The sequence below is a fragment of the Balaenoptera musculus genome, chromosome 14 (assembly GCF_009873245.2).
Source record: "Balaenoptera musculus isolate JJ_BM4_2016_0621 chromosome 14, mBalMus1.pri.v3, whole genome shotgun sequence".
Classification (NCBI taxonomy): domain Eukaryota; kingdom Metazoa; phylum Chordata; class Mammalia; order Artiodactyla; family Balaenopteridae; genus Balaenoptera; species Balaenoptera musculus.
Genome location: NC_045798.1, coordinates 51,337,165 through 51,463,375, shown reverse-complemented (window position 1 = coordinate 51,463,375; position 126,211 = coordinate 51,337,165). Strand labels below are relative to the sequence as shown.

The 126,211-nt window shown below is 37.2% G+C and overlaps 2 protein-coding genes and 1 non-coding gene across 6 annotated transcripts; 2 read left to right on the top strand and 1 right to left on the bottom strand.

The window, feature by feature from the left end:
• Nucleotides 1-4,901: 4,901 nt before the first annotated feature.
• Nucleotides 4,902-77,605, top strand: RPRD1A (regulation of nuclear pre-mRNA domain containing 1A). 2 transcript variants are annotated; one of them, XM_036823505.1, is made up of 7 exons: nucleotides 4,902-5,208; nucleotides 37,299-37,428; nucleotides 40,382-40,488; nucleotides 40,568-40,665; nucleotides 43,584-43,710; nucleotides 43,820-43,995; nucleotides 45,320-46,093. In XM_036823505.1, exons 1-7 carry the CDS (start codon nucleotides 5,058-5,060, stop codon nucleotides 45,437-45,439), a joined length of 909 nt encoding a protein of 302 aa, XP_036679400.1. In that variant the 5' UTR covers nucleotides 4,902-5,057; the 3' UTR covers nucleotides 45,440-46,093. The 2 variants fall into 2 exon arrangements, with proteins under 2 accessions (XP_036679400.1, XP_036679399.1); XM_036823504.1 differs by lacking the exon at nucleotides 45,320-46,093 and adding an exon at nucleotides 74,092-77,605 and having other exon boundaries at nucleotides 4,903-5,208.
• LOC118880410 lies at nucleotides 23,966-24,095 on the top strand. Its single transcript, XR_005016286.1, has one exon. It is a non-coding gene; the product is annotated as a small nucleolar RNA SNORA11 (small nucleolar RNA).
• Nucleotides 77,606-97,353: 19,748 nt separating the features above from the next.
• C14H18orf21 (chromosome 14 C18orf21 homolog) lies at nucleotides 97,354-104,673 on the bottom strand. Of its 3 annotated transcripts, XM_036823726.1 has the most exons (6): nucleotides 104,533-104,597; nucleotides 104,426-104,448; nucleotides 102,649-102,731; nucleotides 101,989-102,188; nucleotides 100,216-100,412; nucleotides 97,354-97,928 (listed from the first exon to the last, which is right to left on the bottom strand). In XM_036823726.1, exons 3-6 carry the CDS (start codon nucleotides 102,674-102,676, stop codon nucleotides 97,775-97,777), a joined length of 579 nt encoding a protein of 192 aa, XP_036679621.1. In that variant the 5' UTR covers nucleotides 102,677-102,731; nucleotides 104,426-104,448; nucleotides 104,533-104,597; the 3' UTR covers nucleotides 97,354-97,774. The 3 variants fall into 3 exon arrangements, with proteins under 3 accessions (XP_036679621.1, XP_036679619.1, XP_036679620.1); XM_036823724.1 differs by lacking the exon at nucleotides 102,649-102,731 and having other exon boundaries at nucleotides 104,533-104,670; XM_036823725.1 differs by lacking the exon at nucleotides 102,649-102,731 and having other exon boundaries at nucleotides 97,805-97,923; nucleotides 104,533-104,673.
• Between the last annotated feature and the right edge of the window lie 21,538 nt (nucleotides 104,674-126,211).

The window sequence follows — 126,211 nt, the reverse complement described above, 5'->3', positions numbered from 1 at the left end:
CAGGCTTCAGTAGTTGTGGTGTGTGGGCTCAGTAGTTGCTGCTTGCGGGCTCTGTAGCACAGGCTCAGTAGTTGTGGCGCACGGGCTTCGTTGCTCCGCGGCATGTGGGATCTTCCCGGACCAGGGCTCAAACCCATGTCCCCTGAATTGGCAGGCGGATTCTTAACCACTGTGCCGCCAGGGAAGCCCAATTCCCCAGATTTTTGAGCAAAATAAAATGGTTGTTATTGTTTGAAGTCGCTCTTTTAGGGTGGTTTGTTATGCTCCAAGAGACAACCAGAACACAATGAATTGATGATGACTTGTGTCCATCTAATTGAGAGACTTGAATCCGGGGCTCAGTACCTTGGAATTTTACTGTCATGTAACTTGATAACAGCACTTGCTAAGGTCCTTTCTATTGAAATTGTTCTCTGATCTTCTTCATAATCTAAAACTCCTGGTCTAAGATTATGTAGAAGCTGATTAGGTGACTGGTGAGGACAATGGCCATGCATACCTTTTGGTAGCAAGACTAAACAGCTTTCCCTAATTTATTATATTTAGTACTGTTATCAGAATGGAGGAGAGTAGTATACTCTATTGAGGATTAATTCATAATTATCCTAAGAGCATCGAAAAAAACTCCATAGTCTTTAATTTAGTTCATAAAATGTATTACACACGCTATCAGTTGCAAGAACATTTAAACCTGGAAATCTGTAAGTAAAATCTTTTGTAGACTGTTATAGTACGGTCTTTCTATATGAACATTAGTATGCTTTTTTTTAACTGGAGAAATACATTATTGAAACATATGTAGGGACTTCGCTGGTGGTCCAGTGGGTAAGGCTCCGTTCTCCCAATGCAGGGGGCCCAGGTTCGATCCCTGGTCAGGGAACTAGATCCCGTATGCAGGCCGCAACCAAGCGTTTGCATGCCACAACTAAGAAGCCCACATGTCGCAACAAAGATCCTGTGAGCAGCAACAAAGACCCAGTGCAGCCAAAATAAATAAATATTTAAAAAAGAAACATATGTATATTAATGACTTACTTATACATAGCACAGGGAATTATAGCTATCATCTTCTAATAACTTATAATGGAGTATAATCTGCAAAAATGCTGAGTCACTATGCTGTACATCTGAAACTAATATAATATTGTAAATCACTTATACTTAAAAATTAAAAAAATTTTAAAGTAAAAAAAATAACTTACACAAAATTTAACTTAGAAAGACTGAACTTTTTTAGCTTGTAAGTTTTCTTTTATCCTAAGTTTGGTAAACATAGGGCTCTCATAGCAGTTTTGGGTCCATTACAATGTGGAGAATGTGAAATAAACTTAATTATTTCTATTAGGTTTCCTTTTTTTCTTTTTTGTACTGAAATAAGATGCATAGAATTAACATCTTAATTACATAGAATTAACCATTTGAAAACATACAATTTAATGGTATTTAGTACATCTGCAGTGTGTTGCAGCCACCGCTTCTGTCTAGTTCCAAAACATTTTTATCACCCCAAAAGAAAATCCACATTAAACACTCACTCCCATCCCCCACCCCCCATGCACCCTAGCAACCACTTTCTGTCTCTGGATTTACCTATTCCGGATATTTACATATAAATGGAATCATAAATATGTGATCTTTTGTGTCTGGCTTCTTTCACTTAGCATAATGTTTTTGAGATTCATCTATCTTCTAGCATGCATTACTATTTCATTCATTTTTATGGCTTAATAACATGCTACACTGTTTTTATTATTGTAGCTTTGTAGGAAGTTTTGAAATCAGAAACTGTGACCTCTCCAACTTTGCTTTCCTTTTTCAAGATTGTTTTGGTCATTCAGTGTCCCTTGCAATTCCATATGAATTTTAGGATCAGCTTTTCTATTTCTGCACAAAAGACCATTGGGATTTTAATGAATTGCACTGAACCTGAAAATTGCTTTGGGTAGTATTTCCATATTAACAGTATGTCTTCCTATCCATAAATAAGATTTGTCTTTCTACTTATTTAGGTCTTTAATTTCTTTCAACAGTATTTTATAATTTTCAGTGTATACCCTGAAAATCCTCTTGGTTAAATGTATTCCTAGGTATTTTATTATTTTTGATGTTACTATAAATGGAACTGTTTTCCTAAATTAATTTTCAAATTTTTCATTGCTGGTGTATAGAAATACAACTGATTTTTGTGTGTTCATCTGGTATCCTGTAATTTTGCTGAATTAATTTATTAACTCTAATTATTTTTTATGGATTCCTTATATATACAATTTTCTATATATAAGATCATATCTTCCGCAAAAAGATATACATTTACCAGCTCTTTTCCAATTTCGATACCATGTATTTCTTTTTCCTTGCCTAATTTCTATGGCTAGAATTTCCAGTATAATGTTGAAAAGAAGGGGCAAAAGTAGGTATCCTTGTCTTTCCTGATCTTAGGGGGAAAGCTTTCAGTCTTTCACCATTAAATATAGTGTTAGCTGTAGGTTTTTCCATACATGTTCTTTATTATGTTGAGAATAAAAATATTCCTACTTTGATGAGGGTTTTTTTTTTCTTATCATATAAGGATGCTGGATTTTGTCATATGCTTTTTTTCCCCCACTAATTGAGATGATCATGTGTTTCTTCTTCATTCTATTTATATGCTGTGTTATATTGATTGATTTTTGTATTTGAACCACCCTTGCATTCTTGGGATAAATCCCACTTGGTCTTCATGTATAATCTTTTAATATGATGCTGGATTTGGTTTGCTAGTATTTTGTTAAGGATTTTGTATTCCTTGTATGCCACATATTCATAAGTGATATTGGTCTACAGTGTCTTCTTGTGACAGTCTTCCTTTTTTAAGTTGAAGGGGCATATCTTCTTGTTACTTGGCGGCCATTCCAAGAAAGCCAAAGATAGTTTATGGAAAAAAATGCATTGTTCTAAATTTGAGGCCTTCTTGCTGGAATCCATCTTGGCTGAGTGATGCGCGAACCATTAGGAAGGACCCTGAGTCAGAATGATTGGCCAGAGACAACCCGGAAAGTAACCCTGTTACCATAAAGCCTGAAACTGTGAGCCACGTGGCAGAGCAGTTCTCCTGGGTTCCCTTACCCTGCTGCTCTCCACCCGGGCACCCGTTCCCAATAAAGTGGACATATGAATTATATATATTCTCTCCCCAGCTAGATTTTGCTTAGTGACACATATGTAGATATGTATAATTATAAATAACATAGACTAGTGGTGTAAGTACTAAATAAGTCATTCAAGTCAGTTAATGACATAGAAAGGAAATTCTCACATGTTATTGGACTGGTTGGGAAAGAAAAGAAGGTAGAATTTAAGGTGGTCTTTTAAAGTTAAGGTAGACTTGGGACTTCCCTGGTGGCGCAGTGGTTAAGAATCCGCTTGCCAATGCAGGGGACACGGGTTCGAGCCCTGGTCCAGGAGGATTCCACATGCCGTGGAGCGGCTGGGCCCGTGCACCACAACTACGGAGCCTGTGCGCCACAACTGCCGAAGCCTGTGAGCCACAACTACTGAAGCCCACGCACCACAGCTGCTGGGGCCCATGCACCTGGAGCCCATGCTCTGAAACAGAGAGAGGCCACCACAGTGAGAAGCCCGTGCACCACAACGGAGAGTAGCCTCCACTTGCTGCAACTAGAGAAAGCCCGCACACAGCAACAGAGACCCAATGCAGCCAAAAATAAAATTAATTAATTAAAAAAATAAAAAAATAAAGTTAAGGTAGACTTGAGATAGAGAAACAGGGAGTGGGAAGAGCTGGAATCTCAGGTGAAGACAATTTGGGAGAAGATATGAAGCAATTTTGGTGGCTGCAGGGCTCAGGGAATAGTGTTGAAGATACTGTTAGGTCTTGGGAGACAGGTTAAAGTTGGACTAAGTTAAGGCTTAGAACTAGACTAAGCAGATTGGATAAAGAAAAGGATGTAAAATGAGGGAAAGAGAAGAATGTAGAGATAGGAATTGATATTGTAGTGAGAGGAAGAGGAAGGAGAGTTACCTCACCTCTTGAGGTATCTCTGAACCTCAAGCTGTAGTGACATTAAAAATGGGAAAGAGAAGCTATACTTATAATCAAACAAACAAATAAATAGGCATATTTGATGTCTACCTTGTGCAAAGTTCTTGAACAGTGTTTCCCAAAAGATGGCTTAGGAATTCCTGTGGTTTCTTATATACCTTTCTTGAAGTTTCTTGTATTAATATTTAGAATATGACAGTATCTGTCTTCTGTTTCTTTTGTGAATTATCATAGTTAAGACAAGTGCTATGTCCAAATGTGCTGAATTAATTATGAGATTTCTGAAATTAATTTTTAACTATGTAATATATGAATATGTTCTTGTAAAAAATGAAAACAATTCAGACACAGCTTAAGGGCACCAATTCTTATCCTCTCTTATTTACATACTTATGAATTCTTATAAAATATATATTTTATAAAACAAACGTTATACTGTACTTTTTTTTTGCAACTTAAAACAAAAAAAACCAATCCACCATTGGATTTATGAATCTTTTAAACTGCTGCATGTATTCGGTAAGATGAAGTATCACAATTGATTTAGCCATTTACTTGAGGAAAGTCCCAACTCTTCACTGTTACTGAGCTGGACCACACAACTAGCATTTGGCGCCTTGTGCAAACACGCTGGTGTTCAAAGGATTTTTAATTACCCCTTGGTAAAGATAGTTTCTCCCAGGAGGAGGGTCCTAAGCCTGGCAAACCCCGCCCCACCTCCGGTCCAGACCCCGGGGGCACGCCCCCCGACCGCCTCTCCAGCGCGCGTCTCTTCCCCGCCCCTTCCGCTCGGCCTCGGCTGAGCCTGTTCGGTGGGCGGGGCGTGGGTAGGCCGTGACGTCACTGCCGGCTGGACGCCATCTTGCTGGTTTGCGGCCGATCTTGGATGTGGCGGCAGCGGTGGTGAGGGCGTGGGGAAGGGTGGGGTGAGGGGGCGAGGCCGCGGCGAGGGCGGCGAAACTCTCCTCCCCCTCAGCCCCACCGCGTGGGACGGCGTGAGCGCGGTATCGGAGGGATGTCCGCCTTCTCTGAGGCGGCGCTGGAGAAGAAGCTGTCGGAGTTGAGCAACTCGCAGCAGAGCGTGCAGACCCTGTCCCTGTGGCTCATCCACCACCGCAAACACTCGCGGCCCATCGTCACCGTGTGGGAGCGGGAGCTGCGGAAAGGTGAGTCGGCCGCGCCTCTCGGCCTCTCCCCGCCGCTCCCTGCCACCCGGCCAGTTCCCTGGCATCCCCGGGACCACCCCCCTCCTTGGGAGCCCCACTCCCCTAGGGACCCCAACTCCCGGCTGCCCCGCACCCCGCCTCCCCAGCGCCCCGGGCTCCCTGGCGTCGGTGGTCTGCGGGCCAGGAGGAGCGGCGTGTACTGCGCTTCCTGCAAAGTCGACGTTTAGTAGGTGTTGTTGAAGAAGGTATTGTATAAAGGATTAACATTTCTATTGGTTTAACGCGGAAACGGTAGCCAGGGGCTCTGCACTCCGCACCTAATTACAGTCAGAAATTTAGGCAGTCAGGTGTTTTCGCTGGGTACGTTATAATGGAGGATAGAGGAGGGGAAAGATTGGTATGGGGAGATACTTCCATTATTTCTGTAACACATCAACTCAAACTTGTAAAATTAAGGGGAATCATAGTTTTAGAGCTGGGGAGTGTAAAATAAGATGCGTGATGCCATGGAAAGAACTCTGAATTTGTAGATTTTAGAGGAGATGGATTAGGGAGATTTCTTAATTTCTGGATTGCAAGTGCCTCACCTGAAAATGAGGGAATTAGATTAAGTTGATCCAAGGTCCTTTCTTGCTCTATGATTAGATGCCTCTAGGGCAGCGTCTTTATTTTACAAAGCATTCTATAGTGCTCCTGTAAATAAAGTTAACTTTTTTTCAGCTGTAGTCTGCTGTCACTAAAATATCTAGAAAAATCATTTCACTACTGCAGAGCAGATTTATCCGTAAGAACTGATTGTATGATGGTACGACTGAAAATTAAAATATTTCATTTGCTTAGTCTGAATTTGTACCTTAATTCTTATTTCATTGGATAAAGAGAATGGGCACTCTTAATTGTTGTTTCAGACATCCTGATGTACCTGATATGATGGTTATTTATTAATTGTTTTAACAAGCCGTTATTAATCAAGTAGATGCTTGTGTACTGATCCGTATGAAAGCCACATGATGTATTAATATCAGAGCCAGAATGTGGCATTGGCTATATAGAATGGAGACATTCTTTATATTTTCTTGTGTATTTGCTTGTGGTTAATCCCTTAGAACAGTGGTCCCCAACCTTTTTGACACCAGAGACTGGTTTCATGGAAGACAGTTTTTTCACGGACCTGGGGGGGAGTGGGATGGTTTGGGGATGATTCAAGAGCATTACATTTATTGTGCACTTTATTTCTATTATTATTACGTTGTAATACATAATGAAATAATTGTACAACTCACTATAATGCAGAATCAGTGGGAGCCCTGAGCTTGTTTTCCTGCAACTAGATGCTCCCATCTGGGGGTGATGGGAGACAGTGATACCCTAAGTGTGTTGCTTATGTCCAGTCTACTCCGTAAGATGCAGCTTAATTGTCACTTGCCACTCACTGATAGGGTTTTGATATGAGTCTGCAAGCAGTTGATTTATTATGGTCTCTGTGCAGTCAAACCTCTCTGCTAATGATAATCTGTATTTGCAGCCGCTCCCCAGTACTAGCATCACTGCCTCAGCTCCACCTCAGATCATCAGGCATTAGATTCTCATAAGGAGCATGCAACCTAGATCCCTAGCGTGCGCAGTTCACAGTAGGGTTCATGCTCCTATGAGAATTTAATGCTGCTGCTGATCTGACAGGAGGTGGAGCTCAGGTGGTAATGCGAGTGTCGGGGAGCGGCTGTAAATACAGATGAAGCTTCGCTCACTTGCCCACTGCTCACCTCCTGCTGTGCAGCCCAGTTCCTAACATGCCATGGACCAGTACCGGTCTGTGGCCCAGCAGTTGGGGACCCCCGCCTTAGAAGAAGTTGATGTAGAGCCCTGTTTTTCACTTCATATGTAAGTGTATGTGTATTGGCTCTCATGGAGGAATTCACCTGTGAGTGGCCGAAAAGGTTTGAGAAACACAGATATAAATGTCTGGCAAATAGCTGTGAACTTTGAGAAGGCAGAAATTGTCTTTGCTTTTCTACCTTACTAGATATGAAAATCAGCAACAGGTTTATATTTGGGGGTGGGGTGGGGAGGGGAGAAAGAGCATAAGGATTGGTACCCAGATTGTTCTTAAGAACTACCACAAATCAGTAGGAAAATGGCCATACTGTTAAAGGCATTTTACATAAGCGGAAACACCTGAAAGGCCAATAAATGATACTCAATTTTACTAATCAAGAAAAAATAAATCAATGAAGTACCACTTTAGACCCTTTGGTTTGCAAAATTAAAATTATGATAGGAAATGCCCTGGCAGTCCAGTGGTTAGGACCCGGCGTTTTCACTGCCTGGGGCCCCAGTTCGATTTCTGGTTGGAGAAGTAAGATCCCGTGGGGTACAGCCAAAAAAAAAAAAAAAGAAAAAAAGGTGTGACAGTACCAAGGATTGGTGAGGATGACAGGAAACAACTCTCTTACACTGCTGATTGTAGTGTAAAGAAGGAGATGAACTTAGCAACCTCTAATGAAGTTGAAGGTATATGTCCTTTGGCCTACCAGTTCCATGAATATATCCTGGAAACTCAAGAAATTATGTTTATTGTAGCCTCTTAATAACAAAATTAGATAGACACTTTAAACATCTCATTAGTTAGAGTATGGACAAATATATTTTGTCTTTCATACAATATAATATAATACTGTCCAACAGTTTTTGTGAATGACTAGAGCTGCATGAAACAACATGACATGAATGTTGGGCTAAGAAAGCAAGGTGCAGACCAATATGCTATATAGTGAAAGTTTGAAAACATGCAAAACAATACTCTATATTGTTTACAGATATCTGTAGCTAGAACATGCATAGAAATGATTAACACGATAGTCCAAGATAGTGGCTACCATAAGGAAGAGAGGGAATGAAAATGGATCTGTGTTAACTTATAGTACGTATATATGAAACATTTTGAAACAAATGGAAAATGATAAGATGTTCTATTAGCTGAGTTGGGGGATGCTTTCATATGTTTAAACGTTTCATAAATAGAAAGAATTAAAAGCATATAAACAGCTGCTTTAGGAGGAGAGTAGTGTTGGATGATGATGGTGATGATAGAAATGGTGGTAATAGTGGAGGTGATGATCATGCTTCTACTGCTGCTGCTGCAGTTCTCAGTGTGGTGTGGGCTTTTCTGCCAAGGGTTTCCTTTCCTTGACACATGATTGTGCCTTTGTAGGGTGTAGCCATTAGGTCTTCCCCATTCTCTGCAGTTTTGCTCATCAACTTTAGGATCCTCTGTTTCCTTTAGCATAATGATAATGACAGTAATTTACTGAGTACAAGGCATTGTTTTAGACACCTTACTGTGATATCTTGACTCCTCACATTATCTCTGCAAAGTAAGTATTTTTGAAAGGAATTGATCAAATTTGAAATGTCAAGAAATAAACTAAGGAAAATTAGTTGAACATTTTGTATTAAGCTAGGCATTCTTTAGTTTCTTGAAGTATTTAAAGAAGACAAAAATGTGACATTGGTAGGAAAAGTTACTGCTCAAAATATGAGAATGAGTAGGTAAAATGATACATCAGTTATGGTAATCATGCAGTTGTGAAGATTTCCCCTTTGTCTACTTTTCTTATTTTTGTCTCCTTTAAAGAAAGATAATTTCTTTTTGGAGGGATATACCCCATGGCCCTTATGAAGACCAAAGTAGCTATAATTTCCCTGATAAATGCAATAGAGTGTAACCAAAAACATAAGTGACCATTTTGTTGTTTTGTAACAGCTCTATTGAGTTATAATTAAGATACCATACAATTCACCCATTTGGTTTTTAGTATATCATATAGTTGTAAAACCATCACCACAATAAATTTTAGAACATTTTCATAACCCATGCCTTTTAGCCATCATTCCCGCTTCCCCACCTCTAGGCAACCACTAATTTACTTTGTTTCTATAGATTTGCCTTAAATGGAATCATATGATATATAGTCTTTTGTGATTAGGCTTCCTTTGGTTAGGATAATGTCCTCTAGGCTCATTCTTGTTGTAGCATGTATTTAGTACTTCATCCCTTTTTATGGCCAAATAATAATCCATTGTATGCATTTATCCATTCATCAGTTGATAGACATTTGGGTTGATTCCACTTTTTGGATATTATGAACAATACTGCTATGGACATTTGTGTACAAGTTTTTGTGTGGATGTGTTTTAATTTTTCTTGGATATATACCTAGGAATAGAATTGCTAGGTCATATATGAACTCTACATTGAACGTTTTGGGGAGTTGCCAGACTGTTTTCCATAGTGACTGCATCATTATACATTCCTGCCTGCAGTGTATGGGGTCCAATTTCTCCACATCTTTAACAACACTTATTATTATCATCTGTCTTTTTGATTATAGCCACCCTGTTGGGTGTAAAGTGTCTTGTGGTTTTGATTTGTGTTTCCCTGATGACTAATGATGTTGAGCATATTTTCATGTGCTTATTGGCCATTTGTATGTCATCTTTGGAGAACTGTCTATTCAGATCCTTGCCCATTTTAAAATTGCATTGTCTTTTTTTTTTTAATTTTAGAATTTTTCTTTATACAACAGGTTCTTATTAGTTGTCTTTTATTATTAAGTGTTCTTTATGTATTTTATTTTATTTTATTTTTTAAATTTATTTTTATTTTTTAAAATTTATTTTTACATCTTTATTGAAGTATAATTGCTTTACAATGGTGTGTTAGTTTCTGCTTTATAACAAAGTGAATCAGCTATACATATATCTTTATGTATTTTACATACAAGTCTGTTATCAGATCCATGACTTGCAAATATTTTCTCCCATTCATTGGGTTGTCTTTTCACTTTCTTAATACTGTCTTTTGAAGGTGATTGTTTTAAACTCTGAACTTCTCAGTAGTGGGCTAAATTATAAATTAGACCACTAATTAAATTATATGTTGCATTAATTGCTGTAGAAATATCATCCATGAATGTACCAGAATTTACAAAACAACACTGACAGGCTCTTTCCTACATGCAAACACTAGGCTCTTGCCTACATGCAAGTACAAGAACAACAGATCTCTGCAAGAGTTGTAGAAAGAGAATAGGTAGGAGGAAGTTCTTTGCAGTTGATTAGAGTTGCTGCTTTCAGTAGTCTAGTTGATTGAGTCCTTTACACTTGCCTCTTGTATGTTATTCATATTTGAGTCTTAACAAAATCATAATTGCCTCAGCCCTTTAGAGTATGTTAATTCACCCTGTATTTATTATCTTATATATGTCTAGCATTGGATATATTCCAGTAGTAAAACAACGTATTTTTTTGTTTTGTTTTGTTTTGGCCATGCCGCGTGGCTTGCGGGATCTTAGTTCCCTGACCAGGGATTGAACCCTGGCCACAGCAGTGAAAGTGCTGGGTCCTAACCACTGGACCGGCAGGGATATATTTATATGTCAAATATATTTCAATTAAAAAAATAAATAGAAAGAAAGTTGGTCCCTGCCCTCATAGAATTTGTAGTCTCATGGGGAGGGCAAACAATGAACAAGAAAGTTGTAAATATAAATTTTGTATTAAGTGCATTTAAGGGAGGAGAACCTTAAGTAGTTAGATGGTGAGGGAAATGATCTCTGTAAGGTGACCTTCAATTAAAGACCCCTCTGAACCAGCTATTCCGTAAGTGGAGAGGAGGTTTCAGCTACTGGGGTATGTGAAGATGCTGAGGCAAGAAATAGCTTGGAATGCAAAGAGCCAAACCTGGGAATGTTCAGCCCTTGAGTGCTTGTTACGGTTTTTCTCCAACTGGCAACAATTAAACTGCCTAAAGTTTAGATTTTCCTTCTATTTGTAATCACTTGTTAAAATCAGCACTTTGTTATCAATAAACTGTATTAGACATCTTTCAGGGAACTAATTATCACTTTATATTGTATTATGGACTGGGGGGTTATGTGTTGGTTATGAAGTAGATAGTGGGTTCCTATAGGTGGTTGTTTTCCTTTTCCAAGTTTTAGCCTGCATATTCTCAACATATTGCCTTTGATAAAGGTTCTTAAATATGTCGAATTAACATTTATATTCATGAATATGGCTTCAGGTTTGTAAGTGGTGCTAAAATAAGTACCGTATATTCTTAGATGCTCTATTTGGTTTTAGAAAAATACAAAAGGTTAAAGAACATTTTTCATCTGCTTTAAAAACATGTAGTCATATAAATCCTTAAAACGAAGAGATTCTGTTTTTGAATTGACAATTCAATGGCTTTTATATTGTCTAATACTGTTATTTTGGACAATAATATTATACTTTTTTGTAGCTAGAATTAAACAAGTAAGTTAGACAGTGTTTATATTTTGTTAGTTACACTAAGAATTTGTTTTTCTCAAATCTGTATGACTTTTATGCACCCCAGTGTAGTCATCATCCAGCTGTAACAGTTATATTCTTTGTTAACAACTTTAAAAAAGTTAATTTCTTAAAATATCATCAAATATCCAGCTAGTATTTGTTTCCTTGATTGTCTCACTTTTTTTTTTTTTTAGCCAGTTATTTGAATTAGGATGCAAGTAAAGTTTCTTCATTGCATTTGATTATTATATTTAAGTTCCTTTACGTCTATGGATTCCCTCTTTTATTTTAAATTTATTCTTTGAAAAAATCACATTGGTTGTTCCATAGATATTCTCAGGGTCTAGACCAGGGATTATCGACTGTATGATTAAAGGATCCCTTTATTTTTGTAAAAATTATTAAAGGCCCCAGATCTTTCATTTATGTGGTTTATATTTATTGGGAGTTATATTAGAAAGTGAAACATTGAAAAATATTTATTTAATAACTATTATTTTAAAACTGTGGTACTAAATTGATTTTATGTTAACATAAAATGACGTTTTTAATGAAAAATAACTTAAAAATATTAGAGAAAGGAGTGATTGTTTTACATTTTTGCAAATCTTTATGCCTGTCTTAATTAAAGACAGCTGAATTCTCATGTCAGGTTTTGCATTCAGTCTTCTTCTGATGTATATCACATAACCTGAGGAATATACTAACTGTACACAGGTGAGAGGATGAGAGCGAAAAAGACAAATAATGTCTTAGTATTATTGTGAAAATAGTTCTGAGTTCATGGACTCCATGAAGGGGTTTTGAGGACCCACCAACAATTCACAAACCAGATACTAAGAGCTAGACCATTTCCTATTATTGGTAGTTAGGTCAAGAGGCTAGCACACATTGCTTTGCCTTAAGCAGACATATTCCTTCCAAAATGTTAATTCCTACTCAGTGTGAACTTAAACCAAATTTATGAAATTTCCCTTTGGGTTATAATATAATTTTCTTTAGGTTCTCTTTCCTATAACATACAGCTTTTAAAAAAATCGATGATTTGCTGTTGTTTTTACGGCTCCAAAATTTAAGCAAATTATCCTTAAATTTCCAATAAAAATAAAGGTGTGCGCCTACATTAAACAAACATAATTATAGTTCATAATTTTACAAGTGTATTTTTTAATAAAATGAAATTTTCATTTGATATGTAAAAGTTTCTCCTGTTGGTTTCCTTTACTCAGCAAATACCTATTGAGCTCCTGCTCTGTTGCTAGACAAGGATGATTCAGTGGATAAGGGAGACAGCTTACACATCAGTCAGGGCAACAGACTCTGCTAAATTAGTAACTTCATAGTGATACAAAAGAGAAATATCAATATAATTGGGAAACTAGCTCAGTTTAGGCAATCAGGAAAGGCTTCTTTGATTTGAGATTTGAAGTAAAGAATTTACTAGGAGCTGTACAAAGTATGTAGACATAGTTTTTACTGTTGCTTTAATCGTTTGAATGTGGTTTTATGTCAAACAAAGATTATTTGACATTTTAAATGTAACATTTCAGTTCACAACTCCTTTTTGGAACTAGACAGGATAATAAAGTAAATATTTTAGGTAGACTTGTAATGTTTTATGTCTGCAAAGAACTTTAAGTGATTTAAGATTTTTAAAATCCTTTTGTTTGTAAAAATGTATGAAGAGGATTATAATAATGAATTATTTATGTAGTCACCTTGCAGTCATCTAGGTTATTTGGTCATTTTTGGTTCTCTAGCTTAACTCTTGGCTTTTATCAGGTACCTGTTAGTCTTGTTCTTCTTTTTATAGCTTTTCCTTAGTCCCTTTTATATCTATAATAACTGAGAAACTAAGAAAAAAATTACCATTCTATATACTTTCCAGGTGTATTTTTTAAAATACAGTATATTTTAGTAGGTAATAACATGCATGTAATACGAAATTGAAAAGTCACAAAGGCTCCTTTCCACTCTTCCCCCCCCCAACCCATTTTCCTTACCCAGAATCAATCTGTTAAGTTTATTCTTCCAGAATTTTTTATGCATATATAGTCATCTACATATGTTACAATTTCTTTCTCTCTTTCATGTTTAGACAAATGGTTGGATATTATATAGATTTCTCTGTGCTTTTGCTTTATTTTTCTTTTTAATATATCTTTCAGATTATGATGTATTTATATATATTATGTTGCCTCAATTAAAAAAATGACTGCACTGTATTCCATTTTATGGATGCACCAAAGTTTATATAACTGTTACTCTATTGATGAACATTTAGGATGTGTCAGTTTATCTTACAGTTTATAAATATTCATTTATGTTACTAAATATTCTTGTTATTTTCTTAATGGTTTCAGCTGATAGAAGTGGTAGGCATTGGTTTATCACACCATTTTTTTTAAGTTCTTTTTACCTCCACCCATTTGAAATGCCTCCTTTAACATACACTCAGTTTTCATATGTGTTTGGCATACTTGTAGACTGTCATTCTGCTCCATTCATCGGTCTACTCATGTATCACTGTCACACTCTTTATTATGTTTTCACATCTAGTAGGACATCCCGCTCCAACCCCCCGCCGGCCTGCAAATTGCTCTTCTTTTTTTTTTTTTTTTTTTTTTTTTTTCAGAGTTTTCTTGTGTCTTCTTGTTTTGTTTTTCCATATAAACACTAGAATCAACTTGCCATTTGCAAGAAAAAAATTATTTTGGTATTTTATTAGCTCAAAGAGAATTCACATCTTTTTTTTTTTTTTCCTTTCTGCATGGTATGTGGGATCTTAGTTCCCTGACCAGGGATTGAACCTGTGCCCCCTGCAGTGGAAGCTCAGAGTCTTAACCACTGGACTGCCAGGAAATTCCCGAGAATTTACATCTTTATGATGGCTAATCTTCTTAGGCTGAGAACCGTGCAGTCTTATTCTAAATGTATTTGTTGTAATTGTTTAAGTAAGTGGTTCTCAAACTTGTTCAGGTATTAGTTCATGATGCCTTGTAAAGCCCTGTGAAGACCATCACGAAATGCACATTTAAGTTTACAATAACTGTATAACTTTGCACTAAATGTATCTCATTTAATTCTAGTACAGGCTAATAGAAGAAAGTGTCAGAGGATTGTCATGTTATGCAAAAGCACTTAAAACTGAAAACATTTATGTTAAGTTTTTGTTTGTTTTTGGTTTTTTTGTAAATTGGGAAAATGGTTTGCATTGGTTGATTTTTGTGATGACGTTTTGGTCCAGTTCAAGGAATATTCTTCTTCAAGAGCATGGTTTAAAAACCTTATCTATTTATGAATGGATGAAGAAGATGTGGTACATATATGCAATGGAATACTACTCAGCCATAAAAAAGAATGAAATAATTCCATTTGCAGCAACATGGATGGACTTAGAGATTGTCATACTAAGTGAAGTAAGTCAGAAAGAGAATGACAAATGCCATATGATATCACTTGTATGTGGAATCTAAAACATAACACAAATGAACCTATCTATGAAACAGAAACAGACTCACAGACCTAGAGAATAGACTTGTGGTTGCTAAGGGAGGCGGGGGAGGGATGGACTGGGAGTTTAGGGTTAGTAGATGCAAACTATTATATATGGAATGGATAAACAACAAGGTCCTACTGTATGGCACAGGGAACTATATTCACTATCCTGTGATAAACCATAATGGAAAAGAATATAAAAAAGAATGTATATATATATATAACTGAATCATCTTGCTGTATAGCAAAAATTAACACAACATTGCAAATCAACTACACGACAATTAAAAAAAATCCTTGTCTATTTAATTCACATGCTGTTTTCATCTCTTTAGTATTGGAATAAATCATAATGTGTACTGTATTCTATTTTATAGATTATTCTTTTAAACAAGGAGGTTTGGGTAGTTAAGGACCATATTTTTCCTGAACTACTAAAAAATTCAGTTTTCTTAGTAGAAAATCATGAGTTATCTTGAACAGCACTTGTGATGGTTAATTTTATGTGTCAAATTGACTGGGCCACAGGTGGCTTTAGATATTTGGTCAAACAGTATTTTAGGTATGTCTGTGAAGATGTTTCTGGCTGAGATAAAACATTTGAATCTGTAGAGTGAATAAAGCAAATTGGCCTTCTTAATGTTGATGGGCCTCTTTCAGTCAGTTGAAGGCTGGAATGGAACAAAAAGGCTGACGCTTCTGTGAGTAAGAGGGAAACTTGTCCTGCCTGACTGCCTTCTTTCCTGCCTTTGGACTTAAAGTGAAACATGGGCTCTTCCTGGATCTTGAGGCTGCTTTCTGACAAGTGCTATGCCATCAGCTCTCCTGGGTCTCCAGTTTGCTGACTGCAGATCTTGGGACTTGACAGCCTCTATAATCACATGAACCAGTTCCTTATAATATCTTTCTGTGTATGCACACACACTTTACTAGTTCTGTTTCTCTGGAAAACCCTGAGTAATGTAGTACATAATCCAGATTTACAACAGTTTAATTAGTAAATCAACTAATAATGTGGATTTAATCCAAGTTATTGTTTTAGAATTTTAAAAATGCAGTTGATGTGCTATAACTAGCACATAGAAAATGCTTAATGATTAAGAATAATTTCACTTTATATATTTATTTTATTTTTAAAATTTTTTTAAATTTATTTTTATTTATTTTTTTGGCTGCATTGGGTCTTTGTTGCTGTGTGCGGGCTTTCTCTAGTTGTGGCGAGTGGGGGCTACTCTTCGTTGCAGTGCACAGGCTTCTTGTTTCAGTGGCTTCTCTTGTTGTGGAGCACGGGCTCTAGGCGCGTGGGCTTCAGTAGTTGTGGCTCACAGGCTCTAGAGCGCAGGCTCAGTAGTTGTGGCGCATGGGCTTGGTTGCTCCACAGCATGTGGGATCTTCCCGGATCAGAGATTGAACCCGTGTCCCCTGCACTGGCAGGTGGATTCTTAACCACTGCGCCACCAGGGAAGTCCCACTTTATATATTTGTAATTGACACTTTAGGTGTAATTTTTGCTTTCTTCCATCAATATGCTGATGATTCAATATTCTGTTTTTTTTTTTTTTTTTAGCAGTCTCAATGTCACTGTATTTCTTGAGCACCTCAAACTCAGCACATACAATGCAACACTTAATCATCTTTCCCCACTCTTGTCCCACTTCCCTGTTACTCTTCCTGTATTTCCTATTTGAGTGAAAGGGATTACTGTCTACCAGTTGCCTAATTTCAGAAATTCAAGATTATCTTGACCCCTCTCTTCATACATGCCTCACCTGCAGCTTTTTTATTGCTATTTTAGCAGTATTCTGTTTGTCTCTGCTATCCCATCCCATTGCCCAGCTCCTCATCTTTTACTAGCACTCTTGCAGTAATCCTACTCCTAGGTATATATTCAGAAGAATTGAAAGTAGGTATTCAAACAAATACTATACAAGAATGCTCGTAGCAGTGTTATTCACAGTACTCAAAAGGTGGAAACAACCTGAACGTCCATTAGTGGATGAATAGATTTATGTGGTATATCCATGCAATGGAATATTATTCAGCCATAGAAAGGAATGAAATACTGATTCATGGTACAATGTGGATGAACCTAAAAAACATGAAGTGAGGACTTACCTGGTGGTCCAGTGGTTAAGAATCCTCCTGCCAGTGCAGGGGACATAGGTTCGATCCCTGCTCCAGGAAGATCCCACGTGCTGCGGGGCAATTAAGCCAGTGCGCCACAACTACTGAGCCCATGCTCTAGAGCCCATGAGCTGCAACTACTGAGCCCACGCGCCACAACTACTGAAGCCTGCATGCCTAGAGCCCGTGCTCCACAACAAGAGAAGCCACTGCAATGAGGAGCCCGAGCACCACAACGAAGAGTAGCCCCCGCTCGCTGCAACTAGAGAAAGCCTGCGTTCAGCAACGAAGGCCCAACAGCAGCGTAAAGAAAAAGAAAAAATGAAGAGAAAGAAGCCAGACACAAAAGGTCACATATTGTAGGATTTCATTTTATATGAAATATCTGTTGGAGACCAATAGAATAGATGAATCCACGAAGAGAGAAAGTCATTGCCAGAGACTGGGTGGAGAAGAGTAATGGGAAATGAATGACTGTTTAATGGGTATGAAGTTGTCTTTGGGGGTGACAAAAGTGTTTTGGAAATAGATGTAGGTGATAGTTGCACAGCCATATGGTAAATTCTCCTGGATTATACACTTTAACATGGTTAATTTAATGTAATGTGAACTTTCTCTCAATTAAAAAAAGATGATATAGGGAATTACCCAGCGGTCCAGTGGTTAAGACTCCAGGCTTTCATTGCCAAGGGCACAGGTTTGATCCCTCGTTGGGGAACTAAAATCCCACAAGCTTCACAGTGTGGCCAAAAAAATAAAAATAAAAAATATAAAAATTTAAAAAGATGATATAAACACATTGCACTTTTATGTGTCTTTATATTGTTGTTGTCACAAACTACATTTTTTTGTTTTTTTGTTTTTGGCTGTGCAGTGCACCATGTGCAGTATGCAGCATGCGGGGTCTTAGTTCCCTGACCAGGGATCGAACCCGCGCCCCCTGCATTGGGAGCGCGGAGTCTTAACCACTGGACCACCAGGGAAATCCCACAAACTACATCTTATATATGTTGTGTGCCCATCATCAGACTTACTATTATTTTATACATTTCTATTTTAATTCACATAGGAAACAAAAAGAGAAGTTACCAACCAAAAAATAAAGTAATACTGGCTTTTATATTTACTTATGTAGATACTTTACTGATGTTCGTTATTTCTTTATATGGCTTCTAGTTAAGATCTAGTGTCCTTTCATGTCAGTCTGAAAGGCTCTCTTTAGCAGTTCTTGTAGGAGACATCTACTACCAATAAAGTCCTTCAGGTTTTGTTTACCTTGAAATGTCTTAATTTCTTCTTCATTATTGAAAGGTAGTTTTGCCAGATTTAAAATTCTTGGTGACATTCCCCACCTCACCCACACCCCCAGGGGTTTAAATATGGCATCTCATAGCCTTCTGGCCTCCACAGTTTGATGAGAAATTGTTAATTTTATTGAGGCTCCCTTGTGTTTACATGACAATGAGTCGCTAATTGCTGCTTTCAAAAATTCTTTGTCTTTGGACAGTTTGATTATGTTTCTCAGTGTTGGTCTCTGAGTTATTCCTACCTGGAGTTCATTGAGCTTCTTAGATTCGTAGATTCATGTCTTTTTTAAAATTTGGGGAGTTTTTGGCCATTATTTCTCCAAATATTCTTTATGCACCCTCTTCTCTTTCTCAGACTCCTATAATGTGTGTTTGTTGGCTTGGTGGTGTCCCACAGGCCCATTTTACTCTGTTCTCTTGCCTTTATTCTTTTTCTTTCTGGTCCCCAGACTCCATTTCAATGGTCTTATCTTCATATTTGCCAGTTCTCTTTATCCTTGACATTTTCTGTGGTGTCACCTCCATGTACTTTTTATTGCTATTATTATAGCATTTAACATATAGTATTTTAGTGGTTCTGTGTTGAGTTTCTTATTAGTGGAGGACTGAGCCTATTCCTTTGTTTCCTCAACGTAGCATACAGTAGATACACAGTAAGTATGTGTTGAGGGAGTTACTGAATGAATGTTGCAAAGTATATAGAATCTGAGACTTTTAGAGCTAGAAGGAGTATTGCAGAATGTTTTGCTGTTTTTTTTAAGAGTAGTGCCTGAGTTAGGAACGTCTGACATCTTTTATTTATTTATTTATTTATTTATTTATTTATTTATTTATTTATTTATTTATGGCTGTGTTGGGTCTTCGTTTCTGTGCGAGGGCTTTCTCTAGTTGTGGCAAGCGGGGGCCACTCTTCATCGCGGTGCACATGCCTCTCACTATCGCGGCCTCTCTTGTTGCGGAACACAGGCTCCAGATGCGCAGGCTCAGTAATTATGGCTCACGGGCCCAGTTGCTCCGCGGCATGTGGGATATTCCCAGACCAGGGCTCGAACCCGTGTCCCCTTCATTGGCAGGCAGACTCTCAACCACTGCGCCACCAGGGAAACCCTGACATCTTAAGGCAAATATTGAACTCCATTTATGAACATTTACCTGATTGAGAGAAAGACTTGAAAAATTTCCAGCTTTTTCAGTCTGTCATGTTGTTCTGCCCTTGCCATATTTATCCATCTTTAGAGAAGTGGTTCTTAAAGTGTGGTGACTGGATGCCCCTTGGTGGATCACCAAGACCCTTTTAAGAGGCATATGGAACAAGGTAAAAAATGTTTTCATATTACTACTAAGATGTTCTCTCTCCCCTGGCCCTTTTCACTGTGTTGGCATGTTCTGTGGTGGTGTAAAAGCAAAGGTAGGTGAAAACTGGTAGCGTCTAATCATTAGTCAAGGCAGAGACACCAGACTGTACCAGTAATCACTGTATTTTTCACACCACACATTCACAGCTTAAAAAATATAATATCACTTACCTGACAGTGCTCATCAACGTAGCTCAGATTACTAATTTTGTTAACTCTTGACCCTTGAGTGCATATGTCTCTGTGTGTGTGTGCACGTGCACTTTTTTCGTTGTGTAAAATATACATAACATAAAATTTAACGTTTTAACCTTTTTTTCTTTCTCTTTATTGTGGTAAAATATACATAATATAAATTTACCATTTTAACCATTTTTTAAGTGTACAGTTCAGTGCAGTTAAGTCCATTCACATTGTTTTGCAGCCGTCATCACCATCCACCACCAGAACTTTTTTCATTTTCCCAAACTGAAACTCCATTCCCATTAAACAATAATTCCCTTTTCTCTCCCAGCACCTGGCAACCACCCATCTACTTCCTGTCAGTTTGAATTCAGCTACTCTAGTTGCCTCATTTAAGTGAAATCATACAGTTTATTCTTTTGTGACTGGCTTATTTAACTTAGCATAATATCTTCAAGGTTCATCCATGCTGTAGCATGTGTCAGAACTTCTTTCCTTTTAAAAGGCTCTTGTATGTATATACCACATTTTATTTATTTGTCTGTTGATGACACTAGGGTTGCTTCCACTTTTTGGCTATTGTGAATAATGCTGGTATGAACATGGTTGTACAAATATCTGTTTGAGTCCCTTCTTCTTTTGAGTATGTACCGAGAAGTGGAGTTGGTAAATCATATGGTAATTCGATGTTAATTTTTTTTTAAATAAATTTATTCTACTTATTTATTTTTGGCTGCATTGGATCTTTCGTTGCTGTGCGCGGGCTTTCTCTAGTTGCAGCGAGCGGGGGCTACTCTTCGTTGTGGTGCTCGGGCTCCTCATTGCGGTGGCTTCTCTTGTTGCGGAGCACGGGCTCTAGGTGCGTGGGCTTCAGTAGTTGCGACACATGGGCTCAGTAGTTGTGGCTCACAGGCTCTAGAATGCAGGCAGGCTCAGTAGTTGTGACACATGGGCTTAGTTGCTCTGCGGCATGTGGGATCTTCCTGGACCAGGGCTCGAACCCATGTCCCCTGCATAGGCGGGCAGATTCTTAACCACTGTGCCACCAGGAAAGCCCTCTGTTTAATTTTTTGAGGAACAACTGTACTGTTTTCCATACTAGCTGTGCCATTTTACATTCCTACTTGCAGTGCACCAGGATTCCAATTTCTGCACGTTTTCATCAGTGCCTGTTATTTTGTTTTTTTCTTTTTTGTTTTGAAAAAAGACATTCTAATCGGAATGGAGTGGTATCTGTGGTTTTAATTTGCGGTTCCATGATGACTAGTGATGACTATATATGCAAGAGTTTTTCACTAGGCTCGCTCTTCTATTTTATTGGCCTATATGTCTGTCCTTACGCCTATACTACACTATTCTGATTACGATAGTTTTCTAGTAAGTATTGAGATCAGGAAGTATGAGTCTTTCAATTTTAATTTTCTTTTTAAATATTGTTGTGGCTATTTGGGATCATTTGGGAATCTATATGAATTTTAAGATGGGTTTTTCGATTTCTACCAAAATGCCATTGGGAGTTTGATAGGGATTGCATTTAATTTGTAGGTTGCTTTGAGCAGTGTTATCTTAGCAATATTAAGTCTTCCAATCCATGAAAATGGGATGTATTTCAATTTATTTGTATCTTCTTTTATTTCTTATTATAGGTTTCAGTGTACAAATCTTACACCTCTTTGGTTAAACTTATTCCTAAGTATTTTATTCTTTTTGATATAATGGTAAGTAGAATTCTTAGTTTCTTTTTTGGATCATTCATTGTTAATCTATAGAAATGCAATTCATGTTTGAATGTTTTGTATTCTGCAACTTTGCTGAATTCATTTATTAGCTCTAACAGTTTTTTTGGACTCATTAGGGTTTTATACAAGTAACATCTGTGAACAGAGATAATTTTACCTCTTCTTTTCTAATTTGGATGTCTTATTTCTTTTTCTTACCTAACTGCTATGTCTGGAAGTTCCAATACTGTGTTGAATTAATGTGGTAAAAGTGAACATCCTTCTCTTTTTCCTGATCTTAGGGGAAAAGCTGTCAGTCTTTGACTATTGAGTATTGCATTAGAGGTGATTACATATCTTTTTAATAATCTGTGTGACAAAATGAGAAGTCTGCATAAAGTGCCGTATACTGAACATTCTGGAGGAAATACGCCTGTGTGATTGAGTTGTGAGCTAAACCAGATGCTTTTTTCACGGAGCACCATTTTATTTGAAAAAATGACAAGAGAAACTGTGATTATTCAGACACGGATATTTGGCAGATGTTTTCTCAAAAAAATGAATATAATGAACCTGTTTCATCAAGGAAGACAACTGACAGTATTTGTTGCCCATTATAAAATTCAAGTTTTCAAGCAAAAATTAGTTTTGAAAAACTCAAATGTGCTTTCATGAGCCTGACAACTTTCCAATGCTTTTAAACACTTTTCCAGTGAAATCAATAGTGATACTTACAAATGTGATTTTTTTATATTGCCTAATAAAATGTTTCAGCAGTTGGAATGTTTGTGTAACTCAGCAAATCAGTATTTTTCAAAAGACTAATGCATGATGTTACAAAATTATACAGGAGTCAAAGATCCATTCAAAGAGCCTGGTAGCTTAAAGTATTTTAATGTAAGAGAGTTTTAGCAGTTCATTGATATGTTTTCAGATTCCATATTACAATTTAGAATCGTTTTAAAAACTATAACTTGTTGGATTTTGGTGTAGTTTCAAAGAATATCCATAATTATCTGTAAAGACTGTTAAAACACTTTTCTCTTACCAAGTTTATATTTGGGTGTGGTCTGCTCTTTTTTTACATTACTTTTACTAAAACAGTATACTGTGGTATGTTTAATAGGGAAGCAGATATGAGAATCCAGCTGTATTCTGTTGAACTGGAGATTTGCAAAAACAAAACAGTATGACTCCTCTCACTTAAAATTTTTTTGGTGGAAATATATTTTTTAAACAAATGTTATTTATGTTAACATATTTTAAAAATTGTTTTTAAATGAACTAGTGCATGTCTTAAGAATTCCTCTGTTTTAATTTTTAATAAGGTAAGTATTGGTGGATAAACAAAAGTTTTTTTGGGTTCTCAGGAATTTGTAAGAGTATGAAGGGGTCCTGAAACCAGAAAGTTTGAGAGCTGGTCTCAGATTAACAGAGACCATGGGTACTTTGCATTAATTTTCTTTTAGTCCATCTCTGTCTTGCCTAGGTTAATGTAGTAATTGTTTTCATTTTTAAAGCTTTAGCTTTCAGATTCTTTTGTAGCTAAGTCACTGAAATTGATATTAATGTTTATAAATAAATATGTAGGGTGAACACTGGATTTTGTTTCAACCACCCTCTTCTGGGAGTGCTTTTGTAGTGATTTTTTAGCTTCAAAACTAGAGGACGTAACATGAAATTTTTAAAAATACTGTTTATTTTTCTATAACTACAGATTCACATTCAGTTGTAAGAAATAATACAGAGAGGTCCTGTTTACCCGCTTCCAGCTTCCCCCAATGATAGCATCATGGAAAACTAGTTTAAAATAAAATCTCTATAATTATAGATTTTGCAAAACATCATAACTTGAGATATTGATGTTGATATAGTCAAAATATGGAATATTTCTATCACCACAAGGAACCCTCATGTTGCCTTTTAATAGCCACATCCACCTCAATCCCGGCACACCCCTATTTAACCCCAGTTGATTGAATTTTTCTTTTATGTGTTGTACTTTTAGTGTCAAGTTTAAGAACTCTGCTTAGCCCTGGATTCCAAAGATTTTTTTCCCTGTGTTTTGTTCTAAAATACTTATAGTTTTGCATTTAAGTCCATGATCCATTTTGAGTTAATTTTTGTATAAGGTGTGAAATTTAGGTCAAGGTTCAAATGCTCCAGCACCATTTGTTGAAAAGGCAGGCTGTCTTTCCTTTATTGAATTGCTTTGCTCCTTTGTCAAAATTGACTTGAGGGGGTGTGCTCAGAGCAGGGGGTCTGAAGAAATGGCTCGTCTGTTTACAACACACCCGACAGGAATCAGGGTTCATTGTGACAAGGGGCACAAAACTTGTGGCCTTCCTATGAACATATACCCAACACGTATCCCCCATTCACCTCCACGTGGCTGCTGGGCAGGACCGGTGGGACGGGGCTCAGTACTGGAAGGAAAGCTACAGTATTTAGTGGGGGTGTTTGTTTGCCACCTGGAGCCTGTCCGGTCCACGTGTGGCTGGGCCATGAGTGGTGTTACAGGCATAAAGGCTTTGAACCCCTCTCTTCAAGGAAAAAAGAAAAATAGATTCCGTCTATATGCCATTCTGGAAAAGGCAAAACAATGGAGACAATAAAAAGATCAGTGGTTGCCAGGAGTTTGGGGGGGAGGGGAGATGAATACTTAGAATACAGAAGTTTTTATGAGCGGTGAAAATACTTTGTATGACATTATAATGATTTTATGTCGTCATACTTTTGTCCAAACCCATAGAACGTGCAACACTATTCACTTCATAAAGCGAACCCTAAGATGAACTAGGGATTTTGGTGATTATGATGTGTCAGTGCAGTTCAGCCTTAGTTAAAAAAAAAAAAGTCTTAAAAAGAATTAACACTCAGGGTAGACGTTATTGGCAAAACCTTTGTTTCACTTTTATATATGTATACACATTATATATTTGTGTGTTTGTTGGACTGTGATGTAAAATGTGATTTTTAGAATAAAAAAGTTTGCAGGTTACTGTAGTTACACTGGCAAATAAAAGCACAAATTAATCTAAAAAGAAAAAAAAAATTGACTTGAGCGTATTTGTGTGAGTCTGTTTCTGGGTTCTCTGTCCTATTCCATTGATCCATGTGTGTCTCCCTCCACCAATGCCACAGGTAATCTTGATAGCTATATGATAAGTCTTGAAATTGGGTAGATTGATTCCTTCCACTGTATTCCTTTGCAGAATTGTTTTAGCTACTCTGGTTCTTTTGCCTTTGTCTATAGACTTTAGAATAATCTGGTCTATATCAATGAAAATTATTTTGCTGGGATTTTGATAAGAGTTACATTAATCCTGCATATCAGTTTAGGGAAAATTGACCTCTTTATTATGTAACATCTTCTAATCCATGAACATGGTATATTTCTCCATTTATTTAGATCTTCTTTGACTCTTTTTTATCAGTATTACGTAGCTTTCAGCATACAAGTCCTGTACGTGTTTTGTTTTATTTACACTGAAGTATTTCAGTTATTTTGAGCAATTTAAAGGGGTATTGTATTTTTAATTTTATTTTTCTCATATTTATTCCTAATATATTGAAATACAACTGATATAATAGCCAAGACATGGAAACAACCTGAGTGTCTATCGAGAGATGAATGGATAAAGAAGTTGTGAGATATATACATATACACACACACACACACACACACACACACACACACACACACACACACAGCAGAATATCATTCAGCCTTAAAGAAGTGAGGAAATGCTGCCATTTTTAACAATGTGGATGGGCCTTGAGGACATAATGCTATGTGAAATAAATCAGAGAAGGAAATACTGTACGATCTCACTTATATGTTGAATCTTTAAAAAAAAAAAATAAAAAGCCACAAACCCAAACTCAGAAAAAGAAAACAGATTTGTGGTTGCCAGAGGTCGAGGTGTAGGAGGGGGAATTGGAAGAAGGTGGTCAAAAGGTACAAACTAACAGTTCTAAGATAAATAAGTAGTAGGGATGTAATGTACAGCATGATGACTATAATTAACACTGTTGTATGATATGTATGACAGTGTTAAGAAAATAAAGCCTAAGAGGTCTCATCACAAGGAGAAGAAAATTTTTTTATCTTTTTGTTTTTGCGTCTATACGAGATGATAGTTAACTTACTGTGGTAATAAGTTCACAGTATATGTAAACCAAACCATTATGCTGTACATCTTAAACTGATATAGTGCTGTGTGTCAATTATATCTCAAAAAACTGGGGTGGGGGAAGCAGCTTTTTCTTTATTTTTATGTGTCAATTTTATTTTATTTTATTTTTTACTTTTATTATTTCCTCATGCTTCCTTGTGTTTATTTTGTTCTTCTTATTCTAGGTTTTTGAGGTGGGAGCTTAGATGATTGATTTTAGACTTGTTCATCTTTTCTAGTGTGTGCATTTAGTGCTGCAAGTTTCTCTCAGCACTGCTTCAGCTTTATCCCACAAATTTTGTATTTTCAACATATTTGCATATGCTAGTTGAAGCATTTTTATGATGGCTGCCTTAAAATCTTTGTCAATAATTCTCAAATCTCTGTCATCTTAGTGTTGGCATCTACTGACTGACTTTTTTCGTTCAGTTTGAGAGACTCCTGGTACTTGGTATGATGGAAATTTTGCTTGATCCATAGATTTTTTTGTATTATATTATAAGACTCTGGACCTTACTTAATCCTGTTTTAGCTGGGTTTCTCTGACACTACCCCATCAGGGGAAGGAGATGTTCTTTGTTACTGTTGGGTGTGAGTGGGAGTTCTGGCTCCCCATGAGACTTCCACTGAGACCACAGAGTTGCTGGGCCACGGTGGAGGTGCTGACTTTCCACTAGGCCTTCTGTGACACCACCCCAGTGAGGAGTGCCTCCTTACTGCTGGGTGGGGTAGAAGCCCAGGCTCCCTCCTTTGCCTTCTCTGACACTACTCTGGAGAGGTGTTGGGCTTCCACATTACAGCCTTTGCTGGTGTGGATGTGAGTGGGGTCACAGATTTTTCTTTTTCTCTTTTCCTTTCTGCGGTGTGTTTGGTTGGAGTAGATAGGGTATTTTCTAAAAGTTTTCTGTCTTGCTAGGCTGCCCTTTTCCTGCTCCTTTGACGAGAGTGAGAAGGCTTTTGTTGGAACTTTTTATATCTGCACCTCTTAGGATTTCTGGGTTGCTGGCCTCTTCAACTTTGAATCTGAGATATATGAGGCAAAATGAAAACTCTGGGAACTCACCTCGTGTTGAACTCCCAAGGTCCCTAGCCAGTCTGCTACCTTTTCTTTTCCTATGTTTGGTTTATTTATAATGTCTAGGATTTGTAGTTGTGCTTTGCAGGAGGAATAGGGAAAAGTATGTCTGCTCTATCTTCTCAGAAGCAGAAGTCCTCTACAAATTGGGCTTTATATTGGAATTGGTACACATCATTTGGAACTCTGAGACTAGTGTTTTCTACCAGTATTTTCTTGTCTTTGATATTATAGGATATTTTCAGGTTTGCCTGTTGTGTTAGTATTTTAACAAGCTTATTTTAATGTAACTGTATGCTAAACACTAAATTTTACTTTTTATCGGTTTAAAACATACATTTGTTGTATGTGTTTTAAAGTACAGTAGTATGTAAAACTGCTAAGTAAAAATTGATTGCAGAGAGGTCAGATATTCCCAGATTAATCTGTAAATTCAGGGCAGTCTGTAAGAAATTTATCTATAGATCATTGGGAAAAGTGAATGTGGAGGAAGAGCCAAGGCAATCTTTGTCTTGTGAATTTTGACAGTTTTGAAGGGAAAACAATAATGGAAGTAGTGTGCCCTTTTAGGTATCCACGCAGACTGTAAAGACATTGAAATTAGAAGAGTATGATGTTGGTAGAGGAAGAGAAATATATATATGAAAGGAACAGAGTAGAGATTTGTGAGAAGACGTATTTTATGTGGGCATTTGGTAAATTAGACACTTGAAACTCATGTGATAAGAGATGGAATATTAATAAATGATTCTTAGATTCCTAACTAATATCATATGAAATTATTCCAGTTGAATTAAAGATATAACATTGAAAAGAATCAACTATGGAGTCATGTAAGAAAAATACATATTTATAATCATTTCTAGTTTTGGATCATGAAAGGACTTTCTAAATACAATATAGGCCATGAGTCATATAGGAAATAGATTTGGCTACATAAAGTTATAAAATCCCTGAATGCAGAAAATATCAAATTTTAATTTAAGCAACAGATTTGGAGAAAATATTTGCACTACCTAAAACAGGAAAAAGCTAATATGCATAACGTATAAAATGCTCCTGTGAGTTGATAAAAAACAAACAGCTCAGTAGTAAAATGGGGAACATGATGTGAGTGGGGAACTTGAATTCCTTCAATTTAGAAATGAAGGAATATAAATGACTGAGAAATCAGCTTTAGTAATATATAGGGAATTGCAAATAAAAACAGGATCATTTTACTCCCGAGAGATTGGCAAAGATCTTAAATATTAATAGTATTATGTTGATGTAGGGAAATGAGCATTTTCATGTGGTAGGAGTTCAAACAGTTGGCCTTTTTGGTGGGCAACTTGACAATATCTGTCAAAATTTAAACTGCATACCTTTTAACCTATCACCTCTGCCTGTCAGAATCTATCCTATAGAAATACTTGCTCAGGTTTACAAACATAAAGGTATTAAAGATTTGAAACAACTTATATATATATATATATATATATATATATATATATATACCATGTGACTAAGTAGTTATTAAAAGGAATGAGGCTCCTAAAGAGAGTTTGTAACAGATCTGTTTATGAACACAAAAATGCTTTGGATATATGAAGTGTGAAGAAAACTGTTTGTAAAACGTTATGTGTAACATGATCTTACTGAAGAAAAAATTCTGTGTATGTGTGTATATGTGAATAAGTATATAGTATTTGCAAAGGCACATGGTATGAAAAGGATACACATACTAAATAATTAACTCATTCATGGTGAGGGTGTGGAGATGAAAGGAGATTTCACTTTTTACGCTCAATTTTTATTTAATTTTTAAATTAACTGTTTATGATAGACTTAAAATTATATACAAAAGTAAGTAAAGACAATAAGATTTTGAACTTCCATGAACCCATCACCCAGCTGCAGCGTTACTAACGTTATACCTTTCTGGTTTCATCTACCTAAATCTTTCCTACCCTGATACCTACTTTTTTTCCTTTTTTTTTTTTTTTTTTAAAGCAAAACCCACACTTCAAACCATTTAAAACACATATGTCAGTATATATTTATAATAGATAAATTAAGCCTTATATTAAAATTTTAATGTAATTGTAAGAGCTCTGTCACACCTAACGAAGTTAAGTTTGATTTTTGATTTTTTTTGAACCTAGTCCATGTTCAGTATCCTAATTTCCTTGAAAAATGTCTCTTTATAGTTAATGTTCAAAGTAGAATCCAAAAAGGTCCACTCATGACATTTGGTTAACAGTTCTCTTTAATTTGTGTCCCCTCTCCCCCCACATTTTTTTCATGCAGTTTACTTGTTGAGGAGACTGTGTCGCATGGACTATAGAATTTCCCTCCTTAGGCATTTGGGTAATTCCGTCCTTATGGTGTCATTCCCAAAGCATACTGCATTGCATTGCCTGTGTTATGCACTTCCTGCTGCATCACATTAAGAGATACCTAATGTCAAGTTGTTCTATATTTAGGGATGAGATTGATCAGTGGATTCAGTTGTTATCATTATGAATCCATTATAAAGTTCCTCATCACCTTTCACCCAGTGATTTTAGCAGCTTCTGATGGTGGTTGGTTAGACTCCTTATTTTACCAGGAGTTGCAAAATTATGAATTTCTAATTCTTTTATTCTTTCTGTGTTTATTATGCAGAATTCTTTTCTAACAGTGGTTCTCAAAAAGTGTAGGCCTCTGCAGCATCAATATCACCTGGGAATTTGTTGGAAATGCAAATTCTTGGGTCCTATCCCAGACCTACATCAGAAACTATTGGTAGGAACCAGTTATATGTACATTAACAAGCCCTCTAAGTGGTTCTGAGGCATGCTGCAGTTTGAGCATTTGTTGCATAAGAACTTTCTTCATCAGCCATTGTTGACTCTGAAATACAGTTCATCCAGGAAAAGGAGGATAAATGGCTTATTTTTTCCCCCTTGCCAGCTGAATTAGTTCTTTAGCAACCTTTTTTTTTTAAGTATTTTTTATGAACTTATGGATTTTTAGCTGTTTGTGTTTCAGACCATTGTAGTCGTTCTTTTTGATACTCTTTTGCCAGTGGCAGCATCTTGGGGCATTACTTGTGTCCTTTGGATACAACCTTGGTAGTTTTTAAAATAGCTTTCTTACTTTCTATCACGACGAGATGTTACAGGCTCATCTTATGTAGTTCCTGCTTTTATTAACAAAATATTATTTAGGGACCGTAGTATGTGTTGATTGATTTCAGTGCATTTCTTTGAGTGCATTTAATTACTTTAATACTTCTTTCATTGGTAAATGGGGATAATAACTTATTCTGTAGGGTTGTTTTGAAGACTAAATGAGATATGTAATAAACTTTTAGAACAGTGCCTAGGTCATAAGAAACTAGTCAATATTATTATTATTATTATTTTTAAATTTATTTATTTATTTATTTATTTGTGGCTGTGTTGGGTCTTTGTTTCTGTGCGAGGGCTTTCTCTAGTTGTGGCAAGCGGGGGCCACTCTTCATCGCGGTGCGCGGGCCTCTCACTATCGCGGCCTCTCTTGTTGCGGAGCACAGGCTCCAGACGCGCAGGCTCAGTAATTGTGGCTCACGGGCCCAGCTGCTCCGCGGCATGTGGGATCTTCCCAGACCAGGGCTCGAACCCGTGTCCCCTGCATTGGCAGGCAGACTCAACCACTGCGCCACCAGGGAAGCCCTAGTCAATATTATTTTAAAGATATTCTTAATCGGCCAAAAAAGTTTTAGTTTCAGTTCCACTCTATAAGCATAATGTGAATATACAATGTGATGTGTATTCTTTAGAACTCTTGCAGTTCACAGTGTCTTTTTTATAGTGGTGTAATGGTCCGGGATGAAGTTTGTGCTTTTCAAGATTTTAAGAATTCATTTGTTGCATATACCAAAATGAAGGTTTTTAAAATTTGAGGAAGCAGAATTGCCTTGGGCCTTTTAGAATGGGAAAGATGTCCATTTGTCTGGGCCTAGGTGGAGTTTTTTTTTAAACCAGACATTGAGACAGGAGAGATCGTGGGTAAATGGACTTGCAGGACAAAGTCAGTTGGTGGAGCGCCAAGTCAGTACTACCCAGAAGCCCTTTTCAGCATGGAGGCTCAAGTTAATCATTTAATCTATAGCTCATATGTTTCCCTGTTATGACTTCTTTGTTGGTAACTCTTGATCCCCCTTAAATTCTTTCTTGATCTTCCCCCAGAGTAAAGCTATCTACTATGTATGTGTGTGTTTGTTTGGATGTGTGTAATTCAATACTATTAGATATCTTTCTATATTTTTATATAAATCTATCTCATTTTTTAACAGCTATAGAGTTGGATTGTATGAATGTACCATGATTTAATTAGTTCTCTCTTTTGTGTTTTATCATTAACATCCTTAGTGATTTCTTTGTGCATTTATGAGAAGATACCCATAGGATAAATTCCTAGAAGTGAAATTTGCAGGATCAAGGGATTTGTGCGTTTACATTTTTCATAGATATTGCCAAATTATTTTTCTAAGAAGTCGCACTAATTTATATTTTAATCACAATGTCTGAAGGTATCTAAAGGTGATAATCTTACCCATATTCTTGCCAACTTTAGTTAGTGTCAGACGTTCATCTTGATCAATTTAACAGGTAGAAAATGATAGTTGGTTTTAATTGCTTAACATTTGTACTTTTTGGCCTTCCCCTTCACACTACTTGCATATTTTTCTATGGGGTTATGATTTGTGAGAACTCTAGAATGGAGGAGGGGAAAGGAAAATATTTGAACTCAATACACTGAAAATAAAGAGTGCTAGATCTGTAAGAAAGTTTGTCTTCCATAATCAGAATTTGAAGTTGAGGTTTCTGAAAGTAGTGTTAATTTTACATGTGTTCCCCTTTCAGCTGCTGGGTGAGGTTAAGACCAGAAGCTAAATTAGTAGAACAAATAATTAAAGACATAGGTTAGGCCAAAATTTATTGATTTAGTAAATGTTGAGCAAATTATGAATCAGCTACTGGCCTTGATTCCATAGATTAGTAGATGAGACTGACAATTGTTGCTTTAGATGGAATTTAGTTGGGAAGCACCAGATTAAATAAAAACAATTATAGTTGGAGTAAATGCTCCATAGGAAAAGTATGAGGTGGTATGAGAGAGCATATCAGGGCTGCCTAACCTATGTGTAGTGGGTGGTCAGGGAAAAATTAGAGGAAACCATTTAACTGAGGTCTAAAGCATGGGTAGGAGTTGGGGAAATTGGAGGAGTAGTAGTGCTGGGCATGAAGAGAGAGTAGTATAGAGGTGGAGACAGACCTTTTTGGGCCTTTGGTTCATGTTAAGGATTTAAAATGTTATCTGGAGAACAGTAGAAAATCTTTGAAGGATTTTAAGCAAGGGATGGGCTACCAAAAGTGTGAGGCATCCTGGCAGTGATACAGGAGTATGCCAGCTCTATCCATTTTTCACCCACCTCAGCCATTAAGAAGCAGCCATCTGTGTCTGACTGAACTGTTTGTCCTGTCCAGGATCGATAGAATCCGTTCAAGAACCATCTGTTGATTATGCATTTTCTGTGGCAAAGAATATAACTAAGTTAAAGCAGTTTCTGCCTTACAGCCACCTATCCATCCATATGAACATGTTTTCTAGTCTGTGATTCAGTTTATCAGGGAAATAAATAAATAAGGCTGTCCAACAGTTGTTAATAAATCCTTAATAAATTTTTGTTTCAAGATAATGGCTTTTCTTCTGATGTCCTTCTATAAGAACTGCAGTAATGCTCATTGGTGTGTGTGTGTACGTGCATGTGTGTGTGTGTGTATATATATATATATATATTTGTTTATTAAATTTTTTTGCTGCCTCTCTATATAGAATGCTTCCCTTGGAAAGAAGGTTCCTGTGTTTACAGATAAAACAAATTTTTTTTAGCTATTTGTTGTATTTATCAGCATTATCATCTACTGTGGTTGTAAATTTCAATCTACATAAAAACACAGTGTTTAAATTAGATTATGATATTCTGTATCATATCAAAACAAGTAGGCATATGGTCTGAACAGTGTAAGAAAATAAGTAATGATCCTATCACTTTCTGATAATGAAGAAGTAAAACTAGATTATGAACTCAGTATGAATTAGTGAGACTAGATGGCATTTCTGTAATCCTTTGAATAAGTTTGTTTCCTATTGTTTACTAGTCTGGATTCTTCTTTCTGAAGCTTTGTAATTGATCCTTATTTGAATTGTTTGTGAATTATTGTGTATCCATTTCTTACTTGTGTGATGAACTAAACTTGTATCGCCCTTTTTGGGGAGTATGCTCAACTTTTTAGGTAATACTATGTTCTCTTATATTAGCCAGCCAGATATTATTATTATTATTTGTTTTGATGTACCTATTCATATACAAGGCCCCTGGAAAAGGGCTATACTTAGTACCTACAGGAGCTTAAAATTTAGTTCAGTGAGGTGAGATATAAGAAAATGGTTTCTCACAATACATTGACTAGTCGTTACTTGGCTTATATTGGTACAAACATAGCAGTATACACACAGACTAACAGGGATATAATACTGAATTTATGGTTGCTTTCAGTGGTGGTGTCATATATTAGTGGAGAGAAAGAATTAAAAAAAGAGAACTAACATACTTAGTCATGTGACCTATCATGTGCCAGATTGTATGGTGCTTGCAAACTCCTGATTGAACAGGAAGGGTTATTTTTGGTCTGTGCCCAGCATGGTCCCTGGCACATAGCAAACATTAAATAAACGCTAGTTAAATTGAATGGAAGATTGGGAAAATAGGTGTCTTTATAAGGAACCTGTGAACAGTAAAAACCTGTGAACAGTAAAAACGTAGAAGTTGATTACATCAGACCCATTATTTAGCCTTATATTATGTTGCCAATAGAGTTATTTCTTTAAGAAATTATGAAATGGCTTGTTTGCCCTTTCTGTTAACCTTGCATGTCTTAGTAACAATTTATGGCTCTGTTATTTATAACTTATAAAAATTTATTTGAAAATCATTTTTGTGATTTTCTTCTGGAATTGCTTGTTGTGATTTGTTGCATTAGTTTATTATTTGTTCTACGTAAAGTTTTAAATGGAAGTAAACTTTTTTCCCTGAAAATTTGGAGAAGGGTATAATTTATGGCAATTTCTAGTTTTTCTCATATTTTAGCCTGGGTTCCACAAGGAAAGAAATGAAAATGATGTTTTGGTATTTGGATTCCATACTAAAGCCATGCTCCTGGTACAGAGTTCATTCTTTGGAATATACTGGGAAATGTATGTTGAAATCTTGAAAATTTTTACTTTAGTGTACATTGCAGAAATGATTCTGAATTATTTTCAAGAGATTAGTAGCTCACAAATTTTAAAAACAGTGTAAAATGTATACTTTTAAATGTTTGTGGTAAAATAAACATAACAAAAAATTGACCACTTTAATCATTTTTAAGTGTGAAGTTTAATGGTATTAAGTACATTTATACTGTTATGCAACTATCATTAGCATCCATCTCCAGAACTCTTTTCCTCTTATAAAACTGGAACTCTATACCCATTAAACAGTAACTCTCCATATCTCCCTCACCCTAGCCCCTGGCAATCACCATTCTACTTTTTCTTTGAATTTGACTATTCTAGGCACCTGATATAAATGGAATCATACAGTATATGTCTTTTTGTGACTGGCTTGTTTCACTTAACTTGATGTCCTCTGGGTTCATTCATATTGTAGCATGTGTCAGAATGTCCTTTCTTTTTAAGGCTGAGTAGTATTCTATTTGTATGTATATACCACCTTTTGCTTATCCGTTCATCTTTTGACAGACACTTGGATTGCTTCCACTTTTTGGCTGTTGTGAATAATAGTGCTAACATTCTAAAATATTTTGGTTGAGTTGCTACTAAATCTTCTCTAAAGGTAATATCCTCTTTCACTTATGACAGTAGGCATAGTCCATTTGTAAAGAGGGAATGCTTTGGAGTTGGACTTTCAGGATTCAAATCATGGCTGGTCCCTTCCTGTCTATTTCACTGTGGGCGGATAACCTTTTTGATGTCTATTTTTATTCAACTGCCAAATGCAGATAATAATGGTACCTTACATTATATGGATTAAGTTAGGTTTTATATATATATATATATCTCTCTCTATATATAAAGTGCTTAGAACAGATTTGAGTATTTAAACTCATTTTGATGCTAAGAAGGCAAATACTTGGATTAAATAATACTTTTAATACTTGGATTAAATAAGACCTTTTCTTTGTGTGGGGTTTTGTGGGCAGAGGCAGGGGTAGGTACAAAAAAAAAAAAAGATAGGGTTGAATACTGGGAAAGTTACCATTATTATCATTTTCATGGGAAAGGGTCCTGGTATCTTAACCAGTTATACTCTATGGCTTGACTAACCAGACAAGCCAGAAGAATCAGAAATTGGTCTCTGTTATTGCCATCTCTCCCTTATCTTTATTCTATGCCAGCAACTTTCAAAAGCACGAAAATTGGTGGGCTGCAGCTTTAGACAGGCAAACCAGGTTATGAAGTGGGTGGCACAGGTTTGTAAGGTCTGATCAGTTGTGACTCAGTATTTTACAGTTTCTTATGAGAAGGTTGGGATGCTAGTTTCCCCTAAAAGAAAAATGTGAACTCAAAAGTGGGTTAAATTTTAAATTGAGTACTCAAATCTTGAGGACCAAACGCACCTTGCCCAAATATTTGTCTTAAATCCAATAAACTGGCCCACATGAATAGTGCACTGGATTATCAGTCCTGATCATAAGTCGCCTACACCATCGTAATGTGATGCCACAAAGTATGTTGTTTCTGAATATAATTGTACAACTTTGAATGATTCAATTTTAATTCTAGTAAAATTGTATTATGAAAATAGTCAATATAAAAGATTGTGTTCAACTAATAGGTTTTCCTTTTATATATGAATCTTAAGTCATATTCAATACTACTATGCCACTTAACATTGTAACCAGTAAAAAATGGATTCTGGTCAGCAATTCGTGAAATCTTATCTGCTCTTTTAGGAGGATGACTATACCCACAGAATATAGTGAGTAGGGGCATATTTTTGTCAAGATGAATCAGTTATTTAAGGCCATGTAATCCAAAGGGGGAAAAAAATCTAAACTTTGTCCATTTGGTTTCCCTAACATTTACTTTATTAGCTTGGCAAATATTTATTTCATAAGCAAAAAATATGTAATTGATTGAAGTGATGTCTCTTTCAACCTATTTTACATTTTGTATTCTTTTGTTTGACAGTAATATTGAGTTTTAAATCAACATGGGTATTAAAATAGTCATAAATTCAGTTAAGATTTAAGGTACCATTTTAATAACATGACCAATCACCATCTTAAGTGGCTGTATTTCATGTAGTGTTTAATAGTTTTAATAAAATTTAGTACAGGATAGTCAGATGTGAGGATTTCTGTGTATAAAACTATTAGTTTGGAAATAATTAAGACTAGCAATCAAGGATCGCTCAGCCAAGATCGATTCCAGTGAGAAGGATTCTGGGAGGTTGGCAGGACGTATGGACTGGCATCTCCTCTCTCTTTTGACCTTTCCCAAATTCTTCTGGTTTGTGGTAACTTGTTCCACGTTCCAAACCAGGACCTTCTGTTGTAAGATAACTCATGCAAGTGGTTACTCTCTTGCCTGGCCAGGGCAGGCGTTTTTGGTCAGTCTTTCCCTTAACAGTCTCTTCGTCTCACACCGGCTCTGCCAGACACAGGCGAGGAGGGGCCAGGGCCTCCCTCAAGCTGCGGCCTCTGCCTCCTCCCTGCCCGCCTGCCCACCTGACAGCTGGTCCATCCCTGGCCCTGTGGTGCTCATGTGCACGACACGAGGTGGTAGTATTTTTATTTTTAAGGTTTGATTTTTTTTTTAAATATAGAATTAGGCTTTTTATCTTGTGTCATTTAACAGTCTATTTCCTTACCACCAATTTCTTTTTAATTTTGGATTAAATAAATAATTTTGTTTTGGGAAAAAAAAAAGACTAACTAATCAAGGATAAGTGGTTTGGGCGACTTAGAACTGTAAGGAAACAGATATTTCATTGACTAGCTCTGCCTCTTAAGTTCTCTTTTTTCCTCACATGAGTGATCTTCAGAAACCAGAGTAGTTATCTTTTAAAGAATAATGACTTGCTAAGTTTGGTAGTAGAATGAGAAGCTAGGGTTGAACATAATACACAGAGGTTAGTAAGTTTGTCGTAGTTCTCAAACTGCTTAATTCAGGTATTGAGAAAGTTTGTCTAAATTAAGTGAGGATATTTTAATTAGGTTAAATTTTTTTTTTTTTTTTTTCAGCCAAACCAAACAGGAAGCTTACTTTTCTCTACCTAGCTAATGATGTCATTCAGAACAGCAAAAGGAAGGGGCCAGAGTTTACAAAAGATTTTGCACCAGTTATAGTGGAGGCTTTTAAGCATGTTTCAAGGTATGATAATTGTTTTGAGTACTAGGTAACCTGTTGTAAATGCCTAATGTGTCATTTTGCTAAAACTTGCCTTAAGACATTAAAATAAAAAAAGTATATATTTCTTTGAAGTTTTCACTTGAAAAGACTTACCTGTAATGGCATTTGTAAATGTGTTAAATACTTGCTGTGAAGGAAAAATTTTTTGAGCTGTTACTAAGGTGGGCATTTGGAGTATTTGAATTTCACCTTTTCCTTAAGTAACCAAAAGCAACTGCCATTTTGGAATGAAATTCATTAAGAATGAATGAATGTGTTGAATTGAAAATTTGTGTGCTTATAAAACTATCAATCTTCCAACTAATATTTCTGGAAAAACTTAGTACCCCTTTCTCTCATATTGCTTCTAATGATTTTAAGGTTTTCTAGTGTGTGGGTGTATGTCATAACATTTTTAAATGCTTTGGAAATACAGAATATTTAAAATAATCATAAGCCTGTTGAAAATATTGCTACAGAAAAATTCTGAAGGTAGAAATCTGTACTTTTAAAATGCTTATTTCCAAACATTATATGCAAATATTTGGTAGATTACTGGGTAAACATTATTGGGGTAGGCGATTAAATCAATCTAAATTATAGAAATCAGTGGTGAATGATGATCTGTGTTGAATGATTTAAGGATGAAAATATACTTACCACATGCCCTGCAGGTTTAGTCACAGTAGATGCATTTTAAAAAAAAATTATAGAGTGTGGAAAAAAAAATTACAGAGTGTGAAACACTGCAGTATATTGCTTTCTTAAATTAATATTATTCATCCTTCAATTTAGATACTCTTACCATCTTTTCAGGTGCTGGTGTTTCTTAGAGTTTAGTCCTGGGCCTTCTTCTGGTGTCATATTCTTTACTAGCCCTCTGGGTGATTTCATACATTACATGTATTTAGTTATTATCCATAATCTAAAAACTGGCAATCTTATGCTTCAGTCCAGATGTTTTTCCTTTTAGTCCTGTATATCCAATTGCCTATTGATTTCTAGTTGTATGCCTCCAAACATCTCAGACTCACTGTGTCTGTTATTGAACTCACTGTGTCCTTCCTCCCTGTCAAACTTGCTTCCTCTCTGGGTTCACTCTCTTGATGAATGGTAACTCCATCTATCCAGATGCCCATGTGAGAAACTAGGTGTTATCTTGAACTCTCTGTGATATAGTGATTTATAATATATCAACTGTCTTTTCTCCTTCACGCCCCTTATCCCTTATAGTACATATAGTTCCCTCGGTTCTTTAGATTTCTTTCCATTCCAATTACCGTAATGTCATTTCTGTATAATTACAGTAGCCTCCAGTATTGTTTAATCCATTTAGGAAACTGTAGCCAGAGTTGCAGAGCTGATACAACGCTCTCTTGCCTTTGAGTGGTTCTCGTTTGTCCTAGAGATCAAGTCTCAGGTCCTGAGTAAGACTTCAGGTGTTCCTTCATGGCCCAGGCTACCTCTTCAGTCTCCTGTCTCACATTCCCCATGGCCATCCCGCAACCACCACACTCTCTCACACACACTCTATACACTATACAGTTTAAGCTAACTGAATCTCTTAGTTCTTTCTGCCTTAGGCTTTTTAATATATGTTGCTCCTCCCTAGAATTCAATAAAATATTTATTGACCACCTACTATGTGCTAGTCAGTGAGGATACAGTAGTGAAAGACACAAAGTTCTGTTCTAGTGGAGCTTACATTTCAGTGGATGACAAAGTAATAGACAAGTGAATATATATTAAAATGTCAAAAGATAAGTACTGTGAAGAAACGTAAAGCAGGGAAGGAGCTAGAGAGTGTGATGGTGCTCAGTTATTTTATGAGATAAAGATTGACTGTTTTGGGGAGGTAGCATTTGAACAGAGACTAAAGGGAGGGATGAAACAAGCCATTTGACTCTAGGAGGAAAGGATCCTAGGTAGAGAAAAAACTTGGCAGAGCAGTGAGATAGCCATGTGCTGGGCATGTTTGAGGATCAGCAAGGAGATTTGTATTTAGGAAATGTGGACTGAGAGGTAGCCAGGAAGCAGAATATGTCCACTTTGTGGCCCAGGACAAGAATTTCGCTTTTATTCTTAGTATGATTGGTGGTTCTTAGAGAACTGAGAGCAGTATGATATGATTTACTTTAGTAGAGAATAGAATGAAGGAGTAGAGCCTGGGAGACCAATGAGAAGACTGTTACCAAAATCCAGGCAAGATCAACGAAGATCCTGCATGCCGCAACTAAGACCTGACGCAGCCAAAAATAAATTAAATAAACAAATAAATAATAAATCTTTAAAAAAAAAATCCAGGCAAGAGATAATAGTGGCTCAGTCTACAGTGGTAGTGATGAAGGCGGTGGGAAGTGGTTGGAAGTAGTCTGTTTCCCACTTCCCTGTATATCCAGTCTTTAGAACTCAAATTAAATACATCATTTCCTCAAATACCCTTCCTCACATACCCTTCCTGGTCTCTCTTGAAGTGGACCGTGTCTCTCTGTTAAGCCTGTCTTTAACACCCTGTTCTCTTTTGTGGCACTTATAAAAATACAGCTGCCATAAGCTCCATTTGTATCTCCAGTGTCAGAGATAGTACCTTGATCAATAAATATTTGTTAAATAAGTTTAAAAATCACCCATTAGAAATCTTCCTTAGCTTTATGTTCATCCCCCATTAGGTTAGGGGTACCTTCTTGATAACCCCTAGTCACCAGTACTAACACTTTCATCATTTTTTGTTTAATAATATGTCTCTAAGCTCTTTAAGGGAAGCAGGGAATATGTCTGTCTTGGTCACTTCACCCCTGAACTGCTGGTCACATAGTGGAACTTAGTAAACATTTGGGAGCTTTTTTCAGGGAATGAGTGTCATTGTATTTAATATCACCATTATCTTTGCAATAGCACTATGCATTTTACTGTTAATATTTTTATCTTTCTTTAGTGAAACTGATGAAAGTTGTAAGAAGCACCTTGGAAGAGTGTTATCTATTTGGGAAGAAAGGTCTGTTTATGAAAATGATGTATTAGAACAACTTAAGCAAGCTCTGTGTAAGTATATAATCTTTTATCATTATCTCTTCATTAAAATGTATTCTCTCATTAATACTTAAATGTTCTTTCAATTCAGATGGCGATAAGAAGCCTAGGAAGCGAACATATGAACAGATAAAGGTGGATGAGAATGAAAACTGTTCCTCTCTAGGATCTCCAAGTGAACCACCACAGGTAGTGGTTTTTCTCTGTTAAGGGAGTTAATTGCTAGTACTTCATGTAGCCATCAAGCTTTACTAATTTCAATGTTTTACTTCTGTAAATTGACTTTTATTATAATTCTGGGTACAAGAAAGAAGCTATGTGAATAAGTCTTATTTTCTGATTAATACATTGCTTATGTTTAATGTAGTGTGTTGTATATTGTATATTAGGCACTTACATTTTGTGTAGAAAGAGTATTTGATTGCTAAGTATGATTAGGTCTGATGAGATATCTACCATTTAAACAGTTTCCTTTTAAATAAATAAAACATTATATGATAAGACTATTCTGTTGTTTGATTTAAGTATGCTAAAAATTCCATGCCTAGAGATAAGCACCACTCTTTTAAGTATTTTTGCTTTTAAACATGTAAAAATGCATGTTAGAGTTAACGAGTATGTATTCATACAGTTCTATGTAACTATATAAAACCATGTAGTTCCATGGTAATAAAATAAGATGAATCAGAATCATTATCTTAATACTCCATGTCCTCCCAGGTTGATACAATATAGCATTTTCTAACCATCAGATGATTCCAAAAAGACATTTTTACCTTAATTATGTGGGCATTGAGTCTTAAAGCTTCCTGCTTCTATGTTTCAAACATATAGGAGGGACAGATAAAATTTTAAAGGAGAAAATGAAGACATAGCCATATTCTTAAAACAAGGTAAATATTGCCATGGGCTACAAATGGTACAGAAACATAACTCAAAATGTGAGCCAGAGTATGGTTCCTGCTGAGCTTTTGTCTGGAAGCAGACATGGTTTGCAGAAAGTAGTATCCTGTAGAATAACAAGAACTTAAGGAGTTGGAGACCTGGACCAGAACTCACTGCATGAAACCTGAAGCTGGATGAAGCTCTTTCCGCCATGAAAAGAGCTTGAAATAAAGATACAACCAATTACTGCCTGGAATTGTGGATTTATATCAGTGTTAGTACTTGGGAGGCAGAAAGAATTTGACTGAGGGTCTCAGCTAGTACCTGAGTCAAGCCCCTACTGGGGCTTAATGACAGGAATGCTGAAGCCCATATGGTCACCATGGATAAGAGCTTGAATAGAAATGTAATAGGAACATAACGTTTGGAACAACCAAACACTAAGGCTTATATTTCTCTCTGTTTGGTAATAATTCAAGACAAGGAATCACTTTTTGCTAAGAGCCCCGTAATGACTCCATGAACAGTATTTTACCCCAGTTCTAAATATAGGGTCTTACCCTCTCCTATTCTACCTGATGAAAGAGTAACCTAAGTTGTACTTCCTAGGAGTTTCTGAGTAACCACCTGACTCTTCCCTAGTACTTGTGTAAAATGCTATCGCGTTTTGTTTTATAATGACCGTTTTCAGATTAGTTGTACTGCGTAATTCTCAGTGGTTCAGCTTTATAGTTACCATTTTATATATGTCATTCTTTATAAGAATGGCTAAAATTTCTCTTTATAGAATGTAGTTGAACACATTTCATTCTCCTCTATCAGGAAGTCCTAGGCTAGTGTTGTTCGAGACAACTTTGCTTTCTTATCTGGATCCTTGACTGAGCTTTGGGAACTTAGAATTAGCTCATGTAGGAGTGTGAAGGTGCAATGAGAGTAGGTTGTAATTAAAGCATGCGTACATCGTCAAAACCGTAAAGCCAGGTTTCTTCTTAGAACTCCAGAAAATTTTAGAACTTTCTAAGTGATTAAAAATTAAAAATATATAAGTTATTTGGGGCACCATGGGAAACAAGCTTCCCGGTAATTGTCATTGCTCTTAAGCTCACTTTCATTGTAGAGGGGAAATATAACAAAATTATTTTTTTAAATATTGGTATTTTAAACATGTAGTGGTGAATTAAAAGCACACTTGGGATAGTATATTTCTTATTAGGTTCCATTCATTCTTATCATGTTTGATCATTTGCTATGTGCTAGACCCCATTGATAGCATTTTTTATAAGGGAATAGCTTAAAGAAAAATCAGTTACTGGCTGTTAGTGTCATCTGAATATATACACAGAATTTGAATATCCTATATTTTTCATGTATGTGTGTAATTTCCTAGTGTTCTAGGATCTAGGCTTAGAGATGAAAAAAAGAAAGAAAAAAGAAAAAGGGAGGTGGGATGGGAATGGAGACTAGTAAAAAGAAAATTTACTCCATTTTCTTTGGAATAACTTTAGATATATTATGAATTGTGAAATCATCAGCAGAGACTTGCCCTTCTCTCCTAATTATAGCTGGTATGAAAACAGTGCAACTAAAATATTCTGATGATAAAATACTGGTTAAGCATTATATAAATATTAGTCACCAGATATATGGAACTTTGTAATATTTTAATGATCTTAGTAACAAACCATAGAATAGTTAAGGTGCCATATTTGAACATACATATTCCAAAACTACATTTCTCTTATGCTTTAACTACTTTATTGAGAAATGGAATTTGGGGGGCTCTTCTTTGTTGTGGTAGATGATGATTTGTATCCCCCATCCCCCAATATCCAATTTAATACAAAAAATTCTTATGTATAATGATAATACAATGACTATATCATACATAAAACTTGTATTCTCCAGGTTGAAATTATAGCCTGCCTTTTACCACTGTATGTATTTGGCTTATAAATGAATCACATCATTTTAATAGTCAGATAATTATTTTTACACTATCTGTCTCCACCACTAGAAATATCTATATGTTTCCAAATTATATATTTCCAATACCTAATATAGTGTAGCTTTTTTCTTAATATATGAAAGAAATGGACTGTCTCTGAAAGCAGTTTAAACTAATAAATAGCCCATAAGGATTAAGGAATATGAAATAAATTTCAAGTCTTTTATATTTGTTTAAGCTTCACTAATTTTGCTTCTAAAGTTGTATAACTTTTTAGACTCTAGATCTCGTTAGAGCATTACAAGATCTAGAAAATGCAGCTTCTGGTGATGCAGCGGTTCATCAAAGGATAGCTTCTTTGCCTGTTGAAGTTCAAGAAGTATCCCTACTAGATAAAATAACAGGTAAGAAAAGAAAATGTGATCTGGAACTTCTTTGGGAGTTGGAGTAAGGAAACCACATATGGCATTGTTTTTGTTGTGTACTAATTTTGTTATTCTGTGCTTTTCTTAGACAAAGAATCTGGAGAAAGACTTTCTAAAATGGTAGAGGATGCTTGTATGTTGCTGGCAGATTACAATGGCAGATTGGCGGCTGAAATAGATGATAGGAAGCAACTCACTCGAATGTTAGCAGATTTTCTTCGTTGTCAAAAGGAAGCCCTTGCAGAGAAAGAACATAAATTGGAAGTGCGTAACCTTTTCCTTATTTAGTGCTTATTTATTTAATTTATTTTTTGGTAGGAATTTAAAAATAGCTTAATATTCCTGAACATTTTGCATTTTTTGGACATAGACCTTTTTAGACAATGGCCCAGGTAAGCTACTCCTTGCATTAATTGGTTTCTTTTTATTTGAACCAAATCAATCTGCCTAAGTAAATTTAGAAATTTGGAATTAGCAGAATTGGTTGCATTTTAAAATTATTCACGTGAAATTCCAGTAATAGTATTTCGTCTTCTGAGCTTAAACCTTTATCTTCAAGAACAAAAATAATGGGAAAATAGCAGTTGGTATAAAGTCTGGCGTCAACTACAGTAAATTATGGTTGGACTTATTTAATTTCTGTCTGAGTACATGCAGTCTTTTGGGTATACAGTTATGAAATAAAGACTTTTTGTTATGGGTATCCCCAGTCTCCCTGTTCCTGAACATCATTTTTGTTTGGGAAGGTAGTCTTCAAGTTACTCCTTTATTCCCATCCCTGATTCTGATGCTTAACATATTCCTACCCCACTCTTGGCTCAGACACACCCTTAGGTAGAAAGTTATTACTGCTTCTTTAAATTGAATGATGATTGATACTGTTGATGAGAAGTCTGGAGGTGCAGGGGTTAAAAAAAGAAACACTCTCAAATTTCCTTTGAGCAGAGTAGCCATTGTCAGGGGTGGATGAACCAGATTTGGTTTTATTTAAAAGAATCTTGCATTTGATTAGTTCTTGTTTAAATTGTTTGCTGCTGTAGCAATTTCTTTTTCTAATAATATGTAGGAGAATTTCTCATATGTCTGGATCCCTTTTTTAAGACAGTTCTCTTTAAATTTGTGAGTATGTTATGATGCTGCCTCTGTTAAGTTGCTTTTATTTATTAGCGTTTAGTTCTTGTTTCAGCAGTCTCTAATTGTGCCAAAGATGATTGCCATCTCTACCTGTGATAGCAGTTAATTAGTATCAGCAGCAGAGCTCTCCCACCCCAAATTGTAGCATTGTTTAGCATTGCACCTTTTCAGTCTGCCCCTCCTCTTCTCACATATACACACTCATAGTTGTTGACACTGTACTCTACTTTTAGAGAGGCTGCCCAATTTTACATAGAAAGGAAAAGATAGAATTTTTCAAAAAAATACATTTCATAGTTAACTTGCCAGTTTTTGATCTTGTGATGGAACTTCAATCCTAAATATACTGTTACTTGTTTTATTGTTAGCAGAATTAAGGGTAAGTAATGTCATACAATTTTTGTCTTTAGTCTTTGGTATGGTTTCTTTAACTTCTATTGAGCTTCTGTTGCAGGTATTGGACATGGGCGTATCTTCTAACGATGTCATCATCATTAGCATATTCTTCCTGCTAAAAATAAATATCAAAATCCAAAGCCTGAATTGTCTCATGTTTTTGAAAATTGAAGACTGAAGCTTTGTTATTCTCCTTCATACTGCTTTCTCACTTAAACTGGTTATATATCACTCATAACAAAAATAGCATTTATATTTGAAACGTGTAGAAAAAAGATCAGATACCATCCCACCTTAACCCCCTCTTTTCCCAGTGCCTTCCAGCCAGATTTCATGTTTGATAATTATAGGTGGTGAGGCTGATGATAATAATGGCAGTAAAATTTACCATGTGTCAGGTACCAGCTGGATTTCATGATTGATAATTATAGGTGGTGAGGCTGATGATAATAATGGCACTAAAATTTACCATGTGTCAGGTACTATTCTAAGCACTTCACATATATCAACTCATTAAACCTATGTAGCAGGTAATGTTATTATCCAAATTTTACAGATAAAGGAAACTGAGGTACTGGGAGATGAAATAACTTGCTAAAGGTCACAAAGAGGCAGTGAGTTGTTTAGAACCTAGGGAGTCTGCCTGCAAAATGACAATTTCGCTTTCAGTTTTTGCTTATTAAATGTAAGATTACAGCAACAGCTAAAGCCCTCTCTCTCCAGCTCTGTTTCCTCCCTCCTCGGAGGTAATCACTTTCTCAAAGTGTTCTAGGAACTTTTTTGTTGTTTTTTAGCATGACTGGATTTTCATATTATAAATAAACCACCCAAATTATGTCAAACTTTTCTTACAAGTAAAAAATATTTAGATTTCTAATAAACTAGGAAGTTATTCCATAGAACTCTTTGTAAATTATCATTTATAACTAGGTGATTCTTGTGTCAGAAGATGTGAAAATGATTTGAGTTATTTAGACGCTTATTTGTACCAAGTAGGTGGCATCCCTTTGAAGTTGAGACTGAGAGGTCAGGATTTATACTTACCATATCAGCTGTGATAGCATCACATAGTTTTCACTTATCAGGCATCTTTGAACATCAACTGTGATTGACCAGGTATTGACATGTCATTAATTGCTCTTTAAAAAAAAAAAAAGGACATAAATTTAAAGTATCAGTTCAGGAATTGGCTATTTCATATTTCTTAAGCAGGCCACCTTAAGGCTATTTCATATTTCTTAAGCAGGCATTTGTAATGAATGCATGAAATGTAATGAATGAAAACGTGAAGTGTGTTTAAAATTTTTGAAAATTATGAATCATTTTTTAAACTTGTAACTGCCTTCAGCTGGTTATTAAAGCAGATAACTTAAAATAGACTAATAAACCTAATTAATAAACCTAATTTATGTTTAAAAATCTATTTCATAGATTGCTATGGGAATCATTCGCCATGATAACATTTTGTCGCTCAATTTTTAATACTTCTTTTCATGATACAATTGGTATAAGAAAACATGCTTTTATAAAATCCCTGTTTAGACCGCCATAGAAAATTGGAAATCAAAGTTTGATGGCTCTTAAAAGGAGAAATCAAATCATAGTTCCAAGTTCTAGAAGTCAGGATGGGAAAGCTGTCAGAAAGGATAGTGTTTATCTTTTGTAGTCTTACATCAGTATATTCAGATTTACCTCATTAAAAAAAAAATGAGGGCATAATCTTTGTATGAATGTTGTTTGTTTAAGTCAGTCCCTTCTCATGGTGTCAGATTGCATCCATTGAGTTGCTTTAAGTTTTGTGCATTATAGGTAGTACCAGAGAGAACATCCTGGTGATGCAGGTTTGTACAGCTGTGCTAGTATATCTGTTGGATTGATTCTCAGAAGTAGAATAGAATAGGTGGGTCAAAAAGAATGTCTGTTTAAATGTTGATAATGTACTCAAGCCCTCCAAAAGGTTTTGCCTTTTTAAACTCCTTGAAGTACAAGTGCATCTTTTCCTGCACAACCTCACCCAACACTGAATGTCAGTGATCTTTAAAATTTTTGCATATCTGATAGGTTAAAAAAAATTTTTTTATTCACTCAGATTGCTCATTTAAAAATATTTATTAGCCTTTTTATTTCTGCTGCGAATTTCCTATATCCTTTGGCTACTTTTCTGTTTGGTTCTAAGTTTATGGTTCTAAGACAAATTAATATTTGTCTTTGCCTTTATAGATTCTAGGTTTTTTGGATATACTTAAGATCACCTTCTCAATTCATAACCACAAAAATACAAGTTTTCTATAGTTTTTTTTTCCTAATAATTTTATCCATTAGGATTTTTTTGTTCATGGTATATATGATGTAGGGATATAACTAATTGTCTGAAAGTGATAGTAAATGTCCCGTCATTTATTGATTAACGATTAGTCAATTAATGACAGTCTATATTTTACTGTATTGTAAAATGCCATTTCTGTCATATTTATTTCTATATATACATGTGTATACATGAATGTGGTCAGTTTTCTATTCTACTGGCTCATTTGTTTTACCCACATTTAGCTACTTGGTAGATTTTTGTTTTTATTACTTTTCGGTATTTTTCATGTCTGTAATTTTAGCTAATCATGATTATTGTGCATATGAATTATATTTTCTTCCCACTTATTATCTTATATATATTTGCCTTCATAATTAATATTTTAAATGACGTTTTGCTAAGTAGACATTTCTTAATTGGTCTTTTCAAGAGTGCTTGCTTTTATAAAATTTTGTTTTCCAAAAATTTCAAATTCCATTTTTTTAAAATGCTTAAAGATAAATTTTGCTTTGCCTGAGACATTTAGTGATTAGAAATGCTTAATGTCATCTCCTAATATAGGATATAAGAATGTTTTAAATATATAGCACTGAAAATGCAGATTTAAAAGTGTGTTGCTGAAGGTGTTGTTTTCATGTAGCTTTTTTGATGGTTATTGATTTATCAAATTACAAATATCATTCAAGGGGATAGTAGGAAGAATATGGAGAACAGCTTATGGAATGTTTCATCTGTGGTTCAGTTATTTCTTTATATTTTACTTTGTTTTTCCATTGAAATCATATTGACTTCATTTAAATTTAAAATTAATTTGATAAGATGGAGCTATATGGATTTTTTAAAGAAGCAAATGATAACTAGTTTCTTAATGATTTCTTAGATAATTTTTCGAGATCGAAATATCATTAAGTCTAAAAACTTTATGGTTAATTTATCCATTATTCAAGAATCATGTAATCTTTTAATTATTTTTATTTATTATGCAAATAAGCTATTTTCATCATAGGAAAAAAGCTACATAAGCAAAAGGCTTAGCGCCATGTGTTGGGTCCATGTATTATTTTGCATATTGTCCTTTTCATGTAATATTTTATGTTCATCTTATGTCAGTGTTTTCCTTTTTAATGTATGGCTATATCATAGCTATCTGTTCTTTATGACTAATTGCTTTCATTGGTTTGATACTATAAACAGTATTGCAGTGAACGTCTTTTGTTTTTTTTGGCCATGCCACGCGCCTTGTGGGATCTTAGTTCCCCAACTGGGGATTGAACCCGGGCCCTCAGCAGTGAAAGCACCGAGTCCTAACCACTGGACTGCCAGGGAATTCCCAGTGAACGTCTCTCTTTTATTAACCCTTTACTCACTTTTTTTTTTAAAAAAAATTTATTTATTTATTTATTTATTTATGGCTGTGTTAGGTCTTCATTGCTGAGCGCGGGCTTTCTCTAGTTGTGGCGAGTGGAGGCTTCTCATTGTCGTGGCTTCTCGTTGCAGAGCACGGGCTCTAGGCGTGCAGGCTTCGGTAGTTGCGGCACGTGGGCTCAGTAGTTGTGGCTTGCGGGCTCTAGAGCTCAGGCTCAGTAGTTGTGGCGCACGGGCTTAGTTGCTCCGTGGCATGTGGGATCTTCCCGGGCCAGGGATCGACCCCGTGTCCCTTGCATTGGCAGGCAGATTCTTAACCACTGCGCCACCAGGGAAGCCCCCTTTACTCACTTATATCATCTCTTGTGATAAATTCCTAAAGATGAAATTGCTGATTCATGTTAAAGATTTTCAATAGTATTATACTAGATCATTGTCTTCGATGATTCCCAGATAATCGTTCTCTGTATAGGTCTTCTCTTCTGAGCCATTCCTTTTCTCTAGAGAAAATGTTTTAAATTTGCTGGGTAGCTAACATACGGCATCTGTATTCAGAACAGTGCCTCACCTCTTATCTGTGTGATTTGTATCTCCAAATGCAGATCTTTGGCTTAGTTTCTTATCCCTCATTTTTTGGCTCTATGGGATGAGTTTTAACAGATTGATGTAAAGATATCTATTTGCTCTTCATTGTCAACCTTAAGACTCACCATTACATTTCAAGGAGGTTGATGCCCCAAAGTCCTGAGACTATCCAAAATTACTCAGGATGAATTACATTATTTTTGGTCATTATCCCTGTTTCATTTTTTTCCATCTTCCAAAAATTTCAGGACATTTGTGTACTGTGGTTCCCTCTTCTCTGTCTTTGTGGGTTTCCGCCCTTATAAATTGTTTTATTATTTTAGTGACTTTTTGGGAGGGTGTGGAGATAAACATGAGTTCAGTTTGTTATATAAATGGAAGACCTTTTGTGTCTAATTAAATAGAACTAATAATATGTTTCATAACTCCTGCCAAATTACTCTTGTCTGTTGCCTGGATTGTTAACAACTGATATTCCTATTCCCTCTCTTAACTGTCTACATCACTGCAGCCAGATTGATCTTTTAAGAAAATAGGTCTCATCATTCCCCTATGTAAAACTCTCCAATGCTTCCCATTACACTTTTGGATATTATTTTAAACTCCATATATGGTCTATGAGATCACTAGTCTTGAGTCTCCATTTAACCTCATCTTGTAACCATCTCAAAGGCATCCATTTTGCTCTTTAAGCAGATGAAGCAAGTTCTCACCCCAGAGCTTTTGCTTTACTGATTGCTAACAAGGTGGCTGGAGTGCTCTCTCCTAATCTTTACTTAGCTGGTTCCTTTTTTCATTCAGGTTTAAGTTCCTCTGTCACCTCTTTAGAGCCCTTCTCTATCCATTTCATTTGATTCCACCTACTCTTCTCCTGTATTACATTGCTGATTCATGCCAATACATTGCTCCCTACCACTGTATTACATTGTCATTTTTGTTTTTTTGTTTTTAAAATTTTTTCTTCATGGAACTTACCACTGTTTGAAGTTTAAAACTTTGTATACTTAGTTATCATCTGTACCTGCCTGGAATGTGAGCACCATGAGAAGAAGAACTTGGTTTTGTTTTTCATGTTTATTGCTCTATCCTAAGTGCTTGGAGCAGTACTTTTCTCCTAGTAGGCAGTCAGGTGTTTTTGTTGAGTGAGTAAATGATAGTTGGCCATCGAATGATGAATGAATGAATGAATGCTAGTACAAATGTAGTTTGCAAGGAGTATGTAATGTTTATATTTTAAATTGATTTCTTTTGTAATTAAGTTACAAAAGAATGATGCTTTGATAAAATGATTAAAGATACTTGAGGTTTTTGAAGAAAGTCGTATCCAGCACAAAATAGGTTAACTAATTTTAAGTCATATTAGTATAGCCCAGTACTTAAAAAAAAAGTGGTTGTGTGTTCAAGGACTGTGAATTCTAGAACTGCAGCTGAGCATTTTGAACAAAAGAATGAATGACCGTTTTGAAATTTTAAAATTATTTTACCAGTTTGCCCTTTTTTTTCCTTTAGTAGAATAACACATTAACAACATGTTAGAAAACATGAATGACAAATGAACAGTAGTACTCATGAGTCCATGAGTGCAGAATTTGTAAGCGTCACAGTGCTACCTGGTGGAAGAACTGGAGCTACAAATGAAATCAGTCCTTAAGCCTGTGTTTGTTAATTAGGCTCTAATTGCGCTCTGCTTGTTAACTCCTTTGTGGAATAGAACTCATAATAGTAATATCCTTCAAGAGAGGCATTGTGATTAAGGAATTTATGCATATAAAGCAGTTAGCACCCTGTGTGAAGCAAAGTAAGTGCTCAATAACTGACAGCTACTACAATTATTTGTTGCTGCTGTAGCAGCTGAGAATTACTAGGAGTGCGATGAGATTGATAAGTAGGTTGGAACCAAATTGTGAAGGGCAGTGAATGGCTGGCCGAGCAGATGGCTATAATAGTCCAAAGGACAGAGAGGACTGGTAGTAGTGTTTGGAGACCTGGTTATGGTTGCTAAGTGGATTAGAATGGCAAGAGATTTACAATAGGGAGACCAAGATATGACTTAATTGGAAAATTTTATATTGTGGGTAATGAAGGCCTGAACCATAGTTGATGATAGCAGTGAGAAAATAAAGGAATGGGCAGGTATGGGGAACAATTGAATCACCATAATTTGTTAATTGGGTCTGAGAAGTAGGAGGAATCAGATAAATGAGATATTGAAAACGATGGGGCAAATAATTCTGGCACTGACTAAGAGGATATTAAACTAAGAAACTAGTTTGTGGCGGGGGGGGGGAAAGGATGATTTTGGTTTTAAGTAGGTCAATAAATTTTAGTTCTTTAAAAAAAATTGTAGAAGTGGTATGTGCTCCTCATAGTTTAGAAACCATTGGTAAGCACAGAGACCACCTAAAGTCTCATTACCCCTTAAATAACCCTTGACAAGATTTGGAAGATGGAATCAGTTATTACGTTAGCATCTAGTGACATTTTTACACATTGTCCTTTTTACACATTTACTGTAAATGTTTTCCCATGATTACAGATATTCATTTTAATAGCTAGATCATATTCTGCTTTAAAGAAGTATTTCTTTAGCCAGCTGCGTGTTTAGCATTTGTTTTTTCCAGTTTCTTGCCATTGAAAAACATTGTTTTAAATCACCTTTTAGCTAAAAATCTTTGCTTATCTGTGATAATTTTCTCAAATTCCTAGGAGTAGGGGAAAACAAGAAAAAGTAATAAACGATGTGATTTTCATGCTCAAGTCAGCTACAGTTTAAGAAAATGAACATCCTCTGCGATGGCAAGGGAAGGTGGCAGTGGGGACTCTTACATTGTTGATATAAATTCGTATATCACCCATTCTATGTGAAGGACAGTTGGCAATAAGTACCAGAGCCCTTATTTTACATAATGATTTTTTTCTGCTTTTGGCCTTCTACCAGATCATTTTAAATTGCGTAGTACTCTAGAAGTAGTTAGTGGGACAAATTCTGGGAGCACTTAAAGTGATGGTATAGTGTTTTTTTCTTTTACATTAAAAAAAAAATTGTAGTTAAGATAGACACACAATTGATCATATTAACCATTTTTAAAAGTGTTTGTGTTAAGTATATTCATGTTCTTGTGTAACCAGTCTCCAGAACTCTTCATGTTGCAAAACTGAAACTATACCCATTAATCAACTCCCCATTCCCTACTGCCCCTGACTACCTGTCTCTATGAATTTGTCTATGCCAGGTATCTAATATACGTGGAATCATACAGTGTTTGTCCTTTTGTGACTGGCTTATTTCACTTAGCATTATGTTCTCTAGGTTCATCCATGTCATACCATGTGCCAGAATTTCTTTTTTAAGGCTGTATAGTATTTCATAATATATATAATACCACATTTTGTTTTCCCAATTATCCATCAGTGGACACTTGAGTAGCTTTCACCTTTTGGCTATTGTGGATAATGCTGCTATGAACATGGGTTCATAGCAGATATCTCTTTGATTTCTTGCTTCACATCTTTTGGGTGTATACCCAGGAGTGGGATTGTTGGATCATATGGTAATTCTGTTTTTCATTTTTCTGGGAAAATGTTATTACCATACTATATCATCTATAATGACAACTATTTTAGATTCCCACCAACAGTGCACAGGGTTCCAATTTCTCCACATCCTTGCCAACACTTGTTTCTGTTGGTCAGTAGCCATCCTAATGGATGTGAAGCGGTATCTCATTGTGGTTTTGCTTTGCATTTTCCTAATAGTGATATTGAGCATCTTTTCATACACTTGTTGGCCATTTGTTTCCCACCTTTGGAGAAATCCTTTGTCCATTTTTTAAAATGAGTGTTTTGTTTTTTCATTGAAAAGTGATGGTTATAGTCTTAGATTGATATGTTACTCAAAATAGTTTGAAGATCATCTAACCTACCCAGTGCTGGAAATTATTCTAGCACACTTCCTGAAAGATAGGTTAATCTTTCTTCCCAAAAGATAGATTAATCTATCTGCTTGAATGTTTCTGATGTAAAGGGAGCATACGGTTTTGAGAGTAGTCTTCTCCATTTTCTGGACAGTTGCTAGAAGTTTATTATATACTTTTATTTATGAAATTTCACAAAAGTATTTGTTCACCTATATGTGTGTGTGTGTGTGTGTGTGTGTGTGTGTGTGTACATTCACATTTATTTGTTGGGGAAAACGTGGAATATACCAGAAATCCAGAATGGTAGATAAAAACCACAGCCTACTACTGATATTGAAATTGCATAATTTGAAATAGTAGCCCTCTTTTAGTTTCTCCCTCTCTTCTCTTTCTTCCTTACCGACCAGTTTTATTTATAGAATCCTAGATCCTTTTAGTGGTCTGTAGAGAATCATATTTTTAAATTTTATTACATTATTCATATATTATTTGTCATTAAAAAATTTACTTGAAAAGCTATTCCAGTCAACTATGTCAAAATAAAGGACAGAGATGTGGAAGTCATGAAGAATAACAAAATAGTGCAACTCCTGGCGTGTCTGAGAGTGCCTTTCCTTTCTGCTCACCTGTGAATGTCTGCTTGGCTGAATATAGAATTCTTGGGTCACTTTTTTTCTTTTGGCCTAATTACTGTATTTTTTCCTTTCTCATACACATTTAACAGTTTGACTGTCATATGTCTAGGATATTGGCCTTTCATTAATTTGGCTTGACATTGATATGCCCTTTTATCAGAAAAATGCATGTTGCCTTTTATTTTTGTTAATTTTTTATAGTTTCTCTTTAAATTCCTATTACATATATATTGAATCTTTTGAATCTTTATTCCACATTGCTAATCTTTATTCCACATTGCTTATCTTTTTTCATCACTTTTTCTCCTTTCTGTTATTTTCCTTCAGTTTTTCCCATGAGTTTTTGTTGATGTTGCTGTTGTTTTTGTTGTACTTGTCCTTCCTCGCAGCATGCTTGTCTAATGGTGGGAGTGGAGAGTTTTGTCCGTTTTTTATTGATCTCTATTGAAAAAGAGAGATTTATTACAGCTTTTACCCTGCGACTCTGAGGCAAGTGCGTAGGAAATCAGAGTCAGAGGAGATGTTAGGGCCAGAGTTTTGTGAGTTTGCGCAGTCAGCCCAGACCTGACTGGAGCTTTGCCTCTGTTTTGCCAGCCCACCAGCCACACCATCCAGTACTCCTTTAGTCATTGTGGTCCTTGGACCTTCTCCGTGCTGCTGGGAGTCCCCACAGGCGCAGGTTGCTTTGTTAGAGTGACACACATGAGAATCTGTAGTATAAATATGTGTAACGACTGTAAAATAGTCCTGCCTCCAGAGCTTGGTGAAGTCTACAGGAGTGTTTGGACCTATTTAATATAAATGTAAAATACTGCTTAATTCGCTACTGTCTACTTTTTATAAACCTTCACATGTGTTTCTTTGTAGGTTAGCTTCATATATTTTTTATTGCTAGCAATGAGTGCTTAAAGCATTTTCTCTCCCTACTTTTATTTTTGTAGCAAAATTCATTATTTATTTATTTATTTTAATATTTATTTTTGGCTGTGTTGGGTCTTCGTTGCTGCACACAGGCTTTCTCTGGTTGCGGTGAGTGGGGACTACTCTTCGTTGCGGTGCACGGGCTTCTCATTGCGGTGGCTTCTCTTGTTGCGGAGCATGGGCTGTAGGCGCGCGGGCTTCAGTAGTTGTGGCTCGCAGACTCTAGAGTGCAGGCTCAGTAGTGGCTCACTGAGCCACCAGTGGCTCACTGGCTTAGTTGCTCTGCGGCATGTGGGATCGTCCCAGACCAGGGCTGGAACCTGTGTCCCCTGCATTGACAGGTGGATTCTTAACCACTGTGCCACCAGGGGAGCCCTATTTATTTATTTTTTTATACAGCAGCTTCTTATTAGTTATCTATTTTATACGTATTAGTGTATATATTGTCAATCCCAATCTCCCAGTTCATCCCACCACCACCGGCCCCTCACTTTCCCCCCTTGGTGTCCATATGTTTGTTCTCTACATCTGTGTCTCTATTTCTGCCCTGCAAACCAGTTCATCTGTACCATTTTTCTAGATTCCACATATATGTGTTAATATCTGATATTTGTTTTTCTCTTTCTGACTTACTTTACTCGTATGACAGTCTCTAGGTCCATCCACATCTCTACAGATGACACAATTTCATTCCTTTTTATGGCTGAGTAATACTCCATTGTATATATGTACCACATCTTCTTTATCCATTCGTCTGTCGATGGGCATTTAAGTTGATTTCATGACCTGGCTATTGTAAATAGTGCTGCAATGAACATTGGAATGCATGTGTCTTTTTGAATTACGGTTTTCTCTGGGTATATGCCCAGTAGTGGGATTGCTGGGTCACATGGTAATTCTATTTTTAGTTTTTTAAGGAACCTCCATACTGTTCTCCATAGTGGCTGTATCAATTTACGTTCCCACCAACAGTGCAGGAGGGTTCCCTTTTCTCCACACCCTCTTCAGCATTTGTTGTTTGTAGATTTCTTATGATGCCCATTCTAACCTGTGTGAGGTGATACCTGATTGTAGTTTTGATTTGCATTTCTCTAATAATTAGTGATATTGATCAGCTTTTCACGTGCCTCTTGGCCATCTGTATGTCTTCTTTGGAGAAATGTCTATTTAGGTCTTCTGCCCATTTTTTGATTGGGTTGTTTGTTTTTCTAATATTGAGCTGCATGAGCTGTCTATATATTTTGGAGATTAATCCTTTGTCCGTTGATTCATTTGCAAATATTTTCTCCCATTCTGAGGGTTGTCTTTTCGTCTTGTTTATAGTTTGCTTTGCTGTGCAAAAGCTTTTAATTTTCATTGGGTCCTATTTGTTTATTTTTGTTTTTATTTCCATTATTCTGGGAGGTGGGTCAATCTCTCCCTGCTTTTAGATTACTTTTCCTAATCCATGGGTTTAGGAATTGTGCAAGTAAATAGGTATTTGAAAGTATATGTTTGGTGAAAGTAATGGGCTCTGAGAAAGGATCTTAAGGATCATTTCAGTAAGCAAAGTAAATAATTATATAATGAGTCTTTATATTTTTTATTCTTTAAGTAAAGAATATTTAAGTTATTTCCAGTAAATAAAATATTTATTACAACATAAATAATGTAGAGCTTTTTTGTAGGCTCTGAGGGTTTTTTTTTTTTTTTTTGGTGGCGTATATTTTTGACAGTGTAGCACTGGCATTTTTTTGCTCATGCTAATTTTGGGACTACCTCTAACTTTTTAAACGTCAGCCATTCTTTTTTATGTTTTTTACTTTTTTAAAAAAATTTATTTATTTATTTTGGGCTGCATTGGGACTTTCTTGCTGGGCGCCGGCCGGCTTTCTCTAGTTGCGGCGAGCAGGGGCTGCTCTTCGTTGTGGTGCTCGGGCTTCTCATTTTGGTAACTTTTCTTGTTGTGGAGCACAGGCTCTAGGCACGTGGGCCTCAGTAGTTGTGGCACATGGGGTCAGTAGTTGTGACTCGCAGGCTCTAGAGCACAGGCTCAGTAGTTGTGGCCCACGGGCTTAGCTGCTCTGCGGCATGTGGGATCTTCCCGGACCAGGGCTTGAACCCGTGTCCCCTGCATTGGCAGGTGGATTCTTAACCAACTGCACCACCAGGGAAGTCCATGTCAGCCATTCTTAATCTTGGAGTTGTTTGTCAGATTCTTATGTACTTAGTTTTTGAAATATATATGTCTATATTAATTAATTGAGTCAATGTTTAAGCCTGTAGAGTTTTTAAAAAAAACTTGACTTGTTATTTCTTGTTTTGGTTCTCTTGGCTTTGCTTCTTCTTCAGATTTCTTAAGGATATATTCTAAATTATAGATAAAAATCTTTTTATGTGTTCGAGAGATAAGGCTAAAAACATGCCTGTGGTTAGAAATTTTTCTCTGTTAATTGTCTTAGTCTTGGATTAGTGAACACATCGAGAGGCACTTTAGCCTTGTGCTGAAGAGTAGGGACTCTGGAACTGGATTACCTGAGATTAGATTCTGGCTTCACCACTTACTAGCTGAGTGACATTTGGCAAAGCGTTTGACCTCTCTGTACCTCAGTTTCCTTGTCTGTAAAATAGAGATAATAATTACACCTGCTTTATATGGTTATTATGAGATTTAAATGAGTTGGGTGCTAAACTGCCCAGCATATAGTAAGTACCTCAGAAGTTTCAGCCCAAAACAAAAAGACTTGGAGGTTTTCTAACTAGTTTATATCTGTTCTATCATTTAACCAGTGAATTTATGTTTTATTTATAGGGATACTCTAAAAAGAGTATAAGATGTCTGCAATGTTTTTATATCTATAGTCCTGTCAAAAAGCGTTTATAGTCCTCTCAAGAAGTGTTTATATTCCTAGTTATATTCTTAGCATCTCAGTGATTGCAGCTGGATTCCTAAGTTCTTTTATACAATATGTTGAATCATTTTCTAAGATTCTGACTTAATCTGCACCAGGCCTACCTCTCTGTTGTTTATAGAGTCTACCTCTTTTCAGAATTAGGTACAGTATTTGCTGGTGTGTACCTTCTTGGTAGTTCTTCATGACATCTGAGATGTAATTGTCTCAGAAATCAAGTTGGTCTGAAGTGTTTTTTACCTTTTACCCCAGCGTTCTGGAAAGTAATTGATTCTGTTAAGAGACTTGGACTTAATTAAAGTGTGGTGTTCACATTATTTCCTTGCCTGATTTAGATTTTCACTCTATTCTGTAGAGAAAACAAAAGCAGAATAGATTTCTTTTTACGATGTTAGACTGAGTGGCAGCTTTTTCCACCTCCTAGAGCTTATAGAAAAGATAATATATATTAAAGAAATTATAAAACCTAGTTAGTCTGTCTTTATCATATAATTATATAATAAAGATGTGTACATCTTATGTTACATATATATTACATAAATATAAAATATAAAGATACAATGAAGAGAGGGAGATGAAACAGGAAGAGAAATGAAATGGAAGGAGAGAGATGAAATGGGAGGGTTGAGGTGAAATGTAGAGATAAGGAGCTGCACTGCTCAGTAGGTGACCACTAGCCACAGTGATATTTAAATTAATTACAATTAAATAAAGTTTAAATTATCAGCACTAGCCATATTTCAGATGCTTAGTAGCCACATGTGGCTCTTGGCTACTCTGTTGGATAGTGCAGATGCAGAACATTCCCGTTGTCACAGAAAGTTCTATTCATAATGATTGATAAAGATTGCTTAAAAGATAGATGTAGATAAAGTGGAGAAATTATATTTATTACATATGAGGTATGTAATAACTCCACTCTAATAAGAGAAGGAATGCTGTAGGTGCCCCCCTCCCTCAAATGGCAGTCTTCTTAGAAGGTGGATTACTGACAGGAATTGAATTGAAGAAATAAACCACATCCTGGCATGTGCCCTCTTAAAGGTGGGGAGCATCTCATTTACACAAATGCTCTATGCTCAGAAGTGGAACACTGGGAAGAAGGAAGTTGGAACAACACACAGTGACTAAGGGTGCTGCAGTGGAAACAATCAGGGAGGTCGACTCCTGTGCATTCCCCCCCTTCCTGGGCCAGGTAGCAGTGGTGAGGTGTCTGTGTCTTTGTAGAAGCTTGGAACAGGGGAGAAGGGTAGTGTCTCCTCCAGGCTGGTGAGGCCCAGGAGGGATGCGGATCATCTGTATCTGGAAAACCATTCCCTGGGATAATTCATGTTGGATCTTGTCCACTTTACTGACAACCCAAGTAGGTTGTACATACAGTCTAATTACATAAAGATAGTAACATCACTGGAACCATCAAACATTTTTGGAAGGACAGTACGTAAGACAGCAGATTCAGAGGGAAGAACTTTTCTCCTAGGAAATAGTTGATAGAGAATTCAGCACAGTAATGTAAACTACTGAAAACGCCTAAACACCTCGAGATCCTGTCCCATCCCTAATTAGTATTGATCAGAAAACAGGGTGTCCTCACAGCCATGTTATGAAAAGCTCTGTACTGTTTTATTCTGATCAACAAAGGAATGTTTGGGAATTCTAGGCAAGTAAGCAAGGAAACAATGTAAGCAATGACATAAAAACCTCAATGGCTATGAAATGAGAGTAGGTGAGAGTGGAACAGTCGAACAGGTGAGATACTTTGTGAGATTTTGAAAAACTAAAATTGTGCTGATGAAGTTTAAACGTAGTGTAGTAAGTCAGTGCTCCATTGTTGGCACATGATGCATTCCTAAAAATGTGAATAAAAATAAATTATACTAAATTTTAGCAACAAAAGCATATATTAAGAGGGACAGTTTTTGCCCAGAGAGATTTTTTAAAATTACAAACTTCCTTGCTGTAGTTATTGATGTTTTTTAAGCCCCCATGTATTATTTGAGATATAAAGTTAGTAAGGACATAAATTATTAAATATAGACAATGCAATTTAAAAATAATATAGTCAGGAAGAACTGATCTTCAAGTTGAAGGATTTAGTTTTTATTGAACTGGATATTGCAGTGCTGATTTTGACAGCAGTCTCATCAACTTCAATCTGTCAAGCAAAAAATGTGTAACAATTTGCCATCTTCTCTTGCTTTCTCATGAAATGTAAAGAAGCATTATCGTCTTCTCTTTGGATCTGTGAAATTCCCTTTACTTTTGGATTACTGGAGTTTTTGATGTTGAATCCCAATTCAGAATAGTAAAATTCTGTTTTCATTATCTTTTAGCATGGAACATACAGCAAGCCAGCCAAAGTCCAGGGAGTATCTGTGTGGCAAGTATTTGCCACTCTTATCATGTCTGATTTCTATCCTTGTATTTTTTGTTGTTGTTTGTTTGTTTTTATCGCAAGTATCAGCACCCACGTAACTCCTCAGACTGCTGTACAAAACTGAAATGTTGACAGTAGTATCATGATAGGGTAGCTTTGACCTGTTTGCTAACCAATGTGTGAAAATCTGAATTTGGTGTCACAAAAGCTGTTTAAGGATTTTCTGTATATAGTGTATATACATAGTATTAGGTATACTGGTATATAGTATATGTACATTTCACACAAAATGAACTTTGTGTTGTAAATGATAACAGAGTTAAGAGTTTCCTTTGACAGTAGAACTCAGCATGAGGCAAAGGAACAAAAACAGAGGAGAGAAAAAAGGTGGGAAGAAGGAAAACTGGGAAAAAGAAAGAAGATAGGAACAAAGAGTACAGCGTTCTTCACACCTGCCAGAATTTAATGTTGGTTCCCATCCAGCAGCTGGTATTGCCAGATGACTCTTTTTCCTCAGCTCGCTACCTAGACCTGTCCGAGAATTTATCTGTAGGAAGGAGTGGAGCATCTGGATGACTAGTGCTAGTGAGGTAGATTGACTTTGAGGACGTCAGCTCGGGCTCTGCCTGCTAGATTTCATTCTCTCTGCAATCGCATGTTGTTACTCCTTCCTGACTCATCAGTGAGCACAGTTTTCCTTCATTTGAGTGTCTACACTCAATGAAAACAACAACAAAAACTCCTATTCATCAAGAAACCCTGCTCTTGAAGCCTCTAAGAGATTATTAGTTTTTAGATTCCCAGAATTCTTTGGCCTCTTGAATGCAATATCCCAATCCTGCATAAGGGAAACATTTCCATACATTATGTGGGTGAAAAATTACCAGTGCCTAACCTGATACCTGCTATTGCACTTAAACTCCATTGTAAGGGAGATGATTTAAATTTTTGTCATAAAATAATAACTGATACTTAGCATTTACTCCGTGTGCAGGTACCATTCTAGGTACTGATCATATTTTTATTTGTGACTGTATGAGGTGGATTACTATTATTGTACCTGTTTTATGAATGAGAACACTGAGGCACAGAAGTATTAATTAACATTATCTTCAAAGGAAATTTGAAAAGTACATTAATTACATTAAAATGAATACATTAAAACCACTTAGCTCCTGATAACACTTCATCGTATTTCCTTAATCTTATAAAAATCATAGATTAAAAACACCATTGTAAGCATAATTATAAAAAATGTTAGACAGTTGTAGCCATACTGTATGTACAAATTTACATCCAACTGAAGTATTTCTCTTGGTTAGTCTTCAGTGAGTATGGAGTATGGATTAGAATAATGAACTGAGAGTTATGGGTTCTAGAACTTACTGTGTGAACTTGAAGAAACTGCAATAGCAAGCCCTTTTTTCCTCATCTTCGAAATGTAGATATCAAACCTAATGATTGGTGAGATCTATTTAAGTTCTAAAATTCAGTGCTTTTGACTTTTCCCTTATTCCCTTCTTATAGTTAGAAACTTCTGAGTACTTTAGAAATTCATCTTTTGAAAGCAATATGCAGTTTAAATTTTTTTCCTTGCCTTTTCTTCCTAAAACACTTTCCCATCATAAAAACAATACATGTTTATTATAGAAAATTTGGAAAATACTGAAAAAAAAACCCAACTCAAAAGTTTACACCAACCTCTGAAAACACTTACTATTAATATTTTAATGTATTGCACTGCACTCTTTTTTTTGTTTGTTTTAAATAGTTGTGTATATTCAGTCTCATCTTTTAAAAAATGTTTGTGAAAGTGATTTTTTAACAACATTATAGGTGGCTAGCATTTATTGTATCTTTTGTTTCCTTTATTTCAAACAGGGGTGGAACTTTAAAAAAGGTCCATTTATCCACATCAGGATAAATAAGTTGTACTTATTGGATTTACTGAAAGAACTAGGTCCATGTGACAGATTGGGGGGGGGGATATTTACTATCAAGAATATTGGAAGTTATCTATTTACTACAAGTCCTCATTGTCTCTCTAAGTTAAGTCCTTCAGTACACCATTGTAATTTATTGGCGGAGTGGTATTTTTGATAGCTATACCTTCTAATTTATCCACTCCTTACTTTTGAAGTAAGATTCATATTAGAACTAGAATTTATCTTGGTAATTTTGATATCATTGCACACATAAGATTTGATAAAGTAAAATGTGAACCTCTTAGTTAAATTAATCAAAATTTTAAGGAGAGCCTTATGTCATTCACACTAACAATCTCACAGACAGAATTCTGTCAGGCATAACTTCCTAAAGCAAAAATTCTTTGTAAAGTATCTCCCAAATTTAGTCATGCTTAGATCAGGTTATGGAGAAAGGCACTGCCTCAAAGTAAAGCCAGTTCCATTCTTGGAATCTTTCTAATATCCAGTGATCTTATTCCAATATAAAGTAATAGTCTTGGGTTTTTTTTAGGATTAATAAACTTAGTACATTTTAAAATTGAGGTAATTTACATACAATGAAAATGCACATATATTAACTAGGCAGGTCATTATCAGAAAATTTGATAAATTTTGATAACTTATTAGATGCTAAACACAGTATGCTACAATAATGTGCTTTATATTCTAATTCCTAATGAGATTTTAGTTACCTTTTGACTTTTGGGGCCATAGCTGAATGTGTTCAGTTTTCTTTGATTAAAAAGGTGTATTCATGAAACATCAGAAAGATTGCAGAAATATGAGAACATGGCCCTTTTTAACCTTTTTTTGAGTTGCCAACAGCTTTGAAAAATGCACACACGCACAAATTTGCTTACAACTTCAGTTGAATTAGGGCTGCCTCTAATACGCATCTTTGGCTCACAGTTTAATAACCATTGGTCCATAACTAGTGCAAATTGAATGGGAATCAATGTGAATCTTGCATTGCTTTCATTATCACTTTTCTCTGCTTAAAAATTTCTACTGTCAGTTCCTACATTTAGATTCCTTTAAGCTAACTGCATCAACATGATCAGGACCTGGCTTGGCATCACTTCATGGAAGAAAGCAGCAGTCATGTAGCTGTTAGCATGGTGACATAGCTGTGGTAACATAAACAGTGTTAAGCTGCACTAAGTGTTCAGAATATGGAAAGTACGTTCTATTTTGTTGGATGCTGGTTAAACAACAGCCAGATTTATGTATTGAACATAACTTTATGTATGCTGGATTCTGCGTTAGTAAAGGGAATTAACTTACCACAGTGTTTATTCAGAGGCAGAGGCCAGGATGGCAAAGGAAATGGAAACAAAATGCGTTGGAGAACAGTTGAACAAATGGGGATATCAGAGATTAGACTTGAGGACAGGCATAATTTATGTGCTACCTGTCTTCAGATGCTTTGAAAGCTATCAGAAGAGAAGAGTTGGGTTTACATAAGAAGGCAGAACCTAGGACCAGTGGATATGTTCCAGGTGACAAGCAAGACCATTCTGGCAATTAGAACTGGCCTAATGTGAAAGGACTACTTAATGTTTCAGCCTCAGCTATCTACATCTACAGCAAACCTTAAATACAGCCCCAATCCTGGCCAGATTAATGTAAAACCTCACAATAAAGATTTATTTACCTCAGTTTTTATTGCCTGGTAATCACGTTCAGCTTTTGAAAAAATTACAAAGCATGCCAAAAGGCAAGAAACAGCCTGAAGAGACAATACAAGGATCAGAAACAAATTATTGTATGACACAAATTCTGGAATCACCAGCTCAAGAATTTAAAATAACTGATTAATATGTTAACAGCTCTAATGAAAAGTAGACACCATTCAAGAACAGATTTAAGTAGAGGTGAACATGCTTAAGAAAGAATCAAAAGCAAATTTTAAATGTTAGAAATAAACACTGACAAATGAAAAGTGCCTTTGATGATCACCTCAGTAGACTGGACACTGCTGAGGAAAAAATCAATGAGCTTGATAGTAGAAACTTTCCAAACTGAAATGCAAAAAGAAAATAGAACAACAACAAGCAACAACCTCCCCTCCCAAACAAAACGAAAACCAAACACAGAACATTCAAGAATTGTGGGACAGTTTGGAAAAGTGTAACATGCATGTGCTTGGAATACCAGAAGAACAAATGAAGCAGAAGAAATATTTGAAGTAATAATGGCCAAGAAATTCTGGAGTTAATGACAGACATCAAACCACTGACCCAGGAAACACAGAACAAACACCTGACAGGATATCAAAAAATCTAGTCTGCACTTAGGCGTGTCATATTCAAACTGCAGAAAATGAAAGGCAAAGAGAAAACCTTGAAAAAAGCCAGAGGGGAAAAACATCTTACCTGTAGGCTAAGAATTACAGTGCACTTCTCAGTAGAACCACACAAGCAAGAAGGGAGTGGGGTGAAAAGTGTTGAAAGAAAAACACCAACCTAAAATTCTATGTCCAGTGAAACTGTTCTTTAAAAGTGAAGGGTAAAGTAGTGTTTGCTGTTACTGAAGGTGGTCAAGAAGAGGTTGAATGACAAGGACAAGAGAAATGTTGGGTCTAATGTTTGCCTCACTATTCTATATGTAAACAACTGGCTATGGGAGATGGTAGTATATATTCAGCAAACACGTATTTCAGGTTTTTGAGGAATGTTACAAACCAGATTCCCTTCTTGGAGCTTCACTCTGGACATGAGCATATTGGAGATTGGAGCAGGGATGTAGCAGAGAAACTATGTGTGCTCCCAAACAGCCCAGAACCTCTGATTTATGGGCTGCCTATTAAAGCCTTGTGTAACAATGTTCCATGGGACACCCAATTTGGGAAATACCAAATTGACTGACCTCCATGATCCTGAAATAGTGTGATTCTTTAGTAATTGGGTAATACATACTAAGGGAGTGAGACTAAAAGGTCACACAGAAAATGAAAATAATTTAGGCTAAAAGGTCACACAAAATGAAAATTTATAGAAAGCATAATTAAGTCTACTTCCTAATTTAAATATCAGACAAGTAGAAAAATTAATTTGTTATGTCTCACTTCCTTAAATTCCTTCTTCCCACTTGATTTTGAAGTTGCTTACAGAGAAATGACCTCAGTGATACGCTGCCTGTCAGCTCCTGGCTCCCACTACCCCTCCAAGGTCAAAACTGATGATTAGTGATAGGTTCAACTTTCCTGGAATATTGGTCATCGTTCCTGATTGGACTAGCCCCTTGCCTTTTTTTGTTTCTTTTCCCTTGTGTCTTCTGTATGTTGCTGCTATTATTATTAGTCCTTTTTTTTTTTTTTTTTTAATGTCTCTAGGCCCATATGCTGTTATTCATGAGAAAATGACAGCTCCTCTCCATTACTGGGGATTCCAGAGATGTTTTAATGGCAGAATTAGACTACCTAATACAAGTCACAGTTTGTTTCCTAAACATGTTGGATTTTGAGTTTTAGGGACATAACCATTAGTCCTGTGACTGTGGTGATCCTATATTTCATGTAAGGTAGATTTCAGTTGGATAACACACTTCTAAAGAATACCCATCCCAATAACAATTCCAAGATACAAGAGGCAAGATAGCATAATGGTTAAGCATGAGGACTCTGAAGCCAGACTGTCTAGGTTTCAAGCTTTTTTGACCATGTCTGTTGACTTAAGAGGAAGTTTCTTAATTAGTGGTTAATTGTGCTTTAGTTTTATTATCTGTAATGCATGGATAATAAGAGTCTCTACCTATGAAGATTAAATGGACCACTTAGAACAGCATTTGGCATTTAGTAAGCACATCAGAATCTTGGTTAGGGTCACACTCAATCTAGACATGTATAAAGCTTATTTATAACAGTATCTACCCTCATTACAATTTAGCATTTTTGATTTTTTAAAAACCCAGTCGATAGCCAGGTAGGCATTGGGTTCCTTGCAGAAAACTAAGTCCTTGAGAAAATATTAAATTTTTTTTCTACTTGTTAATCCAGAAGGCTAATGAGCCTTCATGGTAATAGAATTATAACTTATTAACAGGTGGGAGTTACCTATTTCAAGAATATTTTAGAAGTAAAATCTGCTTTTATTGTAGAATACTTATTTAAGAGAATGATAGTAAGCTCTCAAAGGAACTGCAAGATATAAGACAGTCTGTTAGATGACATTGATTTACACTAAAGTATTTCCCACTAAAAGGTAACTTTTCTGCAGATGGTCAAGGAAAAATGGTTCCATCAGAGATGTGTGGGATAATGTGAAAAGAAATGAGAAAGGATTCGATATTTTACTTTTAAAATATTTTAATTATATATACAATAGTTTTTAACAATTGCAGGACTTGATCCCAAGCTAAGTTTGGGTATTTGTTTTCTAGAAGACAACTTAGGGCAAACCACTGAGATCTTTACCTGCTTTACACTCTGTTACCTGGAGATGGCAACAGACTTAACTAATCTCCCCGACATCATGGAATTTCTTGGCCTTCTTTAAGAAAATAAGTGGTATTTTTAAAATATTGATTGATACTTCAATTAACTTTTCCTGTCTAATCTAGCAAAGAGCCCCAACCCCAGGGTAAGCAAAATGAAGTAAATTATGATGGATCCTGAAAAATGAGAATGAGAGCTTCTAAATAGTTATATTGAAGAAAGTCACTTAAGAAAGACTTGTTAACATCTAAAGAGAGGCAGAAGACATAATGAAATACATATCAAAGAACAAAACCATTTAGGGGTCTGCAGAAGAACAAATAAAAGGAACCAGGATTATGAAGATTACCATCAACCTAAGGGGTTCTATAATATGTTCTGAAGATTATGTCTTGATAATATTTTGAATGAAGATAACTAGCTCCACCTTCAAAGTTAATTTGTGCTTTTGTGACCCAACTTATTTTGTTCTCAAATATGTAGTTACTATGACGACTGATAAAAAATGATGTAACAGGTAAATTTTAAGTAGCCAAAACTGAATCAACCAGATTTCAGACTAAGGATACATACAGTGAGATACAAAGGGAGAAGTTAAATTGCTTAGGTGTTTGCATAGACACAGCTTGTGGAATACTATGGAAATAAGGTATCATATGGAAATACTACATCACTCTCTCCATCTTTAAGAAATGCTATTGTGGAGAAAGTCTTTAACTATAATGCTAGGATGTCCATGTTTTCTTGGCTGAAAAAAATATCCTCATATGTCTTTTAAAACTGGGGGTTGTCCAGCCCATATTGTTATACTTGAAAGGCACCCTAAACATTGATTTCACAAATGAAAAGTGAGAGAGAATGAGTTATCAAAGCCTTGTTTTCAGAGCATTCTGGAATCTGGATTACACTCAAACTTGATTCCTACAAAAGCTACACAGCTTGCTCACTAGAATCGGGATTGGGCTTCCTAACTTGATTAATTCCTCTTTCTGCTGCAGCAGTTGTCTCTCAGGAAGTGGGTAGGAAGGAAGGGGCTGTGATATGGTAGGCATGATGCTTGAAATTGTTGACCACAGCCCTTAATGGCCACTAAAGATGTACATGTGGGTACAGTTGAATTTCTCCAAGTTTTTTTTTTTTTAAGTCAGAGTCATGTATGAAAGAAGAGAGCAGAATTATTAGTAGTATGTGCAAGATAAAGGCAGCCCTTATATATATATATTTATTTATTTAAATTCAGAAATAGTTAAGCTGTTTATTTTAAGCAACTGAAATATTCGAACAACTATCTGGATCAGCCCTAAAATGAATAAGATCTCTCAAATTTTAGGAAATTTATCCTCTTAGCTGTTTTTGGTGCGAGATGGTTCTGATACCATCCCAGAATGATAACTGCAGTCATATGGCACTTCATAATTTGAAAACTTCCACATTAACTTATTTAAGGCTCACAGCCCAATAAAATAGATACCCATATTTTACAAAGGAAGCAGCTGAGGCTTAGATAATTTTAGGGCGCCCTTGCCTAAGATTACAGGTAGTAAATTGAGGAGGTGGTACTTGTATCCAGATCTTTTGACCTAATGCCCAGGAGAATTGACTGGGGACCTGTTCACACCCAGTGCTCTGCTGAACACTGTAAGGAATATAGATACACACAAGGTGTGTTTCCCCCTAATTATGAAAACTAGAAAACAGTATAGTAGTATTTAAGTTGAGAAATAACTTGAATAGTAGCAGATCGTAGAAAGTTAGTGTGAAACTAAAGTAGGAAAAGTTTCTATGGCAAAGTTTGGTCTTAAAATAGGTCTTGTAAAATGGAGATTTGGACACAATATATACTCAACATTAGCTGTAAAGAAAAGCATTTCTAGTGGTGGTTCAGATTTCAACCTAGCTCTAACCCACTCTAACTACACGCAAGATAGATAACACCTCCTGATTCATTAATGCTGAAATATAATCAGAGGAGGGTTTGCAGTTTTAGGGTGTTGGTGGTGGTAATACCGGCAAGTAAATTAAGAACAAAAATACAGACCTTGTTGAATGAGGGGGGAATAGTGAGGGAGAAGTAAAATGACTCATGTAAACAGTCAACAGGAAATGAGGTGAAGCATTGGTTCCCAAAGAGGCAGCTGATCTTTCAGCAGAAATTCTGCAGGCCAGAAAGGAGTGGCATGATGCATTTAAAGTGACAAAAGGGAAGAACGTACAACCAAGAATACCCAGCAAGACTCATTCAGATTTGATGGAGAAATCAAAAGCTTTACCGACAAGTAACAGGTAAAGGATTTCAGCACCACCAAACCAGCTTTACAGCTGTTAATGGAACTTCTCTGGGTGAAAAAGAAAAGGCCACAACTCGAAACAAAATTACAGAATGAAAAAGCTCACAGATAAAGGCAAACATACAGTAAAGGTAGGAAATCATCCATACACAAAGCTAGTAGGGAAGTTAGACAAAAGTAGTAAAATTATACAAAAGTAGTAAAATTATCTGTCCACAATAAAGAGGTAAGGGATGCACAAAACAAGATGTAAAATATTATATCAAAAACAGTAATTGTGAGGGGAGGAGAGTACAAATGCAGGGTATTTTAAATGCATTTGAAATTAAGAGATCAGCAACTTAGAGCAATCACGTGTATGTATAGACTGCTATTCCAAAACCTCAAGGTAACCGCAAACCAGAAAATCTATAATAGATATAAACACAAAAAAGAGAAGGAATCCAAACATAATACTAAAAATAGTCATCAGATCACAGGAGAAGAGAACAAAACAAGAAAGAGACCAAAGGGGACAGGGTGGGAGGGATAAATTTGGAATTCTAGATTAGCAGATACAGACTACTATATATAAAATAGATAACAAGGACCTACTGTATGGCACAGGGAACTATATTCAATATCTTGTAATAACCTATAATGGAAAAGAATCTGTAAAAGAATATATATAGATATATTCTTTATCTATATATTATATATAACTGAACCACTTTTGCTGTACATCTGAAACATTGTGAATCAACTATACTTCATTTAAAAAATAAAAATTATAAAAAAGACTTTTAAATACACAGAATAGTCAGAACACTATACCTTTGCAGTAAAAGCAGTTCAGTATTTATTGCTGAGGGAAGGGGCTTAATTTTTTAATGCTTTGGCTTTTCAGCAGTTTTTTTTAAATTTAAATTTCAGGTCCTTCCCCTTCTTTGGGGCTGGAACAGAGGTAAATTCTTTTAGGAAAAAAAAGGTTATTTGGGTTAAAACACAAAAGTCTTTTGAAAGCTGTTTTTGCAAAATGCAGGTTTAGTTAGAAAAGAATGAGAAAACTGAAAGGGACTTAGTGGCCTTACCTATTGATGCGTTTATCGGATTAGACTACCACACCTTTGACTCCCTGATATGTGCATGCCACTGGATCCACGTTTGTGTTTTCTCTTTCATGCTTAGGGTAATTTTTTTGGTTTACTGAGAATAAAAAGAGATATTTCTTTTCTCCCACTCCAGCTTTATTGAAGTAAAATTGGCACATAAAATTGTATATATTTAAAGTCTACGACGGGATGATTTGACACATGTGTTCTTTGTGAAATGATTACCACAATCAGGTTAATTAATATATTCATCACTTCACATGGTTACCTTTTTTTTGGTGATGAGAACACAAGGTCTACTCTCTTAGCAGATTATCAAGTGTACAACACAGTATTATTAACTATAATCATCATCTGTACATTAGATCCCCAGAGCATATTCATTTTATAACTGAAGGCTTGTACCTTTTGACCAGTATCTCCCCATCTCCCACCCCCCCCCTCCACCCCAGTCCCTGGTCACCATCATTCTGTTCTGTTTCTGTGAGTTCATCTTTTTTTTAAGGATCCACATATAAGTGAGATTATATAGTATTTGTCTTTCTCTGTCTGGCTAATTTCAGTTAATGTAATGTCTTCTAGGTTTGTCCAGGTTGTTGCAAATGACAGAATTTCCTTCATTCTCATGGCTGAATAGTCCATTGTATATATGTACCACGTCTTTATCCATTCACCTGTTGACAAAGAGTTGGGTTGTTTCCATATCCTGGCTATTGTGAATAATGCTGCGATGAACATGGGAGTGCAGGTATCTCTTCCAGACACTGATTTTGTTTTGAGGTCAGTGTTAGATATTTGTTATGACACCAGGAGGCTGCTTTCTCATGCAAAATCTTTGAGTCAGGTCTGTGGAACTAGAAGTGGGGACAATGGCAAGCTTTTCTTTAAGTGATGCCCCTGCTATAGGAGCTGAGCTGCTGGTGAAGGGAAGGGGTGCAGGAGCCTGTGTTCCTTTTGGCTTGCCTCTTCTCGTGAAGACCACCACCTCCTGAATCGGGGGCAAGGGTTATCCGTGCCCCAGTATTCTCAGCTTCCGCGTCTAAGGTAGAGCCTGCGTTTCACAGAGTGGGGCTGAGCAGAAGAAGGGTGCCCTCAGGCTCTTAAACTTAAAATTTTTGAACCCTTAATCCTCTCTTTTTTTGTTTACTTGTAAAGTAGCCTTGAGTTCCCCCCCACATTGCTGTATTTTATTCTCCTATTGCCCAACTTTATTTTCTTCATTGTATTTATACCTGAAATAATATTGATATTTATGTTTTTTTATGCCTCCTTCCCCCTGAAATGTTAGCTTTGTAAAGGCAAGAGACCTCATCTGTTTTGTTTAACACTGTTATCTCCAGTGCTTAATAAATATATACTAGCCATATGCTGGGGACTGCCATCACAACACTTGCAGTCTTGTAGGGCAGAGAGGAGGATTGTAAATAGACAGCAACATTTTTCTAAAGGTGCTGTGAAAGAGGAGAGTGCATTCATGGTGCTGTGATGATTCTGACCTAAGAGAATTACTATCATTATTGTACATCAAAATCAAAACAATATACACATCTTATTGTAAGCATCGTTGCCATAGGAAGCCAACTTGTGGAATCTTGGAGCCTCTTTCTAGACCACCAGTGAGGCAATTGAAAAGTTTTGGGACTGTGGCCTGAATCATAGAATTGGGTAGTTAGTCAGGTTTCATCTGGTTTTTTCTTCAGGCTAACATCAAATAGTTAACCAGAGCTACTTAAATCTTTTGTCTTTCAGATGAAAGTCTGCCTGTGGCTGTATTAGAAAGCTTTTGATTACTACTTTTGTTCCTAATTTAGTAAAGCATGATTTTACTCGCTTATGAAGGATAACCGCTCTTCTCACAGGATTATTGAGAGGATTAAATGAGTTCATATTTTAATGCCTGGCATATTATGGGCATTCGATAAATGGCAGCTTTTGATGTTTACCAATTTTTTTGTATGCAGTGTTGCCAATTGGTAGAAGGCTTTTATCAATAATTGCCACAGATCCTTTGAATCAAAGGATTAATATAAACCTTAATAATTGAAGTACAGCCTATCTGGATGCTAGAAACTAGAAATTAGGGTGAGCAGTAATGACCACTAAAGCCACATAAGACATTTCTCAAAACATCTAGCCTCGAGAGGAGCAGAGAGTAATTACTTTTGAGCATGTTTGAACAGCATCTGGATATGTCATGCTGACCCCAGAGTACTTTAGGTGTTACGTATTAAAGAATGATTTAGTAAGAACAGTGGGACAGATGGAGATATGTGTTTGCCCCCCTATCAGCATGTTCTGAGGAAGACACGTGTGCTAAATGAGATGTGTATGGCGATCCAACTGAAAAGTATGCATCTAGAATGAAATACTCTGGTGCCTCTCTTTTGTTTGCCACTCTGAGCTGTTATGCTGAAACCTACCTGGTGTTCCAGTGTGTCACTGGCAAAGGGGGAAAGGGAACAGGAAAATCTTACCTTGAGGTTATAGATCCCAATTAAACTCTCTTTTACCCAACCTTGATCTTCATAATGGATTAGAAATTCAGGAACAGGCAGACATGGCAAGGATTGACCCCTCTCTTATGTGCCCAAAGCTATCCTAGAACATGTCCAGCTTTAAACCTTGCCTGCTTTGTCTGCCATTGTGCCCAGTTCCCCATGCTTCAGAAATCTTCTCCTTTCCCCCATTCCCTTAGAGCACTTGGGATATAGTAATTCTGACAAACTCCTTTCCCCAGGTGTAGTTATTCTTTAAAAGAGGAGGCTCAGTAACACAAAGAAAGTTCGCTAACTGATTTCATTTTAGACAGAAAAACTGTAGAGAAGTAGCCACAAGTTGGCTGTGTATTAGCATCCTTTGGGGGAGCTTTTACAAAACTTGAGAGCTCTGGATCCACTGCCAGAGATTCTCATTTAATTGATAGATAGGCTGGAGTTCTCTTGAAAATTCTGAGTTTCTTCAAAAATTTCCTAGGTGATTCAGTCAGAGTTGAGAAACAGCTAAAGAAGAAGGGCTCTTTGTGGATAGACCTTCTACCCCAGATGAAAGCTTATCACTCACCTGGTCTGTCTTGTTTGAGATCACCCTTGGTCAGAGGGAAGGAGAGGGTTGTAGGCTTTATAGAGGGAATAATACCCAGTTTCTAGGGTCCCCTCTTCACATCCCACCTCTACTAGGTGATGGAGTAAAGAAGGTTCCTCTCTCCTTGTTGAAGTCTGGAAACTTCAGTTAAAAGATATTTCCACTACAGAGAACAGGGGGCTGTTTCCCCCCTAAGCCAAACATGATCTTAATTAGTTTCCAGTCTCTGACTCCTTAGGCTGCTGTTTGCAGGGTTTCCTAACCTTTTTTTTGTGCCATTGTAATCCTTTGGTGATCTGGCAAAGCCTTGGACCCCTTCTCAAGTTAAATATTTTAAATGTAGAAAATAAAATGCATAGCATTACAATGGAAACAAGTTATATTGAAGTAGAATTATTGAAATAATAAAATTTGTACAGTAATATATGCTTCTTTACTGATATATTAAATTACATGTAGCAGTTGGTCTAATAATTTCAAAGTAGTCATAAATGTAAACAATATTTTAAGATAGATGTGAAAAACTGTAAAGTAATATTGAAGCAACTGGTTTCTGTTAAACTCACAGATACTGATAATGCTCCTGTGGTCTGCTGCCAACATTCACAGTTGAAAACAGTGCTAAATTTCAGTTTAAGTTTGTGAAAATAAATATATACTTTTTCTTATCCAAGCTCCTGTATACCTGAAACTCTTATATGCTGCGGTTAAGTATATTAATATTTTAGTCTTCTTTTTACAGGTGTGAAACAACAGCTTACGATTGTGGTTTTTCATAATAATAATAATAATAATAATGAGTTTACCTACTTGAGTATTTCCCAAGTCCCTCTTTTGATCTAAAGCTCACATTATAATCTCATTATTCAGCATAAACTGAATGTTTTACCAGATTTAATGCAGAGCATTAGCTAGATAGCTCTTCTCTGAACTCCCAGAAATGCTAATGAGAGTGGTTTGATGTTACAGGAATACAAGCGCAAGTTAGCCAGAGTTTCCCTGGTGCGAAAAGAACTCAGGTCCCGGATCCAGAGCCTGCCGGACTTATCTCGATTGCCCAATGTCACTGGCAGCCACATGCACCTGCCCTTTGCGGGGGACATCTACAGTGAAGATTGATGACCAGTCTCTTTCCAGGGCCCAGGACTTTGCAAGAGATGGAGACAGGTTAGGTGGATAGTCCTGTAGTGTTATTTTTGTATATTGTTGAGAGAGTGACATTAACAAAAAGAAATAAGTAATTTATAAAATTGCTTAAAATGTTGGTTTGTTTACTATTTTATTGGTAAGTTAACATGACTTAGTTTAAACAAAGTGAATCTCTGTGTATTAATAAGCTCACAAATAGTGATTATTTTCAAAAGATCTTTTGTAAATTTTTTTGATTCAGGGCCTTGTGAGAAATTCCATGTTTCTATTTCTTCATGTATTTTCAAATGATTTTCTTTATTTTCTTCAGTATCTAATCACTGTATAGTATGTAATTCCTAAAGAGTAAGAACTAATCAGGAGTTCGTTGAGAATTTATTATGGTATAGTTAGGACTTGATTGTAGAAGGGACTAAGTGTTCCAACTTAATTTTCACCCTTCTTCCCAACCAAAATATCAGTTCTTTGCCTCTCAATGCCTTTGATTCCTATTTCCTAGAGGTCAGTAATTTAACAGTAAACATGGATGTCATTTTGAGAGTCAGATCAGAACCTAGAGAACTTTTCCACAATAGCACTATAGGGGTTCCATTCCAACTGCCACCGTGTAGAATAAAAGGAGTGTTAAATAGGGACCCCCTTGAATAAACTTTATTATTATTTGGATAGATTAATATGAAAATGCTTTGGAAATGTTATAAATTTTGACATTGTACCAAGAGAACAACTCTGATTCTAGAACTGATTTCTAGTTGTCAAATCAGGCTCCTTTTAACATAATTGATCTCTTCAACATAAAGCCATCTGTGGGATTAAAAGAAGTGTAAAATAATGATACTTTATTATTCTCTTAGTCATTTAACTTTAAAAACAATAGTATTTTTAGCTTTAATATCTCAAGAACACAATATTCATTAATGTTCAGTAAAGTAGCCTGGAACATTTTTAATGTTTCCTTAAGGTTTTTGAATGACTGTATATTTGGAAATTAAGCAGTGCTACACTACAGGGTAGATCTGGTAAATATTATATTTGTATATTTAGAATTACCAAAACAAATGTACTTTTTTTTACCTTTTATTTCTAACCCTGTGTGTTAGAGCAGTTGCATGCTCTCCTGCTTTCTCTTTAAATCACATTGTTAAGCTGTGGAGTTTGTACTCAGTGATGACTTAGGATGAACATTTTTTTCATTCATTACTTTACATATTAGACATTTTTCTTTTCGTTGTAAGAAGATTCAACTTAGATAGTCAATAAAACATCTTTTAAATCCCACAAGCCAGTTATGTCTCACTAGTCTGAATGGCTTCACTCTTTCTCAGTATTAGAGATTATAGCTAAAATGAATTTATATGTGAAGGAGAAGACAAATATTTATTTTTAGTAGCCAGTAGTTTTGGGAACAGTGCTTTTAACAGTTTGACCTCTCCGAAACAGAAACACAGAGAAGTAGTTCCCACATATGGCTTATATTCCAAGGTTTTTTAGTCAACTTTTGGAACTCGGGGCACATTTTTTCACAGGAACGGTAGTAATTAGATTCCCTGTGAACACTACCACAGAAAGCTCACCCAGGAATCTAATCCCCTTAACCATGAATGTACTTAACTTGTAATGTGGTTGACAAATTACTGGTAGTAGATCCTGACCAACATTTGTAATGTCGCTAAGAAAATGGTGTGTAGCAGCCAGACTTACACATTGGGGTGTATGTCTGTCTTGTGTACTTCTGTCCCTAGGTGTGGGATATGTAAGAAGAAGATTCAGCATGGTGGTGGAGGGTGTAACCAATGCACAATTATTAAAACCTGGTTATACCTGTTGTAAAAGTATGCCACGTAAGTTAATCTTTGTTAAAGTGAAAACAAAAACTTGTGTATTAATTTATTTTCAGCATCTTGACCTTATTTATGATCTGCTGAAGTGTTGATTTATCTATTCAAAATACATTTTTTTCCATTTAAAACTAATTTATAAACTATGTACTCCTGGGAAGATTTGAAACCAATTAGAGAAGTTTGTTGAAATATTTTCACCGTTTAAGACAGACTTCTGACTTAGATACTGATTTTAATGCCAGTATCTGCTCTAAATATTTATGATAAAAATGCATTATTTTTTAAAGAGCTTGATGTGATTTGTGATAAGTGATAGTACTCAACCTGAATCCTACTCCCAGTTTCACCCTTTGACCAATCCTCCACAAGCCTTCAGTTGTTGGTTGATTTACTGACTGTAAACACAAATGATATGGTCTGGTTTAGAAGTTATGTTTTCAGCCTTATGATAATTAACATGGTAAGCCTTAGCAGTAAATAGCTTTCCTTTCTAAAAGGGAGACTACATTTTCTCAAGAAATGGGGCTAGCTGGGGGTACTATAATACCAGATTCTAAATCATGAGCATTTTCTTCATTGTGTACGTGAGGCAAATCATGCATTTTTGAGTGCAGCTTGGCCTGGCCCCTCAAGAGAAAAGCATGTCGCCATACTTGCAGTAGGGGTATTTTGGTTTGAATGGATACCATCACTCTTTTCTCCACAAACAGTGCAGAGAGCTGTCTGGAGTGGCAGTTTGAACAGATTCCCTGGCGTTCCCTTTGCTCCTTCCATCATTACAGTAAGTAAAAGAACCACGTGGGGGAACCCGGGAGTCTGAGAAAATCAGCTGTGCTTAACAGCCAACCTCCCTTTCTAGGAAAACCAGTCCAGGTGCAGCTATTTTGGTACCTCTTCTCACATGCACTCTGAATCAGGGTTTTTCTGTAAGAACTCCTTCAGGATCAGCAACAGCTGGGATGACGTTGTCATCCTGATCTGCAAAATTAAAATAACAAACCTAGGTTGTCAATTGTCACTGTAGATGAGCAACTCATCTATTATCATTATTGAACTGGTTCTGAGAAATCTTTAGAAAGAAAACACTCAAAAGTACAAATTAATTAGGAAAGTTAGAATGTCCTTTCTGAATTTTCCATTCAAAAAATTTATATTATATGAAATAACATAAAGCTCTATACTGCTTTGTATTCTATTAAGAAGTAGCTCCTAAGATGTAGTCTTGTTTAATAGTTGTTGCACTGTATCAAAGCTTTTTAAAGTGTAAATCCAATTCTTCTCTGTATAGAAAGGGAGCATTGTGTTACTTACTGAATTTATTTATACAGAGCATTTGTTGCCATCTGTAATTCCAGCCATCCACACATGAGTCTGTTCTGAGGTGGCAGTAGCACACGGGAAGATGAAATTTCCCTATTTCTTTACCCCTTTTTCTTTGGTGGTATCTGATGACAATATAAGATGTTCTTAATAAAGTTTTACGTTCTTTTTGAGATGTGTAGATTATTTTTGTGAATTTGTTTAATTGGATATGGGGTGGGGGGGGAGACATTGATGGACTGGGAGGGAAACAAAGTACTGGAAGTGTCCAGCAATGTTACCGTGGAGAAACTGCCAAAGGAGATTCTACTTGCTTGGTCAATGGGAACCAAACTTGAGCGAACATCCGAATCACCTGGAGGGCTTATTAAACTATAGGTTGCTGGGCCCCACCCCCAGAGGTTCTGGGATAAGGCCTGATAGTTTACATTTCTAACAATTTGATGCTAATGCCGCTGAGTTTAGGGACCACATTTTGACAACCACTGCTCTAGAATAACTTTCAAGTCCGTGACTTGCTTCATGATTTAAAATTCCAGGTAATTTCAGGCAATTCCAAGTAATAAGATAATAAAGTATGAGTTTTACAGTTCCGTATATAGCAGGTTCCTTTGGGCAGAGAACGAGACCATATCTTGTTTTGTGACCTACTGCACAGAAGTAGTGCTTTTGAGTGAACAGATTCACTTGGTACCTTGAAATCCCTGGAGTACAGGTCCTCTCACCACATCTTGAATTTAAAGCAGAATTGGAAAATACTAGAAATCTGAGGGAATCTCTAGGACAGTGTTTGCCAAACTCCTTTCATAAGACTCACTTGGGACATTTGCAAAAAGGGCACACACCTCCTGAATCAGAATTCTCTGTGATTCTTATCTAGACAGTCTGGGAGGTCTAGTCCTTAGGCTAGTGCCCCTGGTTCTCCATTCCTGGATGGCCTTTGGTCACTTTATCTGAATCCGGGTGCTTCCCATTCCCATTCCAATTTTCCCCCCTTGCAGCAGTAGGTTTTATACAGTGGGACCTGTATCCAGAGATTCTGTTTCAGAAGATTTGGGATAGATTTGGAAATCTGCATTTTAAACAAGCTACCAAGATGATTCTGATGCAGGTAATTCTTGACTGCACTTTGAGAAACAATGCCCTGCAAAGCAAATTATGGTCTATAACATACAACGATGGTAGGTCACATATTTATGGTACTTACTGTACACCAGGGCTGCTCTAAGCACTTCACATATTCTTTGCGATAGATGCTCTGATTATTCCAGTTTTACATATGGGGAAGCTAAGACACAGTGTAAATTCTGTGTGACCCTGGGCAAGTCAAACAGTGAAGCTGGGATTCAGACACAGCTCCGAGTTTGACTCTGAGCCTGTGCTTCTGAACCACTACATAATGCTGCCTGTTATATTGATATGTTGTGTAGCAGCTCCATCATCACCATATCCACATTTTGCATAACATGTGAAGTTATAGTGAAATTATAACATGCAAATTTTCAAATTAAAAAGTAACATCTTAGCTAGAAGTGTGGTGAAGGAGGGGAGCTTATGAAAAGATATTTTACGCAGTTGTCTTGTGTGTTGTTTTTATTGAGGTAAAATGTATGTAACATAAAATTCACCATTTTAAAGTGTACTCTGGCATTAAATACATTTATGATTAACATTGTGCAACCATCACCACCATCCATCTTTAGAACATTTTCATCTTCCCCATTTAAAACTCTACCCATTAAACTATAACTCCCCATCCCTCCAGCCCCTTGCAACCATTTTACTTTCTGTCTCTATGAATTTGACTTCTCCAGGTACCTCATATAAGTGGAATTATAAAATATTTGTTCTTTTGTGCTTGGCTTATTAAACTTAGCATACTCTCCTCTAGGTTCATTCATGTTGTATCATGTATCAGGATTTCCTTTTTTTGTTTTTAATAAAGTTTCTCACCACAAACATTTTTTTTAAATTAATTAATTAATTTATTTTTGGCTGCACTGGGTCTTTGTTGCTGTTCGGGCTTTCTTTAGTTGCACTGAGCGAGGCTACTGTTCGTGGCAGTGTGAGGGCCTCTCATTGAGGTGGCTTCTCTTGTTGTGGAGCACGGGCTCTAGGCGCACAGGCTTCAGTAGTTGTGGCACGCAGGCTCAGTAGTTGTGGCATGTGGGCTGTAGAGCGCAGACTCAGTAGTTGTGGCACATGGGCTTAGTTACTCCGTGGCATGTGGGATCTTCCCAGACCAGGGCTTGAACCCATGTCCCCTGCATTGGCAGGCGGATTCTTAACCACTGTGCCACCAGGGAAGCCCTTGAATTTCCCTTCTTTTTAAGGCTCAGTAGTATTCCATTGTATAGATATAGAATGGAATATTTTGTTTAGCCAATGGATATTTTGTTTATCCATTCATCTGTTGATGGACCCTGGATTGCTTCCACCTTTTGACTATTGTGAATAATACGACTATAAACATGGGTGTACAAATATCTGTGCAAGTCCCTGCTTTGATTTCCAATTGCTTTTTTCAAAGCAATTATTTGTATTCATATCAACGAAGTAGAGTTAGAATGAACTATTGATAGGGATAGTCTAGACAACATTTTAATGAATACCTACTATGTTTAAGGCATGGTGTTAAATCTTGTGAGATATACAGAGATTATTCAACTGCATGGCTGCTTTCAAAAAATTTACAATCTAGTGGGAATGTATACAGTCACAATTTTTAGAACTGACCAAAGCTTGCTTTTATTTTTAAACTAACATATTTCTTCCAAGCCAGTGGTTCCATAGGCCAGCATTATTAGCCTTAGCTGGGAACTTCTTTGAAGTGCTGAAGTCTCAGGCTCCAGAACTACTGAATTAGAAAATCTAAGGTTGGGGACCAGCAATGTATCTTTTAAACAAGCCCTCTAGGTAATTCTAATGCACACTCAAGTTCCAGGTTTGTTTTGTGTACCACTGTTCTAGGCATCCAACACCTTACCTCAACACTTTATTCTCAAGTATGGGAAAACTTTAGAGGGAATAAAAGGACTTGGTCCAACAAAAGCAATTGTAAAAAAGTGTGCTTTTTCTGACAAGCCAAGGAATGCTTTTTATCTGCCTTATTTCTACTCTTAGGAACCCCACTCTGTCCACCCTGGCAAATTTCTCCATATTTTCTTATTTCATTTCTCTGTCTAGTGCATCTCTTGTCATTCTTCTGAGGGTAGTAGAGTGAAGGAGAAACAGTAATGCAGTCTGGGCTCTGACCATCATCTGCCTTATCTAGAAGACTGATTAGCCCTTGGTATAATTACACCGCCACAGGTTTAGCCATTTTAATTGCTGAAGTCCCTGTGATTTTATTTCCAACTTGTTGGATGCCATCAAAAATGAAAACTGTATTTTACTGCCCTTTTTATAAATGGATCACTGACTAAAATGGAATGACTAAAGTGAATTTTAGAATTACACATTTCACATTTGAATTCTATGCATCATGGAAAAGGTAAAAAATTGAAATTTTGAATTAATTTAAGTGAAATTGTTATGCAGAGCCATTAGTTTATTCAGATGTATCTAGAAAAATTCAGTTGTATTGGTATTGTTTAGTGTGGTTGATTGTCTTAAAGTCATATTTCAAATATACAAAGGAATATTTTTTTTAAAATAAAACGTTTATGGAAATACAAGTTAAACACGAAATTCTAAGACGTTTAAATCATATATTAATACATGGCTTTATATTACGTTAGTATTTAGTTTCTCCTTTTTCCAGCTCTTGATATTTATGTTATAAAATCTTGTAATACTTTTATGGGATCGAGTTACTAGCAGAGAGCTCACAATGCTATTTGATTCTTAAGGGTCTTTGCATAATTTGGTGATAACTGCCATAAGGTGGTTGTGGTTTTGGTCGTGGTTTTGTGATTTGAACTGTTAGACTGCAGCTGAAGTGTGCTTAACAGAGGGAAATTCAGTTTTCATTCTTCTTTTTGAGCTGGTATTTGAGCTCTGCAGGACCTCAGGCACACTTCATGTCCATGTCCAGTTCCTTGTACCTTTATCTAGTTGATAGCTCTTGATACCCTATCCTAGTCATTAGTGCTTAGCATTCTCCCTGTTAGAGTTGCTAGTCTCTCCCTACCTTGGCTAGCATGAGGAAGAAAGACTAACTTCTTTCTAGTTCCTGTGTCTTTTCTTCCTTGCTTTTATGTGCATTGATGGACAGAGCAATTACAATTGTGGTAAAGTTTTACATCAACAGAATAAAGCTCTTTTTCTAGTTGGGTGCAATTTTCCCACCAGGAACCAATAAAAAGCGAACTACTAACGATGGAGCTTATTGATTGCTTAAAATATAAATTTTTCTTAACCAGCAGGTTTTGCAACATGGCTTAGAGCTTTTTTTTTTTTAAGGCTAGTATGTTTTTCAAAATGTATGACTTAGAAATAATATTTAAACAGAAAACCTAATTATTTTAATATAGTGGAAGTGTTTTTAAGGGCGTTTTTTAAAAGCTCCATATTATTTAAATTAGTTTAAAAATCCTTGTAGTTATACAATGTAACAATTGGTAATTCAAATAACCCAGGGCAATAGGTATGCAATTTTATTTTTAGATGTTACTTAATCATAGTCATATATGAAATGTTCACTAGATATATATTTTGCAGCTTAATAATTACCTTTGAATACTTTGATGAGGTTAGATATAATGAAGAGATTTCCCAAGTGCTTGTTTGCTGTCATTTTAGAAATTCTAAACAGTTATTTTCATTATAAAAAGTTAGAGGCAGTGTTAAGCATCATTTGGTTAAAATATTCCTCTATTTCGTATTTGTGTTTCTTTTTAATTTTTTTAAAAATTATTATTTTTATTTATTTATGGCTGTGTTGGGTCTTCGTTTCTGTGCGAGGGCTTTCTCTAGTTGTGGCAAGCGGGGGCCACTCTTCATTGCGGTGCGCGGGCCTCTCACTATCGCGGCCTCTCTTGTTGCGGAGCACAGGCTCCAGACGCGCAGGCTCAGTAATTGTGGCTCACGGGCCCAGTTGCTCCGCGGCATGTGGGATCTCCCCAAACCAGGGCTCGAAACCGTGTTCCCTGCATTGGCAGGCAGATTCTCAACCACTGCGCCACCAGGGAAGCCCCCTTCATATTTGTTTTTGAACATTGATTTGGTTTCCATTTTTGTTATATTACTCAGTGCATTACATGGATATGATAGCATTCTGTAGGCACTTTATAATTTCTTGGTACTGTAGTAGAAATCTCATTTGTTGTTAAAGTATAGTATTAAGGATATATAGACTTGTTTCATTGTATGCCCCTTAGTGAAATTGTAATTTGTATTTTATGTCCTCTAAGAATGCACAGTGTACTTTTCCAAAGGATGAAAACTGTCAGTAATTGTTTGCAGAGGTCTTCAGATTAAAAAAATTAAGCAGTCTTACTTTCTATTTCGAAAGACATACTATCAAGAGCCAACAAAATTCAGTTGGAGTTGGAACAGCAATTGAAATACATTTCTTTGCTGTCTAGGAAGAAGTTTAATGAGTTCTTTACAGTTTCAAAAATGGCGCCAACTAAACTGTAGTGACTAGTAAGAGGAAGGTGGTCTCAGAGTTTGTAGATCCCCAAGAAAACTGTAGTTTCCCAGTCCAAAATTCCCAGTCCAGCTTTTCAAGATTTCATTGACCTAAGTTGTCAGAAGCCCAACTAATAGGGATGCATAGTGTCTGAATAAATACCTCCTTTCCATTTAATACAGCAAATGTAGTTTCTATGGTTTTTGAACGAATGTGTTGAGCCTTTAATATATGGAAGTTACCATACCAGAAGCTGAGAGAATTCAAACACGAGTAAGATGCAGCTCTGCCCTTACAGAACTCAGAATCTAATGTGGGAAACAGATACTGACTATATTATAATGTCATAAGTTCTACACAAGTGGTATGAAAAATATTGTGGAACACTGAGAAAAGAATGGTTGATGTCTATGGGGAACCGCTGGCTAGACCTTTATAGAAAAGATGAAGGACCTTTGAATTCATCTCTGTCAACTAACCATGGGTCAAATAAGCAATGAAAAAGATTTTTAAAAATGTGTTCTGTACCTGAACACAACACTGATGAATTAAATGAAAATTAAATGAAATAGTATATATAAACATACCTTTTGCTCAGTGGAAATCTGAAGGCATTAGATCTTACTCATGTTGAATAACATGGCTGAGTTTAGGGTAGGTCTACTGGAAAGAAGGGTAAGATTTTAAGGAAGAACGTAGTTACCTGGTTTCAAGCACGTGCTGCATGGGCCAAACGACAGAAGCTGTCTTGAGGATTGTTCCTTGCCCCCCAGCCCCTACCCCAAGCCACAGCTATATGTGTATGTACACGTATGTGTGTATATATACACACACATATTTCTCTGTGGCTAAAAAGGTGATGCAGTTTTTTTATTCTATTCATGTTGTTGGAAATTCTGTGACAGATAGAACATGATGTTTAGTTTCATAAAACCCAACTCTGTGTCTGAACTGAATTGCAACAATTGTTAAAGTATGGACCAGTAAAATAAAAACTCTAGCATATAAAAATGAAACATGATGTGCAGTCTGATTTCTTTCACTATATTGTCATGACTGGGATTGACTATCTGACAGGGAGAGTGGGACAGATTGCAGCTATCTGTCTGAACTGTAGACCAAGGAGCATGCCACTTGTTCTTGCCGCTAACTAGCTAGATTTACTCTTGGGTAAATGCAGCAGCTAGTTAGTTTAACCACATAATTTGAGGAATGCCGTTTCTGACTGTGTAAAGGATTTGAGGCAACAGCCAGAACTACGTACTGGCTGAGGTAAAATATTTGAATTCTCCTTGGAGGAGCATCCCTCACGCAGCTTTGGCTGTGTCTCTCAGACCTGGACCTTTAAGTTAAAGACTCAAGTGAAGGTTCTGTTCACAGATTAACCTAAGGACTGATTTGTTGGAATCTACTATATTTTTGTGCTTTTATTGAATTAATAATTCCCCTGCATGAGCCTAAAGGCTTACATATTTAATTGAGGTTATGAAACTCCCCCAGGTTTCATAACCTCAGGTTTCATTAGGCTTACTGATCTGAGTAAGTAAGTGTTTTTCTCTTGTCAGAATTTAGGTACTATAGTTTTCGAGGAAGTGCCTAGAGAGAGTATTAGCATATTTGATGTGCGTATATAAGACTGTGGTTAGAAAGTCTGTAAATTCTTTAGAATAGAATTGGTATGCCAGCAATAGTTTAGGTAGACCATTCTCTCTGAGCACTTTTATCCTAGACAAGATGCTGCACCTTAGAGAGAGATACCTTAAGCTCAGGGGAATAGTGAAATTCTTACTGAATTGATGTGAGGGGGCAACACAGCACTGATTGGAATCTTAGCGGTGGAATGTGCTCTCCCCAAAACCCAAAGGTCAACTTAGATTTTTATTTTTATTTTTTGGCCACACTGTACGGTTTGCAGGGTCCCAGTTCCCCGACGAGGGATTGAACCCAGGCCACAGCAGTGAAAGCCTGGAATCCCAACCACTAGGCCACCAGGAACTCCCCCAAGTTAGATTTTTAAACAGAAGTTTGAAGTCAGCTATACTGCCACCCAACTGCTCCTTTATCTTCCATTTGTCAAACAGTCATGTATTTCGTCAAGACAACAGCAGAAGTTTAGGAGATATTTAAAATTCAGAAGCATTGCCTGTATTGACTTGGGAGTTCAACAAAAACTGCTTTAAACCTCCCCAGAACTGTCACTGTTAAATAAATAGTCCTGCTTTTGGCCACAAAATTAAAAAGTTAAATTTTAGACCTACCTAAAAAACTTTTGTCTCTTTTCATTAATCATATAATTATCAATTATATTTAAATACCAGGTATCCTGCCTGGTGTGCCCCTGAGGGTATATGAAAAAAAGTAGCTGGTACTATAGCTAGCTAGTAATACGGGGAGAATTATTTAGATCCATACACTGTAAATGTAATTCCAAGATACTGAAACAAAAACCCCAAATACAGATATTTAACACCACTACCCAATCTTTGTGTGAAGTTTCCCTAAATTCAGAGTGAAATTTTGGAATAACTAATCTGAAATGAATAAGATCTAATGTTATGACTAGTGATTTTACATTTTTAAAAGTTAAGGATTCAAAGACATACTTTAAATAGTGTAAATTATATGTATATTTGATGTGTGTGTGTGATTGCATATTAAAATTAGTAAGAAAATATTCTCTAAAAAGCTAATAGGTTAAAAAGACTTAGGTTGAATTGAATATATCAAAAACTATATACTTTAAACACCTGTACCACTGTGTTCTCTTTTGTCTGTTAACTTTAATGACAATTGATAATTGACCTCAAGATTTATAACCAACATTTTGGGGTGCCCAATATATAAAAGAATATGTTGATTCCACAAGTGTTGCTACAGTTTCTGTCCTTGAGAAAAGTAAAAGATGATTTGGAATTATTCCAAGGAGACATGTATATAAATCTTGTATTTACAACTTTGGATAGAGCCATTACAGGAAGACCCAGTTGAGGCTGTAAGGACCTCTTGTACATAACTCTGGAGATTGAACCACTTGAATTTTCTGCATTTCATGAAATGAATTCGTAAGTCAGACTTCCATTAACCTCCACTACCTACATGCCACCTCAAGAAAGCAGTCACCAAAGTAAATCTGTCACTTGTTAGAACACCAAATTGCCTTGAATTAAACCTGAACTTAGACTGAAGTTATATTAGACAAGTGTTGATATTGTTAAAGAAAAAAACAATCTAACACTTATTAAAAGACTTTATTCAGGACCTTTGTGATAGGTATCAAGACTATTCCAATAGGGGAGAAAGTTGGGGCTCAACTCTGCTAAAGACAGCTGGGGATTTATGGCCAAGGAGCAGAGTAAGAGGATCGGTGGATGGAAAATTACTAAAAGGAGATGTTGAGGGTGGGGAAATTCTTGCTAAACTGACTTAGCAGGATTCTTGCTAAAACTGGGCTAGGCGGGCCAAATACAAAGCCCAAGGATGAGGCCTAGTCAAAAAGAGGGCTCAGAGAAGCTTGTCTAAAGTTTGATCAAGAAGAGGGTCTTTGTCCATATAATTAAAACCAAAAAATGTTTACAAATACCTCAGAACAATTGCCTACATCATTAAACAATTAAACAATTTGCCTACATCATTTGTGCTTTCAAAGGACAACCACCACAGGGTAATGCTAGATCTTGTTATTCATCTAGTGGTTTTATTGTTGGTGTTCATAGTTTTTCAATTTTTTTGATCAGTTATGATAATACCACAAATTTCTTGAGCACTTTCAACATGCCATCCACTCTTTTAGGTGTTTTTCACGTACCACCTCATGGAGTCCTCACAGCACCTTTATGTGTGAGGACTATCGTTATCCTCATTTTACATATTAGGAAACAGACTCAGAGAAATTAAGAATTTGCCAAAGATTACACGGTTAATAAATGGCACAGCCAGGTTCTGCAAGGCAGGACCACAAAGACTACAGTCTTAACCAGAAGGTCGTACTTGTTTTTAAGAACAAACAAGTAATTCTTAGAATTAATTTTATTTAAATGAACAATATATGGCTTATCAGATTATAAAAGAAAAGATACTTATATTTGGTTGCAGGGTTAAAACATTCAAGTAGGCATTTGGTAATATTAGAATTAAATTTTAAGTATAAGAACTCAGGATTTTTAAGAATTTATCTTTTGCAGCTCTGCCTCTGCAGTGGTCTAGTTACTATTACTATTCTTCAGTAGAAGTATCACCAACATCCTATTTCTGTCATCACTACTAATTTGTGCTCAAAAGTAGCAGGGTTTCTTGGAGAGGGGCTGCTTCCACATCTTATGACTGAGAGAATGAAGATGGTCTGGAACTTTTCTTTGCAAGAAAGCAAGGCGGGGCCTCCCTGGTGGTGCAGTGGTTGAGAATCCGCCTGCCAATGCAGGGGACACGGGTTCGATCCCTGGTCCGGGAAGATCCCACATGCCGTGGAGCAACTAAGACCGTGCACCACAACTACTGAGCCTGTGCTCTAGAGCCCACGAGCCACAACTACTGAGCCCACGCACTGCAACTACTGAAGCCCGCGTGCCCAGAGCCCGTGCTCCACAACGAGAGAAACCACTACAATGAGAAGCCCGCGCACCGCAATGAAGAGTAGCCCCCGCTCACTGCAACTAGAGAAAGCCCCGCGTGCAGCAACAAAGACCCAACACAGCCAAAAATAAATAAATAAAATAAATAAATTAAAAAAAAAAAAAGAAAGAAAGCAAGGCGGATGCTTTCAAAGTTCTGATGGGGTTGAAAGAAAAAAGAAGTCAGCTTAAAAGGGCCTCTCATTGGCCAAGATGTAACGATTTAAGCATCAAAATACAAAATAGAAACTATACTTAATTAAAACAAGTAGTCTATAGAAAAACTGGGATTTTCTTTTCAAATAACTAGTATTATATGCAATTGATTTTTATTCAGAAAAATTCCTATTTATATTTAATTGTACGTTAGGACAGATGGAAGCACATTCTAGCTGAGTTACACCCAGGGGTTACAGCCCTCACAGCTCAGACTGGGAGGCACACAGGCACAAGTCTCACCAGGCTCCTGTGTGGGAAGAGCTGTGCAAAGGCTTGTGATCAGGGCTTTGAGCATTTCTCTGTGTGTTATACATCAATAAATGGCTTACTAAAAGAAAATTTAAAAGGCTGAGAGTAAGGATCCAGTAGAGGGAGAAGATGAAGAAGGCAGGGCTATTCCACTGGCCAACGGCCCTGGGTCAGAGAAGGGGCGAAATCCAGGATCGATGGCCAGACTGGCCTTGCTGGGTAGGAGGAAGGCTGCCTCTTCTGGAACAAGAGAGAAGCAAGAGAGGCACTGGTGAGAAAGTGAGAGAACTCAGCTTAACAGTAGAGCAATGTCTCAAATGTGCAATTGTATTTTGACTCCCAGTTAATTCACTGGCACTGTCCCTCTCAGGGGTGACCCACCTAGGAACATTACTCAGGGTCCTAAAATCTGAGTAGGGATCACATTAAAAGTCACCATTGTGCTTTTGCAGTTGCGGCCCAGGGGCTGTGCTGGGGGAGACAATAGTGGACAGCATGGAACCAGGGTATATTGAAGATGATTTTGGTCTACAGATTGTCAACTATCTGGTGCCAGAGTTCTTTGTGGACACAAATAGGGCAATATTAGATCTTTGTCTCCCCTTGCCCCTTTCCCACCCATTCCTGTTGGTTTGATTTTCTCTCTCAGGGTTCTGCCTGAGAACCCTCTGGCTGGGGAGGGCCTCCAGTTAGGCTTGCTGCAGTCCACAGGATCAGTGGTTCTCTGGTCACATGTTCCAGTCTCCACATCCCATGACTAGACAAGTAGCCCAGAGCTAAGTGAGCTGTGTTCAGGAAGTACTGCGGTAGCTGGGAGGATTCATCAGCATATGAACAAGTGCCATGGCAATGAGATGGAGGTCCAGGAATCAGAACTGCTCATAGTCTGAGCCCTACATTGCACATGTGCTGCTTCTCTTTATAAGACTATCATTTTCACTTAACTATCTACACTGTAATATTTAAAAAATTATTTCATTGAAGTATACTTGATTTACAATATTGTTAGTTTCAGATGTACAGCATAGTGATTCAGTATTTTTGCAGATTACACTCCAATATAGGTTATTACAAGATTCACGGGTATAATTCCCTGTGCTGTACAGTATATCCTTGTTGCTTATCTATTTTATATAGAGTGATTTGTGTCTGTTAATCCCATACCCCTAATTTGTCCCTTTCCCCTTTCCTCTCCCCTTTGGTAACCACAAGTTTGTTTTCTGTATCTGTGAGTCTGTTTTGCATATACATTCATTTATATTATTTTTTAGATTCTACATATAAGTGATATCATACATTATTTGTCTTTCTGTGACTTATTTCACAAAGCATAATATTCTCTAGGTCTATCCACATTGCTGTAAATAGCAGTATTTCATTCTTTTCTATGACTAATATTCCATTGTATGTATATGTATGTGTATATATGTCTTATTAATCCAGTCATCTGTTGATGGGCACTTGGGTTACTTCCATGTCTTGGCTATTGTAAACAGTGCTGCTATGAACATTGGGATGCATGTATCTTTTCGAATTAGTGTTTTCATTTTTTCCAGAAGATACCCAGGAGTGGAATTGCTGGATCATATGGTAGTTCTGTTTTTTAAGGAACCTACATACCCTTTTCTATACTGGCTACACCAATTTACATTGCCGCCAACATACGCTGTAATATTTTTAATTTTCATTTTTTAAATAACAGCTTTACCACGTCTTTTTTATCTTCATCTGTTGATATGGGCACTTAGGTTGTTTCCATATCTTGGCTATTGTAAATAATGCTGCGATGAACATGGCGGGTACAGGTATCTTTTCAGATTAGTGTTTTTGTATTCTTTGGATAAATTCCAAGAAGTGGGATAGGTAGATCTTGTGGTAATTCTATTCTTAATTTTTGGAGAAATCTCTATAATGTCTTCCACAGTGTCTACACCAATTTACATTCCTACTAACAGTGTACAAGTCTTTCCTTTTCTCTACATCCTTGCCAACATTTTGTTGCCTTTTTTGACACAGTTCTGACAGGTGTGAAGTGATATTTCATTGTGGTTTTGATTTGCATTTCCCTAATAATTAGTGATGTTGAACATCTTTTCATGTGTCTGTTGACCATCTGTATGTCTTCTTTGGAAAAATGTCTATTCAGCTTCTCTGCCCATTTTTTAACAGGTTAGTTTTGCTGTTGTTTTTGAGTTATATGAGTCCTTTATATATTAACCCCTTATCGGATATATCATTTGCAAATATCTTCTCCCATTCAGGTTTTTTCATTTTATTGGTGGTTTCCCTTGCTGTGTAGAAGCTTCTTAGTTTGATGTAATCCCATTTATTTTTGCTTTTGTTTCCTTTGCCTGAGGAGACATATCTAGAAAGGTAATGCTAAGACTGATGTCAAAGAGCATATTGCCTATGATTTCTTCTAGGAGTTTTGTGGTTTCAGGTCTTAACATTCAAGTCTTTAATCCATTTTGAGTTCATTTTTATGTATGGTGTGATAGTGGTAGTTTCATTTTTTTGCATGTGGTTGTCCAGTTTTCCTAGCACTACTTATTGAAGAAACTAACCTTTCTTCATTGTATGTTCTTAAGAAAATTTAAGTTTTAAACTTTTAAGCAGCAAAGAGGCTTGGAAACATATTATAGTTTAAAGTATCTAAATTGCTTATTTAAAGAGCTTTTAAAAGGTTGAATACAATCCTAGCCTATCATTTAAAAAAAGTCTATCTATGTTACAGGAAAGACTTAAGATAGTTAAACTGTTACTATGTCATTTTTGTTTAAACTGGAGTATAATTGCTTTACAATGTTGTGTTAGTTTCTGCTGTACAATGAAGTGAATCGGCTATATGTATACATACCTCCCTCTTGGACCTCCCTCCCACCCCACCCCCCATCCCACCCATCTAGGTCATCACAGAGCATAGAACTGAGCTTCCTGTGCTTTATAGCAGGTTCCCACTAGCTAGCTATTTTACACATGGTAGTGTATATATGTCAATCCTAATCTCCCAGTTGGTCCCACCCTCCCCTTCCCCGACTGTGTCCACATGTTTGTTCTCTACATCTGCGTCTCTATTCCTGCCCTGGAATAGGTTCATCTGTACCATTTTTCTAGATTCCATATATATGCGTTAATATATGATATTTGTTTTTCTCTTTCTGACTTACTTCACTCTGTATGACAGACTCTAGGTCCATCCACATCTCTACACATAACCCAATTTCGTTCCTTTTTATGGCTGAGTAATATTCCGTTGTATATATGTACCACCTCTTCTTTTTCCATTCATCTGTCATTGGATATTTAGGTTGTTTCCATATCCTGGCTCTTGTAAATAGTGCTGAAATGAACACTGGGGCACATGTCCTTTTGAATTATGGTTTTCTCAGGGTATATGCCCAGTAGTGGGATTGCTGGGTCATATGGTAGTTCTATTTTTAGTATTTTAAGGAACCTCCATACTGTTCCCCACAGTGGCTGTATCAATTTATATTGCCACCAAGAGTGCAGGAGTGTTCCCCTTCTCCACACCCTCTCCAGCATTTATTGTTTATAGATATTTTGATGATGGCCATTCTGACCAGTGTGAGGTGATACCTTGTTGTAGTTTTGATTTCATTTCTCTAATAATTAGTGATGTTGAGCATCTTTTCATGTCCCTCTTGGCCATCTGTATGTCTTCTTTAGAGAAATGTCTATTTAGGTCTTCTGCCCATTTTTTGATTGGGTTTTTTGTTTTTTTGATATTGAGCTCCATGAGCTGTTTGTATATTTTGGAGATTAATCCTTTGTCCGTTGCTTTCTTTGCAAATATTTTCTCCCATTCTGAGGGTTGTCTTTTCGTCTTGTTTATGGTTTCCTTTGCTGTGCAAAAGCTTTTAAGTTTAAGTCCCATTTGTTTATTTTTGTTTTATTTTCATTACTCTAGGAGGTGGGTCAAAAAAGATCTTGCCCTGGTTTATGTCAAAGAGTGTTTTTCCTATGTTTTCCTCTAAGAGTTTTATAGTGTCTGATCTTACATTTAGGTCTTTAATCCATTTTGAGTTTATTTTTGTGTATGGTGTTAGGGAGTGTTCTAATTTCATTCTTTTACATGTAGGTGTCCAGTTTTCCCAGCACCACTTACCGAAGAGGCTGTCTTTTCTCCATTGTATGTTCTTGCCTCCTTTGTCATAGATTTGGTGACCATAGGTATGTGGGTTTATCTCTGGACTTTCTATCCTGTACCATTGATCTGTATTTCTGTTTTTTGCCAATACATACTGTCTTGATTACTGTAGCTTTGTATAACAGTTTGAAGTTGGGGAGCCTGATTTCCCGAGATCCGTTTTTCTTTCTCAAGATTGCTTTGGCTATTTGGGGTCTTCTGTGTCTCCATACAAATTGTAAAACTTTTTGTTCTAATTCTGTGAAGAATGCCATGGGTAATTTGATAGGGATTGCACTGAATCTGTAGATTGCTTTGGGTAGTATAGTCATTTTCACAATATTGATTCTTCCAGTCCAAGAACATGGTATATTTTTCCATCTGTTTGTGTCATCTTTGACTTCTTTCATTGGTATTTTATAGTTTTCTTTTTTTTTTAATTGGAGTATAGTTGCTTTACAATATTGTGTTTGTTAGTTTATAATGTACAGCAAAGTGAATCAGCTAAAGATATACATATATCCCCTCTTTTTTGGATTTCCTTCTCATTTAGGTCACCACAGAGCACTGAGTAGAGTTCCCTGTGCTATACAGTATATAGTTTTCTGAGTACGGGTCTTTTGCCTCCTTAGGTAGGTTTATTTCTAGGTATTTTATTCTTTTTGTTGCAATGGTAAATGGGATTGTTTCCTTAATTTCTCTTTCTGATCTTTCATTGTTAGTGTATAGGAATGCAAAAGATTTCTGTGCATTAATTTTGTATCCTGCAACTTTACCAACTTCATTAATTAGCTCTAGTAGTTTTCTGGTGGCACCTTTAGGATTTTCTATGTATAGTATCATGTCATCTGCAAACAGTGACAGTTGTACTTCTTTTCCAATTTGGATTCCTTTTATTTCTTTTTCTTCTCTGATTGCCATGGCTAGGACTTCCAAAACTATGTTGAGTAATAGTGGAGGGTAGACATCCTTGTCTTATTCCTGATCTTAGAGGAAATGCTTTCAGTTTTTCACCATTGAGAATGATGTTTGCTGTGGGTTTGTCATATATGGCCTTTATTATGTTGAGGTAGGTTCCCTCTATGCCCACTTTCTGGAGAGTTTTTACCATAAATGGGTGTTGAATTTTGTTTCACGCTTTTTCTGCATCTATTGAGATGATCATATGGTTTTTATTCTTCAATTTGTTAATATGCTGTATCACATTAATTGATTTGCGTGTATTGAAGAATCCTTGCATCCCTGGGATAAATCCCACTTGATCATGGTGTATGATCCTTTTAATGTGTTGTTGGATTCTGTTTGCTAGTATTCTGTGGATTATTTTTGTGTCTATGTTCATCAGTGTTATTGGTCTGTAATTTTCTTTTTCTGTGGTATCTTTGTATGGTTTTGGTATCAGGGCGATGGTGGCCTCGTAAAATGAAAGTGGGAGTGTTCCTCCCTCTGCAGTTTTTTGGGAAGAGTTTCAGAAGGATAGGTGTTAGCTCTTCTCTAAATGTTTGATAGAATTCTCCTGTAAAGCCATCTGGTCCTGGACTTTTGTTTGTTGGAAGATTTTTAATCACAGTTTCAATTTCATTACTTGTGACTTGTCTGTTTATATTTTCTAATTCTTCCTGATTCAGTCTTGGAAAGTTGTACCTTTCTAAGAATTTGTCAGTTTCTTCCAGGTTGTCCATTTTATTGGCATATAGTTGCTTGTAGTAGTCTCTTATGATCCTTTGTATTTCTGCAGTGTCAGTTGTAATTTCTCCTTTCTCATTTCTAATTTTATTGATTTATGTCCTCTCCCTTTTTTTCTTGAATTGTCTGCCCAAAGGTTTACCAATTTTGTTTACCTTCTCAAAGAATCAGCTTTTAGTTTTATTGGCCTTTGCTATTTTTTTCTTTGTTCCTATTTCTTTATTTCTGCTCTGATCTTTATGATTTCTTTCCTTCTACTGACTTTGGGGTTTTTTGTTTTTGTTCTTTTTCTAGGTGCTTTAGGTGTAAGATTAGATTGTTTGAGATTTTTCTTGTTTCTTGAAGTGAGATTGAATTGCTATAAACTTCCCTCTTAGAACTGCTTTTGCTGCATCCCATAGGTTTTGGGTTGTTGTGTTTTCACTGTCATTTGTTTCTAGGTATTTTTTGATTTCCTCTTTGATTTCTTCAGTGATCTCTTGGTTATTTAGCAGCACACTGTCTAGCCTCCATGTGTCTGTGTTTTTTTAACAGTTTTTTTCCTGTAATTGATTTCTAATCTCATAGCATTGTGGTCAGAAAAGATACTTGATATGATTTCAATTTTCTTAAATTTTCTGAGGATTGATTTGTGACCCAAGATGTGATCTATCCTGGAGAATGTGCTGTGTGCACTTGAGAAGAAAGTGTATTCTGCCACTTTCGGGTGGAATGTCTTATAAATATCAATTAAATCTATCTGGTCTATTGTGTCATTTCAAGCTTGTGTTTCCTTATTAATTTTCTGTCTGGATGATCTGTCTATTGGTGTAAGGGGGATGTTAAGGTCCCCCACTATTATTGTGTTACTGTCAGTTTCCCCTTTTATAGCTGTTAGCACTTTCCTTATGTATTGAGGTGGTCCTATTTTGGGTGCATAAATATTTATAATTGTTGTATCTTCTTTTGGATTGATCCCTTGATCATTAGGTAGTGTCCTTCCTTATCTCTTGTAACAGGCTTTATTTTAAAGTCTATTTTATCTGATATGAGTATTGCTACTCCAGCTTTCTTGTGATTCCTGTTTGCATAGAATATCTTTTTCCATCCCCTCACTTGCAGTCTGTATGTGTCCCTAGGTCTGAAGTGGGTCTCTTGTACACAGCATATAAATGGGTCTTGTTTTTATATCCATTCTGCCAGTCTTTGTCTTTTGGTTGGAGCGTTTAAGCCATTTACATTTGAGGTAATTATCGATATGTATGTTCCTATTACCATTTTCTTAATTGTGTTTGGTTTGTTTTTGTGGGTCTTTTTCTTCTCTTGTGTTTCCTGCCTAGAGAAGTTCCTTTAGCATTTGTTGTAGAGCTGGTTTGGTGGTGCTGAATTCTCTTAGCTTTTGCTTATCTGTAAAGCTTTTGATTTCTCTATCGAATCTGAATGAGATCCTTGCTGGGTAGACTAATCTTGGTTGTAGGTTTTTCCCTTTCATCACTTTAAATGTGTCCTGCCCCTCCCTCTTGGCTTGCAGAGTTTCCGCTGAAAAATCAGCTGATAACCTTATGGGGATTCCCTTGTATGTTATATTTTGCTTTTCCCTTGCTGCTTTTAATATTTTTTCTTTGAATTTAGTTTTTGTTAGTTTGATTAATATGTGTCTTGGTGTGTTTCTCCTAGGGTTTATCCTGTATGGGACTCTCTGCTCTTCCTGGACTTGGGTGGCTATTTCCTTTCCCAATTTAGGGAAACTATAATCTCTTTGAATATCTTCTCAGACCCTTTCTATTTCTCTTCTTCTTCTGGGACTCCTGTTATTTGAATGTTGGTACATTTAGTATTGTCCCAGAGGTCTCTGAGACTGTTTTCAATTGTTTTCATTCTTTTTTCTTTACTCTGCTTCTTGGCAGTTATTTCCACCATTCTATCTTCCAGCTCACTTATTTGTTCTTCTGCCTGTTATCATCCTATTGATTCCTTCTAGTGTGTTTTTCATTTCAGTTATTGTGTTGTTCATCTCTATTTGTTTGTTCTTTAGTTCTTCTAGGTCTTTGTTAAACATTTCTTGTATTTTCTCAATCTATCTGTGCCTCCATTCTATTTCCGAGATTTTGGATCATCTTTCCTATCATTACTCTGAATTCTTCTTTTTCAGGTAGTTTGCCTATTTCCTCTTCATATATTTGGTCTTGTAGGTTTTTAACCTTGCTCCTTCATCTGTAGTATATTCTTTTGTCATCTCATTTTTTTTGATGGGTGGGACTGTGTTCCTGTCTTACTGGTTGTTTGGCCTGAGGCTTCCAGCACTGGAGTTTGCAGGCAGTTGGGTAGAGCTGGGTCTTGGTGCACAGATGAGGAACTCTGGGAGACCTCACTCCAAGGAATATTCCCTGGGGTCTGAGGTTGTCTGTTAGTCCTGCAGTTCGGACTCAGTGCTCCCACCACAGGAGCTCAGGCCTGACCCCTGGCCCGTGAACCAAGATCCCGCAAGCCACGTGGCAAAAAAAAAAACACAACAACATGGCGCAGAACAATAACAAAGAATAAGAAATAAAATAAAATTAGAAAAGTAACAGATATATTAGAAACAATAAAAGTATAAATGAAACAACAACCGGAAGATAAAACAGAACCACAATAGCAAAAAAAAAAAAAAAAAAAAAAACAAAGGCCATTAAAGGCCGTGGCTTAGGCAGCGCATGGGGCTTAGGCAAGGGTGGGGTTTAGGCAGGGGGCTGGGGCCTATGCTCAGGACCCACGGGGCCAGAAAAGGCCCAAGTGGGGGGTGGGGCTTAGGCTCAGCACAGCTGGATGGGGCCCTGGAGTGCCTCCGGCCTCGGAGTGCAGAGTATCAGGGCCAGGACCTCAGCAGGCTCATCAGGGCCCAAGTGGGTGGGGGAAACGCTAGCTACGTTCCCCCCCAATCCTCATACCCCCGAGGGTCCCTCCCCGTTCACCTCTACTCTTCCTCCCCCATCCTCCAACGCCCCCACACAGCCAGAGGGGGCCCCAGAGGGTTGAGGACCAGGCCCGTGACCCCAGCAGGCTCCCTGGGGCCCAAGTGGGCAGGGGAAATGCTAGCTGTGCTCCCCTCTGATCCTCTGAACCCCCGAGGGTCTCTCCCCATCCCTGTTGATCCCCTCACAGTGAGTGGGCCTCTCGAGGCGTGGGAACCCCTTCCCTACCGCCACCCCTCAGGGGTGCCAGTCCCATTCCACCTCCACTTCTCCTCCCCCCTCGCTCCCCATCCCATGTTCTACCTTGTCTTTTGGGGGTTCCTCCCATACCCTTGGGTGTCGAGGTCCCCCACCAGCATCTGGTAGGTGCCCTAGTTGTGAGGAGACGCGAACTCTGCATCCTCCTACTCCGCCATCTTGACTCTGCCTCCCCATGTTATGTTCTGATGTAAATTTTAGACCTAAAAATAAGTCTTCACCAGAGCAAATGAAATGCCACTTGTGGTGAAATATTATACTTTATACTTTTTCTGAATTATCAATAAGGTTACAGACACCTAGAAAGGAGTAAGCACACCTCTCATAAACGTCTCAATTTCCTTATGAAAGAAAATGACATAAATAATGAAAACTTAAGGGAGGAGAAAATAATAATATAACCACTCAATTCCATGTATATCTTTACTACTTACAAGGACCTTTCATATATTTTTGATCCTCACAATCACCTGGTGAGGTAGGCAAGTTTCAGTTTTTCATTCTAACGAGGTATTTTCTCCATAAACACTGAAGAATGCCAAGAAAAGTTTGCTCTTGAATCCTAGTTTCCATGTATTTTAAGAATAAATAAGTTCTTTAAAAAGCAGGTTTTCTAACTTTAGTTTCAGAAATTACATTAAACATTTCTTATTTTCATAGTCCATCCTTTACAAAGAAGATAAGAAATTTCTGAAGTCCACCTTTGGATTCTTTTCAGATTCACTCTGACTAAGCAACATTTTTAGTTGAGAGAAGTGTTTCTTTGTTTTGCTCACATTCTTTGAGGAGCAAATGGGTGTTGACTGTCCAGATGTAGCTGTTCTGAAAAGAAACATAAAGCCACACTTAGGTATACTGACAAACAACAGTTCTTCCTTCTTAGCCTAGATACCTGCTACTAGAATCATTTTCTACTCTTCCATAATTATGGCAATATATGAGCAGTGGCTATACCCAGCAAAGTCATTCCCATTTTATTAAGAAATCTCACTAAACAGGCTACAGGCAACATTTAGGAGGTATAATGGGTGGTTCTGGAAGCTTCTATCACCACCTGAAAGAGAAAGCTAAAGGCAAGATATCATCAGGTCTGAGTTACTTGTAAGTCTGACACCAAGATTCATGACAGTTCTAAGCAAGGACTTTAAAAACATATTTTTTCTTCACAGCTCAAGACCACTTCTTTCTCAAAAGTGAAGAATATCAACCTACACATATAGGTACCATTCCATTGTATTTTCACCCCTACAGTATAAGCTCCATGGGGCAGACACTTTGTACGACTAACTGTATATTCCAGTGCTTTTTAACAGTGCCAAGCACAGAGGAGGCCCTCTAAAAATATCCACTGAATAGATGATTCCCCATCTGGTACGTGTGTATTTATGCCTTGTTCTATTTCCTTCCTTCTAATTGTGTTCATCCCCCCAAACAATATTTGGGGTTTGTCAGTCTCATCCCTCTTCTGACTCCCCATCCATGATAAATGTGAAATAGCTTTCTCTTTCCTGCATATATCTAAGAAGGAGTCTGGTCTAAATGCCACTGAATTATTTTAAATATGCCAAATGTTCTTTTATCTGCACATGTCCAATAAAGTAGAAACTTCCATGATGAATTCCTATTGTACCAAACATCAAAATAATTAGGAATATACAGAAAACTGGACTTGAAATTTTAAATGTCAAACCCAATATAAAAAAACCTCAATTTAGTAAAAACAAATAATCCAGTCCTTGCTGAATTTTGTTATTGATTTTCAAGAAACTACCAGACTCTTTTGTAACAAAATGTTTGTTTAAAAATTCCTTTCACAGTTTCTATGGAGTTAAATTTATTGATTAGCATAGTGAATAGTGTACTGAGGATTACTAAAAATAAAACATGAGCCCAGTCACACAGTTAACTTAGTATCATTTCACAAATCCCTATTCAGTTAGATTTCCACAGGAATTTCTGATACAGGAAACAGCAAGAACAAAGGTTTAGAGCAGGAAAGTAAACTGTGAGTGGTTCAGTTTTGCTGACACATAAGATGAATTAAGACAAGTAAGAGAGGCAGACAGATTGGTGCCAGGTAGTGGGGGCTGGAAATCCATGCTGGAGTATTTGTTCCATATGCTACAGAGTGAGGTGCTAAAGCTTCTAATCAGAACTGTGCTTTTAAAAAATATCAGACTTGGACTTCTGGTGGCACGGTGGTTAAGAATCCGCCTGCCAACGCAGGGGTCACAGGTTTGTGCCCTGGTCCGGGAAGATCCCACATGCCGTGGAGCAACTAAGCCTGTGCGCCACAACTACTGAGCCCACATGCCACAACTACTGAGCCTGCACTCTACAGCCCATGAGCCACAACTACTGAGCCCGCGTGCCACAACTACTGAAGCCCTCACGCCCAGCACCCGTGCTCCGCAACAAGAGAAGCAACCCCGTAAGCCTAGAGCCCATGCTCCACAACAAGAGAAGCCACTGCAAGGAGAAGCCTGCGCACCACAACAAAGAGTAGACCCTGCTTGCCACAACTAGAGAAAGCCTGCATGCAGCAACGAAGACCCAATGCAGTGAAAGATAAGTAAACAAATAAATAAATTTATAAAAAATAAAAATATCAGACTAGAAGGGCTTGAAACTAGGAGCAGGAAGACTCAGGGAATTATTGTAGTAGTCCTGGCAAAGAGTGAATAATGACCTGAACAGATAGCAGCAGCAGGGAGAAAAAGGAAAGAATAGCTGCAGACACCTTGGAAGCAGGATGGATAGAAACTGGCAACTAACTGAACCAAGACTGAGGGAGTAGGATTGTCAACTATACTCACCATTTCAGGTCAGAATGTCTAGAAGGGCATGTTCATTTACAGAATAAGGAACTTAGGAGGATGGGCAGGTTTGAATAGTTACCTGTGGGGACATGTAGGAGTGGGAAGTGGATATATTTAATAGGCAGCTGGGAACAGGCCCAGGGAGAGACTGGAAGTAGAGGAACACACCTGGAAGTCAGTGCAGTGATGACTTCCTCAACTGCATGGCAATTTCAGGGAGTGTATTAACAGAGAAATTAGAACTCATGGGTTAACACTGGTCATTTAAATAGCTTAATGGATTAAGATACCTGAAAATCAATGCTGGGCTCTTGGCTTTGGAACCAGACATATGATTTAGCTTTGCAGAACTTAGAGTCTTTCTCTCTGGGGTCTTTAGGCCGAGTTTACTCGCAGGAGTGGTAGGATTGCTCTTCAATGTTGATAGAAAGCTTCTACTTTTACCATGATGTTTAACTGCTCTGTTGCATGTTTTACAAGTAATCAACTGCCATAAAAAGAAGAAATAGTGGGTCTGATTTCTCTTATAATTTAATCCAATAAACTGCATGCTCATTAAATTCATATACATAAGGGACTAAACCAGGTACTACAGGGTGAGTAACAAAGGCTGCCCTCAGCAAGCTTGTAAACTAGCAGCAGGAATCAGATAAGACACAAATTTAAAAGAAAATCTTCAATAAAAAGTTAATGGCTAAACATTTGTATATAATTTAAAACACCTTTTTAAAGATGATAAAGTCTTTACTTTCTCAATGTAAAACCGTGTTCGGGGGGGAATGGAGGAGACTGGGAATGATATCCCTTAACATCTGGAAAGTTGTTCTTTATAATAGTAGACATTTAGCATTTTTTTGCAGACAAACTCCAAGGCTTTTCCCAATAAAACATGGCAAAATATCACTGAAAATTTAACTGACTCCTTCAAACCTTTAGTGATTCTGTAAATACAGGTCTAAAGCAATTTATAAAACCAATCAAATGAATCCTCACATTCTCATACTTCTTCACTTCATTAGCGATAGAGGTTGACTTTCTTTTCAGGATTCATTTTTCAAGACATGGTTCATTTTATAGCTAAATGCTTTTCTTCTATATATCTGACTCACAAGGCACAGGATTCAGCCCAGGCCTCAACAAAATTAACAGAAACTAGTTTAGCTGAGAAGTACTCTGATGTTCATGAGCAGGTAAAAATGCATTTACAGAGGTCTATTTAAGTTGTTCTATGCTTTATACAAACAATTTTATGACAAAGCAAAATTCATTTACCTGTCCAATTATGGTAAACTCCTAAATATGGCAGTTCCAATCTAAGTTATTACTGACTATAGTCTTGGGCCAGACATAATCTGTCATAATGTCCAGAATGCCCAGCACAGTGCCTGGCAGTAAGCAGGCACTCGAATAGTTAATAACTGTTAACACAGAACATGTAGATAAAGTGTATCCGATACTGGTCTCTATACAGTAAACCAGAGTAATTTGCTTTTGGTTGTTTTATTGCACTTAATATCCCCAATACACAGCACTGTCTGGCATAAGATAGATCCTCAATAAATGTTTGATGAATGAACATAAGATGCACTTACCTTTGTTGGGCATAAACTTAAATACATACTCTGACATAGAGCGGAGGTGACTGAAGAAGTAACACTGGTACCTAATACATAAGGCAAGAGCCTTATGTATACCTAATACATACTGCTGTTCGAAGAAAAGAACCATTCGCTGAAAAAATAATTTAGCGGTGACTGCAGTTCAGGTGAAGTCACACTGGTGAGCTCAAGAAATTCTCAACTTTGTGAAAATAATTGTGCTCAGCAATAAGATCTGGGCAATTGAGAGTTCACAATGTTTGGTTTTAGGTAATTGTGAAAAACAAAAATAAGCTGTACTTTTGATGACACAGTAATCACTAGAAAGAAATCCTATGTATATATTTTGACAATCTAAATATACTATAAACCTCTGAGTTACATTCAGGCTAATTCTTAACCTCATCTTAAGTGAAAGAAAAGAAAATTCTGGTTTATTTATACATACTGGAATTGAAATCTTACCAATACACTTTTGGAGTCTTTGTACTTTTTCAAAATTTTTGCTTCTTTAAAACTGAGTGTATAATTTCTTGCTTCTCGATTAAGAAGTTTCTGTATTTTGGGTGTCAGTCTGGGTTTGGGTTTGAGACGTACTCGAGACTTATCCTGAACCAGCAACTGGAAACAGTATGGACATGTTCCTTCAAAAGTGCTTTTATCATCTAAAATTATACAAATGAAACTCACAAGTCAGCAAACAGAATATTTTGTTACTGCTAACTATCAATATTATAAATGCAAAAGAGTATATTATTTAATACAAGCAAATATACATTTTCCTTAAGCAAACTCAAAATATGAAAATTTACAAAAAGATAAATCAGCAATAATTTATTTTACAAAACACTGTAATTCTATCCATTCACTCCTTTTAGGAACAGATAGGTAAGTCCCCACCCTTTGCTACATTGTTCATTACTTGCTACCAACTAAAAAAGGCTGTATGTCTAACCAATTTTACAGACACATTTATCACAAAATAACAAATTATATTGTGACTTTTCCTTTTTAAACAATTAGCACAATTTTGTGGTTGTGAGCTGGGCTTTGTCTGCAGTACAAGGTAACAGGACAACAGACTTGCCCCAGGACCTTTATGCAATCAAGAAAGCATTCACTGACCGTCTACCATGCTAGGCTGTGGAGACATAAATATGGAAGTAAAGGAGTTGCTATCTTTATAGAACTCACACTCTTGGGGAGCCCTAAGCAAATAAAGATAAGATTGGTAAAAACTGCAACAGAATATGATTAAAATGCCCTGAAAATTATTAAACTCTGAATAGACTAGCCAGAAACACTTCAAACAGGCTTGACAAAAGTCATCACAGGTGACTGTAAACTCTTATCTGTATTTGGAAATGGCATCTATTATTGGTAACGGGCTTTCAGGTACAAGTACAGTGAAAAAGCAAGCATGGTTATTTAGGGAAAGGTGAGGCGTGAAGGTGATGCTGCTGAAAAGGAAGGTGGGCACGCTATCTGTTATTCAATAAATATTTATTGGTTAGCCCTGTGTAAAGCTAAAGACCATGTTAGTAACTTAGCTCTGCCAAATGTAAAATTCATTCATAATTACTGAGTGACAGTTAAGTGCCAAGCACTGTTCTGGGTGTGGGAAATACCACAGTGAACAAAGGACAATTCATGCAGAGAGACAATGAATACAACAATGCCAAATGTTAAGTGCTGGGGAGAAAAAAGAAATACAGGAAAAGGGGAACGGGGCGTAGCGATGGAGCTGCTATAATCTTAAATAGGGCAGCCAGGGAAGGCTTTGTGGGGTGACATTTGCAAGAGACCAGCAGGAAGTGAGGGAAGAATCCAAGGAGATATGTGAGTTAAGACTTCCAGGTAGAAGGAAGGGCAGGTGCAAAGGCCGTGAAACAGCACGGGGGCCTGGCAGTGGTTGGAGTTCAGTGAACAGAAGGGAGAGCAGGTCAGAGAGGTAACGCAGACCTATGACATAGGGCCATGAAGTCCCTTTAAAAGATTTTCACTTTTACTCTGAGATGGGCAGTTATTTCAGAGTTGGTAGCAGAGAAGTGACATGGTCTAGCTTAGGTTTCTATTAGGCTCACGTTGGCTGCTGGATTGAGACTGCATGGGAGCTATTGCCAATAATCCAGGAGAGAAACTGATGGCTTGGACCAGGGTGGTAAGTTGGATGTGGAAAGAAGTGGCTAGATAGTGGATATATTTTAAAGCCAATGGGATTTGCTGGCCTACTGGCTTGGGGAGGAAGGCTGTTAGTGAGTCAAGAGTGGCTCCTAGGTTTTTGGGCTAATTCTTAAGGATGGGGTTACCGTTTACTGAAATAGGAATAACTGGAGGAGGCGGGTTGTCGTGTTGGGGGATAAAGCTTGAATTTTCGCCTAACATAATATTCAAAAAAAGTTGTCAACGTATCTGGATGAGTCTAGGATTCGGGGGAGTGGTCTGGACTGGGGATATAAATTTGCAAGTCCTCAGTATGCAGAATTTAAAGGCCATGAGAGTGGATGAAAAACTGTCACCAAGGAATTGAGTGTAGCTAGAAAAGACGTCCAAGGGATGAGTCCTGGGACACTCCAACATTTGTAAGTTGGGGAAATTAGGAGAAACCAGCAAAACAGAAGTACTGGCTAAAGAGGTAGGAGGTGAACTTTGTGATGGTCCGGAAGCCAAGTGAGGAAACTATTTCGAGTAGACTGATCAATGCGTCAAATGCCGCTAATAGGTCAGACAAGATAAGGCACGTTAAGGAATTTGGATTTTTTACGAAACTGAGAAGCCTCTAGAGGGGGTTTATTATGGCAGTGGGTCGATCCGATTTTTCGGATCATCCTGAGCGTTGTGGGGAATGAAGGCGAGCGGGGCGACGACAGCCTGACCCACAACCAACGGGCGTCCTCCCTACCGTGTGACGAACTGTAGGCCCAGCTGCAAAAGAGAAAGAGACTCATAAGGGATGAGGAAACACCCCCTAGCGGCTAGCCTCCCGCTCCCCCTCCCTCCCTCTCTTACAGGAGATAGCGGGCCTGGCCCGGGCAGCTATCTTGTAGTTTCCGCGCCGCAGCCTCAAGGTAGTGCTTCTGCCTCATAGCCACCGCCACCTCCACACCGCTGAGACCCGGGGACCAAAAAAAAGACTCCGGAAACCGGCTTCCCAACGTGGCGGACTTTGACGTCGGGATAAGAGCTCCCTTCGGAAACAGGTGCCCTCAGCTGAAGGGTTCCGGTGCCTTCGCGTCCGGTCCGGCGCACAGGCGGCCCTCCCCGCGCCGTTGGCCCCGCCCCCGGGTCCCGCCCCGTCCCCGCGGGCAAGGTGGCGATCACCTCAGACGATAGTCTGGGCGGAGCAGCTTGACTGGGCAGGGGTGGCAGCGTCAGGAGCCGAGGGTGCCGCCCGCCTCTCCGTCTTTGTCTGGTAGCCTCCTTTACCATACCCCTGTTGTCATTTCATCAGCCCCCGTCGCCCTCTAAATTTGCGGGCTGGGGTACTGACTTGGGCCGCGGCGGGCGGAAGCGCGGTCCGCAGCGGGGCAGCTGGGAGAAGCGAGGCCTCGAGCTTCCTTCCTTCCTTCCCTTCCTTCAACTGAAATTCACATGACATAACGTTAACCAATTTTAGGTGAACAACTCAGCGATGTTTAGTACAATTGCAGTGTTGTGCAAACACCACTGTTACTAGTTTGGAAACATTTCTATCAGCCTACCGGTACCCCATTAGCAGTGACTCCCCATTCTTCCCTCCCTCTCAGCCCCTGGCAACCACTAGTCTGCTTTTTGTCTCCATGGATTTACCTATTCTGGACATATCATATAAATGGAATCATACATGAAATCTCTTGTGTGAGGCTTCTTCCATTTAGTATAATGTATTTGAGGTTCATCCACTTTGCAGCATATATCAGAACTTCATTCCTTTTTATGGCTGAGTAATATTATGTTGTATGTATGTACCATGTATTGTTTATCCATTCATCCGTTGATAGACATGTGAGTTGTTTCTACCTTTTGGCTATTGTGAATAATGCTGCTGTGAACTTGAACATGTATTTGCTACTGTATCTGTTTTCTATTCTTTTGGATTTATACCTAGCAGTGAAATTGCTGGGTCATACTGTAATTCCATTTTTAACAAGGATTCCAGTTTCTCCAGATCCTCACCAACACTCATTTTCTGGGTTTTTAAAAAAAATTCTAACCATCCTAGTAAGTGTGAAGTAGCATCTCTTTGTGGTTTTGATTTGCATTTGTCTAATGGCTAATGATGTTAAGCATCTTTTCATGTGTTGTTGGCAATTTGTATATCTTTGAAAAAATGTCTGTTCCACTTCTTTGCCCATGTTTAAATTGGATTATTTGCCTTTTGTTGTTCAGTTGTTAGAGGTTTTAAAAAATATATTCTGGATACTAGACCCTTATTTATCCTTCATTTTTAAGTTCATGAAGGAGTCAAATGATGCAAAAGTTTGTAAAGAGAAACTATATATTTACCGCTGTATAGACATATTTTACTTTTTCAGAAGAAAAGTTATTACGTCTGCTCTTCCCACCTTTCCATCCTGCTTCTGTGAGGTGATCAACATTAGCAGTTGGGTCTCTTCTCCTTCTATGACCTTACACATGTAAGCACTTGTATGAATGTATAAATATCCCCAATCGCCATCACCACACAAACAACAACAACAAAAAACCAAGACATATACAAAAAACAAAAATAGAATGTTAGTCCTTTACTACATAACTTGCCTTTTTCCTTAACAACAGGCCACAAACATCTCTCCAGTATATACAGTTCTCACATGTACTTTTTTTTTTAAACTTACAGTTTTTGTTGTTGTTGTTTTGTTTTTTTATAAATTTATTAATTTTATTTTTAGCTGTGTTGGGTCTTCGTTTCTGTGCGAGGGCTTTCTCTAGTTGTGGCAAGCGGGGGCCACTCTTCATCGCAGTGCGTGGGCCTCTCACTATCGCGGCCTCTCTTGTTGCGGAGCACAGGCTCCAGACGCGCAGGCTCAGTAGTTGTGGCTCATGGGCCCAGTTGCTCCGCGGCATGTGGGATCTTCCCAGACCAGGGCTCGAACCCGTGTCCCCTGCATTGGCAGGCAGATTCTCAACCACTGCGCCACCAGGGAAGCCCACATGTACTTTTTAATAGCTGACGATATTACAAAATGTAATGAACCATAATTTAACCATTTTCCTATTGATGAGCATTCAATTTTTTTTCAGTGCTTTGCTAGTTCAACTAGTACACCAGCAAGTATCTTGTATATGCTAATGCTTTTTATTTATTTTGTCTGAATTCCTAAAAGAGAAATTACTGAGTGGAATGATATCCATATTTTAATTTGCTAGATCATCCAAAAAAGGTTGTAGCAATTCACACTCCCAGCATCAACATCTGAGAGAGCTGGGTCAAATTGGATGAGTGAAAAGGCGAAGGTCATTCGTTCACTTAAATACCAGTGAGATAAAGCCTCTTTTCATTTATTTCTTGATGGTTTGCATTTTCTTTTGTGAAAAGAAATCTTCACTGGGTTGTTTATCAATTTCTAGGAATCTTTGTATTTTGGTGAAATTCATCCTCTGCTTGTCATTTATGACGCAATGTTTCCTTACTTAACTCTTATCCTTGGCAAGGTTTATAGCATTTTTGCCACACAAGATTTTGTATGTGGTCAAAATCTGCATGATTGGGTCTGTGTTTTCTGTAGAGTGTTAAAGGGCCTCGTTTATGCTGAAGCTAGCTAGACAACTGACTATTCATTCAGATGTTTTTCTCATACTTTTCTAGTTTGGTTTCTTCCATATACATCTTTATTTTAAAATAAATTTTATTATTTATTTATTTATTTTTGGCTGCGTTGGGTCTTCGTTACTGTGTGTGGGCTTTCTCTAGTTGCAGCGAGCAGGGGCTACTCTTCGTTGCAGTGCACAGTCTTCTCAATGTGGTGGCTTCTCTTGTTGCCGAGCACGGGTTCTAGGTGCACAGGCCTCAGTAGTTGTGGCACGTGGGCTCAGTAGTTGTGGCTCATGGCCTCTAGAGCACAGGCTCAGTAGTCATGGGGCTTAGTTGCTCCGCGACATGTGGGATCCTCCTGGACCAGGGCTTGAACCCATGTACCCTGCATTGGCAGGTGGATTCTCAACCACTGCGCCACCAGGGCAGCCCCTCTTCCATATACATCTTTAAATCATATTTACACTTAAGTATGAGGTAGAACATATAACTGGAATTTTTTCCAGATGGACAGCAAGTTATGCAAAGATCCCTTACTAGCTAACCTAGTCTTTTTCTACTGGAATTGAAGTTTAAAAAAATATGCACTGAACACTGCATATGTGCCAGGCACTTTTTAAAGCGTCTTACTTATATTAATTCACGTCATCCTCACAACCCCGTGGCATAGGTGAAATGTCAGTTTATCTATATAAGTTTTTTTAAAATAAAGTTGCATCTGCTTCTAGATTTTTCATCTGTTTCACTAGCCGGTAAAGCAGATGAGAAGAAACGCACTGTATGCACATGTGTACATACTCCCCTGGCCCCCAGCACACTTTCCTTCAGCTGTTTCCTTCTATCTGCTCTGAACACTGCACTCCTATATCCAGATGCCTCGTCAGCACCACTGCTTGTATCACAACTTGTTTTCTCAGACACCGTGGGGCCCAGATGATAGCACCCTTGGCTTCCCCCACCAAAGAGCCATTGCTGCTTCTTCTTCCCACCCCTTGTAGCCACTCCACCCACAGGCTCTGCGGGCTCCCAATCAGAGGCAAATCACGACTCTGCCCACTTCTTCTAACACCTTGGCCATCCTCTCTTCTTTTGCCTGCATCCCTACCTTGGCCCCTACATTCTTTTCCTTCTTCCTTTCTCCCAGTCCATTCTTCACAGGGCAGACAAAGTGGCATTCTTAAAATGTAAATCATTTGGGGGGACATGGAGTGTCCTCTGCAAGCTCCTCATTGCACTTGGAATACAAGCTCCTCGCCCTGCTCTCTAGGGCCCCGTGTGGCTGGTCACTGCCCCACCGCAGACCTCACCTTGTCTCACCTACCTATACTCATACTGCTCCTGCCTTGCCAGCCTTCTCTCTGTCACTCAACATATCCAGCTCAGACCCACCCCAGGGCCTTGGCTTTGAATGAGGATCCTTTCCGTGGCTACTTTTCCTCCTCATTCAATCTTGGCTCAAATATCACTCTCAGAGAGGCATTCCTTGACCACCCAATAAAGAACTGCTCCTGGCCCACCCACCAAGTCACTCTCTGCCATAACTAGTTTTTACTGTTGTCATAGTAACCTCACTATCTGAAATTGCCTTATTCATTCATGGTTTACCTGTTCTCCTCCTGAATGCCTTGGCAGCAGGACTTGGTCTGTCCTTTTTGTTGCTCTTTACGTGGACCCCAGCCCAGGGCCTGGCAACAGAGCAGGGGCTCAATAAGGAGCTGCAAAATCATACTGGAAGGAAAGGAAGTTCAAGGGGTTGAGAATAAAACTAGATTGGCCATGAGTTGACAGTTGTTGGCAGTGAATTTGTTATGTTTATTTATTTATTTTAAACTTTTTATTATGAAAAATCTCAAACATATACAAAATAATCACCATAATATAATGAACCTTCACATATACATCACACATCAACTCTCAGCATCCTGGCATTCTTGTTTCATCTCTAACTCTCCCTACTCCCCTTCAATTATAATAACAATTGTAAATATTTTTAAGGAAAAATGTACCTATGTTGAAATGTACAAATCTTTTTTTTTTTTTAATTCTTTATTTTATTTATTTATTTTTGGTTGTGTTGGGTCTTCGTTTCTGTGCGAGGGCTTTCTCCAGTTGCGGCAAGCGGGGGCCACTCTTCATTGCGGTGCGCAGGCCTCTCACTATCGCCGCGTCTCTTGTTGCGGAGCACGGGCTCCAGACGCGCAGGCTCAGTAGTTGTGGTGCACGGGCTTAGCTGCTCCGCAGGATGTGGGATCTTCCCAGACCAGGGCTCGAACCCGTGTCCCCTGCATTGGCAGGCAGATTCTCAACCACTGCGCCACCAGGGAAGCCCCGAAATGTACAAACCTTAAATGTACAATTTAAAAGTGAGTATACTCCTATCAAGATATAGCACATTTCCAACCCCCTGGAAGAAGAACCACTCTGTATCAAGATTTTCCTCATCCTGTAAGTCCCCGTAGTGATCTTTCCCAGTCACCTGCCCTTCAAAGAGGCACCACTTTTCTTCTCCTTCTCCTCCTCCTCCTCCCCCTCCTCCTCCTCTTCCCCCTCCTTCTTCTTCTCCTTCTCCTTCTCCTTCTCCTTCTTCTTCTTCTTCTTCTTCTTCTTCTATCATATATTAGTTTCACCTGTCCAGAATTTCATACAAATGGAATCATATGGTATACACTTTTCACATAAATTAGTTATGACTTTCTAGAACTTCACATTAATGGATTGAGATAGTATGTACTTCTTTTACTGTTTTTATTGCTGGGTGGCATTCCATATTATGGTTATACTACATTTTGTTTATTCATTCACCTGTTGATGAACATTTGGACTGTTTCCAGTTTTTGTCTATTTTAAATAGAGCTGTGATTAACATTCTTACACAAGTCTTTTTGTAACCTATATTTTCACTTGGGTAAATAAGAGTAGAATTTCTTGGTCAATTGAGCATGTTTAACTTTATAAGAAATGGGCAAATATTTTTCCAAGGTATTTGGACCACTTTGGATTCTCATCAAGAGTGTATGAGAGTTCCAGTTGCTCCACATTTTTGCAAATATTTGGCATTGTCAGTCTTTTAACTTTTGAACCATTGTAATGGTATGGAGTGATATCTCTTTGTGATTTCAATATTCACTTGACTGGTGAATAATGATATTGAGCACTTTTTCATGTGCTTATTGGCCATTTGTGTGACTTCCATTGTGAAGTGTTTATTCAAGTCTTTTGCCCATTTAAAAAATTGTGTTTGTTTTTATTATCAAATTGTAGGAGTTTATTTTATTTTATTTTATTTCATTTCATTTTGCCGCACCATGCAGCTTATGGAATCTTAGTTCCCTGACCAGGTATTAAACCTGGGTCCTTGGCAGTGAGTGTGTGGAGTCCTAACCACTGGACCACCAGGGAATTTCCCATTATATATTCTTAATAAAAGTCTGGACTACCCAGTTTCTTAATGGTGTCTTTTGATGAGCAGAAGATTTAATTTTGATGAAATCTAATTTGTTAATTTTTTTTATTTTTCTTGTATGGTTATTGTTCATCTAGCCCCAGATTGTAAGATATTCTCCTATATTGTCTTCTAAAAGTTTGGTAATTTTGTTTTTATGTTTAAGTCAATGAGACATCTCAAATTAATTTTTGTGTGGTGTGAGGGCAGGGTGTTAGTAGTTCCAGCAACATTTGTTGTAAAGACTAGCCTTTCACCATTGAATTTATCTAACACCTTTGTCAAAACCAATTGATCACTTAACTCAGGGTCTATTTCTGGACTTTCTAGTCTGTTGTATGGATCTATTTGTCTACCCTTATGTAGATACCATACTGTCTTAATTACTATAATTTTATAATAAACCTTGAAGTCAGGTAGTATAAGTGCTCCAGCTTTGTTCTACTTTCCCAAGATTGCTTTGGCTATTCCAGATCCTTTGCCTTTCCATATGCATTTTAGAATTATCCTGCCAATTTCTAAAAGGAGCCTATTGACATTGAATTGTAGGGAGACCATTGTGGGGAGAATTGACATCTAAAAAATGTTGAATTTAAATCCATAAATGTAATATATATCTCCATTTATTTAGGTCTTCATTAATTTATCTTTGCAGTATTTTGTTGTTTTCAGTGTACAGGGCTTACATGTCTTTTAAGAAATTTATTCCAAATATTTTATGCTTTTGACGGTATTATAAATGAGATTATTTTTTATTATTTATTTATTTATTTACTAATTTATTTGGCTGCACAGGGTCTTAGTTGTGGCACGCTGGATCTTCATTGCAGCATGTGGGATCTTCATTGCGACATGTGGGATCTTTAGTTGCAGCATGTGGGATCTAGTTCCCTGACCAGGGATTGAACCCGGGCCCCCTGCATTGGGAGCACAGAGTCTTAGCCACTGGACCACCAGGGAAGTCCCCAAGATTATTTTTTAATCCCACTTTCCCAATATAGACATACTATTGATTTTAATATATTGACTTAGTTAAGCTCGCGCATTAGTTTACGAGTAACCTAGTTAAACTCATGTATTAGATCTAGAAGGTTTGTTCCTATAGTTGATTCCTTAGCATTCTCTATACAAATGATCATGCCACCTGCAAATAGGGGTATATATAGTTCTTCTTTTTCAATCTACGTGCCTTCTGTTTCTTTTTCTTCCCTTATTGAACTGGCAAAGACCTCCAATACAATAGAATTGGCAAGAGCAGAAAACCTTACTTCTTTCTATTATTAGGGAAAATGTGTTTAGTGTTTCACCATTAAGAATTAATTAGTTGTAGGTTTTTCACAGATACCTGCAATTGAATTAAACAAACTCTCTTTTGTTCCCAGTTTACTGAGAGTTAAAAACATTTTTTTTCATAATGAATAGGTATTGAATTTTGTCAGATGCTTTCTTTGCATCAGTTGAGATAGTCATATGTTTTTCTTTATTACCTAAATATAGTGGGTTACACTGATTGGTCTCTGAATGCTAAACAAACTTTGTATTCCTAGGATTAAACCGTACTTTTTCATGATGGATTTATGTATTGTTATGTTTGATTTACTGATATTTTGTGAATAATTTTTGTATTCATATCTTATAAGGTCTTTGGTATCAGGGTTATGCTGATCTCATAAAACAAATTGGAAAGTGTGCCTTTATCCTTTGTGTTCTGAAAGAGTTTAAGATTGATATTATTTCTTCCTTAAATGTTTGATAGAATTTACTAGTGAAACCATCTTAGGCTTAGGTTTTCTCTGAGAGTTTTTGGTAATAAATTCAATTTCATTAATAAATATAAAGTTACTCAGATATTCTACTTTTTGTGTTAGTTTTGGTAAGTTGTATTTTTAAGCTATTTGTTAAAGGGTCTTCTTTAAGTAAAAAAGAAAAGGCCATAAGTAGAAATAAGAAAATATATGAATTATATTACAATAAAGATGTTAAAAAAAAAGAAAATATATGAAAGAAAAAATCTCACTGGTAAAGGCAAGTATACAGTAAAGGAAATGGACCAGCCACTTTAAAAGCTAGTTTGAAGGTGAAATGACAAAAGTACTAAAATCAGCTATAACTACAGTAAGCAGTTAAGGGATACTCAAAATTAAAAGATATAAAATAAGATATCAAGAACACAAAACATTGTGGCGGTGATGGAGTAAAACTTTAGGTGCTTTTAGAATGCATTCAAAGTTAAGGACTATCAGCTTAAAATAAACAACTATACGTATAAGTTAATATTTAGGAACTTCATGGTAACCACAAACCAAAAACCTACAATAGATACACAAAAATGAAGAGACAGGAACCCAAAAATAACAATAAAGAAAACCATCAAATAGAAAGGGAAGAGACCAAGAGAAGAAAATAACAGGGAAGAACTACAAAAACTACCAGAAAACAGTTAACAAGATGGCAAAAAGTACACGCCTATCAATAATCACTTTAAATGTAAATGGACTGAATGTTCCAATCAAAAGACATAGGGTGGCTGAATGAATAAAAAAAGAAGACCCATCTATATGCTCCCTACAAGAGACTCTCTTCACATTTAAAGACACACAGAGACTGAAAGTGAGGAGTTGGAAAAAGATATTCCATGCAAATGGAAATGAACAGAAAGTTGGGGTAGCAATACTCATTTCAGACAAGGTAGACTTTAAAACAAAGCCTACAATAAAAGACAAAGAAGGACATTATATAATAATAAAGGATCAATACAAGAAGGGGATATAATATTTGTAAACATATATGCACCTAAGACAGGAGCACCTAAATATATACAGCAGATATTAACAAACATAAAGAGAGAAATTGACAATAATACAATAATAGTAAGGGAGTTTTAACACCTCACTTACATCAATGGAGAGATCATCTACTCATCCAATAAGGAAAATTGTCCTTAAATGACACATTATACTAGATGGAATATACAGAACATTCCATTCCAAAACTGCTGAATACACATTCTTTTCAAGTGCACATGAAATGTTCTCCAGGATAGAACACATGTTAGGCCACAAAACAAATCTCAAAAAATTTAAGAAGATTGAAATCATATCAAGCATCTTTTCTGACCACAATGATATCAAACTGGAAATCAATTACAAGAAGAAAACTGTAAAACCCACAAATATGTGGAGACTAAATAACATGCTGCTAAGCAACCAATGAATCAATGAAGAAATCAAAGGGGAAATAAAAAATACCTTGTGATAAATAAAAATGGAAACACACTTTTCCAAAATCTATGGGACACAGCAAAAGCAGTTCTCAGATGGAAGTTCCTAGTGATACAGACCTACCTCAAGAAACAAGAAAAATATCGAATAAACAACTGGACTTTACACCTAAAGGAATAGAAAAAGAAGAAACAAAGCTGCAAAATTAGTAGAATGAAAGCAATAATGAAGATCAGAAATAGAGACTAAAAAATAATAGAAAAGATATATGAAACTAAGAGCTGGTTCTTTGAAAAGATTAAAAAATAAAGATAAACTTTTAGCCACACTTATCAAAAGAGAGAGAGAGAGAGGGCTTAAATAGATTCAGAACTGAAAGGACAAATTACAACTGATACTACAGAAATACAAAGAATCATGGGACCACTATAAGCAATTACATGCCAACAAATTGGACAATCAAGAAGAAAGCTTAATTCCTAGAAACATACAATCTTCCAAGACTGAATCAGGAAGAAATTGAAAATCTGAACAGACCAATTACAAGTAATGAAATTGGGACTTCCCTGGTGGCGCAGTGGTTAAGAGTCTACCTGCCAATGAAGGGGACACGGGTTCAAACCTGGTCGGGGAAGATCCCACATGCCGTGGAGCAACTAAGCCCATGTGCCACAACTACTGAGCCTGCACTCTAGATCCCATGAGCCACAACTACTGAGCCTGTGAGCCACAACTACTGAGGCTGTGAGCCACAACTACTGAAGCCTGCGCCTAGAGCCTGTGCTCTGCAACAAGAGAAGCCACCACAATAAGAAGCCCGCACACCACAACGAAGAGTAGCCCCCGCTCTCTGCAACTAGAGAAAGCCTGCGCCCAGCAACAAAGACCCAATGCAGCCAAAAATAAATAAATTAAATAAATAAATTAAAAACAAAAAACAAACAAACAAAAAAACAAGTAATGAAATTGAATCAGTAATCCAAAAACTCCCAACAAAAAAAAGCCCGGGATCAGATGGCTTCACAGGTGAATTCTACTAAACATTTAAAGAAGAGTCAACACCTATCCTTTCTCAAACTACTACAAAAAATTGAAGAAGAAGGAATGCTTCTGAACTCATTCTACAAGGCCAGCATTGCCAAAGCCAGACAAAGACACTACAAAAAAAGAAAATTACAGGACAATATCCCTAATGAACATAGATGCAAAAATCCTTAACAAAATATTAGCAAACTGAATTCAATAATACATTAAAAGGATCATACTCCATGACCAAGTGGAATTTATTCCAGGGCTGAAAGGATGGTTCCATATCTGCAAATCAATCAGTGTGATACACCACATTAATGAGATGATAAAAATCATATGATTATTTCAATAGATGCAGAAAAATCATTTGACAAAATTCAACATCCACTTATGGTAAAAACTCTCAACAAAGTGGGAATAGAGGGAACATATCTCAAAATAATAGAGGCCATTTATGACAAAACCACAGCACACATCATACTCAATGGTCAAAAATGGAAATCATTTCCTCTAAGATGAGGAACAAGACAAGGAAGCCCACTCTTTACACTTTTATTCAACATAGGATTGGAAGTCCTGGACACAGCAATCAGAGAAGAAAAAGAAATAAAAACCATCCAAATAAGAAAGGAAGAAGTAAAATTGTCACTGTTTGCAGATGATGATCCTATATATAGAAACCCTAAAGACTCCACCAAAAAACTATTAGAAATAATAAATTAATTCAGTAAAGTTGCAGCATACAAAATTAACATACAGAAATCTGTTGCATTTCTATACACTAATAACAAAATATCAGAAGGAGAAATTAGAAAATAGTCCCATTTACAATTGCAGTAAAAAGAACAGAATACCTACCCAAGGAGGTAAAGATGTGTACTCAGAAAACTATAAGACACTGATGAAAGAATTTGAAGATGATGCAAACAGATGGAAAGATATACAAGGCTCATGCATTGGAAGCATTAATATTGTTAAAATGACCATATTACCCAAGGCATCTACAGATTCAGTGCAATCCCTATCAAAATACCAAAGGCATTTTTCAACAGATCTAGACCGAATAATCCTAAAATTTATATGAAACCAAAACAGACGCCAAATAGCCTAAGCAATTTTGAGAAAGAAGAACAAAGCTGGAGGTGTTATGCTCCTTGATTTCAAACTATACTGCCAAGCTTTAATAATCAAAACATTATGGTACAGCACAAAAACAGACACAGATAATGAAACAGAATAGAGAGCCCAAAGTGAACTCATGCTCATATTAATCTATGACAACCTACTGAATGGGAGAAGATATTTGCAAATGATATGTCTAATAAGGGGTTAATATCCAAAATATATAAAGAACTCATACAACTCAACAACAACAACCTAAAAAAACCCAAGCAAGTTAAAAAATGGGCAGAGGATCTGAATAGACATATTTCCGAAGGAGACATACAGATGGCTAACAGGTATATGAAAAGAGGCTCAACATTACTAGTCATCAGGCAAATGCAAATAAAAACCACAGTGAGGTATCATCTCACACCTGTCAGAATGGCTACTATCCAAAAGATAAGTAACAAATGTTGGTGAGGATGTGGATAAAAGGGAACCCTTGTGCACTGTTGGTAGAAATGTAATTTGGTACATCCTCTGTGGAAAAAAAATATGGAGCTTCCTCAAAAAATTAAAAATAGAACTACTATATGATCCAGCAATTCCACTTAAGGGTATTTATCCAAAGAAAACAAAAACACTGATTGGAAAAAAATAAATGCACCCCAATGTTCATTGTAGCATTATTTACAATAGCCAAGATATGTAAGCAGACTAAGTGTCTATCGATAGATTAATGGATAAAGAAGATGTGGTACACACACACACACACACACACACACACAGTGGAACATTACTGAGCCATAAAAAGAATGAAATCTTGCCATTTGTGACAACATGGATGGACCTAGAGGGTATTATGCTAAATGAAATAAGTCAGACAGAGAAAGACAAATACCTTATGATTTCACTTATATGGAATCTAAAAAACAACAATTGAACAAAGATAAAACAGAAACAGACTCATAGATACAGAGAACAAACTGATGATTGCCAGAGGGGAAGGAACGGGGAGATGGGTGAAATAGGGCAAGGGTTCTAAGAGAGTTACAAACTTCTAGTTATAAAATAAATCATGGGCATATAATGTACAGCATAAGGAATATAGTTGATAATATTGTGACAACTTTGGTAACAGATGGTAATTAGACTTATAGTGGTGCTCATTTAGTAAGCATAAAAATATCGAATCACTATGTTGTACACCTGAAACTAATATTGGAAGTTAATTATACTTTAATAAAAAATATATATATAAGGCTATTCAGATATTCCATTTCTTTTTGTGTTAGTTTTGGTAAGCTTTATTTTAAGCAATTTGTCTATTTCATCTAAACTGTCAACTTTATTGGCATAAAATTATTTCTAATACTAACTTATTATCTTTTTCATGTCTGTAAAATCTGTAGTGATATCCTCACTTTAATCTTTGATATGGTGGTTCTGGGTAAGGATTGATTGAGCACACTCCATTCTGTCCCTCCACTGAATGTAACTGTAAAACCTGGACAGAATGCATAGGGCATCTACAGGAAGACTGAAAAGTGAATAGTAGCAGGCTAAATGGGAAGACAACTTCAAGTACCAGTGAGCTAGATGTGAGTTTATCATTTTTGTTCCTTTGGTATTTACTAGCCTGAATGCAATGTAGCCTGGGATGCATGTAGAGGGAGCTCCAGGGGAGGCCCTTTAGTTCTGGCTGATTATCAGGAAACTCCTAACACTCAGAGAGAGTGTGTGTGGAATTCTCCATGTTTTTTCTTCTCCCAATTTTCTGGAGCCCCAGCCCCCAAGCCTTCCTGTGGTGACAGCAGCAAAGGCCACAACAAGAACCAGCAGGAGCCAAAACTCTGAGGAAGGGGAACATTCCTCCCCAATTTGACCAATCCCTATTGCTTCTTTACCCTCTCTTTCTGTCTTCTGCCACTTGGCCAAAGATGGGAGCAGTCACAGGAGTACGTAGAGTGAAGTAACTTTCTGGCCATAGAATCAAAAGGGGGAATTGTAGAAAACTGCACAGTACTGGGGAGATTGTGTAGAAAGAGGTGTTCTTTCTTAATTTTATAGGAAAATCTCATAAAGTTGTACATGAATTTCTGGGTTCACCACTAGGCTCTGCACACATGGGTCTGATCAGCATAGCTGTGACTTTGAAAACTGAACTAACAATCGACCAGGTTCCAGATGACTGAGTGTCACATGTTCAGGATCTATCCAAATGGTACTGCAAGGGCTTTGAAAACTGAATTTACATTTGAACCTACAAGCCACGGAAGGCAGAGTGAACTTGTAGCCCAAACCTAAGCAAGTCTATTGCCTAAGACAAAAATATGTCCATTCTCCATAGAATTTAAACAAGACCTAGAGTCTCATTACACAGTATTAAAATTTTCCAGGAGACAATAAAAAATTTCTTGGTATATTAAAAAAAACGAGGAAAATCTCAACTCACATGGCCAAGAAATCAACAGACATCAAAACTGAGATTGACACAGATGTTGGAATTATCTGACAAAGACTTTAAAGTACCTATAGTACAAATGCTCCAACAAGCAATCATGAACACTCTTGAAAAGTAGAAAGACAGCAAAATTTCCCATGAAGGACTAGGTAGTAAATATTTTTAGGCTTTGCAAACCATTTGGATCTGTTTCATCTGCTCAGTTCTATGAAAACAGCCATAGATAGCCATAAACAGTACATAAACAAATGGATGTAGCTATTTTCCAATAAAACTTTATTCATGGGATTTGGTCAGAGACCATAGTTCACCAATCCCTGGACTATAGTGTTTTGAAGATATTCTATATATTTACTGAGTTTTTGTGTCTAATTCAATCAATTATCAAAAGCAGGGTCTTAAAATCTTGCACTGTGATTGTGGGTTTGCTTATTTCTCCCTTCAGTTCTGTTAGTTTTGCTTAAGGTTATTTCGAAGCTCTGACATTAGGTGCATAAAAACTTATAATTGTTAAGTTTTCCTGATGGATTAACCCCTTTTTAAAATGGAAGTTTAGTTGATGTACAATATTATATAAGTTACAAGTGTACAATATAGTGATTCACAATTTTTAAAGGTTATACTCCATTTATAGTTATTATAAAATATTGACTATATTCCCTGTGTTGTACGATATATCCTTGTAGCTTATTTTATACATAATTGTTTGTTATCTCTTAATTTCTTGTACTGCCCCTCCCCCTTCCCTCTCCCTACTAGTTTGTTCTCTGTATCTGTGAATCTGTTTATTTTTTGTTATATTCAGTATGTATTTTTTTGATTCCACATATAAGTGATATCATACAGTATTTGTCTTTCTCTGTCTGGATTGACCCTTTTACAATTATGAAATTTCCCTTTTTATCTCTAATAATATTCTGTCTTAAAGTCTATTTTGTCAAATATTAATATAGGCACTTCTGATTTCTTTTTTTTTGCGGGGGGGATGTAAAAACACATAACATTAAATTTATCATCTTAACAACTTTTAAGTTCAGTAGTGTTAAGTATATTCATATTGTGCTACAGATCTCTAGAACTGTTTCATCTTGCAAAACTGAAACCCTATACCCATTAAACACTAATTTCCCCTCCCCCTCTCCTTAGCCCTTGGAAACCACCTATCTACTTTCCGTTTCTATGAGCTTTGACTGCTTTAGATATTTTGTATGAGTGCAGTTATACAGTATTTTGCCCTTTTGTGACTGGCTTATTTCAGTTAGCATAATGTCCTTGAGTTTCATCCATGTGACAGCATGTTACAGGATTTCCTGATTTTTAAAGGCTGCATAATATTCCACCATATGTATATACCAGGTTTTCTTTAACCATTTGTCTGTCGATGGACACTTGGGTTGCTTCCACTGCTTGGCTACTTTAAGTAATCCTGCAATGAACATGGGTGTGCAAATATCTCTTTGAGATCTTGCTTTGAATTCTTTTGGATATATACCAAGAAGTGAGATTGCTGGATCCTATGGTAATTCTACTTTTAGTTTTTTGAGGTACCTCCACACTGTTTTCCATACAGTTGCACCATTTTATAGTCCACAAACAGTACGCAAGGGTTCCAATTTCTCCACATCTTTACCAACACTTGTCATTGTCTGTTTTTTTGTTTGTTTGTTTTTTAATAGTGACCATCTTAATGGATGTGAGATGATATCTCACTGCAGTTTTGACTTTCATTTCTCTTATTATTAGTGATATTGAGCATCATTTCATGTATGTGCTCACTGGCCATTTCAGATTTCTTATTCTTTCTGTTTGCATGGCATATCTCTTTCCATCCTTCTACTTTCCACTTCAGATTTCTTATTCTTTCTGTTTACATGGTGTATCTTATTCCATCCTTTTACTTTCAATCTATGTGTGTATTTGTAGTTAAAGTCCTTTTTTTTGGTAGATAGTATACAATTGGGTCTTGTCTTCTTTAGTTTTTAATCCAGTCTTAAAATCTCTGTCATTTAATTGGCATGCCTAGTGTATTTATATTTAATGTAATTATTGATATTAAGATGTGACATCTTTGAGAGATCAGAAGGCAGACTGTCATAGGCAGCATAATGGCCCCTTGAAGATGTCCATGCCCTAATCCCCAGAACATGTCCATATGTTACTTTACATGGCAAGAGGGATTTCACGGACGGGATTAAGTTTACTGACCTTGAAATGGGAAGATTATCCTGCATAATCTGGGTGTGCCCAATCTAATTACATGATTCTTTAGAAGCAGAGAAACTTTCTGGGCTGGGTCAGAGAGATGAGACAGTGAAGAGTGTGAAAGGGATTGAACCTGAAGTTGTAGGCTTTGAAGATGGAAGAAGGAGGCTCAAGTCAAGGAATGTGGCAGAGGCCTGTAGGAACTGGGAATGACCCTCAGCTGACAGCCAGCAACAAGGCAGGAAACTCAGTCCTACAACTGCGAGGAGCTGAATTCTGTCAAAAACCTGAATGATTCAGAAACGAATTCTCCTCTACATCCTCTAGAAAGGAGTGTAGCCTGTCAACACATTGATTTTGGTCCAGTGAGACCTGCACAGGACTTCTGACCTCCAGGACTGTAAGATAATAAATCTGTGTTGTTTTTAATTCACTAACCTTGCGGTAATTTGTTGTGGCAGCAATAGAAAACTAATACAACACATATTTTGGAGTTCATCCTTTCCATAGATTCCTCCGTGCATTTTCCCACTAACTTTCCCATTCTTCTACTGGCCTTGTGTCTCCTTCAAGCCAGTCAGGCTGTGGCTCTCTTCAGCTGGAGCTGCTCATGGATTGGGGGTTGCCCTCAGATAAAAATCCACAACCTCACAAATCTCAACAATTTCCATTCATCTTTCAAGGATGGTTTCCCCTCCAGCTTCTACCTTCTTTTGGTCAATCTCCAAGGCCTTCAAATAATTTTTTTCAATGTTTTGCTCAGATTTTAGAAATTTTATCTGCATGAAGATTAGTCCACCATTACCAAAAGCTAGAATCTATTATACTCTTCTGCATACTTTTATGTTTGCAATTTTCTTTTTTTAAAAAATAAATTTATTTATTTTATTTATTTATTTTTGGCTGCGTTGGGTCTTCATTGCTGCGTGCGGGCTTTCTCTAGTTGCAGTGAGTGGGGGCTACTCTCCGTTGAGGTGCGCGGGCTTCTCATTGCGGTAGCTTCTCCTGTTGCAGAGCACAGGCTCTAGGTGCGCAGGCTTCAGTAGTTGTGGCGCAGGGCCTTAGTTGGGCATGTGGGATCTTCCCTCACCAGGGCTCGAACCTGTGTCCCCTGAATTGGCAGGCGGATTCTTAACCACTGCGCCATCAGGGAAGCCCAGCAATTTTCTATAACTACAGAAAAAGGAAATAAAAATGGATTGCACAGGATGTCTTAATTTTCCTAATTCTCACTAATTTGAAGGCTAAAAATGAGTTGCCTTCCCTTAATATGGCACTTAAAATACAGTAAAATGAATAAAAAGGAAAGTTTTCAAAAGTTTTGATATGGCAGGCGTTGGGGGTGGGCAAGAACCCTAATCTTAACTGCTAGGAGGTTAGGAAACCTTGTTTGCGGGTTTAATCCACCACATGCAGTTCCTTACAGTCACCAGCAGGGGGAAAAGTAGTTTTCTGTTTCCGATGGATCCCGGCGCCTTGCAGCTAATTCCCCAACCAAAGGGAAAGAAGGGAAGAGCTCCGGGGAGATCTCGGTCAGGGTACGGAGGGAACTGGCCTAGAGCGGTCACTCGGAACGCAAGGACCCGCGAAACAGAATATACATAGTCCCAGCAGCCCTGTCTTTCCAGGCACACGGGATAAGTTGGCTGGAACTCCCTGCTGACCGCTCATCCCTGCGTGCAGGGCTGCAGCAGCGCCAAGCCTGCTCCAGAGCGGCCGCAGAGGCGCGGGCAGGAGGGGCACCCGGGTGGCGCCGCGCGCCGCTCCGTGGGTGACCAGGTGAGCCCGCGCCCGAGTCCGAGTGGGAGCCAGGTGAGCGTACGCCCGTGTCCGCCGGTGACCAGGTGAGCCCGCGTGCAGCGACTCTAGGGTCCCGGTCAGAGTCGGGTCATAGGACTCAAGCAGTCAGAGGGCAAAATGGGTTGAAGTGGACAGCGAAGCCGGCTGGTGATTCAAGATACCGGCCTGCACAATTGTGTCTTCCAGGGCGGGGATCAGGAGATTGGAAAGGACATTCTCCTGCCAAGTGTGTTCACAGTATTAGCCTTAAAAATAAACCATGCTCCTGAGATGCTGTGTGTGGAAGGGGCGGGAGAGTGGTTATTTTATTAGCGCTGAATGTTAACTATTCCCTCCAGGATCTGGGCTAAACTCTGTATCTGGTGACCAGTCGTAGAGCCGGGGTCTGTGCCCCAGAGTAAATGCGTGGGCAAATGATGAGCTGCGGCTGGAAAGAAACAGCCACCACTTTCGAGATCTTTAAGATGGAAAGTCAGTGGGTGCTGAAGCAGCGAGAGAGATTGGAGACGGAAAGCAAAGAACAGAAAGATCAGAAGCAAAGATATGGGAAGTCAAGAAAAGGAACCGCGTGGAAACAGCCGGGTGGACCCCGCAGCTCGGTGAGGCGCCCAGGTTAGCAGCAGGAGTGCGTCCGGGTTGACGTCTGTCTGTCGAGAGCCAGACCCTAAACAGATTGTTGGAGTCAGAGGAAGGAGGTCATTGTTTCAGAACCCACTGGTTATCGCTGGTATTTTAAGGTTATCATGGTAGGGGTAGAAACGTGTGCACCATGTCAGCAAGTTTTCTTCTGACAAATGGTCAAATGATAAGGTGTACACATTTAATTGGATTAGGAGATAAACTGTCAGATGCTTTGTTTTTCTACATCCTGATGAACATTCAAAGAGGAATCTCTGGAAAAGCCTTTCGTGTAAATAATTAGACTGTAGGATTAAAGTGTTGCAAAACAGCACAACAAATTTTTTTTTATTACTCTAGGTCTTAATAATACTGCATGTAGCAGCAGTAGTACTCTAATTATGTTTAAAAAAATATTTCAAGAATGTGTCCTTTTTTAAGATAGCTAATTACTAGTTTTAAATAGACAGGAATCTAAAATATTCCAATCATTTGAAATATATGCAAACATCAAATAAAACATTTGCCAAACCCTACACGAAAATGAGTGAAATAATAACATAGCCAAGTTCAGCTACTTATCAGAAGAGATGTATTATGCTACAATGCAGCCATTTCCCCTGTCTTTGTATTTGAGGGTTGGGGGCTATTTGTTACTGCAGATTCGGTCTGTGTGCCCCAGTTAGGCCTGCACTACTTGACTGTCCTTCCCACTTCTCAATTTACTGGTCCTAGGGTCCTCCTATACACATCTGTTAAAAAAAAAAAATCCCATTCTTGTGTTTTAAAACTTGCTTGTTTGCTTGACATTTAAGAAAATTTGGAATGGGGAGGAAAGGCTCATAAATCAGCCTCAGTTATCGGAGAAGGGATCATTTGACTGAACGGGAAATGAGAAATTAGGGGTTTGGGGTAGGATATGATGACCCCATTTGAACTTTACATACTATTTCTTCCTAAATGGGGAGGAGTTTAGAATAGGCACTCAAGCTTCGTTTTGGCTGAAAGACATTAAAAATATTTTTCTCAGGCACGGTTTACATGGAAGTATTAAGGAACCTCTTAACATTTTCTCATAAGCCCCCAGGGTCTGATGCCTAGTACCTTAGAGGCACAAGGTACTTGCCACTAAACATTTACCTTTGCTTTAGTATATTTTATATGGCTCTAATGGAACTTAGTGATTAATCAGGATATGTGCTATTAGTTATATTATATATATATACATATATATTTATATTTTTTTTAATAAGAAATGTTGTGTTGTGGGCTATGTGACTCCTTCTGTTGGTTGTTCACATTTGAGCTGCTGCCCACTGGAAAATCCAAATAATCATAGCTTAGGTAAGATAGAGGTCTATCTTTTTTAAATGTGTAAGTACTCTGGAAGTAGGCAGTCCTTGGCTGGTGTAGCAGCTCCTGTATCTGACCAGGAACCTTCTTCCTTTCTGTTATCCTCAGTGTGTAGCGTCCATCTTCCAGGTTGCCTCATGGTTGCAAGGTGACTGCTGAAGTTCCAGTCATCACACCCACATTCTAGGTGGGAGCAAAGAAGAAAGGGAGAAGGGCAGAGGGCACCTGGTAGCTGAGTAAGATTTAACAACTTCCACTATTTAGTGATGAGTACCTTGCCTTGATATATTTTGTGGTATATTGTCCACATAGATGGCTGCCAATAATTCTTGTATGCTCATGTCACTTTTCCCATCAAGGAGTGGAGTCTGTTTCTTTTCTCGTTGTGTGGGGGCTGGCCCTGTGACTTGCTTTGACCAATAGAATGCATTGGAAGGCCTTACTAGGCCTTGTTTTTTCTGTTTTTACCCTCTTGGGATCTAGCTGCCATGTAAAGAGACTTGGACTAGACTACTTAATAATGAGCAACCATTTGAAGGGAGGCGCAGCCAGTCCCCAGCTATTCCAGCTACCCCAGCTGAGGTATCAATCATGTGCATTAAGTCATCTTCGTTGTACCGGCACCAGCTGAGCTCCAGTGGATAGATACCACGTGGAACACAAGAACCACCCAGCTAAGCCCTGCCAACCTACAGAATTGTCAAAAATAATAATCATTGCTGAATTGTGCTGAAACACAATCAGTTGGCCCCCTGCCTCCAAATGCCAGGATGGCCAAGAAGTGAGGTTCATTAGTTGGGTCCTTGGCTGCATTGGAAGTGGTAGAAGTCTGTTATTATAGAGGAAGAGGATGGCTATCCCAGGTGGGGTTGGGTGGGGGGAACAGTTGTCCATAGCCGCCAGTTACCTGGTGGCAGCTTGAAACAGAAAAGGCACCTATGGGACCTCAGGAGCAAGGTCCTATGGGATCATTACTCTCAGACTTTGGCACGTGGGCCGTGCTTCTGTGTTTGGCCTCGACCCTCTTCCTCTGTTCCAAAGCTTCTGTCCTGCGTGACCTCAGGCTGCCTCAACCCCCTCTCTGTGCATTGTGAGCTGGCAGCTCCTCACTGCTGTCAGGCTGCCTGGCTCCTGTTCTCAGACAGGAGATCTGATCGAATCAGATCTCCATCCAGCCAGGACACTGCACAGTCAGTGCTGTGCTCTGGATTGGTTGTACATCCCTTCCCCTGATCCCTCTATCCCTTATCCAGCCAGCCCTGTCAGGAGAAGGCCGTGGCCCTTGAGCTCTGGAAGAACTGGATCAAGTCCTGGCTACACCCCCTTTCTGGCTGTGTGATCTTGAGCAGGCTTTATTGTTCCGCCTCAGTTTTCCCATCTGTGAAATGGGGTCAATGGTACCCAATTTATAAGGTTGTTGTGACAATTAAAGAGAGAGTGCATGTGAATACTAGTGTGTGCTCAATAAATGGCAGCCATTACTGTTATTTTATTTTAACTTACATAAGCAACTGTGTGCTCCCTTTGTGGAATCAATGATCTTGAAAAGTTAGCTATTCATCAAATGATATCTTCCCATAGATGTCTGTCATAAAACAAGAATCCTTTCCCACTGAAAAGTTTATTTTCAATGCTGTTACTACATTTAAAAGCTTCTTTTAAAATACTGCAAAACTTTTTTCAAAATCATGAATTGAGAAGAACAGTATCTAATTATATAC

Excerpts from the sequence above, each read along its gene's own strand:
- RPRD1A (XM_036823504.1), top strand. The coding sequence starts at position 5,058 with ATGTCCGCCTTCTCTGAGGCGGCGCTGGAGAAGAAGCTGTCGGAGTTG. Across the intron at positions 40,666-43,583 it reads CTCCAAGTGAACCACCACAG|ACTCTAGATCTCGTTAGAGC; the intron begins GTAGTGGTTTTT and ends ATAACTTTTTAG. Across the intron at positions 43,996-74,091 it reads AGAAAGAACATAAATTGGAA|GAATACAAGCGCAAGTTAGC; the intron begins GTGCGTAACCTT and ends TTGATGTTACAG.
- C14H18orf21 (XM_036823724.1), bottom strand. The coding sequence starts at position 104,609 with ATGAGGCAGAAGCACTACCTTGAGGCTGCGGCGCGGAAACTACAAGAT. Across the intron at positions 102,189-104,425 it reads GGCCTACAGTTCGTCACACG|ATGATAAAAGCACTTTTGAA; the intron begins GTAGGGAGGACG and ends GTATAATTTTAG. Across the intron at positions 97,929-100,215 it reads AGCCCAGCATTGATTTTCAG|AACAGCTACATCTGGACAGT; the intron begins GTATCTTAATCC and ends GTTTCTTTTCAG.